We start from the raw sequence: 111,529 nt of genomic DNA on the forward strand, positions 1-111,529 counted from the left end.
GTCCGGGTCGTGGCGAGCGGATGCCAGGCTGGTCCGGCCTCGCTGGAGCGCCAGGAAGGAGCGACTCGGCCGGTGCCAAGCGCCTCTCTCCGCCCCGGCAGCCCCTGAGCCTGTGCAGAGCGCCCTGCTGGGAGGGGGCCCGCCTGGCTTGCACCTGCAGCTTGGGCGGGGGAGGCGGCAGCACGCGCACCGCCGCGCTCATCACCATGTGAAAGGCAAGGCAGCCCCGCCGGCGGCGGCGGCGGCTCTCTCTCTCCAGCGAGGCTGTGTGTGTGGAGGCTGCCGCCTCGGCCCGCGCCGGGCTCTCCTCCCGCTGGCTCTGCTCGCCGCTCCATGGCGGAGGAGCCCCGCCGGGCCGCCCAGAGGCCGCGCCCGATGGTCAGCCGGAGCGGCGGAGCAGCCCTGCGCGCCGGGTGAGCTGGAGCCGCGCCGGCCGGCAGCAGCAGCAGCAGCACGTGCGCCGGGCTGGAAGTTGGCGGGGGAGGCGCGGAGCTGCCTGCTCGGGAGGGGGCGCCGCTGCTGGCGGCCTGGGCCGGGCGGCGGGAAGGAAGACGAGGGGGGCAAAGTGTGGCGCGGCGGCGGCCAGGCTAGCAGCAGGGCTCGGCCGTGGGGCGGGCGAGCGGGCTGGGGCGCCGCCGGCGAGCGCATGGTGGCGGGCGGCGGCGTGGCGAGGGCTGCTGCTCCGAGCCTCCGCTGGGGCAGCAGCGCCCCCAGCCAACATCTCCAGCTCTGGGGGGCTCGGCCTGGCCATCGGTGGGGAGCGGCGCTGCTGCTGCTGCCCGAAGCGCAGGGTGGGCGGCGGCGGCGAAGTTTGGAAGCGGGGGGCGTTTGGAGGAGGCGGCGGCGGCGCGGCGGCGGCGAGACCCCCCGAGGGGCGGGGCCTCCCCTCCTCCCGGCACGGGCATGGGTGGGGCTTGCTTGGGGGGCTTAATGAGCGCGACCTGGAGCGGGGCTTAGACGGGGCGGGCGGGGGCGCGGCCGGGGTGGGTGCCCTGCAGGCTGGCTTGCGGGGGGCGAGCGGGGGGCTCTCTCGCGCGCGAGCAGCACTCGGCGGCAGCAGGCAGAAGGGGAGAAGCGCCGGCCCGCCGGGTCGCGCCCCTCCTGGAATGGCCGGGAGCCGCGCAGCCAGAGGAGCCGGCGGCGGCCGCCTCTTCCCCGACCCGCTCGCGGGCTGCCTGCAGACCTCCGGCTGACCGCCGCAGGCTGGGGACGGGATGCTGGGCTGGCCGGGGCTTGGGCGGCTCTTCGGTCCGCTCTTCTGCCCGTCCAGCCTGCCCTGCCCTGCCCTGCTTCTCCGGCCACCCCCGGAAAGGAGTCCATGCTCCGAAACCGCCCGGAGCCCTCGGAGGCGGCGGCAGCAGCGGCAGGCGGGCCGCCTAACATGCCCTTTCGCCAGCCTCGCTTCCTTGGGAGGAGGAGGAGGTAAGGAAGTTCGCGCTCCGCCTGCGGGGCTGCTGGCCGCTCCGCGTGTCTCTGCCGTCCGAGGAGGGAGCCGAATGGCGGGCGGGGGGGGGGCAGGCTGCTTGGCTCCCCTCTCCTTCGGCCCCCCGCCCGCCCCGCTCCGGGCAGACGCGTCCGGGGGGGGGGTGTCCTGCCGGGAGGGAGCCGCTGCCTGGCGTGGCCTGGTGCCTGAAGGGGAGCCCCGTGTGGCTGGGGGGTCTCGAGGCCGAGGAGGCTGCAGGATGCAAGCGCAAGGACGCCTCCCTCCGGCGCCGTCGGGGTCTCGCTGCCCGGCGCGCCTTGCCACCCTTCGGAACTCCTGCCCCAGGGGAGGGGAAGGGGCTGCGCACCTTTCCGTTATCTAGAGAGTGGAGTTTGCAGCAGCAGCCCGGCTGGGATGGCCCATCTCGAGGCTCGGCTGAGGAACTGGCAGGCACAGAGGTCCCTGGAAGGCGGCCATGGCCGGGCCGGATCCCTCCGTACCAAAAATGCTCTTTCGAGAGACACCAAGAAATGCCAAAGCACTCGCGGTTCCAGCGCTAGGAAGGGAGATGCCTGTTTCCAATCCCCAAAAGTGTTAGCATTTTAGAGGCTTGATCCTCATGCGTGATTTCGCGCATATTTATTGATTTAACACATTTCTATGCCACCCCAGACATACGTCCCTAGGTGGTTCACAATCTAGAAACGCAACAATTGAAACATTAACACAAATAAAACTGTTTAGAAACCGATTGAAAACTCTAAAACTATAAGCTTGACTTAACAGGTATGTTTTCAGAGCCTCCCCAGAGAAGGGGAGGCTCTAATTTTGTTAGGATGCACGTTCCAGAGTCCTAGGGCAACCCTAGGAAAGACCCAGTTTTGAGTGGCTACCAACGGAGCCGGTGGAAACTGCAACTAGATGATTTTATTAGGCAGCGGGGTTGACGAAGAAGAAGGCGCTCTCTTAAATACCTCAGATTCAGGCCATGCAGGGCTTTATAGGTCATAACCAGCACTTTGTATTTTGCTCAGAAACTTATTGCCAGCCAGTGTAGTTCTTTTAGAATGGGTGTAATGTGATTCCTTTGAGTAACCCCAGAGACCAACCTGGCTGCTGCATTCTGCACCAGCTGCAGACAAGGTACAAAGGCAGCCCAACGTACAGTGCATTGCAGTAGTCAAGTCTGGATGTTACCAGAATATGCACCATTATTTTAAGATCATTTATCTCCCAAAATGGACATAGCTTGTGTATCAGCCAAAGTTGATAGAAAGCTCTCCTGGCCACCGCCTCAACCTGAGAAATCAAAGAGGTTTTGGTCCAGAAGTACTCACAGACTACATACCTGCGCTTTCCAGGGGAGTGCAACCCCATCCCCAACAGGCAGCTCTAACGTCTAAGCAAGCCACTTCCTAAGTTCTGATCTCCCACAGTGAGTGCCACGATCTTGCTTGGATTCAGCCTCAATTTGTTCTCCCTCATCCAGCCCATTACCTTCTCCAGACAGGCATTTAGGGAAGTTAGGCAATTTCCTGATGAAGTTGACATGGAGAAATCAATTTGGGTGTCATCCGCATACATCCCTTGATGATCTCTCCCGTGGTTTTATATAGATGTTAAAAAGCATTGGAGATAGAATGGAGCCTTCCAGGACTCCATACCGGAGCTCTTGCTTTGAAGAGCAACAGTCTCCAAGCGACACCATCTGGAACCTACCTAAGAGGTCGGAGTGGAACCACTGCACAGCCGTGCCTCTCACTCCCAGCCCCTTCAGCGCTCCACAAGGATACCATGGTTGATGGTATCAAAAGCCACCAAGAGATCCAAAAGGATCAACAGAGTCACACTCCCCCTGTCAGTTCCTAATTTGAGGTCATCCCACTTGTGTGTGGCCGCACATATATCTTTCCACTAAAGCATGGGTTTTGTGATGATTGTTGCTACAGGCTCCAAGTTGTGTAATGTTTTAGTCCAGGGGTTCTCGCCCTGGGATTTCCAGATGTTGGACTACAACTTGCATCAAGTGGCCTTTGTGATTGGGAATGATGGGAATTGTAGTCCAGCAGCACCTGGGAACTCCAGAGTGAGAATCCCCTGGCTTAATGCCTGTGATGAAATGGTGCAGGACTCCTTTGCTGCCAGTCGACAGAGAACTCTTTGGAGCTGCCAAGAGGCAGTTAGAGAGAGACAGTTGGAAGCTGGAAGGGAAGTTCTGCTGGGGTGGGGATTTGGGTCTCCAAGAGGAGTTGTTTGCGGACCCCAAGGACAGACAAGAGTGTCTCAAAGGACTGGGTTATTAGGGCAGTCTGTAATTAAGCCTGGGTTGTTGAAGTACAGTCCCAGGAAGGAGCTGGGTTCCAAGGCGAAAAGCCTTATATATTGTGTCTAAAGTAACTAAGTGCTGTGAGAAGTCCAAATTGTCCACTTTGTAACCAAGCAAGATTTCAGTCCTACTCATCAGTAATGAAACCAACCAACCCCAGAGAACATCTTTAAATCATTATTCTTCTTGTTTTGTTTTAAAGTACATCTGAGGCTTGTTTAACTAGACACAGTATATAAGGCTTTTCGCCCTGGAACCCAGTTACTTCCTGGGACTGAACTTCAACGTGGAGCCAGCGTGGTGTAGTGGTTAGAGTGCTGGACTAGGACCGGGGAGACCCGAGTTCAAATCCCCATCCAGCCATGAGACTTGCTGGGTGACTCTGGGCCAGTCACTTCTCTCTCAGCCTAACCTACTTCACAGGGTTGTTGTGAAAGAGAAACTCAAGTATGTAGTACACCGCTCTGGGCTCCTTGGAGGAAGAGCGGGATATAAATGTAACAACAACAACAACAACAACACAGGCTTAATTACAGACTGCCCTAATAACCCAGTCCTTTACTTTTGAGATGGCCTTATTCTTGGAGTCTCACAGCAACTCCAATTTGAGACCATTCCTACCCAGACCCCAACTCCCCTTCCAGCTTCTAGCTGACCCTTTCTAACCGCCTCTTAGACTTGTGGGTTGCAGGCAGGAATCTCTCTCAGCCCGATCTTGGAGATGCTGCCAGGGAGGGAACTTGGAACCTTCTGCTCTTCCCAGAGCGGCTCCATCCCCTGAGGGGAATGTATCTTACAGTGCTCACACTTCTAGTCTCCCATTCAAATGCAACCAGGGTGGACCCTGCTTAGCTAAACAGACAAGTCAAGCTTGCTACCACAAGACCTGATCTCCTCTGCAAAGAGTTTTTGGCCAGTTGGAAAAAATAGAGCCCTGCCCCATTTAATCACTGCCCCATGTCACCTGGGTGGCTTTGCTGAGGTTTTCAGGGATGGTTGGACGACGGTGCAGGCGGATGTCTTCTTCCTCACCATTTTTAACTAGGCTCACCCCCTGCAAGTACAAATCTGCTTCAGGCAACCTGGGTGGGTGCGGGGAATGGGACACCCTTGAAAACTGGTTGAGGGCTGATTCTCCTCTTCCTTCCCTTTCGGATCCGAGTTATGACACAAGGGACTGACAAGTCCATTTTTTATGGACTCATAACTTCTACGGCCTTGTTTTCCAAGGTTGCGTTTAAATCTGAGTAGCTAACAGGGACTTTTCTTTGTCTTTCTCTAGTGGAAAAATGCTGTTTTTTGTTTTGGATCTGGTAGAACTAACCCTCCCCTCCAATCTCTCTGCTGGTCTCTCGCCCCATCTCCTTTTATTCAGACTGCAGAATGTGGATTGCTTGTCTCCTCTGTGGGTCTCTCCCTTTTTCTGGGTGGGACTAGAAGGGATGCCAGGCTCCCTTCCTGGTTTTTTTGCTGATTCGCCAGATCCCGACTGTAGTTGGGGAGCAAAGGTTGTATTAGGGACATGAAATTGACCAGGCCGACAACAGGTTTAAGAGTTGGAAAAAGTTTCAGAAAGGCTTTGCTTCCCATGTTGGGTATTCGTGGTTTTTTTGCCCCTGCTGCCACCTCTGGTCAAACAGGTGTTGCCTGCTGCACCTGTTTGACCCCGGGCAAAAGATGGGATTCTTCTTGCACACAGCCTCCAGCTTTCTGGGCAAATATGCCTTCTATTTCTAGCTTTTTGCCAGACCGAACCTGTGTCTGGGTTTCAGGGCACCTCTTCTCGTTGGCCACCAGAAGCCTTAGAGATCAGAATAATTTCAACAGGTAGCAAAAAAAAAAAGAAAAGAAAGAAATATACTTGAGAATGGTGCACAGTCCTGCCACAAAAAAATTCATATCCATTTACCAGACTATGAGAATTGAACTTGGAACCCAGGATGCGTGCCGTCTGTCGGCAGCTTAGACTCGATGAGCTGAAAACTCCCTTCCCAGTTCCTCGTTGAGTCAGGGTTGGTGGGGTTTATCTGGTGGTAGGACAGTCCTCTGCGCTGTGCTTTTGCTTCCTAGGCTCAGCCTTGGATCTGGAACATGTTTGTTTGTTTATTTATTTATTCGATTTCTATACCGTCCTTCCAAAAATGACTCAGGGCAGTTTACACAGAAGCTCCTAATACGAGAGAGTTGGAACAGATCAGAGACCCCGGCTGTCCAGCGTCCTGCTTGCACAGTGGCCAGGAAACACCAAGATGCCTCTGGAAGGCTCACAAACAGTGTTCCCTCTAACAGGAATTCCCAGATGTTGACTACAACTCTCATAATGCCCAGCCAAAGGCATTGCAGCTGGGGATGCTGAGGGTTGTAGTGAACAACATCTGGGGATCCCTGTTAGAGGGAACACTGTTCACAAACCAGACACGAAGGCCGCAACCCTTGCCTAGAGTGTGTCCCCAGCACCTAATATTCAGAGGTAGACTTCCTCTAAACATGGAAGCTCCGCTTACCTAACTCGGCTCAGACCTTCATTTAAAGCAAATTGTAATCACTCTTGTTAGAAGCATCAGGTTGATTTTTTTGATGCAGAGCCAACCAAACCTTGAACTCCTCAGCAAAACCTCTCCGTTTCATTGTAGTGCATGGAGGTTATGGAAGAACCTCTCTTGAGGCGTTCCCGTTCATGTAAGAGGGTCTGCTGGCAGTGGTGGGGCTCATTCCTATATTTTCAGGGTGTCCAGTCTGGGATTTTGCAGTGCTCTGTGCTCCCTGTCATTTGGGATATGTTTCCTGGGAGACCAGGTCTGGTGGTGATGGGCGCACGTTATCCCCTTTGCTAAGCAGGGCCTACCTTGGTTTGCATTTGGATGGGTGACTAAATGCGAGCGCTGCACGGAATTCGCCTTAGGGGATTGCAGTGGAGCAGTGGTGTAGAGTATTTGCTTGCATGCAGAAGGTCCCAGTTTCACTCCCTGGCAGCATTTCTAGGTAGGGCTGGGAGAGGCTCCTGGGAGAGGCTCCTGCCTGGAACCTTGGACCGATGCTACTAGTCAGCGTAGACAATACTGGACTGGATGGGCCAATGGTCTGGCTGCTTATATACGAAGGCAGCTTCCGGTGTTCAAATTGGTCTTATTTTCAAATGGGGTTTTTCCCCGGTCTCTTAATGCATTGTGAGTTCTGACTTGGGCCCAAAGGCTTCTCAGATGCAACATTGTCAGTGTGAGCTTCAAAAACCATCCACATTTTATTTAAGTTTTGCTCAGCTTGCTTCTTCGGCACCCTTCTCCCCCCTGCGTGGCGCTGCCTGGCCCCAACGCGGGGATGTCCCACACCAACGGCCACTCACTGCAGGCGTTCTGCTGTGCTGGTCCATCCAAGGGGTGTGCTCAGGGCCCCTTGCTATGTCACAGAGGGGGCAGCGGTCTGTGAACAATCTGTGAGCTGCACCTGTGGAATTGGGGGCTGTGCTTCTCAGCTCACATACAGCTGCATTGGCACCCAGAGTCTTGGGTGGCTTGTGCCATTGAGCTGGCCCTGGAGTTGCCTGTAGCTAGGGTCCTCACACTTGGGTCCCGAGATGATGTCGGACTACAACTCCCATCACCCCCAGCCTCAGTGGCCAGGATGATGGGAGGTGTTGTCCAACCACATCTGTGGAGCCACATTTGAGAACCTCTGGTATCAAACTGGGGAAATTCTGGCTCTTTGGAGACTGGAGGCATCCTCTTAGGACTTTGATCTCAGAGGTTTTGATGGAGAGCGGTCAAAACGCTTCCCCCAACCCCGCCTGCCCATCAGTCTAGCCCTGTCTGCTACCTGGCTACCCTGGTGTGGTGCAATGAAGCGTCGGGGGTCCTCTTGTGCCAATAACCCTGAAGCAGGCCTCCCACTTCTCTCCCCCCCTTTGAAACTCATCTGGGTCTCCTTCCGCTGGCCCTCTCTGGCCGATCTCCTCCGGGGCAGGCAAGCGAGGGCCACGGACTCCCCTGCCTTTTCCTCAGACCTCCGAGTTCGTATCTGGCCATTTCCTCCCCCCTCCCGGCTTTTGTTGCTCTGCGTGCACCGAAGAAATGCACCTGCTCGAGACCTTCGTCCCTGGGCTGAAAGTTACCGGAGTGGGCAAAGCCTTGGCGGAGCATGATTTGGGCCCTGGTCTTCTCGCCCTCCACCCCTTCTACGCCATCTGAAGCGTGTGAAGATGTCGGACGAGGGTTGGGCACTCCGTGCGGGTGCGCATTGGTATGCGTAAGGCAGCATGTCTATTGATGATCTGAATTTTATATGCGCGAGAGGTGTGGGTTTTGTATTGGTATGTGCGAGAGGGTGCGAGTGCAGTTGTGTGTGCCTCCGGATCGGTATGCATGAGCACTCGTGCGCGCGCTTGATGCAGAGTGGGGGGGGGGCCTGGACGTGCAACCAGCAGAGTGTGGCAAGAGCCGGCTTGTAGGCTTGTGTCTCTGCCGGTCTGGAAGGGTTGGGTGTGTGTGTGTGTGTGTGTGTGTGTGTGAGTTTCCATCTACTGCAGACAATCTTCTCCTTGCTTCTGCTCCTTGTAACTGTGTTGGACAGCTCCGGACGGCCCTGCCAAGCAAGGGAGATTTGCGGGCTGTGCTTTCCCTTGGCAGATCGGTAACTGGGTGCTGGCAAGAGATTTGTTGCCTGAGTGGGCCTTTAAAAAGCCGCCACCAAACTGAGCTTTCCCGAGGTTAAGCAGGGAAGTTGAATGGAGCTCAGCCAGTTACCGGAGAGCTTCACTGGGTAAAACCAAAACTCTGGTACGGCCACATTTGGAGTACTGAGTATAGTTTTGGTCCCCGTATCTTAAGACATAGTCGAGCTGGAGAAGGTGCAGAAGAGGGTAGCCAAGATGTGGGGGGCCTGCAGCCCCTTCCTTAGGAGGCAAGGCTACAACACCTGGGGCTTTTTAGTTTGCAAAAGAGACGGCTACCGGGAGGCATGCTAGAGGTGTTCAAAATTATGCAGGGAGTAGAGAGAGTGGATGGAGGGAGAAATTTCTCCCCCTCTCACAACATGAGAGAGGTCATCCCATGAAAGTGATGGCTAGGAAATTTAGGAATGACAAAAGGAAGTACTTTTTCACACAGTGCATTATTAAACTGTGGAACTCTCTGCCATGGGATGTGGTGATGGCCACTAGCTTGGATGGATTTAAAAGGGGCTTAGACAAATTCATGGAGGACAGGTCTAAGACTGGCGACTACTAATTGTATAGGCCAGTTTCAGAGGCAAGATGCTTCTAAATCCCAGGTGCAGAGGAGCAACAGCAGGAGAGAGGGCACACCTTCATCTCTTGTCTGTGGGCCTCCCAGAGGCATCTCCTACACACAGAGTGGCTAATGAAATGCTGCAATGAGAAGTCCACAAGCCAGGCATGAAAGCAGTCGCTCTCTTCTGTTGTTCATTCCTCATACCTAGTGTTCTGAGGTATTCTGCCTCTGTACATGGAGGTTCTGTCATTTATTTATTGCATTTGTATGCTGTCCCGTCCAAAAAGCTCTGGGCAGTGCACAACAGCAACAACACCTGCGAGTCGATCATTTAAAAAGAATCAATACAAAAACAAATTTTAAAATAGTTTAAAACCACCGAACAATTAAAAACAGTTTTAAAACCCTGGAAGCCCAGACCAAACAAATAGGTTTTCAGGGCTCTTGAAGGCCCACAATGAACCCAAGCTATGGATTTCTGCCGGGGGTGCATTCCACAGCCCAGGCGTGGCTACAGAGAAGGCCTGGTTCTGAGTCACCACCCGATGTACAGGTGGGAACTGGAGACGGACCTCCTCAGATGACCGTCTCAGACGGTGGGGATCATTCAGAAGGAGGCACTCTCTCAATGAAGCCGGGCCTTTGTGTCGAGAGAGGCTGTCTGTATCCCCCAACTGACATTTAGGGCCAAGAGCTGATGATGTGATGCTGTTTTATCATAATATTTTGAACCCTCCCTAAGGGGTCTGGGGAGAGGAGAGCTGGTCTTGTGGTAGCAAGCATGACTGTCCCCTTAGCTAAGCAGGGTCTGCCCTGGTTACATATGAATGGGAGACTAGAAGTGTGAGCACTGCAAGATCTTCCCCTCAGGGGATGGAGCCGCTCTGGGAAGAGCATCTATGTCCCGAGTTCCCTCCCTGGCAGCATCTCCAAGATAGGGCTGAGAGAGACTCCTGCCTGCCACCTTGGAGAAGCCGCTGCCAGTCTGGGCAGACAAAACTGAGCTAGATGGACCAATGGCCTGACTCAGTATATGGCAGCTTCCTATGTTTCTGCCCACCCAACAAGAGGGACCTTTGCTTCATGTGCCGATGTTGAGAGAAGCCAAACTGCCATGCATGCAGGACAGGGACTTCTCTGTGGTTGCCCCCAGGTTCTGGAATGCTCTCCCAGCAAATGGCCACTCTTTGACATCTGTGGCTGCTTTTCTAAAAAACTGCTAAAGATCCTTTTATTTGTTCAGGCTTTGACCCCTTCAGGGCTGTTGGGTCTCTCAGCTTTCCTGCTTCTGTTTGTCTTTTTAATGGTTGGGTGTTCCACCACCCCCCCCCCGCCTTTTAAAAATGGTTTTTATTGTTTCACTGATATTAAGGTTTTAGATGTAACTTTTGTGGAATCTTACTGTATTTTAACTTTTGTGAACCACCTTGGATAAGATGCACTATGAATGGCGGTGTAGAATTTGAACAATAAATACACATTATTATCTTGGGCTCAGAAAGGGCACGCATATGTGGGTGGGGTGGGGTGGGGACAGTCCTATCTTTATAACCTGTAATATGTGCTGTTCTGATGGTTGCCTTTCCTCTTCACTGTCCGGGTGGCAGAGCTGTAGCTGAGTGAGTTTGCCTCTGCCGCGTAGTCGCTGGGATGCTTTAAATTTTGGGAGAAATGCCTCTGTGCTGGCAAGGAGCTGGAGCACAATGAGGAAGATGACAGCTGTTCTTGAGGTCAAGGCTTGAAGGTAAAGCGTGCCATCGAGTTAGTGTCGACTCCGGGCGCCCACAGAGCCTTGTGGTTGTCTTTAGTAGAATGCAGGAGGGGTTGACCATTGCCTCTTCCCATGCAGTATGAGATGATGCCTTTCAGTATCTTCCTAGATCGCTGCCGCCCGATACGGGCGTTTCCCATAGTCTGGGAAACACACCAGTGGGGATTCGAAGCGGTAACCTCATGCTTGCTAGGCAAGTCATTTCCCTGCTGTGCCATTAGCAAGCATGAATGGTCCCCTTTGCTAAGAGGTGTTTGTCTTGGTTTCTGTTTGGATGGGTGACTACATGTGAACGCTGTAAGGTGTTCCCCATAGGGCAGTGGTTCCCAATTTGGAGTCCTCCAGATGTTGCGGGACTACAACTCCCATCACCCCCATACCGTAAGTTGTAGCTGGGGAGTTGCAGCTCAGCAACATCTGGAGGCCCCCAGGTTAGAGGATGGGGCCATAGCCGAGTGAGAGAACATCTGCTTGGCAGACAGGAGGCCCTAGTTGCCTTCCTTATCTGGCAGCCTCTCCAGGTAAGGCTGGGAGAGATTCCTGCCGCTAGAAGGACCCACCGCCTGACTCAGTAGGAGGCAGCTCTTCTGAGCAGCTCCCTGTAGTAGGTGCAAAGTGGTCCCGAGAGGAGGAGCAGGGCCGCGGAGGAGAGCCACTCTGCGCTGCTTCGCCGGTGGAGCGCTGCCTGTTGCTAGTGGGAAGTGCTGTGCTCTCCAAGGACGGCTGCATCCCGGATGGCCATTTCTGTCTGGGTTCAATGTCTTTTATATTGTATCCAGCCCCCAGGAGGGCTTCTCCTCTCCCTCTCCAGAGTTGCACTGAGCGCTGAGGATTTTAATTATAACTCCAGCAAGGGAGTTGGCGATAATTGAGCTAAATTTGTGTCATCGTTTATGCTAATATATATTTTTTATTTTTTATTTTGCAATTAGTGGCTTTTTAGCAAGATTCCTCTTTCATGCTCAGCTCCCTGCCATTGCCTTGGGAGAGTTGTCAGCCTGCGTTTCCTTTCTTTTCTCCCCCGAAACCCACCCCCCCATCAACAACTGGATTTATTGTGTAAAGCTTCTGGTTTTGGTGGAGAGCTGCTTTTATGTCTCCCCCCCCCCGCCCACTGCAAAGTAGTAAAATAGCAGAATCTTTTGCAAATTAGACAATCTAAGCCTTTCAGGGGGTCTCAGACTTGGGTCCCCAACAGGGATACCCAGGTGTTGTTGACTACAACTCCCATAATCCCAAATGCAATAGCTTGGCCATTGCAACTGGGGATTATGTAGTCAACAACACCTGGGAATCCCTGTTAGCAGGGAACACTGCTCCCCTGATGATGTTGGACTACAACTCCCATCGTCCAACATCTTGCCTAGTGTTGTCCTTCCCAGAGTGGTTAATCTGATGCATCTAGGAAGCCCACAAGTAGGACATTGACACTAAAGGCCCTCCCCTATTGTTTGCCTGCCAGCAGCTGCTGTTCCAAGATATACTGCTGCTGAACATGGAGGTTACATCATGACCAGGAGAGCTGGTCTTGTGGTAGTAAGGATGACTTGTCCCCTTAGCTAAGCAGGGTCTGCCCTGGTTGCATATGAATGGGAGACTTGATGTGTGGCTGTAAAATATTCTGTAAAATACACTGCAAGATTATATTCCCCTCAGGGGATAATGGGGCCGCTCTGGGAAGAGCATCTAGGTTCCAAGTTCCCTCCCTGGCAGCCTCTCCAAGATAGGGCTGAGAGAGACTCCTGCCTTCAACCTGGGAGAAACCACTGCCAGTCTGTGTAGGCAATACTGAGCTAGATAGACCAATGGTCTGACTCAGTCTGTGGCGGCTTCCTATGTCAAATAGCCACCGATAGAGCCTCTGCCTCCATGGATCCCCCTGATTTCTCTTTAAAGCCATCTGAAGGGCTTTGTGCACACACACCCCACGCCTCCCCACCCCAGCTGCGGCTGCAACAACTGAAGCTCATCCTAGCGTTAGGGACACCTCCGATAGGGGCCGGGCCGTGTCGTCAACAAGGAGTCCCAAGTCAGACCAGATGCAAGTGATTTTATCTGCAGAGTGTTTAGCAAGCAAGTCACAGCCGGCTCCAGAGCGAGCGGCAGCCTTATCCCAGGAAGGGCCGGGTCTGATTAAGCCACAACCGCTCTGAAGGCGGCCGCGGCTGCTGGGCAGATGCCGTGCTGCCATCCAGGGGGCTCTAGAGTGGATAGAGAAGCGTCATTAATTTGCCCCCTGCCTTTTAACCGATGAACAAATTCCTTCAGTTTCAAACCGGACTCTCCATAAAGTTGCCTTTTTGTGGTAGTGGAGGGAAGGCTGTGAAAGAGCTTGCGATGTAGCAGAGGGGTTCCTCCCTGCCTTGCGCCCCCAGATGGTTTGGGACCACAGCTCCCATGATCCCCAGCCACAATGGCCTTTGGTCGAATGCCCCAGATCACCCCTGGAGAATGAGGAGGAGAGAACGAGGACGGTGGGGTGTTTTTGCACTTTAGAAGGTTTGGGGACTTGAAAGAAGGCGAGAGCGAGAGAGCACCAAACTTTCTAGCCCCTGTGACTTCGGCCACGAGCTTGACTTCCAAGAAGTTCTTTGGCTGCCTCCTGCATTTCGGAGGCCCTTGCAATGGCATGGGGTGGCAGCGACCAGAGTCGGGATACAAGCGTTAGGTTTGCAGATCTGTGTGTTTGGCGTGGTGTGTGTGTGGAGGGGGGCGGGATCTGTTCTGCCCACCGTGTCCCCCACCGGTTGGATCTGGGGACTTCTTGCTTGGCACGCAGGCCTGCTTTTCTGCTTGGTTGCTCCTGATAGCTTCACAAATGCTGCAATTGACTGAAGAAAACTGTGAGCAAGTGAAGAAGGAAGCAGCCCGTCAAGGTGTCTGAGAAGGGCATACCGGGATGGCGGGTTGGAGCCGAGTGCCTTCCTTGTTGCTCCCTCCCCAACTCCTCCTTGTGTGAAGTACACAGGGAGGAGGGGGAGCAAGCGTGCATTGTCCCCTTAGCTAAGCAGGGTCCAGCCTAGTTTGCATTTGGATGGGAGACTCCAGGTGAGCATTGTAAGATATCTCCCTGAGGGGATGGGGCCGTTCTGGGAAGAGCATCTGTGTGCTTGCATGCAGAAGGTTCCAAGTTCCCTGGCAGCAGCTCCAAGAGAGACTCCTGCCTGTAACCTTGGAGAAGCAACACTGAGCTAGATGGACCGAGGGTCTGACTCTGTATATGGCAGCTTCCTCTCTGTTGGCATCCCTTGGGCAGGGACCAGAGCACCGGCTTCGCATGCAGAAGGAGCCAGGGTCAGCCCCCAAGATCTTCAGATAAAGGCGGAGGTAGCAGATCCAGACCCAGACCTCACAGAGTCAACAGTATTGCACTAGGTGGACCAGTGTCAGACTCTGAAGGAGGCATGGGTGGTCCAACCTGAGGCTCTCAGGCTCTTGTCAGGCTGCTGGGGATGATGGGTGTTGTAGTCTAACAGCCGCCGGAGAACCCCTGCATGGCCATCCCTGGCAGAAGGCCACTTGATGATCTAACAGGACTTCTTGGTGGTGGCCCCGTGGTCGGCAAATCCCTTCAAGAGATCTGACCTGTTTGGACCGTTTAGAAGGGCTGTGAAAGCTTTTCTTTCCCAGCAGGTTGTTTTGGGCCATCGGCACTCAGGATGGCAATTGTTGACATAATATTTATGTCAGTTTTGATAACATTTTTTAGAATGTGTATTTATTTGTGCCGTCTGCCTCTTTGGCCATCTCGGTTGAAGGAGAAGAGCTGGTCTTGCAGTAGCAAGCAGGAATCGTCCCCTCTGCTAAGCAGGGTCTGCCCTGGTTTGCATTTGGGTGGGTGACTACATGCACGTTCCCTTTAGGGGAGGGGGCTGTACCTCAGTGGCAGAGCACCGGCTTGCACGCAGAAGGTCCCAAATGTACCCCCTGACACCTGACCCTCTCCAACCCTGGCACAGCCTCCCTCCAGTGGCTGTTGCTGGTGTCTGTCTCATATTTTACTGTGAGCCCTTTGGGGACAGGGAGCCATTTTATTTGCTTGCTTGCTTTTTCTCTGTGAATTGCTTTGAGAGCTTTTGTTGAAAAGCGTCGTCCAGGTCAGGCTGGGAGAGGCTCCTGCCTGAAACCTTGGCACGCTGCTGCCAGTGCAGGGCAGGCAGTCCTGAGCTGGATGGGCCGATGGTCTAACTCGGTATACAGCAGCTCCCTATGCTCCTGTGAAGAGCAGGCTGCATATCTGCAACTCTGAATAAGATGGTATAAGGGCGATGAGATGCACAGTTCCACACTTCAAAGCTTTGTTCAGTGACGCGTGACCCACTTGTGGAACTCTCTGCCACAGGATGTGGTGACAGCCAACAACCTGGATGGCTTCAAGAGGGGTTTGGATGACTTCATGGAAGAGAGGTCTATCAGTGGCTACTAGTCGGAGGGCTGTGGGCCACCTCCAGCCTCAAAGGCAGGATGCCTCTGAGTACCAGTTGCGGAGGAGTAACAGCAGGAGGGAAGGCATGCCCCTTTCAGCTCCTGCCTGTAGGATTTCCAGCGGCATCTGGTGGGCCACTGTGCGAAACAGGATGCTGGACTAGATGGGCCTTCTTGAGCCCGATCCAGCAATGCTGTTCTTATGTTCTTATGTTCTCACTTTCTTTAATGCGCGTGAAAGAAGGTCATGGGGGGGGGATCTTGCTTTATAGCGGTGGGGCCAGGAGTGAGCTTGTCTCTCGTTGCAGGAGGCGCTGGCCTTCCCTAAAGGCCACCGGTGACCAGCAGGCACTCTGAGGCCGGCTCCAGGTCGGATGCTTCCGGAGTAGAGATGGCGGCTCTGTACGGCAGCGAGGTGAAATGCGTCAGCGTGGAGTGGGACTTCTTGCAAGGCTTGCTGGTGAAGAATCAGCCCGTGCCCTGGTAAGATGGCGTCGCCCTGGCCTCCATTGGGGTCTCGCGTCTCACAGTTGCCACCGTGGCTCAGCCCTTGAGGGAGGGTGCTGGACGAAGAGCCACCCTGAATTCCTTAGGGTCCCAAGCTTCGGACCCCTGATGAGGTTGGACTACAACTCCCATAATCCCATTATTATTATTATTATTATTATTATTATTATTATTATTATTAACATTTATAAACCACACCATCCAGAGGCTCTGGGCGGTGTACAATAAATTCTAAAAAGACATAAAACCCACAATTAAAACAATGCTAAAACAATATAAAAACAATTCAAAAATGATTGAAACTATTTAAAACCAATTAAAATACTTTTAAAAACAACAACACTTTATAGGCCTTGGAAGGCCTGGCCAAATAAATAGGTTTTTAGGGCTCTCTTAAAGGCCGACAGCAAGCCTAAACTGTGGATATCTGCCGGGAGTGCATTCCAGAGGCCAGGAGCAGCTGCGGAAAAGGCCCGGTTCTGAGTCGCCACCAGACGTACCGGTGGCAACTGGAGACGGACCTCTCCAGACGACCATAAACATTATGACGCAGGCAAAGATGCAGTGACTGTCCTGAATTGGTGCTTGGATGCAGTAATGGACTGGATGAGTGTGAATAAGTGAGATTCAGTCCAGACAAGACAGAAGTACTGCTGGTCGGTGGTTCCTCTGCCCAGGTGAATGATGTCCAGCCGGTTCTAGATGGGGTTGCACTTCTCCCCCGGAAGGACCAGGTTGGCAGTCTGGGGGTGCTCATCGATCCAGCACGGTCTCTAGAGGCTCAAGTGGCCTCTGTGGCTTGGAGCACCTGAGCTCTCCTCCCAGGCTGGATCCCACCTCTCTCTACTCCTTCCCTCCCCAGCCTGCAGGCCCTGCGGAAGGAGAAATCCCGGAACGCAGCCCGCTCCCGCAGGGGCAAGGAGAACTTTGAGTTCTACGAGTTGGCCAAGATGCTGCCGCTGCCTGGAGCCATCACCAGCCAGCTGGACAAGGCCTCCATTGTCCGCCTCACCATCAGTTACCTCAAGATGCGCGACTTCACCAGCCACGGAGACCCGCCCTGGAGCCCGCAAGCCGAAGGGCCTCCCCCAGCCGGCAAAGGTCAGTGCTGTGCCGGGGCTTGGAGAGGCTGGCCTGCAGCTGCTGCCGCCTTGGGAGATGTGGCAGACTGAAAAGGAGGTCCTCTCGGAAGGCTGAGTGGCCATGGCTTGGTGTGGGTGTCGTGGGCCTCTCCTCTTGAGAGCGGCACGCAGGTCTGGTTGCTCCTGGGAGGGGCTCTGGTTCTGGGGGCTGACGCTCGGAGACCCACTCAACAGGACTGTGGCGAGAGGTGTGCTCATCCTTGGAGCAATAATACGTTTTCTCAATGCAGATTGAATTCTGGGCCCTCAACGTCCGGAATTTGCAACCTGGGCGCATTCTGCAACCAGAGCAATCTTGCATTTTCATCATTATTTTGCATAGTTCTACTTCAGCAAGACGTGAGGCAGGCCAAGGATCTGTGCCGTGCATTGAAGTCCAGCTAGCAGTTGTGTGTGTGTGTGTGTGTGTGGTGGGGGGTCTTACTCTGCCTCCCTCTCTTGGGCATCTCAGATCTGGCTTAGTTTCAGGCATTGCCCACAAATGTCCAAGCCTAACATGAGGAATTTGATGCTTTCTCTCTAACTTCAAGGTGAGGGGCAATGAGGTTCAGGAGGCTGGATTCTAGCCCCGTTCTGTGGTTGGTTGGTTTTTTCCTGCACTTTTCCAGAATCCTGGGCTGCACACAGCTCTGATCATGAGAGAGCCAGCATGGTGGGCTAGTACTAGCAGACTAGACTTGAGACCTGGGTTCAAGTCCCCACTTGATGATGCTCACCGGGTGTTCTTGGGTCTCTCTCTGTCTGTCTGTCTCTCTCAGCCTCACCTTCCTATGATAAAGTGGCTGTGGAGGAGAACCATAGCCATCATTGTGAACATAGGAAGGGGTCTCCTACCCGGTCAGACCCCTGGTCCATCTAGCTCAGTACTGTCTAGACGGATTGGTAGCAGGCTGGACCCTTGGAGCAAGATTCTCCGAGGTGTCAGAGAGCAGTTCCCCCCAGCCCTTCCTGGAGGTGCTGCCAGGATTTGAACCTTGGGACCTTCTGCATGCAAAGCAGATGTTCTACCACCGGGCTGGGCTTTAGAAGGGGCTTAGGCAAATTCATGGGGGACAGGGCTATCACAGGCTACAGGCCCTGCCGGCTACACGCCACCTCCAGCCTCAGAGGCACGATGTCTCCCAATACCAGTTGCAGGGGAGCAAGAGAGTGGGCTCAAACCGTCAACCTTCCGCTTAACAGCTGGACATGCTAACCGGTGACATAGTGCCAGTCATGTTCATCCTTTACAAAGGACGAGAGGGCAGGTCTCTGCCCCGAAACGCTTCCAGTTTAGAAAAACAGAAACGGGGGATACAGCAGGGGTGGGGCTGGAGGCGGGGTAAGCAGGAAAGAAGATCCAGGTTTTGCTATTGCTTGCCCTTTGGCTTCGTTTCATTCGGGAAGGGTGATGGAGGGGGAGACGGAGCAGCTGGCCTGCTGCAGGCCTAAGGGGCAGCAAGGGAGGAAGAGGCGCTGTCCATGGTGCCGTGTCCATCCGCTCTCTCTTCTCCCCCCCCCCCGCACTTCCCCGTGGAAAGGGCCAGGCGGCTGCTCCATTCCAGCACACGCACCCTGGCACACACACGCACACACACGCACACACAGAGCCCGGCACTCTCCCAGATAAAATAGCATTGATTAGCCATGCAATAAATCACCATTTAAATAATGCAGCTTCAAAGTGTGTAATTAAATAAATTAACTGCCTTGGAAGAATACAGGCTTGCAGCAATTTCTGATTACTATCATTACCCGCAGGGTAATTATCAGCCAAATAACGAGTGTTCCGTGAAATGGGGATAAACATCTGCCTATTGTTTGGGGAGGCTGGGCAAGGCACTGTCCATTTCTTCTCTCTCACGCTCCCCCCCACCCCTGGCAGATTCCAGCACAGAAACCGGGTACATCTTGCTGTTGCTTTGCCTCGTCCCTCACTTCTGCACGCGCGCACACACACACACACCTCCCACCCGTAATTTGCAAGCAAAGCCAAAATTTGTTGGGAATGAATTCTATTAATGCTCAGCTTCAAAAAATGAATGTCGAGATAGCTGGGAACTTTTTACATTGTGGACGGGTTTTTCCTATATTATTTTGCTGCAGCTGTGTCCTGGGAGAGCGTTTAAAAATGGAGGCCAGTATCTGGGCCAAAAGGTCCACGGGGGATAGTGCTGGAAGTTGAGAAGCTCGAGTGCTGGGTGTGTCTGCTAGTAATGAGTACTAGCAGCTTGCAAGTAATTGCATTTAGTCTCCAAGAGGTGGAGAAGATGGCTGCTAATCAGATTAGAGCTGCTGGTGAAATTGGTCAGCAGCTGGTTCAGGTATGAGAAAAGGAAGTGCTTCTCCATACAGCCTGCACTGAGCTTATGGAACTCCCTGTCACAATATGTGCTGGATGGTCACTACCCTGGATGTTGTTGTTGTTGTTTTAAAGAAGGGATGAGACAGGGTCCTGTGGAGAGCTGGTCTTGTGGTAGCAAGTATGACTTGTCCCCTTAGCTAAGCAGGGTCCGCCCTGGTTGCATATGAATGGGAGACTAGAAGTGTGAGCACTGGAAGAGATTCCCCTCAGGGGATAATGGGGCCGCTCTGGGAAGAGCAGAAGGTTCCAAGTTCCCTCCCTGGCAGCATCTCCAAGAGAGGGCCGAGAGAGAGAGTCCTGCCTGTAGCCTTGGAGAAGCCGCTGCCAGTCTGTGCAGACAATCCTGAGCTAGATGGACCGATGGTCTGACTCAGTCTATGGCAGCTTCCTATGTTCCTACAAACACCTGGAAGAGCTTGTCTTAATAAGCAACCTTATTTGTTGATTACATCATAACCTCCCCTCAAGGAACCCAGAACACTGGGCGCTCCATGGGACGTGGTGATGGCCACCAGCTGGGATGGCTTTCAGGGGGACTCAGACCAATTCATAGAGGACTGCTCTATCTGTGACTACTAGTCTGGTGGCTATCGGCCTGCCTCAGAGGCACAATGCCCCCGAATCCCAGCTGCAGGGGAGCGGGCCTGCCCTCACCTCTTGCCTGTGGGCTTCTCAGAGGCATCTGGTGGGCCACTGTGGGCAATGAGATGCTGGACTAGATGGGCCTTGGGCTTGATCCAGCAGGGCTGTTCTTATGCGTCTTCCCTTCCCATGCAGAGAGGTAGGTTAGGCTGTGCGAGAATCATGACCGAGGGAGGATGTTGGGCATTGTAGTCCCACAACAGCGGGAGGGCCTTGGCTTCGCCACCCTTGCTACGAAACAAACGACTTGGGAATCTCTTCCCCCAGTTCTTGTGGGTTGCTCTAGCCACTGGGAAACGCTCCCTCCCTGCAGATGGGAGGGGACGAGGCAACCCTTCCACATACCTTGCCTGACTGGCAAATTGTCCTGCTCCTCCCCCTCGCTCTGAAGAGGCTGTTGGCTAGCAATTTCCCTTGTACTAATTACCATCTTTGACCCAGGGCCAATTTTCCTAATCAATCGCATTAGCGCAATTAGCAGCGGTTTTTAATGCCGACAGCAAGAGTCTTCCCAGGGCTTAGCCGAGGAAAAAATATTAAGGTCATGTTGACTAATCAATCAGTGGTTTCTTAAACATCTGGAGGGAGACCAATTGTTCAAATTGCCCCTAATTTGACAAGTAAAAGGGGCCCTGCTGCTTCTTAATTCGCATTTTTTCCCCTGAGTCATTCTGCAAGAGAAAGGTGAACCGTAGAAAGTGGAGATGGGGGTGGGAGGGTGGGGAATGCAGGCTTAAAATGAGAGCTCCTTGTGCTGGCAAGTTATGGTGGGTAACTTTGCATCATCATCAGAGCATGTGGTGGCTTGCAGAGCAGAAGAGGAAAGGTCTCTGCCCCAACAGGCTTACACTCTGCAATTCACCACAGGAGAGGAAGGGGAGAATGGAGCGGGGGTGACCCTGCCTTTCTTTTAAATTCAGGGGTGGCTGGTTCTGTGTGTTTGGGGTCTGCTCTGCTTTTGAGACAGTGGCCTGCAGACCAGGAGTTTATTTCCTTCCTTCCTTCCTTCCTTCCCGAGGTCTCAGACTCCATGATAAAGTTGTTCCCTCTCTCATAGCAAAGACTTGCAGTCATGGAGCAGAACATTCAGACCCAACATTACATACAGAGTAGGGTGTTTATGTGCTAGACAGGTTGCATACGGAATATGAGAGAGAGAGAGAGAGAGAGAGAGAGAGAGAGAGAGAGAGAGAGAGATGATGCCTGAATGCATAAAAGCAAGGGAGAGAGCTTTGGTAACTTCCAAAGAGATCTGAAAACTGAAGCCGTGTAATTGTTAGAGACAGGCAGCCAACCTGAACGACAACCCCTATCATCCCCATTGGGGTTGGGGATGATGGGTATTGTAGTCCAGCAGCAACTAGAGAGCCTCAGGGTGCCCCCTCCCCTAGGTCAGAGCATGGGACCCGGAAGAATCAGCTCAATTCTCCACTCAGCTGCTCAAAGCTTACTGGAGGGCCCTGTTGCCAGACACACACTTTCAGCCTAACCTACCTCACAGGGTTGTTGTGAGGATAAGATGGGGAGAAGAACTAGGTATGGCATCCTGAGCGCTTTAGAGGATTGGTGCTCAGTCAATAGAAAAATAAAGGGGTGGATCTGAAAACATTTTATCAGTTTATTTTAATATGAATTACAACCATTGCACACACATCACATTCTTCTTGTGTCATTTTATGAGTAGACACATTCACAGAGGAGGAGGAGAGGTCTGCGATGAGAGCTAAATGGAGCCTCTGCATGCAGGTGCAGTCTACCCCTGAATGTCAGTTGTTGGGGGCCAGAAATCTGGGGAAGGCTAGCACTTTTATCTCCTGCTTGTGGGCTTCCCAGAGAAGTCTGGCTAGCTCCTGTGGGAATGGGGAGGCTGGACTTGGTGGGTCCTTAGTATTCCCCTGATGGACCAGGCTGCGTCCTTGCTGATTCCCAGAAACTGGGCCAGTACTGTGTGTGCGAGAGGCCGACCGGCAGAGCTGGGAGTGAATTATCTGGGCATCCGATGTTCACCCTCGAGCCTCTCCCACAACAGACCCGGCCTACTTTTCGCCTTCCAGCTAGCGCTGCATTCCCCTCACGGATCGGTCTGGCAGAGAGGCACGCTCTGTCCTGAACACCACGGCCGCGGACACCCAGCCTATCTCTGCGCACCCCCACCCCAGTCCGGTGCATCTGCATCATCGTGCGGGGTGACTTAATCACCCCAGTTTGGCCTCCGTCCAGGTGGCTGGCTGGCTTCGTAGTGTCATTGACAAAGATTTGTCTCGTATCGGCACGACGCATAGAGACCTTTAATTTTTACCTCCCGTCCCTGTCAAGCTGGCAGTGGCATCCGGGGGATGCATCCTGCCTGCAAAGGAAGGACAAGAGAATAGGCAAGAGGGATCCAAGGACTGGTCAGTGCGTCAGCTGGGTCAGACCCTGCAATGACGGATGCTTCCTGGAAAGGATCTCAGCTTGGGGCTGCCCACCTTGTGCCGATGCGCCCTTCCGGTGCTGCTTGTTCATCGGGTCTCTGCTTGTTGGTGGTGCAGTTGTAGCCTTTGCCATGAGGGCTAGTGACTTGGAATTGTCCTGTCTCGGAGCTGCAGAGAAGGTTGCTGCTAACTTAGGGCCACCCAATGAAATTGATCGGCAGTAAGTTCAGGATAGACGTGAGGAAGCTGCTACTTGACACCATGCGCGGCTAACTTGTGGCACTGACTGACACATGATTGGTCACTACTAGGGATGGCTGATCCTCACAACAGCCTTGTGAAGTAGGCCAAGCTGGGAGAGGGTGACTGCTCAGGGTCACCTAGTGCGCTCTTGTGGCTGAGTGGGTTTTGAACCCTGGTCTCCGCTGTGCCACGGGGTCCCTTGTTCCAAATGCTCCTGCCACAAGCTCACCTTCAGCTGGCCTGCTGGCACTCTTTCCTCTCAGGTAGTTTTACCTGCAGCAATCTGAGCACTCTGTCCAGGTGCTGTGGGCAGGCGAGGGATTGCAAGTTCAGAGCTGGCTTCCACACGGAGGCTGATGTCCCCGACTGGTGTGGACTCACTTGGCCTTGTCCAGCCTGTCTCGGCAGAGCTCGCTCCCCAGGTGCAGAACTTGGGTTTTTCGGGAAAGGGAGCATTCAAAAACGGGCCTCTCCTCCCTCCCCCAGCTCTCTTGACTCGTGCTGCCCATTCTGTCTGCTGCATCTGGGCCAGGCCAGGGTCGGGCTGGGGGGGGGCAGTGGATCGAGGGGTTCCAGAATCCAGTGGTGGGATTCCTTGGATGGGTGGCCCAGGCTTCCTAAGAGCAGCCCTGCTAGATCAGGCCCAAGGCCCATCTAGTCCACAGTGGCCCACCAGATGCCCCTGAGAAGCCACACAACCAGGAGATGAAGGGAGGACCCCCCTCCAGCTGTTGCTCCCCTGCAACTGGGGTTGGGAGGCATCCTGCCTCTGTGGCTGGAGGTGGCCTCTGGCCACCAGACTTGTAGCCCTTGATAGACCTGCCCGCCATGCATTTGTCTAAGCCCCTTCTAAAGCCATCCCAGCTGGTGGCCATGGCCACATCCTGTGGCAGAGAATTCCACAGGTTGATTATGTGCCGTGTCAAGAAGTGCTTCCTTTTTCGGTGTGTCCCCCACCCCCCGCTCCTCATGGCTTTCCTCTTGCACTGCTTCGAGTCCTCATCCCCGTTCCCTTTGCCAGCCCGGCGCCCAAAGATATGCTGCTCTTTGCCTTTCAGCTGCAGCTAATTCTTGCATTGCTCTGACGGGGGGAAATAGGGGAGCCACAGCTGTGCCTCCGTAATCCGCAGCGATTGCGGCGGCTTTATTCTCCCACATAATTACACACTTGGGGGAAGAATTCAGTGATTGCTCCAGCTCCAGACCATTTGCTGTTCTTCAACTCCCAATAATCCCACCAGATTTTGACATTAACCCGCTCGAGCCTTGTGGGGAGGAGCTGCTTGCTTTCGGGTGGTTGGAAGAGCAGAGCCGGGTACTCCAGGGCCCAGCCTGTGGGGCAAGCGCAGAGTTTTGGATCCCCCGTATTTCAGAGGTTCCCAGCCTGCAGTCCTCTCCAGATGTTGCTGAATCACAACTCCCATCATCCACAATAAACTGTAGCTGGGAATGATGGGGGTTGTAGTTCAGCTACATCTGGAGAGGACTGGGAGCCTTCTGCCGTATTGAATTAGCTGACAGCAACTTGCTTCTGGCAGACCTTCAGTGAAGGTAAAAACAGATCAATAAGAAAAGTGGACTTTATAGCGGGTGAGAGTTCGGCCTTCAAACGGGTGTGTATCTGATCCGAGCAGGAAAATTGGCACACTTTTAAAATATTCAGTATTTATGTTCTGCCTTCCCACAGTATAGTATGCCAGGTGACTAACAAAAACATATAAAATCCAATCAGAATCATGCAAAAAACCACATTAAAATAGCTAAATCAACAGTAGTGGCGGCAGCAGGACCCCGCCTCCCGGCACTCTCTTGCTCAAAGCGTGTTCAGAGAGAGCCATTTTCATGAACCAAGAGGTGGCACCCAAGCGAATGCCTCGGGGAGGGCTATTCCACAGTTTGGTGCCACCACCGAAAAGGCCCCGCCTCAAAGGAGGCAGCTCCCAACATTCCGTCATGCTCCAGTGTGACCAAGAACGAAGCCGAATCCAGGATGGAGAGTGGAGCAGGCTTGGTTGACTGGGGTCACGGGGCGGGGGAAGGGTTAGCCCCCATCCTCAGTAGGGTGCCCCCCTTCATTTTCTCTCGAAGTGAAGGAAGGCTCAGTTCCAGGGGCGGGGGGTTAAAGGCCTGCCCCACGGGGTACCGGAAGTCAGCCAAAAAACCCTGCTCTGCTCTTGCTGGTCTCCTCTTTGGCACAGCAAAATTAAATATTTAAATAAAGCTCCCCCGGGCCGCAGAGGGAAAAGGGGAAATAACATGTTTTAAGAGATTAAAAACCAGTGGAGGGTGAAATATTGTGATTATTTCACGATGACAGGACAGAATTACTACGCGAATTGCAGGAGGATTGTGTGTGTTCTGTCCGCCTCCCATCTCCTTCCTCCCCCACTGTGGGCCTTGTTTTCGCATAGCACTCATGGTGCCAGGAGCAGGATCCGTGCATGGGCCCCTGCTTCTCTTCCAGAGTACCTTTCTGGTGTTCTGGTCACTGTTCTGTCACTTGGGCTTTATGGAGGGCTGTGTTTATCTCTTCTGTAAACCTTATGGGTCCATCTGTCCCTCTGCCTCTCTCTGTGTTTAAAACAAGCAGGTTACTAGACCTCAAGATTATATGGAGATTTTTTGAAAAATTGCATATGCATGTATTCCTTTTTCTCATCCTCCCAGGCTACTAAGAAAAGAGGTCCCAGATTGCAAAGTCAGTATCCTGTTGCTCCAATGCTGCAAATCAATAAAAAAAATACATTATCATTGTTTTAAAACAGTGCTAAAATGCTATTGATGGTACTACAGTCCTTGTAGTCGTTGGTACATTTGTCAGGGAGTTCTAACTGACTGAAGCTCCCTTCTCCTGAATATCCACTTGATTGCAGAGCGAGGTTTACTTTCAGCATAAGGTGTGTGGTGGTCCCCAGTGCTTGACCTTCAGGTGCAGCGGAGTGAGATGTTGGGATGCTCAGGAGGCCTAGATATATAGGAAGCTGCCATATTCAGAGTCAGACCCTTGGTCCTTCTAGCTCAGTCTTGTCTTCACGGACTGGCAGCAACTCCCCAGGGTTCCTTTGAGCTCTAGCACATCCTCTTGAGGATTATTATTTCTAAAGATGATTCAGTGGCAGGCAGTTTTCTGTTCCAGTAGCATCCTTAGGAGACGAATATGCCCATTTTGCAGATCGGGCACACCAAGGCCCCAGTGCGATTCCACCCAATCGTCCCTGGGGAATTCATGGCTCCTGACGGACTGGAATGCAGAACGAGAGATGGAAGCCTCGCTAAGGCTGAGCCAGATGGAGCCATTGTCTGACTCGTGCAGGCACCTTCCTATGCTGAATGCCTAGTCCTTTTCTCCCCACCCTCAGTCCTTGATCCGAACTCTTCAAGGGGAAAAAGGGGTTTGGCAACATGAATCCAGAGTCCAGGCTTTCTGCACGGCTACCTGGATTGATTGATTCAGGTTGTAGAATTTCCTCTGGGTTTTCTTTTTGGCTCAATACAAATCAAAGCCTGTCTTGACTATAACTTGAGGCATTATCTCTGCATCCGACTCCAAAGTCATGGCTTTGGGCTGCAATTCTGTGCACATTTGGGGATGGGAGGGTGGGGCTTGCTTGCACAGGAGGGCTGCCCGGCTGGGCTGTTGTCCCCAAGCGCCTCAGCACTGCTGCATCATCTGTGCGTGTGTTTTGACCACCTCTCAGCCCAGGTCTCTTGGCTTCCACGTTCCTTTCCACCACCACTGGTGGCTTCCACTGTCCTCTTGCTTCTGGACAGCAGGCTTCCATCTTAAAGGGTGCTCAGGTTTTCTGGAGGCTTTATGACTTTAAAAAGCTGACAACTTGCAAACTTCGGGGGTGGGGTGGGGGGTGGAATTGTATTATCCCGCCCCCCCGCCACGCGTGTTTTTTTAAACATCTCCCTTCCCTCCCCTGAAATCCTAGCAGCTTTCTAATTCTTACATTAAATGCTTTTAATTATAGGAGCATTCTGTCTGACCCGCGGGGTTATTTCAAGAGAGGAAAAATGAAGGAATTAAAGAAAATGACAGAGCAAATTGCGGCAATTAGCAGTGCCGGTATTGTTCCGAGTGTCTGTCAAGGGAGTTCTCTGTTTGTTAGTTACAAGTAAATTCATACAGATAACGGAGACAGCCATTATAAATGCCATCTCGGAGTCTGTGTGGTGCTGCAGCTATTTTTCTTTTTCTTTTCTTTTTTAAAAAAATCGTTGTAAAATAATATTTCTCCTTGAAAGTGAGCATCGAAAGAGAAGAGGATTCTCTCTCCCTCCTCTCTTTTTGCCCCAATTAATCCACAATTGTTTAACAGCAGCAAAAGCAAAAAAGCTCTTTCCCCCTTTTTCTGATCCTAAAAGATTCCTAGGTTGAGGCACCCTCTTCCGTAACTTAAGGGTCTATTCCCCTGAGCTGCTCACATGCACTTAGCTCTGGTTGGTTGGATGAGGGCTCCCGAATTTGGGTTGCCGGATGATGGGATCAGAGCTGGATGAATTTGGGTTTCCGGATGATGGGCATCTCCTGCCCTAGGGGGGAAAGCAAGTCAATTCTGCAAGTCAGAGGTCTGGCCATTTCTGGCATAGGGTGGCAGACTGGTATGATGTTGGAGATGCTTCAAGCCATGGGTTGACTTCTTAACATAGGTACATAGGAAGCTGCCATATACTGAGTCAGACCATTGGTCTGTCTAGCTCAGTATTGTCTTCCCAGACTGGCAGCAGCCTCTCCAAGGTTGCAGGCGGGAATCTCTCTCTCAGCCAAATAAATAAATAAAAGTCCTCAATAATTTTGGATAACAGTGCCTCTGAGTGTGTGCAGAGTGCCCTCACCACTCAACAGCCACAAACAGCTGGCTGTGTAATCTGTAATTAGGGGATCATCAGGGTTTTTTTAAAAGGGCTTTTTCAGCTCCATGTCACTGCTAACCCACAGGATTTGACACCACAATTGTGCGAAGAGTAAGCTGAGTGATAGGATGGTAAAAGGTGGGCTGAATTGGAAACTAGCACATGGAGGAGAGATCTTTGCTTCCAAATGACTGGAGAGCCAGCGTGGTGTAGTGGTTAGAGTGCTGGATTAGGACCAGGGAGACCCGAGTTCAAATCCCCATTCAGCCATGAGACTAGCTGGGTGTCTCTGGGCCAGTCACTTCTCTCTCAGCCTAGCCTACTTCACAGGGTTGTTGTGAGGAGAAACTTAAGTATGTAGTACACCGCTCCGGGCTCCTTGGAGGAAGAGCAGGATATAAAATGTAAAAAAGAAATAAATAAAATAATAAAGGGCAGCCTTGTCCCAAAGCAAAGCTGCGTCAGGTAGCAGCTAAAATGGGAGAGACAACTGACCCATATAGATATTAAAATACTGGCAGCCCTGTGGCCTACAAGCCTCTCCCACTATTGGCTGGGCTTCTGTGATGTCATGGAATGCTCACACTCCTCACTGCTGAGTGGAAAGCCTCCGTCACAGTTGGAGAACTGAGGGAGAGACCCCTTGAGCTTGTGAATAGGGCCCAGCATGCTGTGAGTTGGAGGGTGTCTTCCGGATCTGCCACCTGGGGACTGAAATAGCTTGCATCAGTCTTGCCAGAAGTGTGAGATCTTCCCCTCCGTGGATGCAGCCGCTCTAGGAAGAGCAATGAGGCTCCAAGTTCCCTCCCTGGCAGCATCTCCAAGATCGGGCTGAGAGAGATTCCTGCCTGCAACCTTGGAGAAGCCACTGCCAGTCTCTGAAGACAATACTGAGCTAGATAGACCCATGGTCTGACTCGGTATACAGCAGCTTCCTATATTCCACCTTCGGGCTTGCATGCAGAAGGTTCCAAGTTCCCTCCCTGGCTTCTCCAAGAGAGGGCTGAGAGAGATTCCTTGCAGCCTTGGAGAAGCCGCTGCCAGTCTGTGAAGACAGTACTGAGCTCGATAGACCAGTGGTCTGACTCAGTATGTGGCAGCTGCCTGTGTCCCTTTGCCAGGCCCTCTGCCCACACCTGCTCCGTCCATCTCCTGAAATGTCCCCGGAGCAGAGCGTTGGGCTTGGCAGAACTCCCTGGCTGTTCCTGTCTGGGCAAAAGCAGCTCCGTGCAGGGCCTCCTGGTGCCGCTTCCTCGATGGCTCCTCATCTTGCCATCTCCTTCCCTCCTTCCTCGTGGCAGCAGGGTCCGCCCCCCCCGCCCCCCCCCCCCAACGCCTGCAAGGCAGGGAAGTTTGCCGTCCTGTCCCACAATGAGAGAAGGGGCTGAAAGGAAGGTTAAGCCGAGGTCTTGTGAGCTTTTCAGCTTTGCTGGGGAGCTGTGAATACAGAGCTGATAAGTATTCTAATCCCATCTCCCAGGAATGCACACAACACAATGGCGTGTCCTGTCTTTTTCCCCCTTTCCTGTGCCTCCCCCTTCGCCCCCCAGCTCCGTCCTTGTCTTCCCCCAGAGTGAGAGTGCGGGGGGGGGGGGAGCTTGTTTGTACGGTGCCTCGCCCGCCTTTTAGTGCCATCCCAAATTTAGGGCTTGAGCGTGCATGCTTATGTATACACCCCCCCCACACACACACATTTGTGTGCATGTAAAGAGAGGAGTCGGGTGTGTGTGTGTGTGTGTTTCTCCCCTTGTGTTCCTGTGTATTTTCTGTTTGCAAGAACTGAGATGAGTCCTTCTTGGTCGCATCTTTGTTTTGCCAAACGACTGTGTAAATCTTTTCCCGAGATGCCTGTCCCTTCCCACCCACCCCCAATCTGTTCCTTTGCTCTTCAGATACTTCTGGCAAAACAATCCCAGTGGTTTCCTCTCCTCTCCTCTCTCTTTCGCCTTCCTTTCCCCGTACAGGATTTTTAAGTAAAATTCAAGGTGTAAATTTTGCTCTTCGGGAACAAGGAGCGGGGGGGGGGGAGTGTGTGTCCAGATATAACCTTTGACCTCTTGGTTCAGTAGCCCAGACGTTGCCTCTGACCCTCAGAGAAGGGTCCCTCTTGAAGCAAGATGGATGAAGCTTAGAACTCGTGGTCTTTGGTTTTTTGCTTTTTACAAAGACAAAACAAAATAAAACAAGCCCGGGACAAGTGTCCCCTCTAACAGGGATCTCCAGCTGTTGTTGACTACAACTCCCAGCATCCCCAGCTGCAATGGCTTTTGCTTGGGTATGCTGGGAGTTGTAGTCAGCAACATCTGGGAATCCCTGTTAGAGGGGACACTGACAGGGACTATTGTTGGCAATTAGCGATTGATGATGGCCACATTGAGCCTCCATGTTCCGAAGCAGTCCACCACTGAGTAGCAGTTGCTAGGACCAGGAGAGGGTTGCTGCCTGCCATGCCCTCCTTGTGGGCTTCCCAGAGGTGGCATCTGGCTGGTCACTGTGGGCAACGGGATGCTAGATTAGACGGGCCGTCTTCAAAGAGGCGAGTCCCTTTGCAAGAAGGAAATCTCGGCTAAGGACCACGTCACGGTCACACAACGGTTGTGATGCAAAGGCTGTGGCCGGCAGTCCCAAACCTGGCCACACCTTTTGTCTGTTTGCCTCTGTGCCTTGGCGCAGTGTGGCCTTCGGGCCCTAGGAAGCAGCTTCCTACAGAGTCCGACCCGGGGCGTAGCTGGGGGGAAGGGGGGCCCATGGTGTCCGCCCCTCCCTCTCCCTCGATCACAAAGAAAATAGGGAGGGGTGGAGCTGGGGGCCCCTCCGGAGCGGAGGGCCCGGGTTCTTTAACCCCCTCTGCTCCATTATAGCTACACCCCTGGTCAGACCCTTAGTCTGTCTACTTTGGTATTGTCTTCACTGACTGGCAGCGGCTTCTCCCAGGTTTCGGGCAGGCGTCTCTCCCAGGCTTCCTTGGAGACGCTGCCAGGCTGTGAACCGGGACCCTTCTGCAGATGCTCTTCCAGTGAGCACTGGCTGGCCCCTTCCCCAAAGGGGCATCTCTTCTGGGGCCCACATGTGTGATCTCCCACCCCAGAGCAAACCCAGCCCCAGCCTGCTTGGCCAAGGGGACCCTTCAGGCTGGCTCCCACCAGACCAGCTCTCCACCTTCCTGGCCACCGGCACCGCAGGGAACGGGGAGAGAGCCCCACCACGGGCCGTGTTCTCCACGTGTCCTCTGACCCTGTGCAGGGTGTGACTTGCGGGGGGGGTGTTGGGGGGCTGCCCTCCACGATGGGACCTTTGATGGCCGGTTCTTGGTTTCTTTGCAGCTCCCGGCAGGAGGAACGTGAGTCTGCTGCTGACTGAACTCTTCGAGCAACACTTAGGGGGTCACATCCTGCAGGTGAGTGGCGCTGCACCTCCCACCCCCCCGTTGCTCACTGTCTCGTGGGGTAGCCAGTCGGGAGGGCCAGCCAACCCTAGATGCTCTCCAGCCATCATCTAGGAACAAGTTACGTAGGAAACGGCCCTATACAGAGTCAGGCCATGGCTCCATCTAGCTGAGGATTGCCTACACACCAAGGGCTCTTGGGTCCTCAGATGCATGGGACTACAAGTCCCATCATCCCTATGGCCATTGCAGCTGCGGATGGTGGGAGTTGTAGTCCAGCGTTTGGGTACCCCAGATTGGGTCCACAGCGTCTCTCCAGGGCTTTGGAGAGGGTTTGAAGTGGCGATTCTCTTGTTGTATTTAGCAGGGGGAGAGCAACTGGCCCTATCCAACCCCCAGCACAGCACCCCTCCAGTGGCTGTTGCTGGTGTCTCTCTTGTGTTTCTTTTTTAGATGGCGGACAGGGAAGCAACTTTATTGACCCCCACTCCCACCCCTGTTTTTTTCTCTGACGACTTTTGTTCAAAGGTGGTATATAAATATTGGAAGTCGGTTGTGGTCTGCAGACGGCTGGGTCCGGTAGAGCCTTGGGAGATGGGGTGGCCCAGCAGTGGGGCTGTGGGGAGCAGGGAGAGCCCAGGAGGAGGAGACAGCACTCGGCGGGAGGAGGGGATCCTCACGCCGGTGGGAATATGAGCCGAATATTCATGCAGCCATTCGGAGCAGCCAAGGAAGCTGTGGGTCTTGCTGGCAGTGCTCAGTTCTCCTCCGTGGCCCCCCCTCCCCCTGCTCATCCTAACGGGGGGGGGCGGCGGCAAAGGAGAAGCACATCTGCCTCTGTTTCCTGGCAGCAGCTCAGGTTGCTCCTCTCTCGTGCGCTGCCTGCAGGCTGGCCATTCATCAGGTAGAGCTGCGTGGTTAACAGTGCGACTCTACCTGATGGGTGGCCAGCTTGCAGGCAGCACGGGGGCTGCTGCCAGGAAGCAGAGGCAGCTGCACCTCCTTTGCCCCCCCCGCCCGCCCGCCCCATTTGGATGAGCTGCTCCTGATCCCCTCCCCACCTCTTTTCTCTGCCTGTCGTGGGCCCGGCCAGCTTCAGCGCGGTGATCCACAGGTGCCTCCTCATGGGAAGGGGGAAGGAGGGCGCAGCCCTGGAGATGTGCAACTCCCCAGGTGCCAGGCGCTGCCACCGTGATGGTGACGCCTGGAGCTCGGGAGCCTTGACATTTGAGGGCAAGTGCCGGCGAAGGGGACGGATCGGACTAATTATTTCTTGAGAGCTCTCATTACAGCTGTCTCCCGAGGCTGTTGGCTAATTATCAGCAGTGGCATATGGTAATATTTTAAAGAGCAATTTATCAATCCCCAGCCAAGGCCCGCCCTTGTCGCTCGGACTGGCTGGTGGCAGCCAGAAGAGGGACGGGTCCTGCGTGCCTTTTGTGCCCTGCTGGGGGGCATGTGAAGAAGATGTCCGGAAATCCCCTCGTCGCTTTCCAACATGGTTTCCCCAGAGCTGTTTAATCTGCAGCGTTCCCTTTCCTTTTTTCAAATCACAATGGCCTCCCTCCCATTTTGCTCTCACAGCATCCCTGAGAGGTAGGACATGCCACGAGAATGACAGATGAAGCATTCGGGTGAATCCTGCTGGATCGGACTAGGAGTCCATTCAGTCCTGCTTCCCACAGTGTGACCATTACAGCACCTCCTGCTGTTTCTCCCTCCCTGGCAACCAACATCCAGAGCTATACTGCCTCTGGACATGGAGGATCCATTTATCCATCATGGCTAAAAGCCTTTGGTTAGACATCCACGAATTTAGCCGACCCTATTTCTCTGTTCGATTCAAAGCTATCCAAGTAAGTGTCCATTGCTCCATTATGCAGCCGCAGATTCCATAAAGGCATTATGTCTTGCGTGAAGGAGGACTGTCCGTTCTCTGTCCTGAATCTCTTGCCAATCGGTTTCACTGGAAATAAGGATTATTATTATTATTATTATTATTGTTCCTCCTGGCAAAGGAGCTATTCTGCACGATGAATCAATGATTCTGGTTCCCCCCCCCCTGGTTTGTTTGTTTCCAGAGCTTGGACATCCAAATTAGCAGCGAACAGTGCAGAACTTCCTGGCTCGAGCTTGCCACACTCTGTTTTTCAGTTGCCCCGCCCAATCCCGGCATGTCGAGCAGAGTGCTTTTTCCTCGGCGCAGGACTTGTGCTGCCCAGTGTATCTGTCTTTTCCCAAAGGAGGGCATCATGGCAAGTGTGCCCCTGGGCATGTGCAGAATGCATTCCTAGCGGGTGAAAGAGAATGCAGGAGTCCTGACCCCTCTTCTCCCTGCCTCCAGTGACGGGAATCCGCTCTGTTTGGAAGAAGCTCTGTCCTCCCCCATGTTGGAAGCTTTGCCTCCTCACAGAAATATATTTATATTTATAGACCACGTATTTATATGTATCTTTATAGACCAGATGGTCTCGAAGCACCTTACGGTGTCTCGGAGTAAAAAGCCGAGTCAGCTGCAGCTTGGCCCCCATCTCCCCGCTCCCGAGTGCCAGGCTGGGGATTAGCTGGGTGGCACGCAGAGGCCTTGGCTGGGCTTGGCAGCTCAGTGTGAACCTAATTTTGCTGGCGCTTGGCGCAGCTGTTTGGAGCTGGGAGCGAAGGCAGCGAGTGGCCTCAATCGAGTTAGCGGCTTCTGGCCGGGCTCCGGCACAGAGGGCGTCCGAGGCGCTAACGTGGTTTGCCTCCCCCCTTGGCCAGGTGTGTGCGTTTCTGCTCCCAAATAGATTTCTCCTGCCGCCGCCTCTGCATCGCCCAAAGAGGCCGCCTTGCACCCCAGGGCTGCTTTTGTGGGACTAATTCTGATTTATGGGGAAGGAATTCGATTTGGCGGGATTCATGCAGCGTGCAACAGAGAGCAGTGGGGTGGGGGTGGGGCTGTCTCAACAGCTGGTTGGCAGGAAGCTACATGTGGGCCCACAGCCCACGTCGAGGAGAGAGAGACTCCTCCCCCCAGCCCTCGAAATGTGGCCGTTTGCCGGACTCCCTTTGCATCCCAAGAGGACAGACACACTTCCCCATGCATCGCTTTCCCCCCCTTTTGCCTGCACTGGCTACGCTGTGTTTGGTTGCACGGAGAGCTGTTTGCAGAGTCCCTTCCTGAAGCATTGCGGGCTCCAGCCCCCTCCTCAAGGTGACCCTTCCATAGCTTTGCCCCTCCCCGCAAAGGGATGGAGCCCAGGTCTCCTCACCCACCAATGCTTTGCTCCTCTCCAGTTCCCAGACCAGGCGGCTCTCTGGCCAGGGATCACCCGGCGGTGTCTCTGAGAACTGCCTGCTCGGGTCTGCAACTCCTCCCTGATGGAGACTTGCCAGAGTCCAGGCCGCTCCATCTGGGCTGCTGTTCAGGCTAAGGATAAAGTCAGCCGAAAGTGGCAGAGGATCACGAGGACGGCCCCGGGGGACCAAACCAAAGTTCCATTGAGTCCAGCCTCCCGCTTTGGGCGGTGGCCAGCCCAATGAATGCAGGAGTCCTCCCCTGCTGTTGCTCCCCACCAACTGCTCTTTGGAGGTAGACTGTCCCTGAACACAGAGGCTCCATTTATGGCCCATAGCTGTTGATAAACCTCTCCTCTTTGGCCCTGTGTTTCCCCTCGTCGGGGAAAACAGTGGCTGTTTTAAAGCCATCAAAGCCAGGGGACAACATCTGGTGGCACTGAGTTCCAAAAACTTATTTTGCTTTTTGGATAGAAGCCCCCTTTTTTGGAGCAGTCTCGAAACTCCTGCAAAATTGATTTCATTGGGTGACACCCCCCTACCCTGCTTTAATATTATGAGAGGGGCAGAAAAACTTCTCTCTCTCTCTCCATGGCATGCGTGAGGAAGTGCTGGGTCTGGTTCTGCCCTCTGCTTTCCCCCTCTGTCCCAAGCGTTCTTAACAGGGCGGCCTCTAAATCCAGCAAAATAAATCGAGGGATCTCTCGGCAAAGATCTGCCTTCCTCCTCCTCGCTCATCTCCACAGAGACGTCCCGCGTCATGTGGTGTCAAACGTTTAATTGCCGCAGCAATGACCTCCGAGCGCCTCATCGAAACCACTTGATGATTTTTTTTTTAAAAAAAGCAATTTTATCTGTCAGCAGTAATTAACGTGCCTGAACGTTAACGCGGCTGTCGGTTCCATTCATCTCCTGCTCTTTTTCTTTTCTTTCCCCTCCCCCCCAGCACACCCCCCCCCCGGCTCCTTTGCAGGGGGTGGGGGGATGCTGTAATTGTGCAAGTATATTCCGGCAGGATAAAGAGGCATTGTTGCCGCAGGCCATGATGGGCTTCGTTGAGGAGGCAGCGGATAGTGGGGCTGGGGAGAAGCCGTGGGAGCAGGGTCCGCGCCCGGCTGTGAGCTCTTTTCGGGGGTGGGATAACAAGGCACCCCCGCTGAGCCTGTGGATCCAGGAGGGGCGGCCTGAGCGACAGGGACACACCTGTACTTGTCTTGGATGCGCCGCGGAAGATACCGTGACCCTTGCGCCTTCGAGCCTGCCTGCCAACCAGCGCCAGGAGGAAAAGTTGCTGTCCATGTCTCTGGGTGTGGTGTGCCCTTTGGCCCTTAAGACGGCTGGGTCGTGGTCCCGAGGCCATGTGGCACAAGTGATCCTGCCTGCGGTGAGGGGGGTAGGGTGGACCCCCAGACCTTGCAGAGAGCGCTCTGCGTTGTGGCCGGAATCCCTAGGCACAGAGGGCAGGTACGGGACTCCCCCGAGGGCAGGTGGAGAGCCAACAGGTTGCAGGGCCAAGGAGGCAGATTTGGGTGAGAGAGCAGCAGGGTGAGCCGCCGGGGCCGTGGAACAGCCTGCTGCTTGCGGTAGTGAGCTCTCCATGGCTGGAGCCTTCCAAAGACAGGCTGGGTGGCTGTGTGGAACACGCTCTCTGTTCCCTGCTAGGAGACCCCCGCGGCCCCTTCCAGCACTAAGATTCCACTGTTTTGTACATGCCGCCGAATCCTGCCTGCCTGCCTGCTATCTTGCGCAGGGGTGGGGTTCAGCACATCTTAAACGCTGCCTTGGAAGGGACAGCATCAAACCACCAAAGCCAGAGTTTGGCTCAAAACTCAAGCCGGACATTTTTTGGCGTTGGTTAAAATTTGCCATGGTAAGACTCAAAGGGCTATCCAGGGTTTCCGTCCTGTATCTCTTCGGGGAGCTGTTTCCTGTGTTCTGGAACACTTGCCTCTGTGTGTGTGTGTGTGTGTGTAGAGAGAGAGAGAGAAGCTGGTGGGGGGAGTTTTTGGCATAGGCTCTTCCCCACTTCCCTCTTCCAGTCTTCTCCTAGCTTTCCCCCCATGTGTGTCCCTTCAGGAAGCAGCTCTGTCTGTTGGGCAGTCTGTGCTCAGCACCTGGAATTCCAGCAAGTAGCTTAATGGAGAAACTCCTCTCCCTTTTTTGGGGGGAAGGCCTTGCCCCAATTTTGGAAAGATTTCCAGATGTCCCCATCTGTTTAAGCAGCTGCTTCTAGGTGCTTCATTAGGACCAGGTGAAAATCCCACCCTGTGCAATCTAGCTCTGAGCTGGAGAATCTTCGGGAGAAAGAGTTGTTACAGGTTTGATGTGAATGGGCCTCTCTGCTGTGTAACCGGTTCCCGATGCCAAAACTTACCTCTGGATGTTGGTATATTTGCTGTTAGGGCTGTGTTTGCTTTAAAAATGCTTGGCATTTTACAATTGACATACAAACAATTGTATATTTGTTTAACATATTTATATACCACCCCAAACTCATGTCTCTGGGCAGTTTACAATAAAGCATCCCTACAAAGCTGGGGATGATGGGAGTTGTAGTTCATCAACATCTGGAAGCCCCCAGGTTGGGAACTGCTGATCTAGTGGATATTTAACCTTTTCTCCCTGCTCTGTGTCCCCAGCGGAAATTCCTTCTCCCCCAGAGTTGCTGCTATTCCTGGGAGAGAGGCTCCATTGATACCAACTGGCAGCCCCACCAGTTTTGGAGATTTTCTCAGGTGTCGCTCTCTGACTTCCAGGCATGTCTTTAGTATCACGCGGGCCAGATACTTGTTTGTTTTTTTGTTTTTGCTCTTCATTTTTTAAAAATGCAGAGCGGAGATTCTTGGGGAAACTGAATTCCAGTACCACGTTCTGCTGCTTTCTGTGCAACATGGAATGAATTCAGCGCTGGCCTTAATATCTCCTGTCTCTTGTCTGGGAAGGTGCTTCTTCCTCTGCATTGGAATCTAGAAACAAAATCCACCTGTCCTGCCTCTCTGTTTCTTCCCAAGGGATCCTACACTGAGTGAAACTCAAAGGGGTGTGGGCTCTAGGCCTGGGAGGGAGATCTTTGTTTATCTAGCACCATCAGTGTGTGTTGTGTCTTTACAAAGTATGAGAGGACAGGTACCTGTCCCAAAGAGCTTACAGTCTAAGACTTGACACAGGGGAAGCTGCTTTAAACCAAGTCAGATCATTGGTCCCTCTAGCTCAGTAGTGTCTACACAGACTGGCAGCAGCTTCTCCAAGGCTGTGGGCAGGAGTCTCTCCCAGCCCTCTTTGGAGATGCTGCCAGGGAGGGAACCTGAGACTTCCTCCATGCAAAGCAGGTGCTCTAGAGGATGCTTGACTAAAATGAATGGCAGGGAATGCCCACTGAAAAGCCCGGGTTCCCTCCAAAGGGCCATAGGAGTGCATGGGATTTCCGAATGGCCATTGGCCATTTGGAAGGAGGAACATAAGAAGCCGCCATATACCGAGTCAGACCCTGGGTCTATCTAGCTCAGTATTGTCTTCACAGACTGGCAGCGGCTTTCCCAAGGTTGCAGGCAAGAATCTCTCTCAGCCCTACCTTGGAGATGCTGCCAGGGAGGGAACTTGGGACCTTCTGCATGCAAGCGGGCAGGGGCTCTTCTCAGAGTGACTCTGTACAATATCTTACAGTGTTCACGCATGTCGTCTCCCCTCGAAATGCAAGCCAGGGCTGACTCTGCTCAGCAAAGGGGGCGACTCATGCTTCCTTTGAGAAGACCAGCTCTCCTCTCTTGGAGAGGACAACAGTGGAAGCAGAGAGGTGTGCAGGCAGGAATAAAGAGAGGAAGGGTATACAGTTATACTGGCTACAGGGACCAAGGATCTGTTACAGGAGTACAGGTGGTGCTGCTAATGGGGAAAGTGGGTATGCTGCCCGAACAAGCTGATCTGTGAAGTAAGCAATGCAGACTTTGGCACAAAATTAAAAATGTGGAACTCCAGTTTCTAACTGTGAGCATTGAGTTGCTCTGTGGTCAAGTACCTGCTCTGCGTGCCGGAGGGCCCAGCTTGTATCCTTGCCCTGCAAGCCTCTCCAGTGAAAAGGATCTCGGACAGCAGGTGCCAGGAAAGACCCCACTCCGCCCGAGACCTCGGAGAACTCCTGCCAGTCAGAGGAGGCAGTACTTGCCTGGGCCATGGACTCCTTTTTGGCAACTTCATTCGTGTTAGGGTTGCCAGATTCTGGCTTCCCAAATCCGGGTGCCTAATTTGCATATTATGTAAATTGGCTTGAAAATAATTTTGGAGCAGAAGAGTGACGGCACGTTTTGCTCCGTAACTCTGCTTCTACAAAGGCTAGAGCTTAGCAGCTTTTTTTTTTTTAAAGGAAAGCTTAAATCCGGGTGAATCTGGGTGAGATGCTTAAAGTTAGGGTGAATCCTGGAGTTCTTGGGGGGGGGGCATTTCAACCCTAATTCATGTTTTTAACTTCTTGGTCTGGCTCAGGCTGGTGTGTGTATGCTCTTGGCCAGGTCCGACCACCAAAGAGGCGGTGCTGTTTCTTAAGCTAATTAACTACCTTGCTTCTAATCCATTGATTTAAACTGAAATCAGTACTTTTGTGTGTTGCAGACTTCCAGTGGAAGAGAACTCTTGAGGGGACAGGGTTTCTTCCCCACCCCCTGCCCCCCTCTGAAATATTCTGTAAATAACATTCAGTCAGCAAAAGCGGTTTCCTCCTAGGTGAAAGGAAAGAGGGCATGCCATCTGCAAGGGTTGGCTTTGTCAAGGTTCCCATCCCTTTGATTATTCAGCCTGGGAGACTAAACCAGCAATCAGAGAGTTAATTTTAATTTGCATGTTCTGTTTAAAGCTTCATGCCCGGTTTTTAACAGACTGTGGCAGCTATCTTGGTGCTCTTTGCAAGTGGGGGCAAGAGATGCTATCCTAAACAAGAAACCCTATTTCCCAAACCTTGATTTGGTGGATGGGGGTTCTTAGAAAGCCCCAGAGTTTCTAAGCAAGATTTTGCAGTCTTCCCCCTAACTGTGTTTGTGTGACGCGTCTCTTCCCCCCCCCCCCCCAAATCTGGCAAGAGAAGTGACCTGCATTATTTAAAAAATACTATTTTTTTAAAAAGCTTTGTTTCTGTTCTTTCTCTCCACAGTCCCTGGACGGGTTCGTGTTTGCACTGAACCAGGAGGGAAAATTCCTTTACATCTCGGAGACGGTGTCTATTTACCTCGGGCTCTCGCAGGTAGGAGTTGTGTGAGCTGTGTACTAAAAGGTGAATAATGCATGCGCGGACTGGAAATAAAATCCCACTCACGTGGGCAGATGTATGGCGCATGAGTAATGCGGGCAAGCGGGTTGCGCTGGGAATAGCCAAGAGGGTTGTCTGCGGCGTTGGGAAGGCAGCGAACCTGCCGTCTGAAAAATACTTCGCAGCCTGCTGCAAAGTGCCACTGGATTGACTGCGAAGGGCAATTCATCTGTGACTTGCTGGTTATGACCTTTTAAAACACTCGTCTATTTAACTTAAAAATAAATAAATTAAGGATTGCCAAAAAACAAAACAAAACCCCAAACTATCTATCATTGATAATACCCCTTCCTCCTCTTTGGCAAAAGTCGAATCCCCTTTTAAATCCACCTAAATTTGTGGCCTTCACCACTTCTTGTGGCAGGGAGTTCCCCAAGATTAATGATGTTTTGCCAAATACCAGCTGGAGGCTGTTTGATCTCTGTCAAACAGAGTATCTAAGGGACTTCCTTTCTCTGCATGAACCTGCCCGCCAGTGAAGACCACTGGAGAAGGGGACTTTTCTGTGGTGGCCCCCAAACTCAGGAACTCTTTCCCGGGCATATTTGCCTGGTACGAACTCTGCTTTCCTTTGGGTACTAGGCAAGGCTTGTCCTGTTCCTCTTATTTGCATCCAGGCCCCCTTTGTTTTATTGAGCTGGATCTGCTTTTCGCTGCTCTTGATGCTGGTGGTTCTTTCCTCTTTTGCTTTCTTGTTTTGTGTCTCTCCCGCTGCATCTAATGACTTGGTCGCTCTTTCTAATTGAGTATGCTTTGCCAGCCGCCTTGAAAGGGTTTACAAGTCAAAAGACAGAGTTCCTTGGGTCCAGAAGTGATCTTTATGCTGCAGATGGACCATGTTTTTTTTTTTAAGGGAGTTGAAAGTGGTTCAAGAGAGGGCTGAACTGTAACATGTTATGTGAAATGTGTACCTCCTCCCTGTCTGTGTTTAGCTTAAATACTGTTGTTTACAACTTGTATATACCCTGTTTTTGTTTGGCTCAAGTGTTATTTGGAACATTTATGCACAGCTTTTCAACAAACAGGTTCTCGCCGCGGTTTATTAGCCAAAGGAGAGAGCAGGTGGGTCCCTTTTGCAAAAGAGAGAGTCAAAGGAGCAAACGGCCCCTGGGGGCCAGGGCTTGTGCTGGGCCAAGTCGAGATGGCTGCTCCTGCTCCACGTGTAAGGGAGCCGCCACTTGAAAGGGTGCCTCGTGGCCCACTTAGCAGGGCTTGGCAGCCATCGGAGGGTGACTTGGGGAGGGTGCATTGAATCCTCCTTCCAACCCCTCCCACCAAAACGGTACCTTTCCTCCCAGGATGGATAGCAGTTTCAGAGGGAGGAGGGGACACTTTCATTGGGGCTTCAGCGTGCGGGAAAGGGGTTCAATCTTTCCTCCCTGCCGTCCCCGTCTGGGTTTATCTCTGATAAACACACATGCATGAATGGAACCTGTCCTCTGGCCCAGAGAGGCTTCCCTTCCCATGGTGCATGCACACCTTCCTTTTGTCCCATGGTTGCCTCTGGTCCAACAGGTTGGGCAGGTCTTTAAAGACCGTGTCGCAACCTGCAAAACCTATTTGCAGTAGACAGAAATTTAAGGGGAAGAGATTAGGTGCTTGGAGGAGTGACCCACGCCTCCCTGCAAATTGCCTTCGGCTCCCGGGGAAACACCTTATTGTCTCCGACCCAAAGTGAAATCTTGGCAACGCAGGAGGAAAGGATGAGATTTTTAAGGCGGCGTATCTTTTTTTTTAAAAAGGGGGAAAAATTGCAGATACACAAGTGCAAAACTGGTGTGAGTGTGTGTGTGAGTGTGTGTGTTTAAAATGGCTGTTTTCCTTTAGCACTAGGGTTCTCAGACCTGGGTCCCCAGATTTTGTTGGACTACAGGTCCCATCATCCAGGTCATTGAGGCAGGGGGTGATGGAATTTGTAATCCAGCAGCATTGGTTGGGGGAGGGTGTCCAAGTTTGAGAATCCGCTTTAGCCAAGCACACAGAAAAGGACAGCAGGGAAAGATGAGGCCTCATGTCAGAGACTTCTTCCCTTAGCAGTGATCTATCCGCCCCTTTTACCCCTGGGCCAGCTAAGGTCAGTGCAAGTTCCTGAATGTCACAGAGTGCTTCCTCAGGCTGGGATGCAAGAGCCAGCCTGGTGTAGTGGTTAGAGTGCTGGACTGGGACAGAGGATATCCGAGTTCAAATCCCCATTCAGCCATGTGGCTTGCAGGGTGACTCTGGGCCAGTCACTTCTCTCTCAGCCTAGCCTACTTCACAGGGTTGTTGTGAGGAGAAACTCCAGTATGCAGTACACTGCTCTGGGCTCCTTGGAGGGAGAGCAGGATATAAAATGAAATCATCATCATCATCGGCACCAAGCGGCCTCTTTGCCTCCCAGCCGTGGCTGACCGCTGTGTTGAGCTCTCTGGGCCTCACCTGCCGGTGGTGGAGAAAGCTGGGCTTGTTTTTTGGTGCTTCTGGGCGCTCGGGCCTTGCCTCATGAATAATTAATTGTGGCAATTATCTCTGCTACAAATGAAGCGCTTTTAACGTGCCTTGTCTGATAATTGATGATCAGCCTTCCTTCCAAGCAGGGATTGATGGACTGCAGCGAGGGAAGGTCGGGGGGGGGGGAGGTGAGATGCATCTTTTTGGTGGGGGGTGTTTGCAGGAGGACTCTTCAGAGTGGTTGAGGGGTAAGCCGGGTCCCAGGCAAAGCACCCTCCAGAGAAGGCCATTTGCACTGGAGGCCGCTGCCCTTTCCCTGCCCTTCCCGAGGGTGTTGGAGAAGGGGTCGTCAGGGCTCCCTTTCACAGGTTGTTCGCCCCCAAGGCAGGGGCTCTCAAACTCTGGTCCTCCCCATATGTTGTTGGACTACAGCGCCCATCATCCCATGGCTGAGGATGATGGGAGTTGTAGTCCAGCAATATCCAGGGACCCAAGTTTTGAGAACCAGCCCCTGCCCTGAGGCCTGCAGCCCAGAGTTCCTGCTGTTGGCAGAAGAGTGTGGCCTGTGGTTGCTCCCCTTCTGGCTCTAACTTTGTGCCTGGGGGGCCGAGGAGTGTCTGGGGAGGGCCCTTCTCCGTCTCCTAATCCAAGAAGGACTCAGAGACTGAGTAGAATCGGAACAGGTGAGAAGGAAGAGCCACCGAAGCTTTGCAGAGCACCTCATTAATTTCTGGAACTCACTGCTACAAGGGATGGCTACAGCCACTGGCTTAGAGGGCTTGAAAAGGAGATTAGGCCAACATAGGAAGCTGCTGCCATATATGGAGTCAGACCCTTGGTCCATCTAGCTCAGTGTTGTCTACCCAGACTGGCAGCGGCGTCTCGCAGGCTGCAGGCAGGAGTCTCTCTCAGCCCTACCTTGGAGATGCCGCCAGGGAGAGAGCTTGGAACTCTACATGCATCCATCCCCTAAGGGGAATATCTGACAGTGCTCACACATGGTGTCTTCCATTCAGATGCAAATCAGGGCAGACCCTGCTTAGCTAAGGGGACCATTCATGCTTGCTGCCACAAGACCAGCTCTCCTCCCTGGAGAAAAGGACATAGGAAGAGCCCGGCTGGATTGGGCCAGAGGTCTGTGTCTAGTCCAGCTTCTGTTACTCCCTAGTCAACAGGGATGCTCAGTGACTCTCTGGATTTGTCTAATCCTCTTTTGAAGCCATCAGAGCTGGCAAACATTCCCGCATCCGGTGCCAGCAAATTCCATAGATTAATGGAGGATAGTCTAGGATGGGGCTGCACAACTCTGGCTCTACAGCTGTTGCTAGACTACAGATCCCATCATCTCTGATCATTGGTTGCTGTGGCAGGAGGTGATGAGAGTTGTAGTCCAACAGCAGCTGCAGGGCCAGAGTAGGCCTGCCCTTAGGACAACTACTAAGTAGAGCCTCTATATTTAAAGGCAGTCTACCTCAGAATCCCCACTGCTGGGAGCAGCAGCAGGAAGGAGCTGTGGCCTCCTGCCCTCCTGGTGGGCTTCCCAGGGTCATCTGGTGTCTGCTATGGGAGCAGGATGCTGGGCTAGATGGTCTGACCCAGCAGGGGGATACTTCATGTTTATTATTATTATTTTGTCACGACTTATTAAACCAGGGGCTCTCCACCTGGCGTCCCCAGATGTTGAACAACTTCCATCATCTCTAGCCACAAAGGCCATTGTGGCAGGGGGCGATGGCAGTTGTACTCCAACAGCATCTAGGCAGAGGCGTTCTCACCCTTGGACTTCTGGGCCCAAGTCCAGGGCCTGCATAGCCCCCGGGGGCCCCCAAATCCTCTTTAGTCTGTCCTGGGTGGTGTGGTCACCTGGCCGAGCAAGATGATGCTCAATTTGCAGGGGAGGGGAGGAGCCCTGCAAAGGCCTTGAGGTCCAGGCTCCAAAATTACCCAGGGGCACCTCTGCATCTTGGGACCCAATGTGGAGGAGCCCTGCATTAAACCAGAAGACTAGGACAAAATGGGGTATCTGCTTCAGATCGACGTGGCGAAGTTGACCTGGCTTCTCTCCTAAATTTCAGAGGAATCGCTTGATGATGTGGCTGTTCATTCCTGCAGCTGCAAACCATGTTTGAATGTTATGTGGTGGCCAGCCGGGGGCCGGTTAATTCCGAGGGGTGCTTTGCACCGACCCGTGATGGCTCTGGCCACCTGGTTGCTTGCTCTTATGGGCATCTCTTGTGGTGGTTGGGGGGAAACCTGCATGAACGGCAGATTCGCAACCCCGGATGAGTCGGAAACCTGCCGCCAGAGTCTCCTCCTCCTCCTCCTCCTCCTCGAAGCGCTTCTGTCCCCTGCCCGCACCAGGAAGTCGCTTAATGTTGCTGATAAAATATAAGGAAGCTTTTTAAAAATTCACCTTGACAACAGGGCAAGAATGTGAAAATGCGGGCGGGCGGGGGGGGGGGGGGCCCTGTTGGTGTGATTTGAATATCAGCAGAGGGAGATGCGCTGCTGTCCAGCCAATCCATGGCTTGGGCTTCTCTCTGTGCAATGCCCAACTGAGCCCTCTCGTTGCCTTTCAACTTTCCATTCCCCCTTAAGCAATTAGAACAGGATGAAGGCGGCAGCGGGGGGGGGGGGGCTGGCTGGCGAGGGACACCCTCGAGAGTGGAGCTGTGTTGCTAAAGAGGTGTCAGTCTGCTGGCACCAGGCCCAGCGCAAGTGATGGATTTCTGGTTCCATCAGCACATCTCTCTTGTTTGGGGCAGTGCTGTTTGTGAAGCCCCTTTTTGTGCTCTTGTCGGTTTCCAAAGATGCTGCCGGAAAGGAAACTGAGGCAGAAGAGGCGGGAGTCGATGGGTGGCCTTGACTCTGCTCCCCTGCTGGAGTTGGGAAGAGCCCAACCCTCTTACCTGTCATGCATGGCCCCACTCAGACCCTGGAAAATAGGACACAGGTGTCTCAGCTCCCAGAAGCCTTTGCTCTAACCCAAGGCTTCTCAAACCTGGGTCCCCTGATGATGTTGGACTACGACTCCCATCATCCCCAGCTCCATTGCTCTCACCTGCTGGTTTACAGACTTCACCAAGTGTTTGGAAGAGAACCAGAGAGTCCTGGCTTGTGGGATTGCAGAGGGACTATTGCTCAGTGGTAGAGAACGTGCTTTGCATTTGGAAGGTCCAAGTTCCCCACCCCTCCAGTTGAAAAGCGATGGGAAAGAAGGCTGCTGGTGGTCTTGGAGAGATGCTGCCAGTCAGTGTCGGCAATACTGGTCTGACTCAGTAGGAGGCAGCTTTGTATGTTGTTGAGCTCAGGGGAAGAGCTTCCAGGAGGTTCCGGATCCAAGCCTTGGCCTTTCCAGTGACAAGCATCTCTGGCAGCTGCGGAGGGGAAAGATCTTTCTCTACTGGAGACCCTGAAGACCTACTGCTGGTCAGAGTAGACAGTACTGGGCTGGATGGACCAAGGTCTTGACTCGGTATAAGGCACCTTCGTATGTTCATGTTGGTTATCCACTCCACATGCCTCCTTTCTCAGCAAAATGATGGGGGGGTGGGGGATCTAATCCAGGAAAGGATTGGGCCTCACTTCTACTAATTTTTGCAAAGAATTAGTAACATTTATTTTGGGTTTGGGTTTTGGGTCCTTCCGCCAGAAGCAGCTTGGAGTCTAAATGTTTATCCAAGTGACCTGGAATCTTAGGAGTTGTGTAATAAAAAATGCACACATTTTGTATTCCCTTGTTTAGTGGGAGCGTTTAAAGTGCCTTGAATCTGCCCCCTTCCCCTTGGGCGATCTCCCTCCCCCCCCCGCCTTGTCTGGCTGGGGTGTGGCAGGGGGGGTAAGGCACACGTGCGGCTCCTCTGTTCAAGGGGATTGGGGCTCCCAGAGGCCTCCCCTGACGAACTGGGCACTTTCAACCTGTTCTCTGGCAGAGATTCCAGACCTGGAGCAAACCTCGGGCAAGGAGAAGGCAGCCTTTGATATGGCATTAAATTGTGATGGAGAAGACCTTGCCGCGGGGGCCGAGGAGAGAGGCGGAGGGTGTGTGTGTGTGTGTGTGTTGGGGGGAGGAAGGTGACTCTTGCATCCCGTTACATCAGGGCTGCTGCAGGGTTATCCCTTCTGCTTCCTGGGAGTGGAGAGGTGGGACCAGGGGGGTGGTGGTGGGGTGTGTGTCCCTGAACACGTTCCGTCTCCCTGCACCTCCTTTCCGCAGCCGCTTCAGTGCACTGGGGACTCCTCTTTCTCTCCGTCGTCGCCTGCCTTGGTTCTCCTTTCCTCCCTCCCTGGGAAAATACTTGCTTTTCTAAGGGCAGACGATATTAGAAGCAGCAGGGCCGGCTGGGTCGGGCCAGAACAGCAGCCCTCTTCACGCAGCCGCCTGGCCCCGAGGTCCGTGTGCGAGCCAGGCGTGAGGGCTGCCTCTGTCCCCTGATGTTCACGCCTGGCCTCCAGATGTCGGCTCTCTAGAGGCCGCACCTGGTGCCGTGCAGAATGCAGGGGTGAGGCCAGCCGTCCATTTTAAACCCGTGTCTGTTCTTCAGAAGTGGTGGACTCCGTAGGGTGCAGGGAGCATTATATCCACTTGCTCCCAGACAAGCCAGCCATCCGCTTGTTGGGATGCCTGTCATTGTGATTTCTCTGGCAGGCACTACAGACCGAGCCTCTTTGGTGGTGGCCCCCCATCTCTGGGAACTTTCCCCAGGGGATTCCGTCCGGCACCCTCTTTCCCCACCTTGGAGAGTTGCTGCAGCTGTTTTCATTCGGTGTGGATTTTGCATTCTGCCGTTCTTTAAACCAAGCCTGTGATTTTATGCAGCTGTTCCACCCCCACCCCCCCACCATTGTATTTATTCATATTCTTTTCATCGATTTGAAATAAATAATCATCAATGATTGCATTTTGAATTGCATTTGGGGGCTCGGCATTCTGGGCCACCCTGCGTTCCCTTTGAAGGAGGACAGGATATAAATTCTTTAAACCAATCTTTCCCCCCCTCCGCCTTTTCCTTTTCTGTCTTTTTTTCTGCTCTTTCAATCAAACTGGAGGGAGCTGGTGCATCTCTAATGAGGAGCAGCTCCTTTAAATGCACCTGACCCTGTGTGCGAGGGGAAGCCAATACCTCGGCATTATTATTTATCGATCCCCCCCCCACTTCATTATGATGTGGGAAACGTTAACCTGGAGCCTTTGACCTTCAGTATTCAAATCCAGCGATGCAGCTCCCTGGCCGTCTGCATGCTAATGAGGTGTTGCGGGGGTCGGCTGGCAGGGTGGCAGCGGCAGCAGCAGCCGTGGGGCTCTCTCCCACCCCCACCCCCACCCCCACCCCGTTCAGGAGAGGACGGCAATCACAGGGAGAGCTGGGCTGCACAGGAGTTGCAGTGGAGGGAGGGCTCCGGAAGAGGCATTGCACACGCCCGCGGTCTCCACCCCCACCACGCAAGGAGTGGAACATTTGCAGGTCCAGACCGGCTGGAACAGGGATTCCCAGGTGGTGTTGACTACTACAGCTCCCATAACCCCCCGCTGCAGCGGCCTTTTGGCTTGCAGGTGCCCAGTTCAGTCTTTGGTATCTCCAGGTAGGAACTGGAAGAGACTCCTGGCTGAAATCTGGGAGAGCCACTGGCAGTCTGGGTAGACCACGGGTCGGGCTTCACTGGGTGGAAGGCAGCCCCCCTCTGCTGCTGGGAGTGTTCCCTAGCCCGGCCTGGAGAGGCTGCCGGGAGCCAGACCTGGGCTCCCCGCCGCATGCCGGTCTCTGGTCAAGACCCTCCTGTTTCCAAAGCGCCTGGTCCACAGAACTGAAACCGCCCTCCTGCTGTTCCCTACATATTCCCGAGCTGGGCTCTGCTCTTGTACTTGTGCTTGTACATTTTTATTTCTAAGGTGCCGTCGCTCTGCTGTTGCATTTGCTGAAGGGTGGTCTCAAACTGCCTTTGGGGGGACAGAAAGGCAGCACACACACCCCCCACACACACCCCGGGAATTCAAGAGGACCCCAGTTGGCCTCCTTGTTTTGTGGCTCTCTCTAGGTTCTCCCGCCTGGGTCTGGCCCTTGGAGCAGGCATTCCAGGAGGGTGTTGACTACAACTCCCATAATCCCCCGCTGCAATGGCCAATGGCCATGCTCTTCCACTGAATACTGAGGTTCTCAGGGGCCGCTCAGATGCCGGAGGGGGCTCCAGACACCACCTTTGACGTGCCCAGACGGCCTTTGTCTTCCAGGTGGAGCTGACCGGCAGCAGCATCTTTGACTACGTCCACCCTGGGGACCACCCGGAAGTCGCCGAGCAGCTGGGCCTGAAGCCGCCCTCGGAGGCCTCCTACCACGCCCTCCCGAAAGCGTCCAGCCTGGCCACTGCTGCCTCTTCTGCTGGGCTCTTGGAGGCCCCTGAGCCAGGTAGGGCCACTGGGCCACTTGAGTGGGCAGCAGCATTTGGGCTCAGGCGAGAAGCGGCAGGCGTCGGAGTTCCCAGACTGGGCTTCTCGGCGCCACGTCCCCTTCCAAACCAGCTGCAGGGAGCAGGTAAAAAGTGTGCCGTCAAGTCGATTCCGACTCCTGGCACCCACAGAGCCCTGTGGCTGTCTTGGGCAGAATACAGGAGGGGTTGACCATTGCCTCCTCCCATGCAGTATGAGACGATGCCTTCCAGCATCTTGCTAGATCACTGCTGCCCGGTATAGTACCAGTGGGGAATCGAACTGGCAACCTTCTGCTTGTTTTGTTAGTCAAGCATTTTCCCGCTGTGCCATAGGGCTGGGAAAAACCCACGTCTGAAACTCTGAAGAGCCACTGCCAGTCAGAGTAGGCAGTACTGAGCTAGATGGGCCAATGGTCTGACTCAGTAGGCAGCAGCTTCCTGAGTTCCTTTGACTTCCCCGTGGCCAGTCCTCTGTCCAGGATCACAGCCCGGCCTGTCCCCCTCTGTGCCACGCCGACTGCCCCCTGCCCCGTCTCTCTACTGTTCCCGTTCTGCACCTCCCTCTGGGGAACGTCTTTCTCCTCGGGACGGCTTTGGGAATTCCTCTTATGGACCCGTGCAGGGAGAAAGCATTTGGCCAGGCCTGCAAACCCATCTCCCTCCCCTGCTCTCCCCGTCTTTCGTTTACTCCGATCTGGCTTGCCAAGAGAGCCCAGCAGGTGCAGACGGGATTCCACACAGAGAGCAGGAGAGCATAATTGGGACTCCCCCTTACCTTTTTGTAAGCTCTAGCCACTGGCCAGCACTCCCCTCCACAGAGAGTTGGTAGGAAATGCATTTTTTTTTTAATCCAAAGCCAGCAGAGCCAATTAATTTCTAAAGCAACATGTCTGTCTATCTAGCACCAATTTCTTCTTGACAGCAGGAGGCAGATCAGCGAAAGGGAAGCCAGGTGCTCTCCAGCCAGGCAGCTTGTCCTCCTCTAACCACTAGGCTGTGCTGGCTTGGAATCTGGGATCTCGGCATTCTCCTTCTCTTGCCCCAACCTCCCTAGAGCTGCAGCCTGAGCCTGCTGCCTCTTCTCTGTCCTCCCAGACACAGACGGTGCCTCTCCAAGCCAAAGCCGAAAAGCCAGAATCCTGCATGCCAGATCAGACCCTTCCCAAAGGGATATGCCTAGATCCATTCCTTTTGGAGAGCCAAAAGGATTGAACCTGGGACCTTCCACATGCAGCCAGCCGCCAAGTTCTAAATATCAGCATTTTCTCTCATTCCTTTTGCTCAGTGGGGAGAAAGAGCCGAAGGGCTGAGTCCAAGCACCATTTTTCCAGGGTAGGGGTTCCCAGCCCTGGGTCAAAAGACGTTATGGGACTACAACTCCTATCACCCCCAGCCACAATGGCGGCTGGGGACAATGGGAGTTGTAGTCCCACAACATCTGGGGACCAGTGTTCCCTGCAGCAGGGATTCCCAAGTATTGCTGGGGATTATGGGAGCTGCAGTTGACAACATCTGGGAATCCCTGTTCTAGGGGACACTGCTGGGGACTTACAGGTTGGGAGCCTCTGGCTGGCGGTTTCGTCCCGGTGCTTCCCTCATGCAAATAGGTTTGCAGCCCTCCGGGTCTGGGTCGAATGTCCCTTCCCACCCGCTCTGGGCTGGCTCCCAGTGTGAACCAATGCAGGCTGGTTTGTGGCCCAAACTCAAAGGAAGCCGGCAGTGGGGCTGCTGGTTTGCCCCAAAGGTCTCGATCCTTCGAGTAACCCCACGGGGGTCACCGGCACTCCCGTGTGCTGCCTTGGGGCAAGCGATGGGTCTTCACTGGCTGCTGGTCCCTTGGCTGGCCTGGCTCCAAACCCCTCTCGCCTTCCTGCTCCTCCCGCCTGGAGGAGCAAAGGACACACCGACACAGGAACGAAGCGGCGTCTCGAGTCGCCTCCTTGCTCATTTGATATCCGCCTGTTCGGCTTTTATCTGGGGAACTTGTGAAAGATTTATATGGAGCTGGAGAGTAAAAGAGAATACAAGAGAAGCAGTCCGCCCTTGGTGTTTTCTCATAAGAACATGAGAAGGGCTCATCTAGGCCGGCAGCCCGTCTGCTAACAATGGCCCACCAGAGGCCTCTGAGGAGTCTGCCAGCAGGGCATGGGAGCTGCACTGCATGTCCGCAGCATCTGGTGTCCCAAGGTATGCTGCCTCTGAACATGGAGGTTCTATTTGGCTACCATGGCTTTTTTTTTTAAAGGGGGGGTAGAAACAAAGAACAAAAGAAAGGGGGGAAAGGCACTGGTTATTAATATACAATGTATTTTCCAGAAAAACTAGATATTTTAGATTGGTAATTGGCAGACTTCCTGCTTTTTTTTTTCCTGCCGTTAAGCACCTTTTAAAAGCTATCGAAGCCAGTGACTGTCACCACTTCTTGTGGCAGTGAGTTCCATATGTTAACATTTGTGCCGTGTGGAGGCAAACTTCCCTTTTTGTCTCTCCTGGATTGACTGCCTATCAGTTTCATTAGGTGCCCCTGAGTTCTGCCAGTTCCGAATGCAGGTCGTTTTCCTTTGTTGGATGATGATCTCCGTTGCTGTTTTCTGCACCTTTCCTATGATTCCCTCTTGGAGATGGCTCACCTGAACTGCGCACAGCGTTGCCAATGATTGCAGTTTTCAGGCCACTTTTGGTCTGACCTCCTTCTTCCTCCTCCTCTAAATGAAAAACCTTGACCACGTTTCTTTGTGCCCATTGCTCCTCGTCCCTGCACCACTTTCCAGTCTTCACCTCTCGGGGCTGAGACAGGCCCACCTCTTCCTTCGGGGGGACGGCTGTCTCTAGGGCGTGTGATGCTGACCCCTGTTTCTGCCCTAGATCCTGCCAGCAAACAGCCTGCCCAGGGCGATACCTTGGAGCGCTCCTTCTTCATCCGGCTGAAATCCACCCTGACCAAGAGAGGGCTCCACGTGAAAACGTCCGGCTACAAGGTACCGCGGCCCCTCCTTGGCCTTGGGGGCGTCCAGCTGAGGTGGGCAGGGAGGCATTGTCCCTGCGACTCCCCCCTCGCTTCCCAGCAGTGCTGCCTGCCCACAAGGACGCAAGAGGGCTGCCCCCCGGCAGGGTCTCGGGGCTGGGCGGCACAGCTTGGGCCCCCCAACAGCTGCTTTGGGGCCCCCGCGTCCAACATCCTCAGCCGCTGTGGCCAACGGCCGGACATCCCGGCAGCTGCAGCCCGACCTCTGCGGGGAGGCTGGAGTGGTGCAGCCCCAGGGCACATGGGGGCCTTGGGGTGGTCAGCGCCTGGATGGGAGACCCAGGGATGCCTCCCTCGGGGTGGGGCTGTAGGTCCAGGGCAGAGCCGCTGCTGTGCCCGCAGAGGGCCCCAGCTTTGTTGGAGAAGCCGCTGCCGGCCAGGTTTCCAAGAGCCCGGCGGGAGCAGAGCATCCTGCTGGACTCCGGCGGTCGTCTGGCCGCCTGTAAGAAGTCCACCTGCCAAACCAAAGGCCAGCGCCCTCCGCCATGGGCGCTCCCCAGCAAGTGGGGCCCCGGACCCCGGAGGGTCTGCTCTGCTCACCTAATAGCCGGCACGGAAGAAGAGCCCTCTGGGCCCAGACCCAAGTGGGTCCTTCTAGTCCCGTTTCCCCCGGCCGGAAGCCCGCAAGCAGGGGAGCCAGGGCACAGGCTTCCCTGGCTGCTCCCAGCAACCGATGCTCAGAGGCCTCCAGGCAAGGGGGTTTGGCACAGCCCCCCCCCCCATGGCCCAACGCCCCTAGACTAGCCTCTCCCCCTCCTCCACGGATTTGGCGACTTGCCTTTTAAGGCTAGTGACCGAGTGGCAGGGAGTCACTGTGGCACTGTGTGGCCATTCTGTTGGTTACTAGTGCCTGGTGTGGCGAAGGGCTCCCTCTGGCCTGTCCGGAATCTAGTCGGTCAGTTCCAGCAAATGTCAAGCATGAGGGGACGGCAGGAAGGAAGGAAGTGCATCTGCTTCCCCCACCGGCTCGGTAGTCCCCTGTCTAAGCCCCCAATGGTCCAAACGTTGCACACTCCCTTTGGAGAGTTCCTTGCCCCACACCCTGAGCGTTGCAGTCAAAAATGAGACGTGGACCCTTTCCCCGTTGACCCACAGCGTGTGCCCCCTCTCTCTCCCCTCCCACAGGTGATTCACGTGACGGGCCGCCTCCGCCCCCGGCTGCCTTCCTTCTCCCACACCCACTCGGTGCTGGGCCGCGTGATGGGCCTGGTCGCCCTGGCCCACACTCTGCCCCCCTCCACCCTCAGCGAGGTGCGCATTGAGTGCCACATGTTCGTCTTCCGGGTCAACATGGACTTGCAGATCGTGTACTGCGAGAGCAGGTGGGTTGTGGGGCGGCCCCAGGGGCGGGGGTGGGTGGGGTGGCAGGCCTGGCTGGAGAGTCCCAGCACGCCCTCTGACGTGAAGTGGGGGGTGGGCTTGTTCTCTGGAGGGGAAGCTTCTGCTTTCTCCAGCCCTCGCCGTCTTCCAGGCCCCTCTCTGGTCTCTGGCTCTGCTCTTTTTCATCCTGCATCCAGCCTCGGGGCGGGAAGAGAGGTTGGGGCTCAAGTCCCAGAATAGCCTCCGGGGAAGGAGGGGAGGGCGATGCTTCAGGGGTGGCGTATGTGCTGGGCACGCAGGACAGAGGCCCCTTCAGTGAGTGGGTCGGGCAACGGGTGATGGGGAAGGCCCCCCCGCTCTTGCGTGCCGAAGCCCCCTGGTTCTCAGTCCTCACTCGCATCTCCTGGTAGGGCTGGGAAAGGGTCCTGCTGAAACCTGGGGGAGCCACTGCCGGTCAGAGCTGGCCTGGTGCTGCCAGCCCTACACGAGGTGGACCAGGCTGCTCGCGTTTCGCCCTCGAAGCAAGTTTGTTGTGTGGAGTTATCTGGCTGGGTAGATGTGACTGAGTGGTGGCAGGCCCCTCCTGGGGGCACCTACCGGGGATCAAGGCAGGCTGGAAGCCCAACCAAGGCTCCCCTCCTCCTCCTCCTCCTCTTCCAGGATCAGCGATTACATGGACCTCTGCCCCTCGGAGCTCGTCGGCAAAAGCTGCTACCGCTTCATTCACGGCGAGGACGTGGAGGGCATCCGGCAAAGCCATCTGGACTGTACGTTTGGCCTCCAGCCACCCGCCTTGGGCAGCGCTTTACCCTCTCCAGAGCAGAGCAGAGGCCCGTCTTGGGGGGCCCCCGCTTCCCAAAAAACGTGTCTCCGGGAAGCTCCCAAAGCAGGGCGGGGAGGCAGCGTTCTGGTCTCCTGCCCTGTCCCCGGAGCGCTCCGGGCTCCTAGCGCTCAGTGGGCCTGGCCTCTCTGAGCAAGGGGAGGGACGCAGGCTCTCTTTGGGCAGCCGGGAAAGTGGCCTGGCCCAGTCTGGGCAGCCCCTCCGTCTCCCTCGCTAGCTCCCTTGTCCCAGTGGTGACAGCCTCTCCCTCTGGTTTTGCAAGACGTGCCCCTCTCCAGAATCTCCCACCGCTTGCAGTTTTGGCTAAACCGCTTCCGGATCTTCCTGAGGCACCCTGGCCCGGCCTGCTCAGCCCCCCTGCTGCCATCCCTCTCTCCTCCTCCCTCCGGCTGTCATTTGTCAGACTAGTAAATGGACCCGCTTTACACCACTGGCAAAACAAGGGGGAACGCGTCTTTCTGGACTGTACCACTTCCAACTGTGTGTGTGTTCGCACACGTGTGTGTGCGCATGCACACATGTAATCCATGTTGCATGACTGAATGCTGCTCCTGGAAAGATAAACTCCATGTTAACAAACTTAGCAGGTCTGGGGGAAGAGGCTTCGTTTTTGTCCTTGATGAGCTAGTTTTGGACCTGCAAGGAGTTTCTAATTGGGGAAGCATTTAGACTTGCAGTGTACACAACACTCACATACAAAACAGGTGGCTTGGAACATCCGACAGAGACTCACAGTTAAGCAGTGGGGTGTCTCTGAACACATGCTGGACACAGGGATTTGTTTTCAGGAGCAGGACTGAGTATTTCACAGTCCTTCCACACACAAACCCATTCCCCCGAGCTTTCTGTTTCAGCAGCCTAATGCAGTGGGATGGGAAAGATACGTCATGTTGTTCCCAGTATTAAACAGTTGGGGACCTGGGTGCTTTCCAGGTTACCCGCTACAACAGTGTCACGACGTGTCCTCCAAGTGTGCTTCCCTACGGCCTGTGTTTCAGCATCACAGTCCTTGTGCTGTCAGCAAGGTGCCGTTGATCTTTCCAATGCCGCCTTTCGGGTTTTATTGCGGTGTTACAGTCCCATACCAGTGCATGTGTATTGCAATCCCTCCCCCACCCCCCCACCCACCCCAAAACCCCCTATTTCCCCCTTGTAGGAATTTTGCGCAAGCTAGAAAAGACTGCTCCCCCTGCTGGTGGCTTTGCGCAACAAACAGCTTCAACCCTTTATTTACGTTTTGAATGCGATCTGCCAAGCTGAAGCATTTGACCTCTCTTGTAGTGGGTAATCTGGAAAGCTCCCTGGCCCACTGGCTGACCTACTGCAAGTCACTCCACGTTTTGCCAGGAGATCGACCTCCTGCCTGCCTCTGGGATAAGCTGACCCTGGCTCTAAGCTCTTTGGGTAGAGACTGCAATTTCTGATTAAAACAAACAGAAGAAGTAGGAGTCACCTGCTTTCTGTTTCTCCTCCACCGTTAGTGTTAAACAAGGGCCAGGTGGTGACCCGGTATTACCGCTGGCTGCAGAAGAACGGGGGCTTTGTGTGGATCCAGTCCTGTGCCACCATCTCGGTCAACGTCAAGAACCCCAGTGAGAAGAACATGGTTTGGGTGAATTACATCCTCAGGTGAGAGGTCTCGTCCGTAAAAAGTTCAGGGCGTGCCAGCATGTCTGCCCTGATTGCTGTTGCTCTACCCACTCGCCCACCTCTTCCAAGCAAGTTGCTTGGAGGGGTGTCGGGAGGGAGCAGAAGTTGCTGCTGGCTTTGCCCCTTCCGTCTAGGCGGTGATGCGGATTGGGCCCAGAGGAAGTGGGCGGCAGCAGCCGTGACTTAAAAGCCAGTGGGAGGCTCCTCTTTCCAACATGATTCCATGGTGTGGTTGTGGGTGAAAGAACTGAAAGTGCCAGAGCGTGTCTCCTCTGTGAGATACCCTCATGCCGGTTATTTTCTTGGAGGGAGTTTCCACCAGAAAGTGAGGAAGTGCCTGCAAATTCAATTCTGTGGCCGCTTGTTTGCGTAAATGTGCCCCCATGTGGTGAAAGCCAGGTATGCAGCCACAGGAAAGGTGCTCTTTTTCAAAATTATTTTATTTTTGGATAGATGAGACCAGGACTATCCTTAGCCCAAAGGGCGCTCCTCTCCATCCATCCAGCTTCTGAATACCTTGGCTTTTATTGCCACCATAGCTCCTTCTGCAACTCGAATGTGCAATCTGCATGCATGATTTAATAAAAGACAACAGCTATGGGGAAGACCCTCACCAAACCCAGAAACCTAGGGTGTCAAGAAGTTTTTCATGTGGGTGTCATGCTGTGCTCAAGATGTTAAATCTTGCTTGGGCAGGGGAGGGGTGCTGAGGGACAGTGTTCTCTCTAATTTTTTTCATCTGTATGCAGAATGAGTTTTGTTCTGAGCAGCAGTATTAAGGCAGTATGTGCACATGTGCATTCAGAATGGGGTGAATTTTCCTGATTCCATATTCCCCTTAAGGGGATGGAGCCGCTCTGGGAAGAGCAGAAGGTTCCCAGTTCCCTCCCTGGCAGCATCTCCAAGATAGGGCCGAGAGAGATTCCTGCCTGCAACCTTGGAGAAGCCGCTGCCAGTCTGGGTAGATAATACTGAGCTAAATGGACCAAAGGTCTGACTCAGTATATGGCAGCTTCCTATGTTCCTGACCTAAGCAGGACTTAAAACTAACTGAGCAGACATCTAAAAAGTCTGAGCAGACATCCAAAAGGTTGCAAGTGTGTGCACATGTGCACACCTTAAAGGGAACACTGCTGAGGGGAATAACACAGGAATCAGAGCTGAGTTACACACAGCATGTTATAGAGTGCTTGCTGGGCTGTACCACTGGAGGCTGCTTGCTGGACTGTACCACTTGAGAATAACATGGGAGAATTTTGTGTTCAGGGCTACTGCCTGCCTGTCTCTATCTACCCCCCACCCACCCACCCCACAACACAAGAGTATTCAAACTTGTGATTCCTGCACTGGCGGTCACAAGTGGTACAGCCCAACCCATGTGATGATCCGAATAGCTCAGCTCTGGTAATTCTGCTCAAACCTACACCCCACCCCCACTTGCAACATTTAAAATCTGCTTGGGAACTATACATCCTTCTCTCTCTCTCTAATTTCCCACCCTTCTCAACAGATAAAAGAAATATATGAATGGCTCTTGCAGATGGTTATTAATGACTACTTTCCACCCTTTTCCCTCTGATAAAGCAAAGGGAAAGCATTATCATGCTAATCCTGGAAGCAATTGCCGATACTAATGTATGATTTGTCAGGGTGATTAGTATTTTAGTTAATTAGTGCTGTAATTAGAGGCTAATTAACTTTCTTGCAGCCTTCCTGCAATGGAAACTTGCTCGCTTCCCCGCCCCCCCCCGCCCCGCATGCTCCATTTTGCAAAGTGGGACACGGCGGTGGAATTGGCCTGCTGGGGCTGGAGAGAGAAGCAGGCGAAGGTGTGGTGGAGACAGGATTAGGCCGCCTAGGGTCTGCCGGTGTGGCGGCAAGGGTGATGCTTAGGGTTTGCACAGCCCCTTTCAAATCCGCCCAGCGCTTTGTAGCACGTTGTCCTTGGAGTCTTCCCAGCAGCCCTGTAAGGTGGGAACGCAGGGAGAGGAGGGGGTCGCGGACGCCCGTCTAGCAAGCTCCCGCCTGAGGTGAGAGTTGGGTGACAGGCTTCCTTCCCGGCCAGCGGTTGCCTGCAGCTGAGCACTACCGAGAGTGCTCAACTTGAACAAAAGGACCTGGGTTCGAATTCCTGTTCCGCCCATGGAACTTGAGCGGGTTGCTCTTCCTTGGTCCAGCCTCCTGCACAGGGTGGCTGTGAGGAATAAAGCGGGGAGTCACCCCATTCAGGCATGCCACCCTGAGCTCATGAGGGCAGGGGTTCCCATGCGTGGGCCCCCGGATGTGGATGGACTACAACCCCCATCATCCCCAGCCACAATGGCAAAGGGTGATGGGGCTTGTAGTCCATCCACATCTGGCGGCCCACGCTTGGGAACCCTTGCCTTAGGGGAAGGGCCGGTCATAAATGTGACATCTTGTTTTAAAGACATGGAGATGGCACCCTCCCCTTTGGATGTGGTTGGAGTGGGTCCATTGGAAGGCACGGGGCTGCTGTCAGGCGCCATCTGGGCCCCCAATCTTGCTGCCCCCTAACCTGATGTGCTGTCCTCTTGTCTTGGCCTTCAAGCCGTCTCAGAGAAATGCATGCTTCTCTTTCTGCACATGCCCTTGGGGTTCCTGGAGAATCTGGGGCCGGGCAGTGGCTTTGAGAAGCCCCAGGTTCAAGAGCGGCCTCATCCAGAGGAAGCTCCGCTCTGCCCCACTGCCTTGGCGCTCCTGTGTTGGCGGGCGTTTGGGGCGGCGGGGGTGGGTGGGAGTCCAATTTGAACCCGTTCCAACTTTGCCCGCTTTTGACGAACAATGAAACCCCCAACCCGGCTGTTTTTGGGTGCCTTTCTCCAAACAAGGGAGAGTTGTGATTTCAATCTGTCCTTGTTTGTTCTTGGACAATGAGGCGCCGATGGCCGCTGCGCCGCTGCGGTTCTGCTGATTCGAGCCTGCAGGTGGCCGGATGTGTCAGCTTGCATTCCAGTTCGCTTTCTTCAGTGCTTTTCTGATTCACAAGCGGATGGGGAGACGACGTTGGGGAAGAGCTGCCTGGGCTTATTTTAATCCTTGGCCTCGCGCCATCGCCCATCCACGCCCGCCGCTTTCTCCAGGGCGGCCTCGGCCATTTTGCAGGATCCGTGAGCTGCGCCCAGCACCGTCGGGGATGCTGGGTGGCGGCGTTGGGGTGGTGCACGCCTGGGACGTGGTGCGGGATCTTTGGATGCGCCTCTTTTTATTGGCGGCTGCTTTGTGAGAGAGGAAGCAAGAGAGGACGTGGGGGAGGCTTGGACTACGTGAGCCCCACCTTTGCATCCCTGGGCGAACCCTACAGGCCCCCCCCCAGCCGGTCACCGTTTGTGCCCCGGCTGCCTTAAGAGCTGCCTGCCTGTGCATTTTTATATAGCTGCAAGAACCCCAAACAGCAATTGGTGGGGTGGGGAGAACCAGCCATCGGCCACGTTTCAGTTTTAAAGCAGCCGCCGGAAAAAACAGTATTTGCAAGCAGTTATGGGGCCAGACATTCGTTTCTGCTCCAAACTCTTGAGTGGCACCACAAAAATGGTCCTCCTCTCCACGGCATCCAGATGTCGAGAGAAAAGGGCCTCAAAAAGAGATGGTTGTGCTCAGGCAGGTTGGGGGGAAGCCGTCTTAAGGGATCCTTGTTCCCGGCCACTTAGGGCCAGCAAAGTCAAGACCACCAGAAACAGGCTGGTAGCCAGCCCCGATGGCAAGGCACCAGAGCGGTCTTCGAGGCCAGCCCCACATAAGCTGCTTTGTGGTATTCTAGTCTGGAGGCAACGAGACCAGGAATGACCAGGGGCAGGGCCTGTTTCTCAAGGAGAGGGCATCTCTGGCGCCCCATCTGGCCCCCCCCCCGGCCAGGGTCCAGGAGCTGCCCCCAAGCTGTGGCCCAGCTGTTTGGGGAAGGAGTGCAACCGTGGCGGGCGCAGGCCACCTCTTAGCTCACCAGCCTGGCTCAGGCACTGCCTTGGGAGGGAAGCGGTTCTGGGCTTCAGAGAAACGGCTTCTCTGAGACAAAAACAAATGCGTTTCTTACGGCTTAGACCTTTTCAAAAGTTCTTTTCCTTTCTTTCCCCCTCATTGGCGTTTTTGTTTTGTTTTCAACTTCTCCAGCAAGCCCGAGTACAAGAACACAGCGCTGGACATCTTCCAGCTGCCGGGAATCCCCGCGCGGCCGGCAGATGCTGCTGATGCTGGACCAGATTTCAAAGGTGAGCAAACGGAAACCCAAAGAGGCTGGGGTGGGTAGCTGGCTTAGCAGGCAGACTGGCCACCCCCCTCGCGTCACTGGCGGAGGGGGCCAGAGGGGCTCCTGGGGGAGAGGGCAAGGCTGGTGTCAGGAGGGTTCTCACTGCACGGACCATGCAGGCAGAGAGGGCCGCGGAGTCACCTTGCTGTTCACGATGTACACCTGGCAATAGAATAGTTCTCACGGGCTCTGCCCACGCCCGCCTTTCCTGACCTTCTCTGCCATCCATCTCTTTTATCTTTTTATTTATGTACTGCCTGATATGTGCCTCTCTAGGCGATGTACACAATTTTAAAAACACCACAAATATACAACAGAGTAAAAACAATTAAAACAGTGTCACGGAATAAAAAGTTTAAACAATCTCATAGGATAAAAACAAAGAGTTTTAAAATTAATTTCAGTTAAAAGCCTGAGAAAAAGGTGTGCCTTGAGGGTCTTCCTAAAAACAAACAGAGAAGGAGATGCTCTTATTTTGACAGGGAGCATCTTCCAAAGCCCCGGGGCAGCCACAGAGAAGGCCCAGTCCCAAGCCGCCACCAAACGAGCCGGTGGTAGCCGCAACCAGACCTCTCCAGATGAACTTAATAGGGTTCGTGACAGAGAAGGCGCTCTCTTAAGTGTCCTGGACCCAAGCCGTTCAAGGCTTTATAGGTAATAACCAGCACTTTGTATTTCACTCGGAAACATATTGGCAGCCAGTGCAGTTACTTTAAAGTTGGTGTTAAATGGTTCCTTTGGGTTGCCACGAAGACCAGTCTAACTACTGCATTCTGTACCAATTGTGGACTACATACAAAGGCAGCCCCACGAAGAGTGCATTAGAGTAGGTAAGCCTGGCGGTTACCAGCCTATGCACACCTGTTTTAAAGTAATTTTCTTCCAGAAATGGGGATAGCCGACGTATCAAGCGAAGCTGATAAAAAGTACTCCTGGCCACTGCCTCAACCTCAAAAAGCAGGGAGATTTGGGTCCAGGAGCACTCCCAAGCGACGTGCGTGATCTTTTCGGGGAAGTGTAACCCCATCCAGGACAGGCAGATCTAAACCCTCTCTCAGGTCCCAACACCACACAGTCAGTATTGCTCTTATTTGGATTCAATTCCCTTTATTTTTCTCCTCCTTTGAAAGGGGCTCATGGTCTCTCTCTCTTTTTATCTTATTGCTTTTGATTGCTATTTGGAGTAAAGGTAAAGTGTGCCTTCGAGTCTGTTTCCACTCCTGGTGCCCACAGAGCCCCTCCCATGCAGGATGAGATGATGCCTTTCAGCACCTTCCTATATCGCTGCTGCACGATATAGGCATTTCCCATAGTCTGGGAAACAGACCAGTGGGGATTCAAACGGCAACCTCTGACTTGATAATCAAGTCATTTCCCCACTGCATCATTAGGTGCTGGTATGTTTCCCAGACTATGGGAAACACCTATATTGGGCAGCAGCGATATAGGGAGATCCTGAAAGATGTTGGAGATGATCCATCATCTCATACAGCATGGGAGATGGCAATGGTCAACCTTGCCTGTATTCGACCACAGAAAAACCACAGGACTCTGCGTTCGCCAGTGGTCGACACCGACTCGACGGCACACTTTACCTTTATTTGGAGTAATGACATATTTTTAAAAGGGTAGTTTAAAAACCGAGTGTACCTATTTTGTGTGTTACTTTAAAAAGCAAAAGGGCCCTTTTAACACGGCGACTGGTCCAGTGGCCTCTTGCCTTCCTGTCTGCTACTAGCAACATTCTTCTTAAAACCTCTCATGTGTTATAGGAGGGAACTGCCTTGTTGCTTCTCCTTGTTCTTGGGGAGATGGTGTGAAACTTTCCCAAGCAGAGTTCTCTCTTTTAAATGACAACTCTGCCCGGCCGGCTTTGAGTTCCTGCTGAGCCCAAATCCACTTCAACGCTTGTCTGCTTTTCTATGTCACGTTGCCCTGCAGTAGTGATTATTAGCTACGCTGCTGGGGAGAAAGCAGCTCTGAAGTGAGAATGGAAATATCCCCCAAGTCTCCTGGGGATAAATATTCCATTCAGCAAAATAAATCTGCCAATCTCTTGGCTGTGTGAAGGTGCTTGGCTCCTGCTGAATCCCCCTTGCCTTTCTCCTTTTCAGAGAGCAGCCTTGCTCCAGAGAGCAGCCAAGGGAAGCGTTACTCTCCCAATGAGCCAGGGCCCCTGGTCGAGGCCTATACTAGGGGCACGTCGGAGGCTGGAGTCGGTTGCCACATAGCAGAGACCGATTCCAGTGGACCCGAGACGAGCTACCGAGACGAGGAGGCATCGGAGGAAGCTGACGGGAGCGATGCGGAGGAGCCTCCAAGCAAGCGTATCAAGCTGGAGTTCCAGCCGGACAGTCCCCCACGGGAGGCCAAGGAGGCCCCACTGGTTGGCTCTGAGGAGTCGGACAGCAGCAGCAGCGGCGAAACGGACCTGAGCCTTCTCCACCAGCAGAGGGCACCCCTGGCCAGGAAAGTGAATGGCTGCAAGGCCGGTGGGCGGAGGAGCGCAGGACTTGGCCACCCCTGCACCTCAGAGTTCACCTCCGTCATCCAGACCCAGAAGAGCTCCGCTCTGAAAGCCGACACTGCCCTTAGTATTAAATCAGAGCAGGTCCCCACTGCCAAGGGGGCCCCTTGGACCTGTCCCGCTGCCCACAAAAGCAGCCTGTACACTGTGAACAAAGCACTTAGCCAGGAGAAGCCCACGGCGAGGCAGGCCTCTTCTCATCTGTACGTCTCCATCCCCGACTCGGTGCTCACCCCGCCAGAGATGGACGGTGCTGGGCTGAAAGGGCCCTTCGGCACCTCTCCCCGGGCCCTCCCAGCCGCCGTCATTGCTGCCTCCTCGGCTGACCCCCTCTCGCCCCCGCTCTCCGGCTCCCCTTGTGAGGAGAGGGCCACGTCCACCCCCTTCACCCCACTGGTATACCCCGCCGAGATGGAGGTCCTCCAGCGCTTCCACGCGGGGAACATGGTCTTGCCCCTCATGCACCAGCTGGGCAGCCCCCACGCCAGCACGACAGGCTCCCAGGGCCTCTATGCCACCAGCACGATCCGGTACGCCCCCGCCGACATGACACTAGCCATGCAGAGCAACATGCTGCCACCCTCCCACCCTCTCAACCTCATGGACATTAGTAGCACGGAGGCCAAGACGTCCCGGGAACTCATGTATCACCACCTGCAGCGGCTGAACATGGTCGCACCGTTCGGGAGCTCTGCCAGCTTGGCCCAGCTTTCGGGGGGCGCATTTGCCGCTGCGGAATCCTTGTTTTCCACGCTGCCCTTCTCAGTGGCTGGCGGTGGGGCCCACAGCACATCGGCTCTGGAACGCAAGGAGGACTGAGCCCAGAGAACTGGGTTTGACCTCATCGGTGTCTCCATTTACCCCCCTCAAACTAGGGCCAAACTCTGTACTGGTGGGTGGAGCTAGGGATGAAAAGGTCTTTTGTGGCCTTTTCTTGGGCAGCTTGGTACTGTGCCAGTGTGCTCCGCACCAGGGAAGAAATGCGCTTTTGTTCTGGAGCAAATCCCCTGTATATGTGTGTGTGTGTGTGTGTCTTTTCACAGCACCCATTTCTCAGCCCTGGTGCAAATCGATAGAGAAGCCACCTTCTTGCTCTGTGATCTGCTCCTGCGCCTTGCTTTTCAGGTGTCCAGCCACCCAGCTGTTGCTGTTTAAACTGATGCAAGTGTGGAGTGAGTCCAGGAGTTGTCCCAGCATAAACAGAGTCGTGTTTGTGCAACCTTTCTGGGAAAGATGGAAGCAAGAGGTATCCTGCCCACTTTTGTCTGTCTTCCTGCTGCTGCAAGTTGATGTATTTCCACCACCTTTTTTGCTGGGGACTCCTGGACCAGGAGAATCAGGTTGAGAGCCCGAGGGTTTGAGTTGTGACCCAAAGCAGATGTATCCTGCGTACGTCTGCAAATGGAAACCAGGTTGCTCTCATCCTCCACTCCTATTCCAAGTAGCAACACCAGCCTGTCACACCTGCCATGAACAAGTTTTGCTGCTGTTCGGTCTACGGTGCACTGTGCCCTTCTAAAGTGCTGGCTCATGCTTTCTTGTGGCGAGTTTTGATCACTTGATAAATGCAGCATCCGGTGCTGTCCTGCATCTGAAAGGAAGCCATCGCTGATCAAAGGGCACAGAGGGAAGTTTCACGTTCCTTCAGGAGGAATGGGCAGCAGTGTCTATGCACATTCTTGAGTGGCAGCACTAGATCTAGTAACCTCTCTCCTTATTTATGTTTTCCTCTTCTGAAAACAGTGGCTTAACAGCTTATCCGCTTATCCCTTGTGCTCAGCTAGGAGAGCCAAAAAGGCAGAGAGAAGTTAGAAGCTACCAAAATGCCCTGCCTGCCGAGCAAGCTGGAGGCTGAAGTGCCTGTATTTGCAGAGGGGTCTGGCACTAACTCAGAAATCTGTGGTGCCGCTGAATATGCACCAGTTTCCTAGCAGAGAGGGTGAGGAAGATGCAGCATGGCTGAGCCAGGAGAAGAGAGAGTTCTGAATGAATTAGAAAGCACCTCGCTGTCAATTCCTGTCAGCTGAGACCTCTTCTTTAGCAGGGTTTGTTTGTTTGTTTGTTTGAACCATGATAGATTAATGGAGCATCCATTTTCAGAATAGCAGCTGCTGTAGAAACCGGGGAGTGGCCCCCACCGTTGTGCCACTTATGAGCTCCTGGTAGCAACAAAGCTGTGGAAATGGAAACGAGTGTGGTGGGCAAAATGGTCCAGCAAGGCTGCTCTGCTTTCACTTCTCTTTATGCAAATTCCACTCTCCTGTTCAGACCCTCCACCCAGTAATGGAAAGATACCAGGTGGCAAAACTCTTCCTGGGCCCCCCACTCTAGTCTGAGCAACCAGTCATGAGCCCCGGGGGGGGGGAGGGCGGGTGTGTGTGCCAACGGAGGCTCAGCTGCCTCTGCTTCCTGGCAGCTCGGGTTGCTCCTCTTCCCCACCCTGGTGTTAATGAGAGCTGCACAGCCTGCAAGCTGGCCAGTCGCGCTACCTGGTGAATGGCCAGGCTGCAGGCAGCAGAGCTCTCGGGTGGCGTGGCAGAGACTGCCTGCTTGAGCTGCTGCTGGGAAGCAGAGGCAGCTGCGCCTCCTTCGACACCACCCTGGCTCATGAGGAAGAGCCGCTCCTGCCTAGAGAAGGGGGGAAACGGGCCACTGTGTGGGGGATGACAGCACTTAAAGGTGGAAAATGATGCCATAACTTTTAGCACTTATTCAAAGTAAAGACTTGTACAGTTTGGTGGGGGGGGGGGGAGAGCCCGCAGCAAAACAGTAGCAGTTGGATGATATGATATTTTTCTGTATAATCCATCGCTAAAGATCTGTGTGTGCGCGTGTGCGTTTTTCTTTTATTAATCTACTGTTCTCATCGGATAGATGAATGTAGTGTCCACTGTTCACATGTTGTTGACTTGTTGCTGCTTCTTTTGGCAATCTGGGATTTCAGATAAAATAAAAAGTAAATTGGACTCATTTCCTGCCTTCTAAAAGGATCTTGAGATGCTCAACAAGTCACTTGGCTGAAAACGTCATGGCCAGAAGAGACGGCCCCACCCATGGGCTAAGTTGCACACAGCAGCTGCTAAGTGGGGGGAAAGTCCCAGCTACAAACAGGCAAAATGTATGAATCTCTCCAGAGCTGAATCTAAAACTGAGTCACAAGTGCCCCTTATGTATTATTGACACTGATAAACCATTAAAAAAACCTTTTTAAACTGCACACTGGCTGTTGAGAGAAAGCAAGGAGCACAGCCAGTTCTCACCCCCCCAGCCCCATGCACACACCCACGTCAAGAGATAACCAGAGTTGGTCGGGGTGTATTTAATACAAATGTTTAACTGAGCAGGTCCGGCTGAGTGAAGAATATACGGCCCAGTGGCAGAAGAGATGCAGAATGAGGATTTTAGAGATAAGCAACACTAGAGAAGCAGAGGCAAGCTATACAATTGAGGCAGACACAACTAGCCATTTCTAGGGTATTTTGAGTTGAACATGGCTTTAGTTTGTAGACCTGGCTGGGGTGGGGAAGGAGGGAGAAGAGGGTAAAAGCAATGCCAACAAGAAGATCTCCACAGTGGGCTTGCTTTATAAAAGTGCCAGAGATCCTGGTTTAGCAAGAATAGCAGCTCCCAGCTGGGAAGCCAGCTTGCTCGCTCAGTGGGACATGTCCTTTGAACTCTGTTCTTTCCCAGTGATCTGATTTTTGCTAATGTCATTTCCAAGAGCCCACCTGGAAAACCTGAAATAAATACAAAGCAGCCAACACATCCATGTGTGTCTCGTTTGCAAGAAATTAATCCAGCCTGCAGCCCGACTAGCAGGAGGGCCCACCTGGATGGCCTTAAGCGTCAGTTCGCGGAGTACAATCCCAGGCCGAGGTTTTGTTCACCAACCTCGGTTCTCACTTCTCCGACTTCCCATTGTCCTCCTTATCCTGGCATTTGTCGCTGGGGTCGTCCTGGATAACCTCCACCTCCAAGTGCCCGATATAGAGGGAGATGGTGCACAGCCAGACCAGGGCCACGGCTGTGACTGCAATGACGTTCAGGAGGGCCGTGGGAAAGGACAGCATCATGGTACGCCGCAGGAGGAAGAGGCTGACAAGGTAGGAAGCACTGCCATACGAGACGCAGATTCCACCAAGGATGAAGAAGCCTAGGAGGAGGAGGACCAAAGATCACCCTTCTGGGGACAGGGCTCGCACAGCTGGAGAACTAAGCAATAATATAATAACCACAGCCTCACAGTACAAATCACACATGCCCTTGGGTGAGCTTACAGGTGAGAGCATGAAGCAAACCCCTCTGGAACCACAGGGGTTCCTCAGCAAATACATCAGTGTGGAAAGGAGTCGATCGTCTGTCCTGTCCTCTGACCCCACCACACACACTCCAGTTAAGCATCAAGACTGCAGGCAGCACTATATGGAGAGAGAAGCTTCCAAGGAAGTAATCCCTTTCCCAGGTGGGCTACTCAGCCCACATCGGGCCAGCCCTGGGGATCTGGCTTACTGTGTAGGTATCTGGGGACATGGTTGGCACAAACACTGGGGAAGACATGCAAAGCCAGAGTCCAAGAAGACAGCGGCACTGTGTACTCCCCTGAGCCGTGATGATCCCCCTTTGAAACTCCCTCCCACAAAGCACTCCCTTTCAGAAGGAGACACTGAGTCTGCTCACCACTCTGCCTTACTCCAGAGGCCACTGTTCACCTTTGCACTCCTGGTAAAGTCAGAACTGGATGGGGGAAGCGGGTGAAGAAACAGGGCGGCCATCCCCATAGCTGGAGCTAAGTAAACAAGCCAGATGTGGAAAGCACAACTTTTCTCCTGGACTATGGCTGCTTTTAGGAGCAGCTCTGGTGGCTGGTAGTATTATGTAAGGTTGTATGATGTGGCAATCAGCACACAAGTGCGTTGCATTCCCTTAAAAAGGGTAGAGTGGGGGAGGGAGAAGCAGCCACTTTAAGGGGCTGGCTGTGCTTTTTGGTGCTCTGACCCCTGAGGATTAGGAGCGAGTGCCACTCTGGAGCACTGGATGGCAGCAGCAGCCGCCATCTAGCCACTGAGGTCTCCTACCATGTAGAAAACAGCTTGATGCAAACTAGCTTTTGGGGCTCACGAACAAAGAGAGATCCTTAAGATAGTTACCAGCAGCGACCTTGGAAGGTGGTGGAATATAAGAGCAAAAACAAATATTGGAGTAAGGGAGAAAGAGAAGAGGCATTTGTCAGCAAAGACAACTCCAGAGAGTAGTGTGGGCTTGTCCCTCGACATAAGAACATGAGAAGAAAAGAGGGAGACGGCTTGCTCAACAATTCACACTGTATTTCTGTGGCTGAACCTTACTCTGCCCTCCCCACCCACCCCAATATGGCTTCTTTCAGGGCAGCGCTACAAACAGGGATTTCTGCAAAGCCTGTTGAACAGGGACTTTCCAGGCTTGCACGTTGCAAGGAACCAATCCTGCTGCCCTGACCACTCGCTTCCTCCTTTTCACGTCCGATTCCTGGACATATGCTGTGTTGGGCAAGAGATCACACAACTACAACTCAGTGGCCTCTAACTGCCATTATCAGCTGCACTTTCTACGAGTTTCTGCACAAAGTGAGGTTTCTTTCCCCACAGCTGTTTCCTGGGGATGAGCCGCCTGCCCAGAGCCTACCCCAGACACCACAAACAGAATCTGTCCCCATCTGACTTTCAAGGCTATTCAGTCATTTGCTTCTCTGGAGGCCATTTACAGAACATGACGTCACTGGCGCTATGGGGTCTGAAGTGTCAATGGAGACTTCTTCAAGCTCCTCTAGGCTATTGACTCATTCCAAGAGTCCCCTCTTGGCAACAACCACCAATCAGCTCTTACAGATTTTATAAGGATGACCATCCTGGCCACAGACAGCATTTACAAGGGTTGCACAGGATGCATCTCAAGTCAGTCTCCCACACGGCTACACTGCATAGAACATGTTTTGCAAATAAGTCAATCCACCAAAGTTGCTAACACATCACCAGTCCATGCTTATTTATGGAGGTAGTTTACCACACAGCAACAGCGTGAGAGAAAAGACATCCACTCCTTTCCTGTTTTTCAGTCTGGCACCCTGGAAGCCATTTTTACTTGCCACTGCAGTAGCCGTAGAAATGGACACCACAGGCAGCTGTTAGTGTCTGCATCAGGAAGCTCAGCACCAAAGAGGGAGGGAGAGAAGGAGGGGGGAGAGGAGCCCCCTTCATAAAGGCTTGGCCCTGGATCATTCAGCTAGGAGGCTTCCACCTCACAGGCACAATGATTGGGCATTACCTACCATAAGCCACTTCATGCCCCATATCACTTTGAACATACGAAATCACTCCAACACCAGTAGCCAGCAGGCCATTCCGAAACCAGGAAAGGAACCCTGGGAAAAAGGAAGATAGAGGAAAGGAAAGGAAAAAATCAAATTCCTCTACATTCAAGCAGGTGTAACTTTATTTGCACTCAGTTTGAGGGACAGCAAGGGATCTAATTTGAGGGACAGCAAGGCAAAGCAACCTGGAAAGAGACATTTGTAACACAGGAATTATCTAAAATACAGTCTTGCCACATACTAAGCTGCATCATACCGCATCAAACCACTAGGCCAGACTACTGGCCACATCTAAACCTGTACTGTCTACTCTGATTGGCAGCAGCACTCCAAGATCTCTGGTAGAAAGAATTCCTTCTCATCACTCAAGAGTCCCACCAGCCCCATTGCTATTTACTGAAACAAAACCACACAGGGCCAAATGGTATGTTTGAAATTGTGACTAGCTTTGGTCCGATATTGATCACCCCTCTCTGGACTGTGATCAGCATGTCACCATCATATTGCAAAAACAACAAAAAAACCCAGAAACCTAATACTGACCTGCCTTACAGGGATATTGGTTGGGGTGCTGGTACTATGGACTAATTGAGGCAACATGTGAATGGCTTTGAATGCTGAACTGCCATTATTATCTATACCAGGGCTGCTCAACTTCAGCCCTCCTGCAGATATTAGCCTACAACTCCCATAATCTCTGGCTATTGGCCACTGTGGCCAGGGATTTTGGGAGTTGTAGTCCAAAAACATCTGGGGGATGCCACTGGGAGCCTACAGGCAGGTGTTGAGGGCATGCCCACTTTCCTGCTGTTGCTTCCCTGCAACTGGTACTCAGAGGCATCCTGCCTTGGATGCTGGAGGTGGCCTGTAGCCCTCTGACTAGTAGCCCTTGATAGACCTCTCCTCCATGAAGTTATCCAAACCCCTCTTCAAGCCACCCAGGTTGTTGGCTGTCACCACATCTTGTGGCAGAGAATTCCACCGTCTGCGTAGACAAGGCTGAGCCAGATGGACCAAGGGTCTGACTCAGTATAGGGCAGCTCCCTATGTTCCAAAGCCCCCTTCCCTTCCCCACGTCTAGACCACCTGAGGCTCTCCAGCTGTTATTGGCCTACAACTCCCATAATCCTCTGCCGCAACCTAGCGCAGCAAGGGATGATGGGAGCTGCAGTCCAGCAACCTCTGGGGAGCCTCGCTGAGCCAGCCCCATCTCGAGGGGGCCACTTCGGAGTTCGGACACCAGTCTCTGCCCAAGACCGCAGGCCCCGCCCCCGCGGCCAGGCCCCGCCCCTAGCCCCGCCCCTCCTCACCGGTCTCGTGAGCCTTCCTGAGGAGCCAGGCGTCCGCCTTGTCCAGCTCAGAGACGACAGGAGGCCCCGGGCCCCGGCCGGAGCTGCACCGGGTTGCCCTCGCTCTCCAAGGCCAGGCCTCTCGCCTCAGCAGCCCCCCAGCTGCTGTCGCCCGAGCCACGACCCGGCCCCACCACCAACCCCCGCTCAGCACCATGGCGGCAGCGGCGGAGACGCAGACTGAGGAGCCGGCCTGGGGAGACCGCCTCAGGCGCCTGCCCGCGGAGGCGGGGCTTGCGGTGATAGGTTGCCCCGCTTGCCACTTCTGGGAAGCACCACCCCTTTGCGGGACTTGTTTCGGAAGGGATTGGCGGGTGGGCTGGTCTCTGTGAAGCGAGGCGGGACTAAGGAGGGGTCTCCCCGAGGGGGTGTGGCCTTGGCGGCCTGTCAGTCAAGAAGTCCGCGTTGGGTTAGCCTTCCACGAGCAGGTATGCATTCTGGGATATGTAGTTCTCTCTCCCCCCAATTAAGGCAGCCTATTGCATTCTGGGGATTGGAGTTTTACCTGTCTCCAAGTTAAAAATGTCAGTGTAGCAGGTGGAAGGAGGCTAGAGGAAAGGGGTGCGGCTGAGGCTCTCCAGCTGTTGCTGGACCACAACTCCCCGCGCCCCCTGGGGATGGTGGTGGTGGTGGTGGGAGTTGTAGTCCAACAGCAGCCTCAGCCTGGCCACCTCTGCACTATGTAAACCACTTTTGGGTTTGGGGTTTTTTTTGGGTTTGTGGAAAGCACGATATAATTATTCGTAGTCATATTAAAGGAGTGTGCCACCCCATCCTGAACAGGCTTCACATCTACCCCAGAAACAGCCAATAATAATTTACAACAAGAGACAGAACATTCCTACAAGGTCTGCTGCCTTATCCCTATATATTCTGCCTAACTGAATATGACAGCTTTTTAAAAGTCTTTAAAGATGCATCTGTTCACCCAGGCTTTTAATTAATATTGTTTTAATGGTTCTAATGCTGTTTTAAAAATTTTAAATTGTTGCAATGTTTTAAACTTTTTGTTTTTGCTTTAACTAATGTTTTACTTTCTGTTTGTTGTTGTTGTTGTTGTTGTTGTAAACCACCCAGAGATGTAAGTTTTGGGCGGTATAAAAATGTGTTAAATAAATAAATAAATAAATAGCCCCCTATGCTTCCTCCTGGCCTGCTCTCTTGAGGATGCTTAAATAGCAGGAAGCAAGAAATAAGGAGTGACACAGACTGGCAGCAGCTCTCCAGAAGTGGAGGCAGGGGTCTTTTCCAGCTCCGTCTGCAGATGGTTACTAAACTCTTGTGGTGGGGTGGCCAAACGTAGGCTCCCCTCCAGGTGTTGTTCGATCTTATTTATTTCAGTTTTACATGTATATCCCGCTCATCCTCCAAGGAGCCCAGAGTGGTGTACATGCTTATTTTTGTCCTCACAAGAAGAACCCTGTGAGGTAGGTTAGGTGGAGAGACACTTTATTTATTTGCTTGCTTGTTTGTTTGTTTGTTTGTTTGTTTATTCATTCATTCATTAAAAAATTTGATATACCACCCAATCCACAGACTCAGGGCAGTGTACAAGAACAGCATCTGAGATTTTTTTTTAAGAAGAGAGAGATTTCTCTTTTAAAGGGCAGACGCCTGGCAGAAAAGGAACATCTTCAATAAGATTGTAAAGGCTGAAAGGGAGGAGGCAGACCAAATCTGGGGGTGGGGGGGGGGGGAGAATTCCAAAGTGAAGGGGTGGCAACAGAGAAAGCTGGCCCAGATTCAAACTTGGGTCTTCCTGGTTCTAGTCCAACACTCTAATCACTAAGCTATGCTGGCTCTGCTTTTTTTTTTTTACAACTCCCATCACCCACAGCGGCAATAAAGTGTTTTTGGGGGTGATGGGGTTTGAAGCCCAGCAACAGCTGGAGAACTCCACCTCCAGCCTCAGAGGCACGTTGCCTCTCAATACCAGTTGCAGGGGAGCCATAGCCAGAGAGTGGGCAGGGGCTCACCTCTTGCCGGTGGGCTTCCCAGAGACATGATCTGGTGGGCCACTGTGGGAAACAGGATCCTGGACTAGATGGGCTTCCTTGGGCCTGATCCAGCAGGGCTGCTCTTATGTTTTTAACTGAAACAGTGTTGTAAACTGAGGGGGGGGGGGGCTTGTTCACCTTACCTGCCAGAATGAGGGACACAAGTTTGGGGAGGGGCAGGAGGTGTATGCAGTGGTAATCAAGAGCCTGAGTATCATTGACGTCTATGTAACTGAATTATATTATATTATATTATATTATATTATATTATATTATATTATATTATTTATTTATATGCTATTGAATAGTGCCAGCATTGTTATCATTTAGAACGTATCCAAGTTATACCACTTTTCAACCAAAACTTCTCAAAATAAGAAGCTGCTGGCCCCGCCACCAAAATGCGGGACAAATGCTGTCCCTAGAGGGGCCAACATTTCATCCCTGTCATGAGGGACGTCCTGCGCACTGAGGGACAGTTGGCAACCCTAATCCTTACCCCCACACACACACGCACACACCCCTGCTGGCCTCCGGCTGACCCCCGGCCCCCTCCCTGACGGGCCCTGCCATCGGGCGGGTGGGGGACCCTCTAGCAACAGAGCTTCCATCTGCGTAGCGGCCACATCCAACTGCCGCTCTGCGTAGTTGCCATAGCAGCGCTTGAAAAGTCCTCCTGTGCTGCAGAACCCCGAAGCATGAAGCTGAAGCCCAGCCAGCGGAGGGGGGCTTGGGGGGCACAGAGGGGGGAGGCAGGAGCCAGGACATCTAGCAGGCGGGGCAGGGCGGGGCGCGTCACCCACACATGATGCCCCACGCCCACCTCTCAGCTGCGGCAACTCGCTTCTTTTATTATTTTGATTTATTTCAAATGTGGACTGTTCTTCATGTGGGTTCCTCCTAAACCATCCTGCTGAGAGGTGGCCTCTCAATGTGGTAAATACGGCACATCACAGATGATCAGATTCTGAGGTGTGTGGGGGTTCCCCCCCCCAAACCTTGTTCGGATTTCAGAATTTGGCATCCTGGTCGTATGGGCTGAGAATGTTATCAGTTTTGTTGTTGTTTGAATATTTAGTTTTATTTAGTCAGTCTGTTTCAGCATTTGTTGCTGAAATAGGCAAACAAATTTGTATTTGTTGTTGTTTAAATGCTACTTGCGGCAATCATTGTAGGTTTAGTTGGGAGGTCGGCAGAGATTCTTACTGGTTCAGTACAGTATTTAAAATGTCCTCTATCATTTAGTGCAGCAATTGTCTTATTCAGGTTGCAGGGAGAGTTGCTTACTTAGGGGGTTATTCATAAAAAGACTGCACTCTACTCTGAGGTTAATTTATCTTGTTTTAGCTGACTCTGTCCAGATGAAGAAGAAAAATACCTTCCCATTCTATATGGAGCTGAAATATGGGGATATGATGGCTCAGGTGAGTTAGAGATAATTCAAGGCAACCTTCTTTGTGGAGGTCACCACGGCTTCATCTACAGTGTTGCTCAGAGTTTAACCTGGCATATCTCCGGCTGAGCAAAGAATCCTTCTCCTTTAAGCCCTCAGCTATTATCTTAACCACTGCTCGTGCATAAGGGAAGGTTACCAGCATTATGTTTTAAAGAAGACATTGCTCTTGTCTCCTCAATATTTTATTTAAAATATTTATTATGTCCCACCTTTCAACTGCATGAAGCAACATCATGCACCATTGATGGGGCACCATTACCTTTGGTTTATATCGTGACAGCATTAAACTCGCAAATCAGGTGACCCCCCCCAATGCCTACCAAAGGGGCGGAGCAATTGGATTAGATATACGCACCCTTCCAGCAGCCCTGGAGAGAGCCCCTAAGCCAAACTCCGTTCCCCTGCAGGAGAGTGTCTGGCCTCCACCCCTCAACTGCCAAGCTCAAAGCAAAAATATATGTGGAGCACTGGCGGTAGGTGGGGTCTTGCTAGCAGGCTGCTCTGGAGTTGGGTGAGGAATTATGGCGCTTGGCTCAGCACCCTCCACCCTTTCAGTAAAACTGGCCACCAGCCCCAGGGTGGGGGGCACCGTTCATTGTATCTGTTTCTTTGGTAGCGCTGAGGAGTGTTCAAGAGGCTTCTTTATGCCAAAAGGATGGGCAAGGCAGATCGCTATGTGCCCATGAGGCTAAGTGGCTCTCCTGCAGGTGACAGCACTCCAGGTGTGTAAGATTATGACTAAATCAGTTTCATGTACCTTAGGCAGCCAAGCTGGACCGAAGCCGTTTAGGACTTTCAATTCTGTGTTTTGCCACAGGGCCAGTGAGGACTCGCCTCATCCAGATTTCGGTGACTTCTCCTAAAGAGATAACGAGGCAGCAGAAGCCACTGCAAAGAAAAGAAGGAGGTCAGTAAGTCCCGTATGGCTGAGTAAACCTGCTCAGGATTGCGCTGCGAGTCTGATGCACAAGCGTCTCATTTTAGCTCCAGGTTCAGCCACAGATTCCACGAAGGCTCCAGTCATCAAGACATCTGGGACTCTTGCCACAGAGACAGCTGGGCAACCGAGACATTTGCACATAGATGAGGAAGGAGAAGGAGGAGGTGAGCAAGCCCCACGTTCCTGAGGACACGTGCATAGCGATGGGCTTTGCAAGAGGCCCACCTTATTTAACTGGCCTTGTAGAAAGTACAGGTTGGGCAGATGTGCAGTTATGGTGTTCTTTTTTTTTTTTAATTGTATTTATTAAAACCAAATTACAATGCTGAACACTATAGATCCAGACACAAAGAATAAAACATAATACAACAAACCTTGGAGCTGCTCCCAGTTCACAAAATTTCTGATTTAGAGAGATTTATTTTTAAACCTGCTACTTTTTCAAAATTAAATAACTCATCCTGTATAGATGAGATAGCCCGTAAGGGATCTGATAGTATTAAGACAATATCGTCAGTGTATAGGCTGACCTTATGCTCAGTACTCTTAATAGTCAGTCCTTTAAACTGCTGGTTACCTCTGAAGGCCAAAGCTAATGTGTCTATGGCAAGTACAAATAGCAAAGGGGAAAGTGGACATCCCTGTTTTGTACCCCTTTTGCTACTGAATATTTCAGAATCCCAGGAATTTATTCAGACTGTGGCGTGAGATTCACTATATAGTTGTCTGATGATATCAGTAAATCCTGTTCCCATTTTAAGATGATCTATTAACTTAATCAAAGAAGACCATGACAAACGGTCAAAAGCCTTGAACATGTATAAAGTATGTATGGCTGAAGGAATTTTATTCTTTTTACTAAAATATATATACAGTTCAGTATGTGACCGATGGGATCTGCAATCTGCCTTCCTTCTATAAAACCCAACTGGTCTGGGTTTATATACTGGGACGGTTATGGTGTTCTGATAGTGCCTGAATAGCAATACTGGTGGTGTGACTTTGGGGTCACCTGCTCCTGAGAATGCCTCCTCTCATTGTGCATCGGTTTGGGCTGTAAGTCTGAAGTGCAAGTATCTTCATCTAGCCCCACTGTCAGCCATGGACCCAGTGGGGGCACAGCTTGGCTGTGGCAACCATGTGCAGAAATACACCCGACTGGCTCTGCCCCTTCAAGCTGCCATTTTGCAACTGGCTCCAGTTGGTGGACCCCAAGGCTCTAGCCAGGAAAAGAATAAATCCCGCGAGCCTGAAATCTTCCCACCATTAAATGAGGTTATGCACCACCTTGCCTTACTACAACAGCTGCTTTCCACCCAGCACTTTTAGGTGCTAATATTTCATTCATTTTACAGAAGAAATAAAGAAACAGAAGAAATGTATTCCAGAAGAAGAAACCAATGAAGACATTTACTGCAAAGCCCTGGCGAAAACTCTGCACCACATTGCCCTGCCTGTGACGGTGGGGTTTTATGCACCGTGGGGGCAGAACAAAAAATGGCTTTCAGACGGAATCCAAGGTGAGACAAAATCGAAATTCCTTGTGAGTATCCTCTAAACTGCAAGGAATGGTCAGAGCTGGAGGCAAAACGCAATGAGAGTTGAATGCTGGGACAGACACGGGACCTTTTCCAGTGGAACGGTGTGCCACTGAAACTCATTTGGCTCGTTGACACAACCCTAAGCAGGGTTGGAGGAGAGACCAGCCAGGACAGGAGAACCGTGACTGCTTCTGATCCACAGTTGTGTGAACTCAAAAAGGAAGATGGGAGAGGGATTGTGTGGGAGGTGGGACCTGGATAGGACAGGCGTGGCGTTTAACTCAGGAATTTCTCCCTCCCCTTCTGGACCCCCTCCACGGAATTTCACCAATCTGCCACAACCCGCCCCCCCTTCACCCAACATTTGCAATTGCAAATCACTCAGAGCAGACCATACCCAACACAGCTGTCAAACTCCCCTTCGTTGAGTTTTGAAAAATGCCAGCCAGAATACCATAGGAGAACCGTGAGTGTTTCTGATCCACAGTTGTGTGAACTCAAAAAGGAAGATGGGAGAGGGATTGTGTGGGAGGTGGGACCTGGATAGGACAGGTGTGTCCTATCCTGCCCTTCAGTATGTTGAGGGTGGATGAAAAGATGCCCTCCCCAGCTCCTGCACTTACACGATCACCCTCTCTCCCTCTGGCCTTGCTTTTTGAATTCTCATGACCACAGATCTGTGCCTTGTTCTGTCCTGTTGTGAGTCTGTGGTCTGCTAAGCAAGGCCTGGGTGGGAGCAACTCTGAGAAAGCGCCGTCTAGCAATGGGGTAACAGATTCCAAATGATCCGGGTGCCTGCTAAATTCTGCAGGATCTGGGATAGCTCTCATGGAAAGCAGACTTTGAGCCGAGCCCTTGGATCTCCAAGAGGGACCTGACCTGCCTCTTTCTTTGGGAAGGAATCCCATGACATCACTGGAACACACAACATCGCTTCCCCATGCAAGCTTTGCTAGACTTGAAGCATGAAATAGGGTCACCCCTTGTGAGAAGCTACGGGAACTACAGAAGTGACTACTGCAGTGTGTGGGCTGTAGCCATAGGGGGCTAGGCTATCCCAGGCCCTGTCCCCTACACTTTAATTTGAAGAAATGCACAACCCCTTTCCATATAGAGATAAAGACCTGCGGGGAAGGTAGGTGGGATTTTACTTGGCTGTTTAATCAGTCAATTTGCTTATTATAGTCTCCAACCAGCCAACAAAAGTATATACACATGAGGTATAATATATATCATATAGCACCCACAAAATATAGTTTACAACCAATACCGTATGATTGTTCAATAAGAGGTAAGTGAACCTGGTGCAATCTCCTAGACCAAGGACTGCAAAGTCCAAAGGGCACTGATAAATACTTGGCACATTTTATTAAAATTACCGTGGGAAATTTTACTTAAACCCTGCTGCGTGAGCAAAGAGGCCCCCTTTAAAAGTGGTGAGTCTCTTTATTTATCAGGGGGAGAGCAACTGGCCCTATCCGTCCCCAACACAGCATCCCTCCAGTGGCTGTTGCTGAGGTCCATCTTGTGTTTCCTTTTTAGATTGTGAGCCCTTTGGGAACAGGGAGCCATCTTTAGTTATATCTATGTAAACCACTTTGGGAACTTTGGATTGAGAAGCAGTATATAGATATGTGTTGTATACTGTCTGTGTTTAGGTTTTTGCTGCTCTGCATTAACTTTTGATGCCGCCACCAAGATCCATACCCTCCCTCAGTGATGAAGTGCTCTGCAAGAAGAAGGTCTTGTCCAAGTCTAGGCTGGTCCTGTGCAGTCAGCATTGGGGGCAGACGCACACTCTGGATGTGCACGGCAGGGTGGATGTTTCAGTCGTGCGTTTTTCTTTCTGTTGCAGATCACATGTCCCAGAAAGGCAAACCAAATAAGGATGGGAAAGAAGGTGCAAGCAACATGCAGTCTGCCTTTTGGCTTTTCTGGCATATAATGTTTTATCTCCCTGTCTCCAGTTCAATAAAGCCCCCAAAGGTCCGGTATCTCTTCCTCCACTTTGATGCCTGGGAGTATGTGGGGTGTGACCACACCTGGGCCGGCCTCGTCGCCACGCTGCTGGATGAGATTGAAGGAAAGAATATCGTTCCTTTCAGCGTTTTCAGGGCCTTTGGCGGGGAATTCAAGGAAGAGCCTGGGAAATGCGGGAAGCAATGGGTCCTGAAACCCTGGAGCCGGAGCTTCTTTGTCTGTGGCTCCTTCCTCTTCGTTGTCTTTACTCTTTGCATGGTGCTGCTGCGGGAAACAGCGGAAGGCCATGTCTGGAGGAACATGGGATATGTCGTCTTGCTTGTGGTGGTCACATTTTCGTTCCCTTTCCTGTGCGCCTTGAAAAACGTCTGCTTCACACTGAAAAGGAAGCTTCAGAGAGAAATGAAGAGAAAGGACCGCAGCGCCCAGCTGGGCTTCATGCACTCCGTGAAGCAAGAGGTGGAAACCATGATTCGTTTTCTCCAGTTCATGGCCTTGATAGAGGAAAAAGAAATCCGGGTGGTCCTGAAGATCACCAATTTGGACCTGTGTGCCCCAGACAAGGTGGTGGCTGTTCTAGATGCCATGAGGCTGCTTCTTTGCACCAAGAAGGCTCCGTTTATCTCCCTCTTGGCCGCTGACCCCCATATCCTGGTGGAATGTATTCAGTGGTCAAACAACACCTGCAACAATGGGTATTTATACTTGGACCGAATCGTGTCCTTGTCCTTCTCTCTGCCCCAGATGAGCTGCAAGGCCAAAAGGCAGCTGCTTAAGGAGAATCTGAACAGAGGAGGAAGAAAGAAACAGGAGGAGGACTCTGTGATTGATCCAGAAGCTCAGAAAAAGGACAGCAAGAGCAGCAAAAAAGCCAAGAGCTCCTTGACGGCAGAGGAAATGCAACATGTCCTTCGATACCTGAGTAATGAGAGTGTCAACCAATACATCCCAGGGAATTCCATCCAGATGAAGAGGGCGGTGAACGCAGTGCTGACCATCTTGACCATGGTCAGACTGGGATTTAAACCCAAACTCAAATTGCAGACTGAGGGGAAAGAAGATCAACTGACAATCGAAGAGGTGATAGACTGGGTTATCCTTGCCCATTGCTGGCCTTGCCGCTTGAGCTGGATTTTGCAATGCGAGGAGGACGAGCGGCAGCAGAGAAACCTGGAGGAAAGCCAGGCTGGGAGCCCCCAGCAGAAGCAGGCCAATGGCCAAAGCAGGGAAGGCAAGCCGCAGGAAGAAGAGGGGGAGAAAGGGGGGCAAAGGTTGCTGGCATTTTTTGAAGAGAACGCTTTGGAGCTGGATGAGATGAAGTATAAGGTCAAAAGGCTCCTGGAACTCGATGGAGACCCTGAACTCTTCAGAAACTTCCTGCAGAAAAGCCACTTCACCGTGGAGAGGGCCAGGTATTTCGCCGACTTTCTCATCAACTTGGATTTCTCTTTGAAAAGGCAGCTTGAGTTGCTTCGGGATCTAAATAGCATAGCCAGGAGAAAGAAAAGCAGCAATGAGGCGCCACCCACAGCAAAGAAAAGCGTTGGCTAGCCCAGGAGTTCCCAGTCTTGGGTCTCAGGTGTTTTTGGACTACGGCTCCCATCATCCCCAGCAGCATTCCCACTAACAGAGAATTCCAGATGTCGTTGACGACAACTCCCAGCATCCCCAGCTGCGATGGCTTTTGGCTGGGAATTATGGGAGTTGTAGTCAACATCATCTGGGATTCCCTGTGAGAGGGGACACTGATCCCCAGCCACAATGGCCATAGGATGGGAGGTGTAGTGCCAACATCATCTGGGCACCCAAGGTTGGGAACCCCTGGGCAGGAGTGTGTGGAAAAGGGATCAACAGTTCAGGAGATTCCCTATGCAATAACTAAAATGAAAAAAGCATCAAACTGTGTCCCAGGGACCTGAAAATGCATATGGCTAAGGACCTTGGAGATCTTTTGGGCTCTACCGCTTCCCAGGGCTCTGCTGGTATTTTATTTTATTTTTAAATAAGAATTTCATGGACCATCAAGAACCAGAAGCAGTTTTTCACTGCTAATTAGCAATTTGGTACAAATTCTAAGTATAGATCTTGGAGTGCCATTTAGGCAGTTGTCTCCCTTCTCCTTGTTTTGGACACATTCAATTATTCTTGAGAAGCATGTGTCTCTCTGGCTATTATGAGGTATAAAAAGTGTTCTAACATTCACTGTGTTTTTGCCAGGTGGAGTAAGGAGGCTTTGAACTTGTTGGCAATCTTGCCCCACTCTACACCTGACTTCCCTCTCTTTCCCCATCAGACCTTGAGATGGAACTTCTGCATCAATTATTGGACAATGCGGCATTGCTAGAATTAAAAGGGTGGGGGGATGAAATCCTCTTCCTTTTGACGTAGTAAAGACAGGAATTTGCAGCTGTGCAAATCCCATTTTGACACCTCATGTGGTGACTTCTATGACAATGTGAGCTAGAAAGTAATGATAGTTTCATTAAAAAAAATATGTATCTGCATTCTAATACAAAATGTTATGGAACGTTTGTGTGAAATTGTGTAACTTGGTACTTGCTTAATTTTTATTTGAAAAATGAGTGGACATTTAAAAATGGGAGGCCCAAGGAAAAATTTTCTTCCCCACCCAGAGGGAGAGGGCAGAGAACTGGAGGTTCTCAGCCTTGAATCCCAATGTTGTTGGACAATAGCAGCCTTTGGCCTCTATGGCTGTGGGTTATGGGAGTTGTAGTCCAATATCTGGGGCCTTAAGGTGGAGAACTAGAGTTGCCATGCCTGCTGAAATTCTAGGATTCCCCTGGATTTTAAGCATTTCACCCAGATTGCTTAGCCCACCCAGATTCACCCAGATTTCAACTTTCTTTTTTTCTTTTAAAGCTAAGCTCTAGCCCTTGTAGAAGCAGAGTTATGGAGCAAAAGGTGCAGCCCCTCTTCTGCTCAAAAATTATCTTCAAGCTACTTTACATCATATGCAAATTAGGCACCCAGCTTTGGAAAGCCAGAATCTGGCAACCCTATGGAGAAGCCCAGAGGCTACGTGTGTGAAGGGCACGAATCCAGGCGTGAAGGACTGTTCCGTGCAAGGAGGAAACAGACCTCCAAGTCAAAGGCACTGGGTGGGATCCAGAGGTGCCCTTTGGTGAGCAGAAGGTCTCCTTTGGATCTGACGAAACACCACTTTCTGTTGCAAGGTGGCAGGAAGCATAAGGAGCCTGACACACTGCCTTCCCCCTGCTCTCATTTGAGAAGCACTTTGAAATAAGAAGGTAGACAAGCAACAACTATTCTGTTCTATGGTTTTGCATGCAAGGTTGACAGCTGAGAGGGAAAGCTGTGCCCAGGCTCTGTAGAGCAGAAACCCTACCTGATTTCCCCTCCCGCCAATGAATGATACTCTTCCACCCCCTGGCAGAAACACCCCTCTGCCCCCCTCCCCTCCCCTATTGCACATCCTTTCGATCCCCCCTTCCTTTCTGCCTCTCCACCCTTCACTTTCCCCTAAAAGTGCAGCTTAGCTCAAGTAATGCTCATTTGCTGCTGTCTGCTGAGGATCCACAAATCTCATGTAAAGGATGCTCACGAGAACAGAACACACTAAGCAAAATATATTCAGTGTCTTTGTGGTTTAGTCCAAGTGTAAATGGACTGACACGGTGAAGGTCACATAATCTCAATCCACATGATTCCTCTGCAGGTTTATCTGCTTGCAACACCATACAGAGCACAGATGTGGTTATCAAGATGCAGCAGACAAACGGCAGAGCGTTTGCATAACATGCAATTAGTTTTAATGTTATCTAGTTCATCTGCTTTTAATTTGTTTTTTAATTTTAATTATTATGTATTAATTTTAACAGAAACCGCCCTGCGCCACCAGGGCGGTATATAAGTCAAATTAACAGTAATGATACTAAATGACAACAACATGTCAGCCAGGTTTCTGAACAACATGGCGGTCTGTGCAGACTTCATTTGCAAGACATATTCCCTCCCATTACCTCTGTGACAAAAGAACTCTGTTTTCTTGAGCTCACCGTTATGTCCGCACCCTTTGTTTTCCTTTTTAAAATTAAAAACTACAAGTCCACACACTGTGGCTGGCCTCGCTCACCTACTGCTAGTTCAGTCCCACCACCTTGCAGCCAAGTAGCTTCTGCTAGTTATTAGCACCACCAGACTCCACTCTCACAACATACCTTCCATGTGTGCTGCAATGTTCTCCCTCCCCGGAATAGGCTGCTGCCTGTGTCCCGGACCCTGAAGACCCAGCACAGATGCGTCCGTAACGCCCTCCTCCACCTACAGAGACTGGCCAAGTGGTACCGCACAAAGAGAGATGCTGCAGTACGCAGAGCCCTTCAGTTTGCCAGCTAATCTCTGAGCCATCCAGATTTTGTGTTCAGACATTCATTGGGATGGGCCCTGTTGGATCCTACCTTGAGCTCTGCTTTTCCTGTCTTTAAGCACCTTCCTGCTTTCCTGCCCCAGTTCTGGGCTCATGGATGAATCCCTATTTCCCCAAAGGTATTCCTACATCATGTTTTCAGTTAAATGTGTGGGCTCACTGTACTGTGTCCATGTCAAGATCATTCAGTACAGACACACAATATGTCTTCTGTTACTCCCTGTCTTGTGTAGTTGTCATAGGTACACCAAAAGGAGTGCTAATGGTGCTCAATAAGCACCCGGCACACACGCACACATGCACGCGCACACACACACACGGCATCAGCAACAGGACAGCGGAGGCTGCACCGTCTTGACTTTACAACTGATACATTTTGGCTGTGCTTCCTTATTTGTTCAGGGCTCTGGGCATGATTTGATTAAGTGGATTATGGTCCAGGACCAGGAACCAAAACAAAAACAAAAACAAGAAAAATACAAAATTCTAAGAGAATTAACACAAGTTGCAGTAACTCACATGACATCAATTTACCATTTCACAGTTACATTAAATCAGTAGCAATCAATGTTTATTTCGATCAAAGATCAAATACAGAGTTTAAAAATATATATATTGCAACCAACTGGATCATGACTGTGCCAATTGTTGTCGTGTTTTCACTGCTGCTATACAAAATTCAGCTACTGTGCAAGTGATGGTTTGATTTGTGTCAGAGAGCAATAGCTTGGTATAGAACACCTCCAGTCTGTCTGGGTACTTCTGCAATAGAGGGGGAAATATATATTCACTAAGAGTTGACATAATCAGATAAAATATGAAAGCCACTATCCACACAACCTTGATAAAACAACCCCTGTACTAACTGATTTGAAAAAACAAAGATTTAAAATGTGATAACTTCTGAACTAAAATGAGACATTGGTAAGTCTCTGGTGACCCACACAGGTAGGAAAACAGAAAAACAAATTACCCTTGCTGAAATTAAGATTTCCCCCCCAGTTTATGGCAACTGGTTTCTTCCATGATTATGTGAGTCTGGCCTCTTAGCAGTTCAAATTGCCTTTTCAAAGAGAAGTCCAGATTGATGAGAAGATCGTAGAAATAACTGGCTCGCTTAACAGTAAAATAGTTCTTGTTCTGCAGGAAGTTTGTGAAAAGATCAGGATCTCGATCAAGTTCCAAAAGCTTCTTTATCTCATCCTTATATTTGTACAGCTCTTCAGCATATTCATTAAAAGATGCCAGTAAACTCTTGCTGCCATCGTCCTCTGCTCCTTTCCCATCTGGGTTTCCATCTCCAGTTTTGAAACTGCCCTCCGACTCCTTCAGCTGGGAACCACCAGCCTGACTTTTTTTGAGCATTCTTCTTTGGGAGTCGTCTTCTTCACACTGCAAAATCCAGCTCAAACGACAAGGCCAATAAGTAGCAAGAATAACCCATTCAACCACCTCTTTAATCTGCAGTTTCTCTACCCCATCAGTCTTCGACCGTAGACTGGGTTGAAATCCCCTTTTGAGCATTGACAAGGTGATCAGCGCTGTGTTCACCACCCTCTTAATTTGGATGGAATTCCCTGGGATGTATTCATCAAATTCCTTTTCATTCAGGCACTGCAGGACGAGATTAATTTCATTCTGCGTCAAGGAGCTCTTGTCTTCTTTGTTGCTCCTGCCCTTTTCCTCAGGAGATTTTGTTCTTTGCTTACTATTAGAACCCTCCTCCAGAATCTCATTAAGTATCTGTGACTTGGCCTTATAGCTCATCCGTGGCAGAGAAAACGGCAAAGTCACAATTCGGTCTAAGTGTAAATATCCATTCCTGGGGGTCTTACTTGCCTCGTCAATGCATTCTACAAGGATACGTGAGTCCGCAGCCAAGATGGAGATGAACGGAGCTTCCTTGTCAGAAAGGAGAATGTTCATGGCATCCAGAACGGCCACCACCTTTTCTGGAGCACAAACGTCCAAGTTGGTGATCTTCAAGACCACCCGGATCTCCTGCTCCTTGTAGAACGCCATGAACTGCAGGAACCGAATGAGGGTTTTGACTTCTTCCTTCACAGAGTGCATGAAGCCCATCTTGGTGCTGAGATCTTGTTTGTTCATTTCTCTCTGAAGCTGCCTCTTCAATGTATCCAAATAGTTTATCATTGTTTTGATGAAAGGATAAGTAAGTGTGGCTAGCGCAGGTCCAATTCCCACAACTAAATTGCCTAGCGTAAATTCGTCCAGCCATGCAAGACACAAAGGAATACAAAGCAACAGGCACAGGGCACCGAAAAAGAAACCTATACGCCAGGATCTTAAAACCCATCGCTTTCCTGCTGGCAAAGGCTCCCTGCCAAAGGCCCTAAAGACACTGAAAGGAACTTTATTCTTTCCTTCAACCTCATCCAGCAGAGTTGCGATGAGACCAGCCCAGGTGTAGTCACACCCCACAAACTCCCAGGCATTGAAGTTGATGAAGATATACCTGGCTTTTTGAGGCTTTGTATGAATGAGACCAGGGATGAAAAACATTACACGCCAAATGAATGAAATCAGAGGAATCCAGGGTCTGACACCTCCTCCTTCATCCTTATTTTGTTCCTCTCGGGACATGTGATCTGCAACGGAAAGTGTAACACAAGACATTGACACCAATTTAAGCCTTACAGGTGTGGTGTAACAGCTGTGGATCACAGAGTTTGAAAGGGGAGGGCGTGGTCTTCCTAAATGCACACCTGCCCCATCTTTTCTTGAAAAGCCCAAGAGAAGGATTCTGACAAGCTCCTTCTTACAGTCAAACAGTCTGAACACTTGGCCTGATTTCCCATATACAACCTATCCAACAAGATCTTTCATAGGCTTGGGTCAATTTCACCTGGAGGCTTTACACACAGGGCTTTTAGCTCACATCCCCTCTGGAATGGAGGGTTCAAGTCCACATATCAGCTGGATTTACCCTAAAGTCCCTGTGAGCTATCAGGGATGAATACACTGATCCTGGTTATCTATCCTGGTTCTCCTGGAACCAGCGCTGCCCCTAGAAAATCAGGTGGTGGCGGTGGCCAGGAGTACATTTTGCCAACTTGGGTTGCTGTGCCAATTGCGAGCCTTCCTTGGGAGGGCTGATCTGGCCTCTGTCACCCGTGCCTTAGTCACGTCACATTTGGATTGCTACAATGTGCTCTACGTGGAAAAGTATTCGGAAACTACAGTTGGTGCAGAATGTGGCTGCCAAATTGATCTCTGGGACTGCTTGCAGTGCTCATATTACTCCAGTCTTGAAGGCACAGCACTGACTGCCAGTCTGTTTCTGGGTACAATTCAAGGTGCTGGTTTATTATCTGTAAAGCCCTCAAGGGCTTGAGTCCCGGGCACCTTAAAAGACTGTCGTTTTATAGCTACTTCCCTCACAAACACAAAGTAATCTTATACAGATCTAACTAAGCATGTATTCAGAAACCACTCCATTCTCTCCTTCCCCTTCCTTTTCCTTTCTGACTCTACCCGCCACACTCTCTACACAAGATCCCCACTGGGACAAACTTCTAAACAACAAAACATAAAAGGTATTGGATAGAATGCAACAGCCATCTGCTCCCAGCTGCATCTCCCCACCTGACTAGATTGACTGGGAGGGGCTCTGCTCCGTGTGTCCACACCTGTTGAGGCCCGTTTGTCATGCACACAGGACAGGACCTTCTCAGTTGCTGGGGAGCAGCGAGTTCCCCAGGCTGTGGAACCCACTCTCAGCTGAGACCCACATGGCTCCCTCTCTCAGCCTTTAGGAGGAAAGTGAAGGCTGGTCTTTTTATCCAGGCTTTTGCCCAATGAGCTGTCTTTTGCTTTTTTTAACTTTTAGTTGTACTCATTCTGTTTTTATGTAATTGTTATTATATTGTTAACTGCCCTGGGGTCTTAGAATGAAGGGTAGTATATAAATATAATTCCATAAATAAATGCAGTTTGACCACAGTGGTTTGACCAGGATTGCCCATGAATGCTGGGTTCTCACAATCAGCTCTACTGCACTCAGCAATCCTAGTTAACCCTTTAACCAGGATCATTGTGATTGTATGAATGAACTCAAACTAAGCCTAATTCAGCAATCCTGGTCAATAAAGTTGCTTGTGCAGGGAAGGTGAGCTGTGGATATGGATGAGAGCATGACAAGTCAATGTAAAGCAGTTTAGATTATGATTTTGAGGAATGACTGTGCTCACCTTCAATTTTGTCTAAGAGTTTTCGTTTGCTTCTTCCCCACTCTGCATAAAACCCCACCGTCACTGGTGGGACCACATGTTGCAGTCTGTCTGCCAAGACTTTGCAGTAAATGTCTTCATTGGTTTCTTCTTCTATATGATCTTTCTTCTGTTTCTTTATTCCTTCTGTAACATGAATGGAATCAAAGCCCCCAACCCCCCAAAAAGTTATAAAAACAGCAGCAAGACAAATTGGTGAAGGCATAGTCTTCAGTTCAGAACATTGATTTGGTAATGATCATACATACCTGGATTGTCTTCATCTGCAGAGGAGGTATGTGACATCATGGGAACCGAGCAGTCTTCTGTATGCATCCTTCTGGCATAAGAAAAGTCCCAAGTTCAGCAGCAGCTTAACTCTGCCAAAGAGAGACACGAAATGAGCAGCACCTTCCTGGGTCGACCGATAGTTCTCCTGCAGGACCACTTTGAAGAAGAGATGGATGGCGTGGACCAATCTTCTCAAGACCCTATCCCATAAGTGGACTGCAAACAAGTTCCATGGCTAGGCACCAGCCAAGGTGCTCAAGTCACCTTAGATAAGAAAGACAATTCCCCATTTTTTCACTTACCTACTCAAGGGGAAATGTGAGCATGGGCAGGGTTTATCAGCGCACCCTTCAGCAAGATGACTTGCGGCAGTTGGAGAGAAACAACCCCAGAAAATGTTGCAACTTATATTTGCATGGGGTGTGTCAGATCACAGCCCGGGCTTATTGATGGCTCCCATCATAATGATAGGAGACAGATATCATGTTTGATAATCACTTCTTACACAAGCCATCATATCAGTACTGTAACTATCTAAAATATGAAGTTGATTTATTTATGTTATTCAACATATTTATATACCGCCCAAAATTCATGTGTCTGGGCGGTTTACATTAAAACAACACAAATGAGAACAAAACTAAAACATTAAGACATTAAAACAATTTAAAATTTAAAAACAATGTTAAAGTCTGATTAAAAGCCTAGATGAACAAAGGCTTTTTAAAAAAAGCCTTTTAAACCGTTGTCCAAGATGGGGAGGCTCTTATTTCGGCAGGGAGCGCATTCCAAAGCCCAGGGGTGGCAATGGAGAAAGCCGATTCTTGTGTAGCCACCAGACAAGCTGGTGGCAACTGCAGATGGACCTCCGCAGATTAATATTAGTTAATATTCAGATAATACCTGGTGAAGCATTTGGTAGGGTTGCAATGAAGGCCTTGGAAAGGATATTTAGATGTCGTGACGTGTCTATACCTGCAAAGATTAGACTCTTTTGGACAATGGTTTTTCTTGTGACTTAAGTTCTTAAGAAAACAAGCAACATAAACCCTGCTCTTCTCTCTCAATTAAATTGCACCATGACCAGTTCCGAGGAACAGGCAAAGGTGTCCAAATAGCTGACAATCCATCCTTGCTATGTTGCTGCTCCAGAAATATCCCATTGGGCTTGTCTTGGCCTGAAAGATGAGCCAACTCCTAACTTGACAGTTCCAAGGAAACACCTGCTCAGGGCAATGCCCTGCTAAATGTGCCAAGTGGCACCTTTGAAAGTGGTGGGTGGCTTTCTTCCATCTGGTTCTCAGCCTTGGGTCCCCAGATGTTGTGGGAATACTAATCCCATTATTCCCAGCCAAAACGGCCTTCATATCTGGTGTGGAGGATCTCGCAAAGGGTCTAGTTGGATAAGACCATAGAGATCCATGCTTCAGCCTTTGGTCTCTTGGGATTTCCACCGCAATTCCCAGGCAAAACTCCCCACAAAAACCAACAACACACCTGCTCATCTCTCTCTGCCTAATGGAAGAGGGCAATTTGAAGACATCTCACAAGGAATCCAATAAGTTCCAAAGAATCTCATAGCTGAGCAACTGTGTGTTTGGAATTTACCAGGCTTGTTCACGACCTCCAGCAACCTGGGTAACAGAGCCCTGCAGGCACACTCCTGGTTCTCAGTTGTGTGCTTGCAAACATTACAGGAGCAGGAGCAGGAGTGTGTGCAAGGTAGCAGTTGGGTAGGATAACTTTTCTTCCGACCCCGGTAAAAAGCTGGGGACGGAATCCAGATAGGGCATGCTCATCCTCTCCAGCTTCCACCTCACACACAATCATTCTCCTCTTCACTGGATTTATTTTGAGATTCCGTGGCACTAAGAACCTCACAAGAACTCTTTTGAACTTCCTTGGAGTAGGCAAATCATTCCAAACAGCTGGCAGTACTGTTTTGGCTTGTTTCTCCATTCCTACCCCGTCAGGCTTGTCTCGGGCTGAAATTCCAGCTCCCAAACTCCTCCCTTGATAGTTCCAAGGAGAAGCCAGTTACTTGCAGGCATCATCTCTCATTTCATCTGTTCGTGAATTCCACATCTGTGGATTGCAACAAAGACTTGTTGCTATCAGGCAAGGTGGCAGAGTATCTGCTTTGCTTGCAGAAGGTCCCAGGTTTAGTCCCTGGCAGCATTTCCAGGAAGGACTGGGAGAGGCTCTTCCTGTGAGAATAAACAATACTGAGCGAGATGGACCAAGGGTCCGACTCAGCATAAGGCAGCTTCCTAGGGGAGTTGTTGTCCAACTACGTGTGCGGGCCGCCAGGTGTGAGAACAATTCAAGCATGTATTTTGAACCTTCTTGTGTTTAGGGGTTTGGCTCCAGTCCAGTCCAGGTTCAAAGAAGTGGAGAGATTTTAAGCTTGGGATCAGTTCCAGGCCACTGAAAACAACTCTTGGAATCAGTTTTTGGGATCAGCATTAGGTTTGGTTCAACTCCCAGGGACAAGAAGGGGGAAATGTGAAGGGGAAAATACAGACCATGAATGGGCCTCTGCCATGACGTACTAGATCTATTTGTTTGAATTTCTGCTCCGAGGTTCTCAAAATTCCATTTCTGCAGGAAAGACATTGACTGAAATATCTCAGCCCTTATGGATAGTGATGCCGAGATTGCACTAACTTGTTTCCTTTGGCAAAAGGATGCATAATTCCAAGATGGTTTTTAAAAAAATCTGTATACACGAGCTGATGCACAGACACTTTCTCTTTTGCTGCTTGGCTTGTGAAAAAGCATCACCTTAAGTGGCAAAACAGGGAAATGTTTGACTAACAAGCAGAAGGTTGCTGGTTCGAATCCCCGCTGGTACTATATCAGGCAGCAGCGATCTAGGAAGGTGCTGAAAGGCATCATCTCATACTGCGCGGGAGGAGGCCATGGTCAACCCCGCCTGTATTCTACCAAAGACAACCACGAGGCTCTGTGGGTGCCAGGAGTCAACACTGACTTGATGGCACACTTTACCTTTACCTTGTGAAAAAGCACTTGAGCCACCAGTGGAAACTTTGGCTCAACCCAGTTTTAAGCTTCTGGCCAGGAGCTTCACAGACTGAGCTTTTTAAACAATATTTTATTAGTGCACATTAAAGTGGGTAGGATATTCCACCCATTTTCTAAGCAACAAGCCCAATTTTAAAAAAGAGACCACCCCCAAACCACCATACACCCACACAGTAGGATCAAACGCTGACTATGAGTTCAACACATATACAGTACATATTTCGAGACTTTTCATTCCAGTACTTAAGCAAAGGGACCCAGAGACAGTCTTGAACATCCCTTCCGTTGCTTGTGACCCATGGCAGGTGGGGATGTTATTCAAGCCCAGTCCAGCATCCCTCCGCTGCTGGTGCCTCTATCTTGTGTTTCTCTGTAGGCTGTAAGCCCTTTGGGGACAGAGAACCATCGTCTCCTGATTGCTCTTTTTCTATGTACACCGCACTGAGGACTTTTTGTTGTTGAAAAGCAGTCTGTAAATGGTAGTAGTAGTAGATGCACACTTGTGACTGCGTTTCAAGATGGGCGGCTGGCCATTGCTGGAAAGAGAAGGCTGGGATAGATGACCTTTGGTTTCCTCCAGCTAGGGAGGCGTTGCTTTCTTATTAGAGTTGTCCAATGATTAACCGGTTAGTTCACTGATTACCTGGCTTTTAATTGAATAATTATTTGATTGCATTTAAATAAACTTGCATATTGTCCACGAGCAGATAAGGGTTTTTTAGATGCAGAAGGGCAAAAGAGATTGTTACCGTTTAATTGTTGGAGATGGAGTTCCAGTGCATCGACCTTTTGCACCCACTATCCTAATGACCACTAGGGCCATTGGGAGCAGTGGTAGTGAGGGTCTCCTTACCTGTCCCTGCTTGCCTCGGTTCCCTAACCCCTGCTTTGACTCCTCAGGTACTTCCTGTAGGGAGTCAGTTCTCTTCCTTTCCTCCTAGAGAGAAGATGGAGACATCTCCCTCCCTCTTCATTATGTAGCTGATAGATAGGATAGGTCTTTCCTATCTAGTTTAGACTCTACAGTGATCTCCACGCGTGTTCCTTAAATAGCTGCAACCACTAAACTCTGGACTCTGTAACTGGAGTGGGAGCTTCCTTGGAGCTTTGCTAAATAATCACTAACCCCAACATTAATAAGCAAAAAACATCACTGCCTCCCAGACTGAGGGGCCATCTCTCTTGTTTTCTTTGCATTCCCCATTACAGTCATATCCCAGAACTAAACTAGCTTTCAAAACAATAGTGATTTCCTTTGCTGTCATCCCCGCCCATTAAATCTTCCCCTCACCTGCTAATCAATTACAGTATTCGTTGATTAACTTATTGATGAAACAGATGCACCCTAACAGTAGTTGGTGCAAATCATGTGTCCATAAACCATTACAACATTTGGGGGCCTGAAGGGGCTTAGAGACATTTACTCCGGTTGCTGCGGAACCAAGTTGTTTCTAGGGGAGAGACAGCACCACCGCCGTCTTCAACAGTGCTCTGAGCACACCACTGGAACGAAAGGCATTTTAATGGTGGTCCTTCTAACAAGTGCGTTTCCTGCCCGGGGTCCTGTTCAGTGTCCCACCGTGTGTATCGCAGATGCGCTTCTAACCCATTTCACAGATTTTCCTTGGAAACGTTCAGCGATAACCTGCTTCCTCTGGACACATTATCTTGCAAAACGAACCACTTCTTCTCGCCATGAGTCAGTGTTGGGGATGGTCCTGGGGCGAAGGAGCCCTGCAGGGGCATAGAGCCAAGGAAATACATGCTGAAGGCCATCCATTCTCCAAGGCTCATGCCGAGGGCCTCTTTGATTTCATTTTTGTCACTGAAGACCAGGGTCTGTCCATTCAAGTTGTGTTCCCTCAGCCTCTCTTTGTACCGCTGGATATTCTCCTCTTTCAACCCAAGTTTGTTCATCTGGAAAACAGAAAAGAAACAGATAGTCCTGTACTATAGCATGGCAGCTTTCAATCACCCCTTCCAGTCTTGGCTTTCATTGCACAGCCAGGAACCTAAGAACTTAGCCATGGCCATCCCATGAAACTGATTGCCAGGAAATTTAGGGCCGGCATAAGGAAGGACTTTTTCACACCATGCATCATTAACCTGTGGAACTCTCTGCCACAGGATGTGATGATGGCCACGGGCATGGATGGCTTTAAAAGGGGGTTAAACGAATTCATGGAGGACAGGTCTGTCAATGGCTTAGGAACATAGGAAGCTGCCATATACTGAGTCAGAGCATAGGTCCATCTTGCTCAGTATTGTCTACACAGACTGGCAGCGGCTTCTCCAAGGTTGCAGGCAGGAATCTCTCTCAGCCCTCTCTTGGAGATGCCAGGGAAGGAACTTGGAGCCTAGATTTATTTTATTTTATTTTTACATTTTATATCCCACTCTTCCTCCAAGGAGCCCAGAGCGGTGTACTACATACTTAGGTTTCTCTTTCACAACAACCCTGTGAAGTAGGTTAGGCTGAGAGAGAAGTGACTGGCCCAGAGTCACCCAGCTAGTTTCATGGCTGAATGGGGAATTGAACTCGGGTCTCCCCGGTTCTAGTCCAGCACTTTAGCCACTACACCACGCTGACTCTTCCCAGAGCAGCTCCATCCCCTGAGGGGAATATCTTACAGCGCTCACACTTCTAGTCTCCCTTTCGTTTGCAACCAGGGTGGATCCTGCTTAGCTTAAGGAGACAAGTCATGCTTGCTACCACAAGACCAGCTCCCTTCCCTATCAGGCTCCTAGTCCTGATAGCTATAGGCTCGCTCCAGGTTCAGAGGCAAGATGTGGCAGGCCTTCATCTCCTGGTTGTGGAGCTTCCTAAAGCATCTGGTGGGCCACGGTGTGAAACAGGGTGGTGGACTAGATAGGCCTTGGGCCTGATCCAGCAGGGCTGCTGTTCTGTTCAGAGCGGTCTGCCCAACATAGAACTTCCTCTGGAAGCCAGTCAGATCAGCTTTCTGGGATGTGAGCCTGGCAACCCTAGCACCCCCTGGCTTTGCAAGGGGGCATTCCTGAGGGACTCTTGACAAAAGCAACTGCCCAGTTTGAGTCTGGGGGCCCCTGATATTGGCCCAGCCACACAGCAAGACCAGCCAGGGGCCACCTACCTCCTCGCAGACTGCCTCCACCGACATGCCCATCAGGGTGCACTTGGAAAGCCCCCGAGTCTTCATGGTTCGCTTGAGGGTGTGGCTGCCTCTCAGCAACTCCATCTGCCTCTTCAAGGAGGAGTCCAGGTTGACCGTGAAGGGCAGGAAGAAGTTGGCATCTTCCACCCGGAACCTCCCACAAAGGAAGCTGTGGAAGAGCTCAGGGTCGCCGTCCAGCTCCAGCAGCTTCTCCAGCTGCCCTTTGATCATGTCCAGCTCTCCCATGTACTTCTCGTACACTTCCCACAGGAAGAGGCCAGGAGGGAGCTGGTGCCCTTGGCACATGCCCAGGCGGCCCATCTGCTCGTCGTCCTCGATGCACTGCAAGATCCAGCTCAACCGGCAGGGCCACTGGTTGGCAAGGAGCACCCAAGCTGTCACCTTCTCCGGACACAGCTTCTCCCTGGGGACCTCGGTCGCCATCAGCCGGACGGTGATGGAGATGGTGTTGATGATCCGTTTCATTTGCACCATGTTGTCTGTCATGTACTCTTTCATGCTCTCGTCCAGGAGGAAGTCCAACGCTTCCTGGATCAGCTCCTTGGCTCTGAAGCCTTTCCCACACCTTGCTTTCGGTGGCTCCTCCTCCCTGGGACTGATGACAACTAAAGGTACCTCCGCATCATCTGTGGTTCGGCTGGGTGTGCTTTGGCCGGCAGAACCGTGGCATCTGGGGAAAGGCCCTGCTTGGTTTGCCTGCTGGAAGCCCTCTCCCGGTCTCTCCTCATCCTCCAGACTCTTCTCCAGCTCCCTTCTGCAGTCCACGATGTTTTTAACCAGCTGCTTCTTGGTATTGCTGTCCATCTTGGGAACAGAAAAGGGCAGGGTGATGAGGCGGTTCAAGAACTCATAGCCGTTGTTGGCCATGCCTTTCATGTACAGGGAACTCTCCACGCAGTCCACGATCACACTCGGGTCCACTGCCAAGATGGAGATGAAAGGTGCCTCGTAGTCCGAGAGGAGAATGTTCATGGCGTCCAGGACGCCCACCACTTTGTCAGGGCTGCAGTGGTCCAAGCTGGTGATCTCCAGCACCACCCGGATCTTCCTCCGCTGGAAGATCTCCATGAACTGGAGGAACTTGGCGATGATCTTGACTTCCCTCTTGACGTTGCTCATGAAGCCCAGCTGGGCGCTGAGGTCCGCCCGGTTCATCTGCCTCTCCAGCTGGGCCTTCTGAGTGACGACGACGTTCCGTGCCACCATAACGGCCACCCTGATGGCTGCCGCCGCCGTGATCCCAACCGCCGTGGCCCCGACGCCCTCCACGATAGCAATGGCATCCCCAGAAGCGTTGCCGACAGGAATGCCGAAAAGGAAGATGAGGACAGCCACCCCAGCAGCCACGGCGGTCACCAGGAGCACCGCAGCCCACAAGGGAAGGCAGAGATATTTCTTGCTGATCCACTCCTTGCCGAAAGGCACCTCAACGATGCCGCATTTCCTGCCCACGGCTCTGTAGAGGCTCATGGGGACGAGGCCAAAATGGCTCTCAATGCCGTCGCACAGGGCGGTGATGAGGCCTGCCCAGAGCTGGTCGCTCCCGGCATACTCCCAGGCACTGAAGTGGATGAAGACGTGCCTGACATTCTTCCTCTTCCGATGCTGCAGAGTCAGGACAGGTCGGTAGAAGAGCATGAGGAAGATGAGGGAGACCAGATCCCAGCCGCAAGTCCCTCGCTGTTTCATCCCAGTCCGCTTAAATTCCTGCTCATCTTTCTTCCACGACTGAAGATGCATATATTCTGAGATGGGGAAGGAAGAGGGTTAGTCCAGAGGTTTTGTCTGTGGGCCAGGCCTGTCTTGGCTCCTATTAATAGTACAGCACTCTCATTTTGGAAACACCAGTGGTGTCGTTCTGCAGGGACGGGCAGGGACTCAGTCCCAGCACTCCTCCACCCCTCCAGGCTCTCAGCAAGGGAGCAAAGCTTTTGGCTTTCTACGTGGAAATGAGAATGTCCTGCTCTTGCTATTCCATCCATTATTATTGTTTTAACCATTCTTCCTGTCTTAGAAACCTAGGAAGCTGCATTATACTGAGTCAGACCCTTGATCCATCTAGCTCAGTATAGCCTACAGGGACTGGCAGTGGTTTTTAATTCCACCTGGATATGCTTAGGACTAGGAAAGCCCCTTCCACCCTTCCTCTTCCTACTGTTATCGGAGGGCTGATTCAACAACACACAAACCCCCACAAAAAAACACCCTAGAACAGAAAAAGCACCCACAAGTGCTTCTTCCCTGCAATAACCAAGCATGTGGATAGGAAGTATATTGAGTGTCTCGTCCCCTCCCCAAATCCTGCCTGCCCTCCCTCCCTGCCCCAACATCTCCATCACAACTAAAAGAAAAAAAACTATATATAAATGGCGGCGGGGGGAGAGCAAAATTGGCCCTGCCACAACCCCTTGAGCCGGCACTGGAAATAATGAATTTATTTAATTCATTATTATTACTGTTATTATTCATTATTAGACCAGGCTGCTCAACGTGAAGCCAGAATTTCTGGGGACAGCCAAAGGTTAGTCCTCCTTCCTTACCAGCAGTCCCTGCCCCCTCCAAAAGAGGATGGTGACGTCTACTTTGCTTTCCCAGCTGTAGGTCGATATGTGTGAAGCCTAAGAAGAAGCTTGCGAGATCAGACCAAAGGTCATGGAATCATGGAAGGCTGTCTAGTCAAGTGTGGGGCAATTGCGGTTCAAATCCCCACTCAGCCACGGGTCTTTCTGCGCAGGTATGGGCCAGTCAGTCACTGTCAGCTCTGACCAACTCTCACCGCTGTTGTTGTGTTAACATTTGGCTCTCAGCTCTTTGGAGGACAGGTGGGGTGTACATGTAGGAGAGCCAATAAATATAACCAACGTTTTTGCAATGGCGGAAATCACTTTCTTCAAAACGGATGGTGAACTTAAGTGCATGCCTTCTGGTTTTGCACAATTGTTTAATGCCTCTGGAATGAAGGTTGGTCATTTTTGCTATCTTGCCTTGTAACCGCCCAGAGACCTGTCCTCCGTCTCCATTTAATCCCTTTTTAGAAAAGCACTCACACTAGCAGCCATCATCTCATCCAGTGGGAAGGAGTTCCACAGGTTACATCTGTGTGAAGAACCACTTCCTTTTGCTGGCCTTCACAATTTTAAAAAAAAAGTGCATACTCACCTTGAATCCTTCTCAAGAGAAAGCTCTTGCAGTGCCCCCAGGGTGAGTAAAAGCCAACCGTCACTGGAGTGGCAACACAATAGAGAGCCTTTGCTAAGGAAAAGCAGTAGGCCTCATCTTTGTTCTGGAACCCTACAATGGGAAGAGTGTTGGCAAAAATAAAAGTGACAAAACCCATGTCAGGCCAGTTGGGACATTTGTCACTTTTCATGCAGAGTTAACTAGGGTTGCATTCATTACTGTCCTAACATGCGGATTTGATCACTCTGCTATCTGCAGTCTATTACAATCCATAGAAGTGAATAATTTCCAGACTTCTGCCCCACAATTTCAGCACTTTTCTACTTATCCATAGTGAATGCAGAGGGTGCTGTCCTTTACTCGCTAGGGATATAGGTGAAAGTAGAGGCAGGAAGAAATGGCTGTTGTGAGTATCAAAGGGGAGACCCTTTTGCTTCCCTTGTGGCCATATATGAAGCTGCCCCCAGACTATGGGAAACACCTATATCAGGCAGCAGCAATATAGGAAGATGCTGAAAGGCCTCATCATCCCACACTGCGCGGGAGATGGCAATGGTCAACCCCTCCTGTATACTACCAAAGAAAAAAAACCACAGGGCTCTGTGGTCCCCACGAGTTGGGCACACTTTTCCTAGAGGCAGGAAGAGACATTCTTGCTGGGAATGTATGCCCTGGAGGACAAAGCCAATTGGTCTCTACTGTGAAGTTTTCACATTGTGGAACTGATTAGTCCTAAATTTCCCTCCATTCTCTCTAACCACAATGAAGCCGTAGAGATAACAGAAAAGACCCTGCTCTGTGTTTCATCTAGCCAAGAGGCTAAGGGATGCAAGGAAGGCTCTCTCCCCCACCTGCCCCTCTTCTTTTCTCCCCAACAGATGGTTACAAGGTCGTGATATATCAAAAGGGCTCTTAAGAAACCATAGAATTCCTCACGCATGTATCCTGTAACTGCTGTGAGAAAATAACCTCTGAACCTTTGCTGGGGAGAGACACACCCTTAAGCAAAATCCACCACCCCCATCCCCAGTTACCTCTGCTTAGAGAGACCACGGCTGCCATCGACCACGAAGTATTAGAAAGTGAATCAGCCAGCCGCTATGGAGGGGAAAAGAACAAGTTGGCAGTTCTGAAACTATCACACAGTCCCAGATTTTTGAAAACATCAAACCTTCATGCAACCTCGGAAAATCGTAAAAATCTATAGTTGGGGCAACTTCAGGAAAGGCTCAATAGCAAGAAACACTTCAGGCGCGGTTTTGAAAAGAGCTCTAAAATTCCATCAGGTGAGATCCTCTCTAGCTTTCACTGCAGAGAACCTCCGAATTCTGCAGTTTGGCCCCGTTATTTATGCCAGGGGTTCTCAAACTTGGGGATCCCCAGATGCTGCTGGGCTACAACTCCCATCATCCTCAGCCACAAAGGCGATTGTGGCTGAGGATGATGGGGATTGTAGTCCCATCTGGGGACCCAAGTTTGAGAACCCCTGATTTATGCAGCAGACAGAAGTAAGAACCTTTCCTGGATGTTGCCACGTCAAGATGCAGGGGAGGAGTCAAACTAGTGTTTGAATGGCCATCCAGTTAAAAAGCTCCCAAACACCACGCAGCATGTAGAAAACTAGTGTGCCAGAGGAAAGGGCTTCGTTTTCCCACTGGCATGCTGCTTTTCTAAGTGCAGAGAGTCTTTTCCATAAGCTGACATTGGAACATGCAACCCTCAACTCCAGGAAACACATTCTTGCTTTGGTGGAGACCAATTTTGACATGTACATGAACGGCCAGCCTCTGAAAGTGGGTTTACATAAGGCAGTGGCTAGTACAAATGTAAAACCTACATTGGCTAGAGACACCGTTGTCAACGCCTAGTTTTCTGTATTAGCAGCAGTTGCAATGTTCTTCACACCAGGAATCTCAGGGGTAACTGAAACCTCGCCTGTGCGATAGGAACAGGGAACGGAGTCAGGGCAGAGAGGGGGACGCAAGAACCCTGCTGGGCCATCTCATCCATCACTCCTTTCCCAACAGCAGCTGGCACCTGACTAAACTCTCCTACGGGCCGCTTCTCTGGGCATCTGAAATCCGCACGACTTAATTCCAGGTAAACAGGCATCTGCTTAGAATGCAAGCAAGCTCCTCTGACAGGAATAGGACTTACTTCCAGGCAAATATCCTGACGTGTGCAAGCAATGCTTTTGCACCATAAACCAAAAGCAAACTTGGCTTACAAACAACGCCTGAGCCATATTTGGAAGGGCGGTATAGAAATCGAATAATAAATAAATAAACGCCTGCTGCCACAGAGCCAATAGTGAAAATAGTCTTGATTGATTTTGAAGTTACTCAAGCTGAGCGAACAATTTCTTCTCCCCGCAAACCAGCGAAGCGCTAACACCTGGGGGGCACAGGGACAGGAGGTCTACTTACGTGCAGGAAGGCACAGGTAATGTAGCACTCAGTTCCGGTGTGGGCAGACTCCTACCTGCATGAACTTTGCCTTTCTCCTTCCCAGATAACATTATCAGCACCCAGTATGCCTTTACCAATTTAAGGTGGTGAATTGCACATGGGTGGCAATACTGGCCTGCGTTTACAGCACTTGGCCGTGTTGTTGGGGGGTGAGCTTAAAGCAGAGCCCCCCCCCGCCCCCAAATCCCCAAAACAGAGTCTGAAAAACCTGAGGCAGACTTCAGCCTAATCCCTTCTATCCCCTGGCAGGCTGTCCTCCATATTCAAAGAGGTACCAATTTTGCTTTCAAAAAAAAAGAACCACCCCCACCTTAAATGTCTAAAGTTTTGTGCATTTTGTTTGTTTGGCAAAAGTGAGAAAAATCAACTGTTTTCCTTCCTACCCACTTTCATTGTCAGTGGTAAATCACGGGTATGTGGAGGGGAAAACAAACACAAGGACTATTCTTAAAACATTGTAATCGGTTGTCAGGCCGACAATAAAACTGCTAGTCTTCAGAGTGCCTTTGTCACACTGACTGCCAGTGTTACCAAAAGTAAACACACACACAGAGTTGTAGGACAATCTAATTTTATTTGTAACCAATGGTGGTGTTTTAATGGTGCCTAAACATTTGCTTTTATATAATACAATTCCTCTTACTTTCATGGGAGATGGAGTGAATAAATGACAGGCATATCCCCAATTGTTCTTCATCTAACAGACACAACAAAAGCTCTCGGAGAAAAATGGTTTTCAAATACAGCATTTGGTCTGAAGCATTGAAATAAAAAGATCTGTGGCTTAAGGTGTATTCACACAAGTTAAAGTAAGCCACTGGAAGTGTGACAGACAAGATTACATACCTCATACCTAAACATATTCAAGACTTTTGTGCATTTACAGATTAAAAAAGGGTAACACCATGCTTTCCTCTTCAAATAGGGGTGTTAACACCTGTATATAGGTGCCTTAACTTACCTGAACTGACATGTTCAATGTTAATTGAAAACAAGTGAGTTAAGGGTTCCAACTTGCCAGATCACTTTGAATTTTAAAGCAGAGTTACGCAAACATAAAACAGACCTGCTCATCTAAGTGGTAGAGAACTGAGGTGCTCATCTCTTGTCACCTCTACAAGAACACCTGCAGCTAAAATCAACATTTGTGTTGCCACCTATAACTTCTGCATAGTCAGGGCCCCACATGTGCTATGGGAACTTTGACCCTGTTGCCTGCAGGGATACTTGCAGCCCTGTCCAGGTGGATACAGGTCTTTCTTGGGGGGCCACAGCAAGGCATTTGGCCTCATCCTGAACAATCTCAAAGCTCTGGTGCAATTGGGCTGCCGCCCCCAAAGTACAAGGGCCAACCAAAGGGAGCAAGCAGGGGTACAAAACATTGCTGGGGTTCCCGACGACCTCTGCAGGGTGCCCTTGTTATGGGAGGGAGCTGGAGATCTCCAACAGAGCATTCACATAAGGTATCCATTCCCAGAGTGCCTAGGGGCAAGCCACGACAATGAGGCCTGCTTAAAACAGCTTCAGCCTGTAGCAAAGAGATGCCACCCGTTCACTCACAAGGATGAAAAGAGCAGAGCAGCAGGGATAGAGTGCTGGACTCTGTTTCTCAATGCTGCTCTCTAGTGACAGCTGATACACCCACAGGAATCCTGCAAGTCTCAGGTCTACTCTGGTGAAGTACATTTGTATCCACGGCATTACGCTGTCCGGAAAGTCAGCAGCTAGGAGAAAGGACTGGTCTCTACAAACTGGGAGGAGGAAGAGGAGAAGTTGTTGTTTTTAAAGGCTCCACTGACAGGCCATCACCGATCCTCCCACTTCGTTTTGACAAACGCTCCCATCTGTTTGGTGTGGACGTCTCTAAGCTGCTCCAGCTGCCTCTGTCCGCGGCGGACGAGGTATTCTATATACATGACGTCTGTCCGGGGGATCTGGGCGTTCTTCCGGAACTCGGCCCGTATCCGAGGGAGGAAACCTGGCTTGTCCTTGCCAGCTCGTAGGAAATTCCGGTATAAGCTCAGCACCTGCTTCTGGAGCTTGCTGTGGCGGGCCATGGCATTCCTGGGCGATGCTTCCAGTTGGCGGAGCAAAACTGGGGCTGGGAAATGGAGAGGACTGTGTTAGAATAGAGGGTGGTGGGAAACACTCAGTTTTCCTTTAACTTTTTTTTTTTTTTTTTAAAGAAAACCTGTTTTAAATCAAAGGACACAGTATAAGAAGAGCTCTGCAGGACGAGACCAAAGGTCCCCCAAGCCCAGACGGCTATTTCTCACGGTGGCCAACCAGACGCCTCTGGGAAGCCCACGAGCAGGACAGGAAGCCGGCCAATTTCCTTGTGGGAACGCAGAGCAGTCCAACTCGTACACATCCACTTATCAAGCCAGCTTTCTTTTGCTGTTTTCTTTCTTCAGCCTCAGCTTCCCATCTGTAAAGCGAGCCGGTCACTATCCTCGGTCTGCCTCACCAGGTTGTTGAGAGGGCGGCAGAGTGCGAGGGTTTAAAGCTACAGTTCTATAAAGGGGGAAGAATAGCACAAGAGGTGGCTAACGGCCGGCGATCTGCCCCCTTGTTCCCTGGCAGCCTCTCCCCAGCAGCAGGGAGGGCAACTTTTGAGACTTCCCTCCCCCCTGCCCCCAAGACTGAACCATCCAGGGGCTCGTCCCCTTTGGCCTGGTATCTTTCTAGACCGGGGTGGCCAAGCTGCGGCTCTGCTGCTGTTAGAATACAACTCCCATCTTCCCCAGTCGCCATTTGCTGCAGCTACGGATGATGGGGGTTGTAGTCCAACAGCAGCACTTTGAGAGCCTCGGCTCGGCCACCCCGATGACGAGCCTGCCAGCAGGGATTCGAGAGCTGGTTTCTTCTTCCTCTCGCGCGCATCCTAAAGAGGAAGGCAGGAAAAAAGGAACCTCTGGGCGCCCTCAAGGGGCCCCTGGCGAGGATGCAGCCCGCCGGCGGGGGAAGATGGCTGCCCCGCATGTGATGAACCTCGCCCCGCTGGGAAGGAGGGGGCGGGCAGGCAGGCAGGCCGGCCCCAGCACAGACCCCGCGAAAGAGGAGGCTCACCTTTCCCGTCTGAGCGCGACCCGGCCAGGGAGGAGCGGAGTCCCCGGCGCTGTAACAAGCGGTAGAACGTGGACACCCCGCCAGAGCGTTCTATCCGCTTCTGATTGGCGGGCCGGGAGGAAAGGGGCGTTCCCAGGAAGTGTCCCAAGGCCACGTGGGGAGGGAGGGAGGGGCGGGAGAGCGTCAGTTTCACTTGCAGCCGGCATTCCTCTCTGGGGTCGCGCCCGGAAGCCCCGGCCGGTCAGCTGGGCAAGGACGCCGCTCCCACCCCACACCCGCAGAACACTCCCAGGTTACTGGGATGCCGATCGCTGCTTGGACCCCACTGCGGGGGCAGCCCACCCGAGGCTCTCCCATCACCCCTCCGGCCTGAAGAAGAGTTCTGGATTGCTTACTAGTTTACCTGTTTTAGTTAAGAGCATAACAACGCTGCTGGATCAGGCCCAAAGGCCATCTGTTCCAGCAGTCTGTGTCACACAATGGCCCACCTGATGCCTCTGAGAAGCTCACAGGCAAGAGCTGGCCCTAATGGCGGGATTAGCACAGGCAGAGAGTACTATACAAATTCTAGGGATGGTCCACTCCTCAACTGAGTTGCAATGTTTACAGTGCAATCCAAGGTGTTTACTTGGAAGTAAGTCCACTGAACTCAACTGATCTCCCTCCCAGGTAAGTGTGCAGCTCCAGACCATTAAATTACCACCCTGAGCCATTTTTGGAAGGGCGGTATAGAAATCAAATTATTATTATTTAATAAATAGATTAAAGTAGTGCACCTGCTTAATTTTGCAGCAGCAGCTGTCCAATGAGAAGGTCCCACAAGTAAAGATCCTGTCCAATCAAATTAGAGCATAAGGAACTCTGCTGGTGGAGGCTTTGGCCAATTAACTTAGAAAGTGACGGCTGGGATTGGATGGACCCATAAGGAATGCAGTAGAACTAGAGGGTCCAAGCAGGCTCCTGGGAACGGTTGGCTGGAGGGAGAGCTAAAGGAAGCAGGAGAAGGAAGCCCAGGGAGGAGAGTAGGAAGGCAGGCATTTGAGAGCCGGGCATTAGGTATCTTGGGCAAAAGAGCCGAGTGTCTGGTCTGAGCACCTCACCTAAGGGCCTTAGCCACAGCTTCAGAAAGCCTGGCAGCTGAGGGAGAGGTGGCTAGTGACAGCTTGTCTTCGGAGAGCCTAAAGGACCAGACTGAAGACTTCATGCCTCAAGAAAGCAGGCAAGGCAAAGGCTCAGGAGAGCCACTGAACAGCTGCGGCACAATTCTCAGGGCCAGGGTTCTAAAGCTACCTGCCTCGACAGCCAGCAGAGACCAAGACAGGGAGCCCCTCTTATGTCAAGGCTTGTGGCACCCAGATGCCCCAGTGAGCATTACTCGGATAGAGCAAGCCGATCTAGCCCAGGGTTGCGGAAGGGATTTGCACTAAGCCCAGACAAAACCTTTGCATCTTTTAAGATTGTGTTTCTCAACTATGTTCTTGACTCACCCTTACGTTTATTCATTTTAATACTGTCTTGTTATAGTACACCAGTATCCTCTCTGTCTGGTAACACCCACGCCAGAACACCTGCTCCAAGGAAAGAAGTTCATCAGGGTGATGAAGTACCTGACGGGCACTCAGACTGGTGGCAGCGGGTAGAGCCTCTGCACAGAATAAGCCAAGGGCTCTCACTTGGGTCCCCAGCCATTGTTAGACTTCAACTCCCACAATCCCCAGCCACAACTGGCCATTTTGGTCGGGGGTTATGGGAGTCGAAGTCCAACAATATATAGGGACTCATGTGGAGACGGTCTCTGGGAGCAGAGCTGGCCAAGATCCATCTTTGCCAGGCTTTGGAGAGCTACTGTCCATCAGAGAAACAGAACTGGGGTAGGGACTAGTGGCCTGGCACAATATAAGCCAGCTTCACAGAAGCGACATTCAGCTGATTTACGGAATTTACTTGGATCACTCGGAATTTAGCATGCAAGATAAAATAAGCGAACACACAAGCTCTTGTCTGGAATGTATTTCCCACCCCAAAATTTTAATTTGCAATTACTTAGCATCAGCCAGCAGAATGAAAAGTAATTCTTCACAATGGAAGGACAATGGATGGTCACAGTAATCTCTGTTTAGATTTTGTTTTTAAAGCAGAAGGGAGCTTATACAACTCTGCCTTGAAATTCCCTTCCAACGTGTTCTGCTCACAGCTTCTGTAACCACTCAGCTGCACGGTGGGAAACGGCGGGGGGGGGAACCTTGCTGCCCACCCTCTCCACCCCCTGAATCAAGGGGTTGCTACTACAATGCAAAGACACGCTGGTATACTCTACGTTACTCAATTGGCACGGAGGGGTGTCTAGGTGAGAAAACCAAAGGGATGTGGCATCTTCACTGAACAAACAGGGACAACCAAGGGAAAGAAAAACCACCAAACACAAGCTGAAGAACACGCAGTAGCTTCCAAGTCTTCTCCCTCTGGCTCGCCCCAGTAACCTCTGGCGCAGAATCAGAATGCAGCAGCAATCACGGCAGTCGCATGAAGGGAGACCATTGTGGCCCTCTCTGGTTCTTTCGGCTGCCCTCTGCCTCCTCCCACCCCCATCACATTTCATCCTCCAGCCCAAAGTCCTCTTCTGGAAAATCTCCCACCATGATGTGCTGAGGCTTCACAAAGGCTCCATACTTGGGTTGGCACTCAAAGTACTGCTTGCCACTTACACTGTTGAGAAAATCAGACCAGAAAAGCACATGATCACACTCAGACCCTGAGGTTCGTTCGTTCTTTCTTTCATTTCTATACCACCCTTCCAAAAATGGCTCAGGGCAGTTTACACAGAGAAATAATAATAAATAAATAAGATGGCTCCCTGTCCCCAAAGGGCTCACCATCTAAAAATAACATAAGATAGACACCAGAGACAACAGTCACTGGAGGTACTGTGCTGGGGGTGGATAGGGCCAGTTACCCTCCCCCTGCTAAATAAAGAGAATCATCACATTAAAAGGTGCCTCTTTGCCAAGTTAGCAGGGGTTTGCAGAGAGCAGGCTGAAGGGTACCCAAGTGGATGAAAGGAGTACAAGTCCTTACCCACAGTTTAAGCAGGGAGTTTTTAAACAGCCTGCTCAGATGATCAAAGGAGGACTGTATGTTTTCTGCCTTAGAAAAACAAAGCAAAATTCTGCACTCAAACACCGACATGCTGTGCCCTGTAGAAAGTACACAAGTCAAGCAGGCTTTCATCATCTCTTTTCTTGTCAGAGACTTGTTTGGCTTTTTTGTTTATATGAAAGTTCAGACACTCAGAAAACTGAGTTCTGAACTCTCACAAACCAGCTCTGGACATGCACAGAGACAGATTTTGGAGAGCCAATGCAGAGGCCAGAAAAACTATGTAATGAACCTATTCTGAGCACTGTTTACCATGGAAATAGCATACACTGAATGATTACCAGTAATGCTACCATGAGATAATTTGGAGTGAAACATGGTCAGCATCTTCTAATCTTTTCAAAGCTGTAAACCTATAAACATGATCTACAATACTGGATCTCTCCTTGAGTGACCTTGCATTATTTCTCTCCTGAAACTGTGGACTACATTCAGATGCAGATCTAACAGTTGTCTATGTGCCAGAGGTTAAGGCAGGCATGCTTGGTGCTTCAAAGCATGAAGTGAAGAAGCCGCCATGACCACACAGACCCCCCTAATGGTAGCTGGGGATGATGGGAGTTGTAGTTCAACAACAGCTGGAGAGCTGAGGTTGCCTAGCCCTGCCCTACAGGACCAATGGGAGAGCCCATGCTAGGCAGGAGCATGCAGCCAGAAGGGTCCGCTAGAGGGTGGGTTTACCTGCCATCGTGCTTCCCCAAAGGTTCGTCATACTTGACACCGACCCAGTAACCAGGTTTGAACTCTGTTAAGCCTACGAAAAATAAGGGGGGAAGCATTTTAGTCCTGGACAGGCCTACAACCGAAGCATAAGTGTGCTTACTCCTACTAGTAGCAAATCCTACTGTGCTTCCAAGTATGCACACTCAAGGCTGCAGCCTTATGGAGACCTGAAAGAGGCCGGACATATTTGCAATGAGAGAGATGCTCCAATTGCCTTGCCCAAGTGGAGGGCACCATCAAATTTGTTACTGAATTCCAGTTCTGCGGAAATTGTGCTTCTGTTTGAGAGCCAGGGCAAGGAGCTCCTCCCACTGGCCTCCATGCACCATTCTTCATGCCCCCCTTGAAGCAAGGGCTCCCTGTGACAGCCGGCCATGAGGCTTGGAGACATTTTTAGCTAATCAGCCGCTGCCACCACGTGAGGAAGCCTGCAGCACCCACTCTGATCCCTCAAGCACCTCAGGGTAGTTGTGTTCTCTTAGCACGTGGGAATTGACAGTAAGATATGCCTCCCAGGATAAGCCACCGCCAAGAAATTATTCTCATTTGAAATGCATACAACACTTCTCTCCTTTACACAGTGCTACAAAAAGCTCCAGTGACAGAGAAACCCCCAGAAGGCCTTAACTGTCACAGACTCCTTCACCCCCTCTGCATATGGCATCCCCCCTGCCCAATCACCAGAGAGCTTTTGCTGCCTCTACTACATTCAGTACAAAACCTCCCATTATAACTTTCCACCTTACAACAAACATAAATACAAACAGGTTTTCCAACTGAAATTCTAGAAGAAGAAGAAGAAGAAAATAACCATTTTGTCACACTCCCAACCTTGGGTCCCCTGGTGTTGCTGGATCACCACTTCCATAAGCCCACCGGCCACAGCCCATTGTGAATGGGAATGGAGTGGCAGTCCAACATCATCTGGGGTCCCACAACTGGGTGCCCCACCTTAAGGTCATCTGAGGGGGCTCTGCTCCGGGTGCCAACAATGAGGGAGGCTTGGTTGTCGTGCACGCAGGATGGCTGCCCCCAGACTCTGGAATGCTCTCCCAGTGACTATTCGCTCCTCGGTCTCCATCACACAGCTTTTAGAAAGCATGTTAAATTGTGGCTTTTTACCCAGGCTTTTATATGATTGTCTCTGCTGCTGCTCTTTGTACTTTGTATTGCTTTTATGCTTGTGTTTTAAATTTTTAATCAGATTTGTTTTATATTTTAGCTTAATATTTTGTGTCTTTTTTACAATCTTGTTTTTAAATTTTGCTGTAAACCACCTTGGGATTGTCTTAATGAAAGGCGGTATATACATTGGACAATAAATAAAATAAATAAATAAATAGCAGTGCAATAGTTAAGAGTGCTGGACAAAGACTTGGGAGACCAAGGTTCAAATCCACATGCAGCCATGATGCTCACTGGGTGACCTTGGCCAGGCACACAATCTCTCAGTCTAACCTACCTCACAGGGTTATGAGGATAAAATTGGGGGAAGAAAGCCATATATACTAGCCTGAGCTCCTTGGAGAAAGCTGGATATAAAAAAAGCACAGAAAACAGGATGCCCTGTACACTCACCGACATACATCACTGTCCCTCGTTTGCTGGGCTGCCCCAGTGCCCGCACCTCACACCTGGCCCCCACCGAAATGGCCTCTGCCAAGGCCTTCTCCTCCACCAGCTTCTGCTCCTGATCCGCTTCCTTCTTCAACATTTCTTCCTTGTTGTACTGCCCCAATTTACTGCGCTTCATGAAGGAGCGTGCCGAATCTGCAGGACAGAGAGAAGATGCTGCAAGGCTCACTACAGGGAGGAAGCATTGCTGGGAAGACACGAGAAGGGAAGCTTTCCTCCCCACAAACTCATGCTTGGCTCAGTATTCCAAAGTCACAATGCAGACAATCTAATCTAAGCACAAGTCTAAGCACTACACAATGCCAACCACCTTCACACATTTTTACAAATACAGCTTTCACGAAAAGCACCCAAGGTTTAGAATTCTTCTCTCAGAGTCATCTGTAAATGTCACTTTTCCATTTTTAAGATTTGACCTATTCATGAGGACTAGATACTTAACAAAACCTGGAACAAAGGTGTCAGCTCATAAAGCCTTGCAAGGCCAAGAGAAAAATAAACCTCTAAAAAACAAAGTACTAAATGAACTTCCCTTGAAACAAAGAATCAACTAGATGTCCTTGAGACTCTCAAACTGAAACAAGGCCTCCAGTACAGAGACACTGACCTCTCTATAAATTTATTTACTCAAAACAGATAAACCTACAACAGTAATCAAAGACTTGGTACTCATTCTGTATACAACAAGCACAGGTAACCCATTTCCCAATGGCAAGGGCGGTTTTAAGATACCATTGCTGGGATGAGTTAACTTCAGCCCTTCAAAGCCATCCTTACCTGCTCTCTTGTCATATTCGGAATCAGGTAGCTGGAATTTCTCCACCTTTGATACATCTTCATACTCCCCGATTCTTGCACCACTGTGGTCGATAACCTGTAGCACCCAACAAAATCAATGCCTTGTGTTACCAGCACTATTTTTTGAGTATGGCCCCAGCTCACAGATGGGCTGCCCCAGCTCTCACAACAGACAAAGGAGTTCTCAGGTACAGGGAGAGCCTTGGCCAGCCTCCTGTTGCCCCAGGGAATGGCCACCTTCACACTCACGTGGATCCTGCATCCATCGTCAATGGGATAAGAGCCCAGCAAGGCTTCATCGCTGTCCAGCTTCATCACAAACTTGTCATCCGCAGTATAGAGCTCCAGGTCCATGCATGATGCTGGACTTCCTACCACCAGTTCCAACTTACACTGTTGACAGACAGGAAGACAGAGCCACTCAGAAGCAGGAAGCCGACCCTTAACCAACAGGCTATAGCAAACACCCCTCCTCTTTCCAACAGGTTAACAGCTGCGGAAACCGTATGAGTTCTAGAGGTGTGTCCAGGAATGGCGCGTCACAGCAAAGTGCCTTAATGGCAGTGATAAGCTAGGGGTCAGCAACTGGAATCTCCCTGGGTCTAATCTGGCCAGCTGAGAGGTGCTGCCTGGCCCTCTAGCTACCAAGCTAAAGACAAGACAGGCAAGCAAAGTGGTATCTTGGGCAATAAAACTTGCAGGTGCAGTACATTAAAGGGAGCAGAGTTAGGGCACTGGCTCACCCCACTCATTCGTTCATTCAGTTTGTATACCGCCTTTCACAAGGCATCCCAAGGCAGTTTGCAAACATTAAAATACAGTAAGACTCCACAAAAATCACATTTAAAACCTTAAAATCAGTTAAACAATAAAAACCATCACACACACACACAACCAACCACAAACAGAAGCAGGAAAGCTGAGCAGCCCTTAAGGAGTAAAAGCCTGAACAAAAAGGTCTTTAGTTGTTGGTTTTTTTAAGCAGCCACAGATGTCAAAGAGCAGACATTGGCTGGCAGAGCATTCCAGAGCCTGGGGGCAACAACAGAGAAGCCCCCCCCCCCCCGTCTTGCGTGCAGGACAATTTTTAGCCTCCCCCAACATCAGCGCACAGAGCAAAAGCCCCTCTGAAAACCTCGCCAGAGACATTAAACCTTATTTAATGCCTAGAGTAACCCTTCAGTAAAACAATAAACCGATATGTTCCCTGGGCAAGAGGCAAGCCACTCCTGCAATTCCTAGTGCTTGTCATTAAGTGGTGGTGGTAACAAAGGTGGGCTAAAGAAAGCACTGGAGCGGGGCGGGGGGGGGCTCAGCAAGCCAGCTCCCCCTTAACATTGCAGGCTAGTTTCCTTCTGCCAGAAGATAAAGAGATGCTGGTGGGAGATCCAAAAAGAGCCATCTTTGGCACAAAGCCAAGTGCTGCAGCTTGGGGAGGGGAGGGGCTTGCTGGTTGGCTGCTTCACCCAGCTGGGCACCGGCTGTCAGCTGCCAAGCCGCAGTTAATCCCCGTTTGGATGCGCAGCACACAAAAGGATCTTCTGTTGACAGAAGTCCGTTTGCAGGGACTGCGGCTCAAAATGGGGGCCAACACTCTTCCGCTAAGCAGCGGGGACAGATGCAAACATCAAAATGTCCCCCCTCCAGAAAAAAAAGTCAGGAGCGCCCCATGGAGGCTGGAAACACAGAGAATTGGGGTCAGAATTTGGAGCAGGTGCAGAGATGGGCAGATGGCGGAAAAGAGCACCTTCCAAAGCACAAGCAGGCAGCGAAAACAGTGCCAGCTGCAGAGAGGCCCTGCTGTGTGTCAAAATCTGCATCGCTGTGAGCACGCCATGCAGTTCCAAATCTAGATGGGAGGCACAATCTTGGGAACCCTCCAATGTCAAAACGGGGGGGGTTGTCTTTTCCTGTGTGGGACTCCTAAATTGATGGGCTGGAAATCTCCCTGTGCAGACACACCCTCCAAACACTACAGTGGTCATTGGAGGCAAATTTTGCCACTGATCCACATCCCAGACCTTGCTGTCTGTCCTTAGGCACAACCAGACGTGCCCGCAGTGGCCTGGGCAGATAAACCCCTTGCTCTATAAATCCCTCTGGTGAGGCAATGGGAACATGCCAACACTCTCAGCATGGAAACTGCTGGCCCCTCTCACAGGGCACAATCTTGCAGCAGCTTCCCATCTCCCTGGAGGTTGAGGATGCTGGCAAGGGAATGCGGAATGGCAGAGCAAGATAGGAAACGATCCAGATACTCCACAGTATCTGACTGAGGGCCAGACACATCTTATCCCATTCCAAGGGGGGGAGAGAAGTTCTCGTGAGGAATCTATCCACCCCTCCCCATAAAGACACACAGGATATGGAAGAATGGCAGGAGAATAATCAATCCCGTTATTTGAGGGGGTGGGCAGTGTCTAAAAACACAGGAAGCTGCCTTATTCTGAGTCAGACCTTTGGCCTATCTAGCTCAGGATTGTCCACACCGACTGGCAGCGGCTCTCCAGCGGCTCTCTCTATGCCAGGGACTGAACCTGGGACCTTCTGCACGCAAGGATGCAGATGCTCAGCCACTGAGTTAGGGCTCCAGCCCCTAAGGAGAAAATCTTGCAGAACTGACATGTAGTCTCCCATCCAAACACAAACCAGGGTGGACCCTGCTTTGCAAAGGAGACAATTCATGCTTGCTACCACAAGACCAGATCCCCTCCCCTTTCTACTTCAGGGCTCTTTTTTTGAGGGGGAGTCTCAAACTGCATATGCCCTGGTTGCATATGAATGGGAGACTGAATGTGTGAGCACTGAAAGCTATTGCCCTCAGGGGATGGAGCTGCTCTGGGAAGAGCAGAAGGTGCCCAGTTCCCTCCCTGGCAGCATCTCCAAGAGAGGGCTGAGAGAGATTCCTGCCTGCAACCTTGGAGAAGCCGCTGCCAGTCTGTGCAGACAATCCTGAGCTAGATAGACCAATGGTCTGACTCAGTATATAGCAGCTTCCTATGTTCCTAAATCAGGGGAGGCTGAGACCAGACTATCCTTTATAGACACAGAAGAGGAAAAATGGTGGGGGGGAGGCAGAATTGTGTGTGGGGTGGAGGTGGGGAAAGAGACTCAATCCATTTCCTTGGGTGGGGGGGAAAGGAGTTCCACTTTGGGGGAGGATGCCCTGCCCATCCACCACCCCAGCCCCAGGAAGAGTGCGGGGCCTGAGGAGGAGCAGGAGAGCTGGCCTTGTGGTCTCCCGCATGCACTGCCCCCTGTGCTAAGCAGGGCCCACCCTGGTCTGCATTTGCATGGGAGACTCCACGTGACCGCTGCAGGGCCTTCCCCTCGGGGCGGGGCGCCAGAGGGAGGCCGCCAGGGTGAGTGGCTCCTCTCTCGCTCTAAGCCCCCCGCCCCGCCTACAGGCTGGCCGTCCGTCAGGTAAAGCCGCGCGGCCTGTACCTGACAAGCAGGCAGCGCAGCAATCAGGCGGGTGCTGTGGGGAGAGCGAGGGAGGAGCCACCCCCTCCGTCTGGGGGGCGCCGGTATCTCGATGCGGGGCTGAGCGACCCCTCCCCTCCCTACCTTGAACTCGGCGAGGGTGAGGCCTCGGGCGTAGCGCTTCTGGCTCCGGAAGGAGTTGAGGCTGCTGCTGATGTACACGGCCACCACCGCGGGGGTCCCGGACACGCTCATCGCCACCCGACCCAAGGCAGCAGCCACCGCCTCGCCTCGCTCGCCTCGCCTCAGACGCTCCTCACGGGCCGTCTCCCCCCGCCCAGCCAATCTGCCGCCGGCCCTCCCCCGCTAGCCAATGACCTCGCGTCCCGCCTGGCTTCCCCCCGCCTCCGTTACCCTTTTCACCAATCGCATCGAAGTCCAGACTGCAAAATAAATGCGCACGCCAAGCTTGATTCGCTGGGGGGAGGGGTTGGTTTTCGTTTCCTCTGTGAAGCTTTCGCGGGAACGTAACCAATAGGAAGCCGGGATGCGTCTGAGAGTCAGGCGCCTCGGCCAATGGGCGA

At 51.7% G+C, this 111,529-nt stretch overlaps 6 protein-coding genes across 18 annotated transcripts; 2 read left to right on the plus strand and 4 right to left on the minus strand.

The window, feature by feature from the left end:
* The first annotated feature begins 244 nt into the window (after nt 1-244).
* Nucleotides 245-64,727, plus strand: NPAS1 (neuronal PAS domain protein 1). Of its 3 annotated transcripts, none has more exons than XM_053267379.1 (12): nt 245-413; nt 15,479-15,653; nt 16,540-16,778; nt 30,646-30,719; nt 39,121-39,210; nt 47,936-48,110; nt 50,998-51,110; nt 52,283-52,479; nt 53,138-53,244; nt 54,800-54,947; nt 59,094-59,191; nt 61,344-64,727. In XM_053267379.1, exons 2-12 carry the CDS (start codon nt 15,562-15,564, stop codon nt 62,573-62,575), a joined length of 2,565 nt encoding a protein of 854 aa, XP_053123354.1. In that variant the 5' UTR covers nt 245-413; nt 15,479-15,561; the 3' UTR covers nt 62,576-64,727. The 3 variants fall into 3 exon arrangements, with proteins under 3 accessions (XP_053123354.1, XP_053123352.1, XP_053123355.1); XM_053267377.1 differs by lacking the exon at nt 245-413 and adding an exon at nt 1,000-1,422; XM_053267380.1 differs by lacking the exon at nt 245-413 and adding an exon at nt 10,616-10,718.
* Nucleotides 64,728-65,059: 332 nt separating this feature from the next.
* On the minus strand, nt 65,060-69,691 carry TMEM160 (transmembrane protein 160). The gene is made up of 3 exons (XM_053267392.1): nt 69,413-69,691; nt 68,061-68,153; nt 65,060-65,909 (listed from the first exon to the last, which is right to left on the minus strand). The coding sequence occupies exons 1-3, from the start codon at nt 69,606-69,608 to the stop codon at nt 65,656-65,658; spliced, it is 543 nt and encodes a 180-aa protein (XP_053123367.1). The 5' UTR covers nt 69,609-69,691; the 3' UTR covers nt 65,060-65,655.
* LOC128332738 (NTPase KAP family P-loop domain-containing protein 1-like) lies at nt 69,607-79,887 on the plus strand. Of its 9 annotated transcripts, none has more exons than XM_053267384.1 (8): nt 69,607-69,879; nt 70,793-70,878; nt 72,796-72,872; nt 73,521-73,626; nt 73,722-73,811; nt 73,889-74,008; nt 75,200-75,364; nt 77,241-79,722. In XM_053267384.1, the coding sequence occupies exons 4-8, from the start codon at nt 73,560-73,562 to the stop codon at nt 78,914-78,916; spliced, it is 2,118 nt and encodes a 705-aa protein (XP_053123359.1). In that variant the 5' UTR covers nt 69,607-69,879; nt 70,793-70,878; nt 72,796-72,872; nt 73,521-73,559; the 3' UTR covers nt 78,917-79,722. The 9 variants fall into 9 exon arrangements, with proteins under 9 accessions (XP_053123359.1, XP_053123361.1, XP_053123360.1 ...); XM_053267388.1 differs by lacking the exons at nt 69,607-69,879; nt 70,793-70,878 and adding an exon at nt 71,786-72,420 and having other exon boundaries at nt 77,241-78,777; nt 79,583-79,887; XM_053267386.1 differs by lacking the exon at nt 70,793-70,878.
* Nucleotides 79,888-90,949: 11,062 nt separating this feature from the next.
* LOC128332891 (NTPase KAP family P-loop domain-containing protein 1-like) lies at nt 90,950-99,114 on the minus strand. The gene is made up of 5 exons (XM_053267666.1): nt 99,103-99,114; nt 96,708-96,771; nt 95,653-95,784; nt 92,452-94,238; nt 90,950-91,255 (listed from the first exon to the last, which is right to left on the minus strand). The coding sequence occupies exons 1-5, from the start codon at nt 99,112-99,114 to the stop codon at nt 90,950-90,952; spliced, it is 2,301 nt and encodes a 766-aa protein (XP_053123641.1).
* SDHAF1 (succinate dehydrogenase complex assembly factor 1) lies at nt 98,696-103,056 on the minus strand. Of its 3 annotated transcripts, XM_053268192.1 has the most exons (3): nt 101,211-103,056; nt 100,333-100,655; nt 98,696-100,242 (listed from the first exon to the last, which is right to left on the minus strand). In XM_053268192.1, the coding sequence occupies exon 3, from the start codon at nt 100,196-100,198 to the stop codon at nt 99,947-99,949; it is 252 nt and encodes an 83-aa protein (XP_053124167.1). In that variant the 5' UTR covers nt 100,199-100,242; nt 100,333-100,655; nt 101,211-103,056; the 3' UTR covers nt 98,696-99,946. The 3 variants fall into 3 exon arrangements, with proteins under 3 accessions (XP_053124167.1, XP_053124164.1, XP_053124166.1); XM_053268189.1 differs by lacking the exon at nt 100,333-100,655; XM_053268191.1 differs by having other exon boundaries at nt 98,696-100,655.
* Nucleotides 103,057-103,205: 149 nt separating this feature from the next.
* TBCB (tubulin folding cofactor B) lies at nt 103,206-111,304 on the minus strand. The gene is made up of 6 exons (XM_053268188.1): nt 111,090-111,304; nt 107,772-107,915; nt 107,502-107,598; nt 106,668-106,859; nt 105,048-105,120; nt 103,206-103,916 (listed from the first exon to the last, which is right to left on the minus strand). The coding sequence occupies exons 1-6, from the start codon at nt 111,198-111,200 to the stop codon at nt 103,799-103,801; spliced, it is 735 nt and encodes a 244-aa protein (XP_053124163.1). The 5' UTR covers nt 111,201-111,304; the 3' UTR covers nt 103,206-103,798.
* Between the last annotated feature and the right edge of the window lie 225 nt (nt 111,305-111,529).

The sequence above is a fragment of the Hemicordylus capensis genome, chromosome 7, assembly GCF_027244095.1.
Source record: "Hemicordylus capensis ecotype Gifberg chromosome 7, rHemCap1.1.pri, whole genome shotgun sequence".
Lineage (NCBI taxonomy): Eukaryota > Metazoa > Chordata > Lepidosauria > Squamata > Cordylidae > Hemicordylus > Hemicordylus capensis.

What these genes read in the sequence shown, in the direction of transcription:
- TMEM160 (XM_053267392.1), bottom strand. Translation starts at nt 69,608, where the DNA reads ATGGTGCTGAGCGGGGGTTGGTGGTGGGGCCGGGTCGTGGCTCGGGCG. An exon ending in CAGGAAGGCTCACGAGACCG is followed by an intron (nt 68,154 to 69,412) that starts GTGAGGAGGGGC and finishes CCTTTTTCCCAG; the next exon opens with GGTTCCTTTCCTGGTTTCGG. An exon ending in GGGGCATGAAGTGGCTTATG is followed by an intron (nt 65,910 to 68,060) that starts GTAGGTAATGCC and finishes TCCTCCTCCTAG; the next exon opens with GCTTCTTCATCCTTGGTGGA.
- NPAS1 (XM_053267379.1), top strand. Translation starts at nt 15,562, where the DNA reads ATGGCGGCTCTGTACGGCAGCGAGGTGAAATGCGTCAGCGTGGAGTGG. An exon ending in GCCTCCCCCAGCCGGCAAAG is followed by an intron (nt 16,779 to 30,645) that starts GTCAGTGCTGTG and finishes GTTTCTTTGCAG; the next exon opens with CTCCCGGCAGGAGGAACGTG. An exon ending in CTTGGAGGCCCCTGAGCCAG is followed by an intron (nt 48,111 to 50,997) that starts GTAGGGCCACTG and finishes TTTCTGCCCTAG; the next exon opens with ATCCTGCCAGCAAACAGCCT.
- LOC128332891 (XM_053267666.1), bottom strand. An exon ending in CGTGGTCTCTCTAAGCAGAG is followed by an intron (nt 95,785 to 96,707) that starts GTAACTGGGGAT and finishes TTCCCATTGTAG; the next exon opens with GGTTCCAGAACAAAGATGAG. An exon ending in TCTCTTGAGAAGGATTCAAG is followed by an intron (nt 94,239 to 95,652) that starts GTGAGTATGCAC and finishes TCCCCATCTCAG; the next exon opens with AATATATGCATCTTCAGTCG.
- LOC128332738 (XM_053267384.1), top strand. Translation starts at nt 73,560, where the DNA reads ATGGGCAAGGCAGATCGCTATGTGCCCATGAGGCTAAGTGGCTCTCCT. An exon ending in ACTGCAAAGAAAAGAAGGAG is followed by an intron (nt 73,812 to 73,888) that starts GTCAGTAAGTCC and finishes GTCTCATTTTAG; the next exon opens with CTCCAGGTTCAGCCACAGAT. An exon ending in GCTTTCAGACGGAATCCAAG is followed by an intron (nt 75,365 to 77,240) that starts GTGAGACAAAAT and finishes TTTCTGTTGCAG; the next exon opens with ATCACATGTCCCAGAAAGGC.
- SDHAF1 (XM_053268189.1), bottom strand. Translation starts at nt 100,198, where the DNA reads ATGGCCCGCCACAGCAAGCTCCAGAAGCAGGTGCTGAGCTTATACCGG.
- TBCB (XM_053268188.1), bottom strand. Translation starts at nt 111,200, where the DNA reads ATGAGCGTGTCCGGGACCCCCGCGGTGGTGGCCGTGTACATCAGCAGC. An exon ending in TCACCCTCGCCGAGTTCAAG is followed by an intron (nt 107,916 to 111,089) that starts GTAGGGAGGGGA and finishes GTCTGTCAACAG; the next exon opens with TGTAAGTTGGAACTGGTGGT. An exon ending in TTGGGGAAGCACGATGGCAG is followed by an intron (nt 103,917 to 105,047) that starts GTAAACCCACCC and finishes TTTTCTCAACAG; the next exon opens with TGTAAGTGGCAAGCAGTACT.